The following is a 144,179-nucleotide window of genomic DNA, read 5'->3' on the forward strand; positions in this document are numbered from 1 at the left end:
CTCTCTCTCTCTCTCTCTCTGTCAATGAGTGTGTGTGAGTTGTCTGACATCTCTAAGCTTTAAACTGCAACTGGAGGACATTCCTTTGAAATGCTGTATCTCTTTCCCTCCTTTCCCCTGCTGCTTAATGCAGGCTGGAAAGGGAGAGAAAGACAGCAAAAATATTGTCTTGTTTGTGAACAGAAGTTTTAAGATCTTTAAAAGTTTGAAAATCTCTTCATTCCATTCTGGCCAAGTGGAGTGAGGAGAAGGTGATAAGAAAGGGAGGGAATCTTCTCCCTCAGAACAAAGAGGCAGGTAGACTAACATTTAACTATTTCCTGCCTCACCTAAAAGAGGAAAGTTTTGTGTAACAGAATGCAACTAAAAGGCAACTGAATGCATTCTGGTCATTTTTGAAAAGTGTCACTCCTAATTTGATGCTAAAGAAAAGTTGGAATTCATTTTACTATTTGGCATTTAGGTAAATTGGAATATTTTCTAAAATTTGATATGTAAGGTGAGGTTTTTGGGTTCTCTAGAACTGGGATAAAGGAGTAGGCTCCACTCCCTCTCCCCTTGCTAGGGAAGTCAAAGCTATCACTTTCAAAGAAGTTTCTAAGGAGTGGACACATAAAATTTATTGGAGTAAAAGTTGGAACAACTAAAAACATATTGGGGGGAGGCATAGCAGCTATATCGAAACCCCGGGATCCACAACCAAGCTCTGCAACTGTGGGGAGAGGAGAAAAGCCTCTGCACTTGGTAAGCCTAATTTTCTATCAATAATTTTGGTATGTGATGAATTAGAAATGCAATTAATGTCACAATATCATTGTTCTATTATGGTATCTCTAAATTGTAAAATCTAAATTGTAAAGTCCTCTTATACTGTAAAAATTGAGTGACAAAAAGCAGTTTTCAATCTGAATTTTGTTGAAACTAAAAGATGGAGAAAAAGTTGTGTCAAACTAGCTGTTACTTTATCAGTTTTGCTAACCCTATGTTATAATGTTTATTTCATGTGAATTGGATTTTTTATGTTATAATATCTGATGGTTTAAAGCTCTTATATTTGGGATACAAACCAGTAGTAATAATACTGCTGATATTTACTGTGATAGCTGACTGTCCATTTAACCTTTTGGCTATTCTGGAAATATGCAGTGATTATAAGTTGATTGGTTGTATGGCATCAAAAAAAATTTTAGTTTAGTATAACTTCATGTGGAGTCTTAAGGTCATCAGATTGGTAATTCACTTGTTTTTATTTCAAAGTTCAGATTTAAGATGATATCATTACTGGTAAACATCTGTACTATCTATGCTGTATGAGAAGCAGTTTCTCTTAAAGTTTTGGAGTATTGTAATTTGGGAAAATCTTAAGCTTCCAAGTCTGTCTTTGTTTAAAAGGAAGTTTCAGTCAAGATTGTTTAAAATTGTAAGACTGTTAACTAAGTTATTGGGCTACTGTTTTAATGCTAAAACCTAAAACTGTGACAACTATTCTGACTAGTTCTGCCCATTCAGAACAGTCCTCCTGCTTATATGAGAATTGGCTAAACAGGGGCATAAAACTGCCAAATCCCCTGGAAACTCTCTGTTAATTAAGCAAGGTCATTGGGAAAGGAACAGTTTTAGTCATATAGTTTCTAAATGAACCGAACTTGTTAAAAAGGTACAAGGATTAAAAAGGATTTTATCAGTTGGCTTCTAGATTTCAAAAGGAAAGATGGTAAATGGAATTCCTTACAGTTGTGGGACCTGATAAATCTTTATTGCTTATGGCAGCTACAAGAGAATAGAAATAATTATAACTGGCTCTAAGCTGTGATTGTTGAGGCTTGTCGTTTAAGGTAAAAGGCATTTGGGACCATAACTAAATTTTATTTTGAGTTTGAATTTGGGTATAGTTATCTGCATTAAATCAGTATCTGAGAAAATGCCACAAGCTACTCAGAGCCTGTACTGTGGACAGGTGGAAGCCTGCATTTGGTAAAGGCTGGAGGGACAATCTTAGCCTCGGTCTGGGATGGGATCCCTCCTGGCTCAGTTTACCTATGGGGTTCCTTTGAAAAGGAATGTTCCCCACCTATTCCGGAGTTTAGAATTGAGGTGGAATGGATACTGCATGGTTGAATATTTGTAACTAACATGAATTTAAACAGAATCAAGGATGTTTTATCCTGTCATATTTGGAATGTCACAGGTCCCTATTTTTTCCTTCTATAGCAGGTTTCTATGATCAGAGCAAGGAGTCAGTAAAAGATGTGAGCTCTTTTGTGTTAGCCTACTGGAAAATCTAATATTATTTTCATCTAGGATTAGAACATGTGCAGAAAGTTATGCAAACTGCTTAAGATCATTTTAAAAGTTTTATGAATCCTGAACTGTTTTAAAAGAAGGGAAAATGCTTTTAGAAGAAATTTTAAATCTCTAGTGGGATTTTAAAAGGCCTACTATATCTTGTCTATGGGAAAATATAAAGGACAATGAAATAGTCTGAGTAATGGGTTATACTAGCCCATACTCACCCCACTTCTGGTCAATTTTATCTTACTCCTTTTTGGCCCTTGTTTGTTTAATCCTTTTGCTAGATTTGTGTCTTTTAGGCTCAGCACCCTTCACTTGCAGGTGACTCTTCTGCCGGAAACATTGTCATGCAATCTAACTAACCCATGGGGCCTCCATGTCCGAGGCCTACTACAAACAAAACCGGGGCCCCATTTGTGCTCCCCAAGGATATTCCTTTCTTTGTGGGATGGGTGGGCCAGAGGGTGTGAATTCTGGGGATGAGGTATGTGCTCCCTGGGATTTCTTGTACCCCCTCTGACTATTTATAACATCACTAAGCCCAGCACTTCTCCTTTAAAATGAGTTAAATGGGGTTTTTTGGGACAATGTTCTTCAATCATAGCCTTAGATTATCTACTGGCCTCTAGGTGGGGGTGTTTGTGTCCTAGCTAACAACTCCTGCTGCATGTATATCGATAATTATCGACAGGTAGAACTCCACACCAAAAATATACTGGAAAGGGCCAATTGGAATGGAAGAACTTCATGAAGCCCTTAGTGCACCAGGTTCCTTCTCTTCCTCATGGTGGTCCTGGCTTTTCCCTATACTGGCCCCTTTCCTGGTCCTTGTCTGCTTAACCTCCTTGCTAAGTTTGTCTCTTCTAGGCTCAGTTTCCATTTGCAGTTGGATTGCTCAGGCTGGATATCAACCGTTACCCGATGTCAATACCCCTCCTCACCCCTTGGATCTGGTGTCAGCCAAATTCCGGACATTGGCCACCAACCCCACCCCTTGAACAATGGGACCCTGAGAGGCAGGGACAGCTCTACATCCCTTCCCATCTGGAAGCAGTTCAAGATGAGACTGTCGCCCCTGCCCCAAATGAATTTGGGCCCCATCTGTTTAAGGGGGGAATGATGGGGTACCTGGGGTCTAGATCAATTTGTGAAACCAACTTGTAAAACCAGTCTGTGACTTTGTAACTGCACTTTGTTTTGTAAAGTTGTAACTGCAATTTGTCCTTTCCCACCCTTGAGCTCTGCCCCTTCTCCCTATCCCACACTCCACCTAGGCAACACCCTGTGACCCCTTTTGTTCTTACTTAATCTCTTCATTTCTTCTCAGGCCTGGCTCACACCCTCCTTTATCCTTGCCTTTTGTCTCCTTCAACCTGGCCCAAATCTTATCTAAACTATCTGTTCACAAGCTCTGACCTTTGTCTATGCACTGAGGCCCTCCCGGCTGGTCAGCCCTGACGATGGCAGCCCTACCCTTTAAAGGTAAAAGCACGTACCCCTCTCACTTGCAGGTCCCCTAAAGGACTCTTGCCTGCTTCTCATGGAAGCATAACAATAAACTTCTACAACTCTCACTCCAATTAAGCCTGAGACCTTGAATTCTTTCCAGACTATATTGCAGGTTTTCTGGTCTTAGATAAGATCAGAATTCCTGCTGAAGATCAGAATTCCTGCTGAACCTATTGGGATCCCGTCCCATCAACTCCATGTTTGCAATTTACATAATGGCTCTGAGCCTTGGTTTCTTCACCTGTAAAGTAGGCATAATAACTGTATTGCCTACTTCATAGACTTATATAGGGCTCAAATGCATAATACAAGGTGTCCCAAAAGCCTTAGTGCTTTAATAGCATGAAACAAAATGAACTGAGACTATGGGGACACCATATATACATACATACACACACACACATAGCCCTAAAAAAATGTCAGATTTGTGGATTGTCTTTTTGGTTAGAAAGAACAAGGGATATAAAACTGGGTACTAGTTCATTCAATTCAATTCAACAAAAATTTATTATGTTGGCAGCAAGATAGCTCAATGGAAAGAGGGCTAGGCCTGCAAGGAGTCCATAGTTCAAATTTAGCTTCTGTTAGACACTTACTAACTGTATAACTTTGGGCAAGTCACTTAACCTCAGTTTCCTCAACTGTAAAATGGGAATAATACTAATGATGGGGTTTAGGCTCTGGAAACCCCCTTCAATCTTCACACTTGAATGCCTGAAGCCATAAGCCTTTCATTATCACTAGGCCCAAATCTCTTACTCTTAACCTAGCCTAGCCCTCCATTGTCCAGCTACTTCCCACCCTTGATCCTATCAAAATATCTATACCAAATCTGTTACCCTTAAACTAGCCTAGCCCTCCATTGTCTGTCATCTCCAGGTAGCCTTCAGCTATTTCCCACCCTTAATCCCATTCCTGGGCCTTAGACTCTTCCTCAAGCCCCTACCCAAACCCCTCCTCTAGACCACCCCTAGATCCCTCCCACAGTCCTTCTGTATATAAGATCCATCTTGCCTCCATGAAGGGGCTGAGATTCAATCTAGCTCAGACTCAGAGTCTGTGTCAGATTGTTCTGGCCCACTTGTCCAGCACAAGTGGCACAAATACTTAGGCTCCTTAAGAATCTACCCATTATGGAGAATCTTTAATAAACTTTGTTTTACTTTGAGAAAAGTCTTGAGTTGAATTCATTGGGCAGGACCTGGTGTATTAATATTTTGGGGTCTCCAGTACCACTAAACCCTATACCTCAACACTAGCACCTACCTCCCAGGATTGTTGTGTGGACCAAATGAGATAATCTTTGCAAAGCACCCCTGACACACAGTCCATGTGAAGTTTGGGGTGGATTCTCTAAATTTGCATATATTGCATTTCTTTTGGCCTACTTCAAATATGCCTTGCGCATAGAGCTCTGCACCTTTCTGATGAGGGCATGCCATTCTGGGCAGGCCTGTGCCAGAATCTCCCATGTCACACAATCAGTTCCAAAGTTCTTAAAAGAAACCATGAGAGGGTCCTTGTGTGGCTTCTTCTGACCACCATGTGAGCGCTTGGCCTATGTGAGCCCTCCATAAAATAATCATTTAGTAAACTTAAATGGTAGCTTTATTAGATATTAGGTGCCTGACAACACCCTAGGGCAATGAGAGTTCAAAAATGAGAAAAATTATAATCTCTTGCTCTCAAGCACCTTCCTATACCTGAAACTCTAAAAGGAGTTAGAAGAGAGTGGTCTGAACAAATTCAAGGGCAGGGCATTTTCAGCAGAAAAGAATGAGGAAAAGCTTCAAGGAAGAAATAAAATTTGAACTTCCGTATTGGGTTGGGGCTAAGGCTGGGTCTCTCCTTGAGTTACTGTAATCTCAGCATAGCCAGAAGCAGCAGCTGGTATATTGCCCAGAGTAAAGAGGAGGGTTCCCTTTAACTTCACTTCCTTTCCCCTCCCTTATGCTGGGTTCCCCTTTTCTCCCAGGCTCTACGCGGAGGGGGAGGGGAAGGGGAAGGGGAAGGGGAAGGCAGCAGGGCTACACGCCAGCCGAGACCTTGACCCGGCAGCCCACGGCTGGGGAATCAGCTCCAGCCCGGGGATCCCCAAGGGGCGGAGCGTCCGGGAAGCGTCTGGCTTGGGAGGGAAGAGGGACGGAGGAGGGTGGCAGACTACTCCTTTCCCCATTCCCCCGCCCCCGTGGCTTTTCTGCTTTCTCCGAGTGGACTTTGTGGGCCTGGTACGGCCCCCTGCAGAGGGCGATGGCCAAGGCCACAGCGGCGAGGGCAGCTGTCGGAAGAGAGGACGGGAAGCCCGGGGACCTTTGAGCTGGAGCCCAGGCCCTGGGCCAGCCGAGCGGCTTTCTGGGGCCATGCAGCCTCGGGGCTGCCGGGCAGGCCGGGCCGCTGCGCGCCTGCTACACCTGCTACTCCGCATTTGCTGGTTCTGGTGCTGCTTGAGTATCTCACTTGCCCTTGCAGGTAAGGGAGGGCAGCGACTCGCCAGCCTGCTTCTACGGAAGAAGCAGTCCGGCTTAGGGAGGAGATTAGAATGGGGGGGGGAGGGCGGTAGAGAAATGGGGAGAGCTGTCGCTAAATAAATGTTTATTGATTGATGTGCGGCCTGACCTTTAGCTCCTGAGAATCGTCTCCCTTTTCCCATCACCTTTTTCCTTCTTATCTTTTTTCCTGGTTTGGATTTTGGAAAGACTGGGCAACACTCAGGGTGCCTCTTATTGGATGTTTGTTTCTTCCTTGGAGGAAGAAAGGGGGCAGAGCCTAACACGTTTCTCCTGCCAACTTCCCTTATCTACTGTTTCTAGACTCATTGCTGGAGTAGAGCTTTTCAAAGGATCAATTATATCCTCCCCTAGAGTTACATCTTTTTATGGGTGGAAAGAGCCCTACTGTGGAGTTAGGAGAAAGATCTGATTTTGTAATTCCAGTTATGCTGCCTGATTTAGTGTCACAGAGAAGCATATAGGATTATAATTTTAGAGCAGAAGGGAATTTAGAAGTCTTATAGTCCCTCATATTACAGATGAGGAAACTGAGACTCAGAAAAGTCAATTGGGCAGTGACTTGCCCAGGGTCACACAGCTAAAAAGTGTCTGAGGCAGTATTCAAACCTGGTCTTAACAGCTGCAAGTCCATCTTTCTATGCTGCCCTCTGTGCCATCTGTCAAATGTGGATGGTAAAATCGAACAGCAAGACAGGAAAAACAAAACAAAATAAAATTTCCTCAAAAAAAAGTGACTTTTCCAGAGTGTGGGTTTTTTTTTGTTTACTGTAAAATGAAGACTAATGTTGTAGTTGATGTTTAAACAACTAATGATTCTGCTAGGAATCATTGCAGAATGTCCCCTTTAATATCACATTATGTCAGAAAATGCTAATTCTTCTCAATTATGTCCTACAGCAACATATACCAGTTCCAATATTTAATAGGCATTAACCTCTCTGAACCCATTTCTTCAGCAGTAAAATGAGGATATTTGCACTACCTATTTCCTCTGTGATTGAGAGTACTTTGCAAACTTTAAAGTTCTATAAAACTGAGATTATTAATAGTGTAATATACAGAGGTTGTCTCATCTTAGTGAAGTTTTTAAGCTATTAAAGCTTGGGTAGCTAGGTGGCAGATCAAAACTGCACTGAGACTCTTGGGACACTGTTTAAGTAAACATTCTGATATGAATGAGGTGATGATATGTCTTGTAAGTGGAATTTCTTATTATGGTAGGTATTAACCAGTGCTTCCTTTTCTTTGCCTTTGTTTTATCTCTGGCATTATCTACCCCTTCCAATCATTCAATCAATCAATCAAACATTTATTAAGCACCTACTAAAGGGCCAGACACTGTACTAAGTAAGCATTGGAGGTACAGAAAGAAGAAAAAGACAGCCCCTGTTCTTAAGGAGCTTAATGGAAGAGATGTATAAATAAATATATACAAAGCAAGCTATATACAGTATAAATAGGAAATAATTAAAAGAGAAAAAGAACTAGAATTAAGAAAGATTAGGGAAGGCTTCCTATAGAAGGTAGGGAGAACAGTAGTCAGAGCAAAGGAGGGAAAGCATTCCAGGCATAGAGGACAGCCAGAGAAAATACCAGGAGCCAAGAAATGGCGCATCTTATTTGTGGAGCAGGTAGGAGGCCAGTGTCACTGGATCAGAGAGTAGGTGTCCGGGAATAAGGTGTAAGAAAAATGGAAAGGTAGGAGGGAGCTAGGTTATGAACTGCTTTGATTGCTGCACAGCATTTTGTATTTGATCCTGTAGGTGATAAGGAGTCACTGGAGTTTGAGTAGGTGAGTGATATGATCAAACCTGCACTTTAGGAGAATTACTTTAGTGCCTGAATGGAGGTGGATTGGAGTGGGGAAAGACTTGAAGCCGGGAGGTCCACCAGCAGGGAGTCCTCCTCTACTTTGAAGGCCTTCCTGTAGTTGTCTTGTCATTGAGGCATCACAGCTCTCCTTTGGTTGATTATTCCTTGCTCTCACCATCTAACAGGCCCACCTCCTTTTTCTACTGAGATATGGCTCTGATGATATCTTTTATGCTATTTCATTTACCCAGTCCTTGATTGGTAATGTGTTATGACTTACTTTTGAACACCATGTGCCTCTTGGAAAGACATGGGCAAGAACTGCACAGGATGAGAGGAATTCAGGATGTGGTGTCCATCTTTAGGGTACTCAGATAGATGACATCAGGACAGCTGAGTGGCACAGTGGAGTGTTGGGCCTGAAGTCAAGAAGACTCATCTTCTTGAGTTCAAATCTAGCCTCATACATTTAGTAGCTGTGTGAGCCTGGGCAAATTACTTAACCCAGTTTACTTCAATTCCTCATCTGTAAAATGAGCTGGAGAAGGAAATGGCAAACCGCTCTAGTATCTCTGCCAAGAAAACCCCAAATGAGGTCATGGAGAGCTAGACATGACTGAAATAGCTATACAACAATAGATGAGAGATCAGTGATCAAAGTATTCAAAATCCCTTATTCTGATAACATTTCTAGCTAGAAAATTGTAATCTGTGGAGTTAGAATTGACATTTGATCTTTTGAGGGGTTAGTTTGATAGATGAGCCTTCAGATTTTATTTAAGTAAAATGGAAAGAAGAAAATTCATTTCCTAATTTGATCCTACCTTTCAGAAAACCTAGGGTAAAAACAAGAAAAAACCATATAAATGTGGTGGAGAAAAGGCTCGGAGTCTAGCATTTGATAAAAAGTTTATCAATTGGGAAGCAGAGCGTATAGAGAAGCAGTTCCTGACCTCATTTCCAAAAAACTCCTCTAAACAGATCTAGAAAATGTGCTGGATTAAATCCTGATGGGGAAAGCCAGAAAGTTACAGTGAGTCATTGTCCAGCCTTGCTCTGATAGAGAGATTGAGGTAAGTCTGAGGTTCCTGAGGACCTATTGGGCTGAGAGTTTGCTGTACTATTGTGTTTTCAGCACAAAGGGAGAAGTTGAGAGGAGGGCTTGGATCCCTACTGGGCACCACCAGACCCATACTGAAGTACTGAGACTGTGACAAGTAATAACCGGCAACTTTGTCACCCAGTACTCAGTTCTGGGTCATAGATCCAGAGCAGACTGAGAAGGGAATGTGCACATAGAGATAGATGGTTTTCCCAGGTAGGGAGGCCCTGGTCAACACAGCAACATCTGTTGTATGGAACCTATGCAAAGAGTAGGGTTCTATTTCTAGCATATAGCCCAGCTGACAGAGTAATTAAGACCAAAATAATAATTCTGACACTTAGAATAAACAAAGCTTTTTAACCAGTTGATAGGAGCGGAGTACAACAGCAGCCTGCTCCTGCTTAGACCCAGAGATCAGGCCAGGGTGGGGAGCAATCAAACTCTGCCCTGGATTAGACTATTTTAGGAGCCCTGAAAGCTTGTGGGTCCTCAGCCTGTCACTATATCCTGGAAGAACATAACATTCAGTACCCAAAAAAAGCAGCACAAGAGCAACCTGGATTTTCTAGAAGTTTCAAAGAGCCCAACCTCAATTCCAATATCAGAAAGTAGGGTGGAAGAAAAAAAAAGAACTCTACTATAAAGAGATATAGTGGCAAGAAAGTTTAAGACACAAACCCGAAAGAAGAGAATGACTTCAAAATATCTAAAAGCAAAGCCTCAGAGAAAATGACAGCTTGGGCACCAAATCAGCAAGAATTCCTGGAAGAGAAAAAGCAAGACTTTTAAAATTATTTTTTAAATGTTTTAAATTAAAAATGAAATGAGAACATTTGAGGGGGAAAAAATTGAAAAAAAATGAGAACTTCGAAAGAAAGAATTGGAAAAGGGGATTAACAGCTTGGTACACAAGGTACAAAGCCTTTCCCAAGCAACAAAATTCCCTGAAAATTAGAATGGACTAAATAGAATTCAGTGACTCCATGAGGCAACAAGAAATATGAAAACAAAGTCAAAAGTCTGAAAAAAATAGAATAAAACTTAAGGTATCTCACAGCAAAAGAACTGATCAAGGAGGAAAAAAAATTAAGAATCATTAGCTCATGACCAAAAAAAGAGCCTAGACATCTCATTTCAAGAAATCTTAACAGAAAACTGCCTAAATCTCTTAGTATCAGAGGGCAAAGTGTGTTTCGGTTTAAACCCAGGGACATCAAAAAGTTCTTGAGGTAGGGGCTCTGCCTATCTAAAAACTGTTGGGGTTTCATGATATATTGTGGTGGAACTTTATCAAAGAATTCAGAGTCAGACCAGACTAGGTTGGTGCAGTGGGCCTGCTGTTTAGTGGGGTTAGAAGTTAGAATATTGGGGCTGGGGGCTGCCAGGTGGTTCAGCGAGTAAGAGCACCGGCTCCAGTGTTGGGATGACCTGAAGATCGAATCCCGGGCTCAGAAAGTGAGAGCTTTCAACCTTCCAGTCAAAGTGAATGGGACTCAGGAAAATATCCAGTGGTGCCTAGTCCCCTCTTTTCCATACTGGAGAGCTCAAAACTTCATCCCTAAGGCATCTGTTTTTCAGATCTATGCATTTTCCCAATTTATTTTAGTGCCAAATAGTAACCAGAATGAATTCAATTACCTGGATATATATTCCCAATGATATTGCACAGTTCTCTTTCTATGACCCAGGAAAAGGTTAAGTGCTAGTCCTATTCCAAAGTGCAGCCTTGAAACTGGCTTCTCTTTGATCAGTGAAGTGACTCCTTTTCTCATAGATAGATTTTAGGGGAGAAGTTTCCCCTTTTTCCATCTGTCTCTCTACCTCCAGAACTTGGCCAGAGTCCAAGGAAGTAGAAAGAGAGAGATTTTTTTGTTTTTTGCCAACAACCTTACTTTAAGAGATTATCAATCTTTCCAGCCCAGGTAATTTTGTTTTTTTTTTTTTCCTGGCTGGGTGCATTTTGAATCTTACAAGGTGGCAGACTCAGATTTTTACACAGATACAGAGCAGACAGATACAAACAGAAAGCACAGATAGTGTTAACTTTTCTTGGTCTTCCAGATTATATAAAGACCAAGTGCTGTTACTCAGTAGTCCCATTAGATGGGAGTTGGGACTTAATGCCAGAAAGCCTAAGGAAATCCCCCCATAGCCACATTCATCTCCAGTGGTGTTCCACTAAAGGATGAAGAATTGAGTTCATAAAGAACTCCCTGTGAAATTCCCAGGCAGAATGTCCTCTTTCTAGAGGGAATTTGCTAACCACAAGGGCCCAAGTGTGATAGTAATGGAATATAAAGATTCCCCTGTATTGGCTTGGTTTTCAAATTGATTGTGTTAAAACTCAGAGCTTGTTAATCCCACCTGTGGGATGGACTTGTTGATGTGAAAAGAAAGTCACGAACTGGGAGGAGCTGGTGACGTAGATTTGGAGAGACAAGAGAGAGGCAGAAGAACTTTTTGGAAGCAGCACCCTCATGGAGGCAGAGAGAGAGCCTGAGAGAATTGCTGGGGGCCACTTTGAATTGCCCTGGACTTTTGAGACCTGCCCCCTGAGCTGCCAAGGACTGAGGAGACATGGCTGTTTTGCTGGTACTTTGTCTGTCTGTTTTGATGTTGTTTTGCCAGATTTGTCCACTGGTGAAAGACAGTCCTTTTGTTGAAGAAATCCTGGAACCTGGTTGTTGGCTAAGAGCTCCTGAGACTGTCCTGCAGACAGAGAGTGAATACTGTCCACTGGTGAAGGGCAGTGCTGTTGTTGCAGGGGTCTGGGAACCTTTCTGTTGGTTCAGAAGCCCTGAAGAAGGATTTTCTTGTTGTATGTTTACAGAAATCCTGGGAGAGGGTTTTGCTAATGTTTTCAGGGGTTATAGGACTGTTCTGCAGACAGAGGATGAATCAATGAAGAGACTGGCAATGTATCCTGTGGCCTTGCTAAAAGGCTTAGCCTTTTTACCTGTCTCCCCAGGAACTAAGATTGCTGAGAACTTGCTTCCTGTCAAGATGAAGAAAAGACCTCCATTTGGGTATTAAGTGCTGTGCTTAAACTTGTAACTCTGGGGTAGATTCAATTGTGATCCAGGGGTGGGGAACTTTTGACCTTTTTGTGTTCTATGGTTGAACAAATGAATGTACTTTACTTAGATTTGGAAATTAATCTCCATTTGAGAAGAGGGGCTTTGTGGTGGACTAAATGAAGGTACAGCCTAGGGGTGGAGTAGTATTTAGAACAGGGACTTTGTAATTGATTGAATGAATGGAAGGTCCTGGGGTGGGGTAGTACTTGGAGATTATTTAATCACACTTAGTAAATGCTGTATTTTGAATGATGTCATGTTTTGATCTTCTCTGTTCTTGGTTTGTCACTGAATAAAATGGAGAGCAACTATGCTGGTATTTTGAACCTTGGGAAGTTGCCTTTCCTTGGCATTACATTACACCAAGAAATACACAGTCAAGCCTTCCTACATGCTTGAAGGACCTCCCAGCTAAGGGAAGAGAAAAAGATTAGCTTACGTTTGGATTAGAAGGAGTCCGAATCAGAGACTCTGCTCCACATGGAGGGGGAGGTCAAAGTCAGAGAGTCAGGCCCATGCAGGGATGCCAAAAAGCTATTGCATTTTAAACCCAAGGATGCCAAAAAGTTGTTGAGGTAGGAGCTCTGCCCACCTAAAAACTGTTGGGGTTTCATGATGTATTGTGGTGGAACCATCTCAAAGAATTCAGAGTCAGACCACCTCTAATCCAAGTGTAGGCATTTATTGAAATTGATGCCTCTCATGAAGCAAGCTAAATTCCAAGAGGAAGCAGCAACTTTAGAGAAAGCAAGATGGATTTTATAGGGTTAAGATGCAATTACATAACAGAAATTTACATAGAATAGAGGAATATAATTATATTAAAAAGGCAGGAGGAGTTTCTTAAGGGATTAGGTAATAGAGGAGGGGTGCCATCTATGGTTCAGTGGTTAAACATTCTGGTCATTCTGCCCTCCAACTGGCTAGCTATTGTGGTCCTGTCTGGTTAAGACAGATAGGTATTGTGGTCCTGTCTTGGGCTAGATGGATGATGTGATTGTGATTGAATACAAGAACACACCTGTTTCTGTGAGAATGGGTCTGGGGGCAGTAGAGGCAGTAGTTGGGTTCCCATCACATAGATACACCTGTTGTTTCTGTGGTAACTAAGAGTGCAGGGACATACCTGTTGTTCCAGTGAGGCATAGACAAAGAAGTTAGGACATTGGGGGGATGTAGAGGAGCTAGGTAGGTATAGTAGGCCTGCTGTTCAGTAGGGCCAAGCCTATAATGAATTTAGAATATTGGGGTTGGGGGCATCTTTATTAGGATTCCATCAAGTGGAAATAAAATCCACTGGTCATCGCCTGAAAGAAACTGCCACATGAAAATTTCCAGGAAAGTCATAATCAAAATCCAGAGTTTCCAGGTGTAATGCCAAGCAAAGGCAACTTCTCAAGGTTCAAAGTACCAGCATAGCTGCTCTCCATTTTATTCAGTGATAAATTAAGAACAGAGAAAATCAAAATGCAGCATTCACCAAGTGCAATTCAATAATTTTCAAGTACTACTCCACCCCTGGACATTACATTCATTTAGTCAATCAAAGTCCCTCTTCTATAATGGAGATTAGTTTCCAATCATGAACAAAACACATTCATTTGGTTAGTCACAGAGCAAAAAAGAGTCAAAAGTTTCCCACCCCTGGATCACAACTGAAAAGGCCATCTACTCCAGAGTTACAGCAAGCTTAAGCACAGCATTTAATACCCAAATGGAGGTCTTTTCTTCATCTTGACACAAGGCAAGTTCTCAGCAATCTTTGTTCCTGGGGAGACAAAGGTTAGCAAGGCCACAAGATACATTGCCAGTATCCTCATTAATTCATTCTTTGTCTCCAGAATAGTCCTAGGACCCCTGAAAACATTAGCAAAACACTCTTCCAGGATTTCTGTAAACATACAACCAGAAAATCCTTCTTCAGGGCTTCTGAACCAACAGCAAGGTTCCAAAACCTCTGCAACAACAGCACTGTCCTTCACCAGTGGACGCAATTCACTCTGTGTGCAGAACAGTCTCAGGACCCCTGAACCAACAGCAAGGTTCCAGGACCTCTGCAACAACAGCACTGTCCTTCACCAGTGGACGCAATTCATTCTCTGTCTACAGAACAGTCTCTGGACCCCTGAACCAGCAGTAAGCTTCTAGGACCTCTGCAACAACAGGACTGTCCTTCACCAGTGAACGAATCTGGCAAAACAACATCAAAACAGACAGACAAAGTACCAGCATAACAGCCATGTCTCCTCAGACCTTGGCAGCTCTAGGTGGTAGCTCTCAGTAGTCCTGGGCAGTTTGAACTGGCCCTCAGCAATCCTCTCTGTCTCTCTACCTCCAAGATGCTGCTTCCAAAAAAATTCTTCTGCCTTTCTTCCTCTGCTTGTGCCTCTCTAAATCCACATCACCAGCTCCTCCCAGTTCAGCCCTCTCTTCATGTCAACAAGTTCATCCCACAAGTGGGATTCAAAAGCTCTGGGTTTTAACACATTCAGTCTGAAAACCAAGCCAATACAGGGGGATCTTTAAATTCCATTACTATTACACTGGGTCAAATAAACATTATGTAGCCAGAAAGAAAGAATTCAAGTACTGAAGAACCACAATAAGGATCACAAAGGATTTAATAGCCTTTACTTTGAAGGAGCAGAGAACTTGGAATAAAATATTCTGTAAGGCAAAGGATATTGGGATATAGCCAAGAATAACTTATCCAGCAAAACTGAGTGTAATGTTACAATGGAAGAAATAGATTTTTCATAAAAGAGAGGACTTACCAGCATTCCTGAAGAAAATACCAGAGTTGTATTAGAGACTTTGCAGTTCAAACACAGGAGTGAAGAGAAACATAAAAAGGTAAACATGAATAAACAATGATAAAGGGTAAGCTGTTTACATTCAAATAGGGGGAGGTAATATATGTGTCTCTTCTAAACCCTAACATCAGAGTTCATAGAGCAAGACCAATTAAACAAGGCCTATGGTTAGTTCTGTTATGAAAGGGTAGGTCTGGTGGGGAGAAGTTACTCAGCAGAGGAGTATGATGGAGAAGTCAGGTGAAGTTCAGCCTGGTGGGAAATGATGGGCTGGCCGGCCTAGGTGCCCTCCTTATATAAAGTTTTAAGAAGGAGTTCAAATCAGAGAGAGGAGTCCTAGGGGCAGTGAAGGAAAGGTGATGCTCCCATGCATTCAGCTAATAACAGATACAATTCAAAACCAGTTTCTAGAGTCATATAATCTTGTAGTTAGAAAGAACCTCAGAATTTGAGTCCAATCCAGCATGAATCCCACCTTTGTTATGAAGTCCTTCTATCTCCCAGACTGCTGGTTGGGCATTTAGCTTTCTATAGGGAAAAAAATCTGTTTTCCAAAGCTGTACCTCTCACCATAGCCTATATCTCACATGAAATCTCATGTGAGAGAAACTAGATGATTTCTGGCAGCCTATTATTTCCAACTTGAAAAACCACTCAAAGCATACATCACCATTTGGACTCTATCTTAGAAACCTCATCTTAGTTTTCCACTGTCTGGCACTTCAGTAATGTTTGTTAATCAACTGATAGATTGCCAAAGACCATTCATTAAGAAAGCAATAGAATAGGTAATACTGTTTGGCACTGCTTTCATATAAGTTTTAGTAACTTGCCAATCATTTTTTTTCTTTTTTAAAGAATCACTTACCTACCTACCAGCTCCACAAAACCAGAGAATTCACCTCTATAATTTAGAGCAAGTTCTGAGCTGGGATCCTGTACCCATAAGCAGTCTTACAAGCCCAGTGCTGTACAGCGTGGAGTATAAATTGTAAGTATACTATCTGTGGGACAATTAGATGGCACAGTGAATAGAGCACCAGATCCATCTTCCTGAGTTCAAATGTAACCTCAGACACTTACTAGCTGTGTGACCCTGGGCAAGTCAGTTAATTCTGTTTGCCTCAATATCCTCATCTGTAAAATGAGCTGTAGAAAGAAAATAGCAAGCCACTCCAGTATCTTTTTTAAAAAATTTGTTTACTTTTAGTTTACAACATTCAGTTCCACCACTTTTTGAGTTCCACATTTTTCCCCCTCCTCTACACCTCCCTTTGCTCCTTCTCCTCTCCCTTTCCCCCTCATGGTGGTATGCAGTCTGATATAGGCTCTATATATAGTTTCACATTCAACATTAGTCAGGTTGTTAAGAAGAATTATAGCCAATGTAATGAACAACAAGGAAGGAGAAACAAAACAAAATGAAAAAAGAGAGAGAGCAAGTAGTTTGCTTCATTCTGCATTCAGACTCAATAATTCTCTCTCTGGATGTGGATAGCCTTTTCCATCATAAGTTCTTTGGAATTGTCTTATAACTTTGCATTGCTGAGAAGAGCCCAGTCTATCAAAGTTAGTCATCACAAGTTCAATGTGTCTGTAATTGTGTATGTTGTTCTCCAGGTTGTGCTCCCCTCACTCAGCATCAGTTTATATAAGTCTCTCCATGTTGTTATGAAGTCCATCTGCTCTTCATTTCTTATAGCACAATAGCATTCCATTATATTCATATACCACAACTTGTTTAGCCATTCCCCAGTTGATGGGCATCCCCTTAATTCCACTTCTTTCCAATTCCACCACAAAAAGAGTTGCTATAAATATTTTTCTACATACAGGTTCTTTTCCCATTTGTATGGTCTTTTTGGGATATAGACCTAGAAGTGATATTTCTGGGTCAAGAGGTATGTACATTTTTATAGCTCTTTGAGCATAGTTCCAAATTGCTCTCCAGAATGGTTGGATCAGATCACTACTGCACCAACAATGCATTAGTGTTCCAATTTTCTCACATCTTCTCCAGCATTTATCATTTTCCTGTTTTATTATATTAGCCAATCTGATAGGTGTGATGTGGTACCTCAGAGTTGTTTTGATTCGTATTTCTCTAATCAATAGTGATTTAGAGCATTTTTTCATATGATTATAGATACCTTTAATTTCTTCCCCACTCCAATATCTTTGCCAAGAAAAACCCCAAATGGTATCTTGAAGAGTCAAACACAACTGAAATAACTGAACAAAAATACTATCTACAATACTTTTTATTGGTTTCAATAGTGTTTTGGAGGATAGTTCTAAAACCTTAACACTATTAATCCTGGACCATGCTGCCTCTTCTCCTTTTTTTTTTTGTCCAAATGCTTTATTAACTTCTGATTTACATCATTCATTTCCACCAGATTTTGAGTTACAGATTTTCTCCCCGTTTTTCCCCTACCCACCACACAAAATAGCAGTTGCACAGGATATCCCCTCCTCCAATCTGCTCTCTCCCATACCCCTTTCGACTTTTCCAGTGGATCTCTATGCCCCAGTACCTGTATATCTTATTTCCCAATTACATATAAGATAGTATTAATAATAGCATATATATATATATATATATATATATATATGTATGTATATATATTCATTCCCTTCCTCCCTTGTCTCCCACCCTTACTGGGAAGATAAGCAGTTCAGTATATGTTGTACATGTGTGGCTAATACAAAACAATAACATAGTAGATATATTGTAAAAGACTGACTATATTTCCCACCCTCCTATCCCACCTCCCACTTGTTCTATTCTCTACTTTGATCCCATCCCTTTTCAAAAGTGGGTGCTCCCAACTTCCCTCCCCCCCAGCCTGCCCTCACTTCCATCATCCCCCCTGTCATCCCCTTCTCCCCCTACTCTCATGGAGGGTGAGATACCCTATTTCATGTGTATTTCATTCCCTCCCCGAGCCAAATTCAGTGAGAATAAGATTTTATATAAAGAATAAAGAACTGACCCATTCCCTTTTGCCTTCCTATTCTTCCCCTCCATTGTAACCATTTTCCCTTACCTCTTCTATATGAGATAGTTTACCCCATTCTGTCTCTCCCCATCTCCTCTCATTATATTCCTCTCTCACATCTTAATTTCACCTTTTAAGTATCATCCCTTCCTGTTAAATTGGTCCTGTGCCCTCTATCTATGTATACCTGTAAACATATATACACATTCACATATGTATTCATATGCCCATATATCCTCATATATAGACATATATATATATTTCTATTCCCTTCAACTACTGAGAAAAGTTTCTTAAGTTACAATTATTGTTTTTCCTTGCAGGAATGTTAATAGTTCAACTTTGATAAGTTCCTTATGATTTCTTTTCCCTGTTTACCTTCTCATGCTTCTCTTGCTTCTTGTATTTGAATGTCAAACTTTCTATTCAATTCTGGTTTTTTCAGCAAGAATGCTTGAAAGTCCTTTATTCCACTGAATGACCATATTTTCCCCTGAAACATGATACTCAGTTTTGCTGGGTAGGTGACTCTTGGTTTTAATCCCAGCTCCTTTGATCTCTGGAATATCCTATTCCAAGCCTTTCAATCCCTCAGTGTAGAAGCTGCCAGATCCTGGGTTATCCTGATTGTGTTTCCACAATATTCAAATTGTTTCTTCCTGGCTGTTTGTAATAGTCTCTCCCTTAATCTGGGAATTCCGGAACCTGGCTATAATATTCCTAGGAGTTTTCTTTTTGGGATCTTTTTCAGGAGGTGATTGGTGGATTCTTTCAATCTCTCTTTTGCCCTCTGGTTCTAAAACATCAGGGCAGTTTTCTTTGAGAACTTCCTGAAGGATGATTTCTAGGTTCTTACTTTGATCATGGCTTTCAGGAAGTCCAGTAATTTTTAAATTATCTCTCCTGGATCTATTTTCCAGGTCAGTGGTTTTTCCCATGAGATATTTCACATTGCCTTCTATTCTTTCATTTGTTTGCATCTGTTTAACAACATCTTGATTTCTCATAAAGTCATTAGCTTCCATTTGCTTCAGTCTAATTCTGAAGCAATGATTCTCCTCAGTGAGCTTTGGAGATTCTTTTTCCATCTCGCAAATTTGGCTTTTTAAGGCATTCTTCTCCTTGTTGCCTTTTTGAGCCTCTTTTGCCATTTGAGTTAGTCTGTTTTTTAAGGTGTTATTTTCCTCAGTCAGGCTGTTGACTCTCATTTCGTAATTTTCTTGCATTCTTCTCATTTCTCTTCCCAGTTTTTCCTCCACTTCTCTTATCTGCTTCTTAAGGTCCTCTATGGCCAGTAACCAGCTGGTATTTTCCTTAGAAGCTTTTGGTGCAGGAGTTCTGACTTCACTGTCTTCCTCCTGTTCCATGCTTTGCTCCTTTTTGTCCCCAGAATAGGAGTGTAATGTTGGAATCTTCTGTCTGCTTTGTTTCCTTTGCCTGGTCATGTCGCCCCTCAGTCACTTGACCCCTGGGCTTTTTGCCACGATAGGACTCTGCCACCAGACAGGGGAGCTTTAGTCCCAAACGCTGGGGTTTTCTCAGCTGCCGGAGGTATTAGATAGGTGCCCTCTCTGAGGTCTGCAATGCTCTGGCAAACTGGTCGCACACCCCAGGACCTCCATCCTAGACTGCAGTCCAGATCGAAGAAGGTTAAAGCAAGAGCGATTACCCCTCAGACTGGTGCTTGGTCCCCCTACACTCTGCAGGCTAGGAGCTGAAGCTGCCACGTGGCGCTGGCTGGCTGTGCCCACAGCAGTTTCACACCCCGGGGACAAAAGCCACGCACTCCCACTTACAGAGTCCCAAAGTCCAGACTTCACTGACCTCTCACTTTGTCCTTCACATCTATATGTTGACAAATCTGGAAACGGCCACAGCTGCTGCTGATTTGGGGTCACTCTGGCCTGCGGCTGGTCAGGCCGCTCTGGAGCTAAAACCTCGGGGTGGGGCTGGGCTCGGCTCCCAGAGCGCTGCGGTGGCAGATTCCTGCTGGCCTGCTGGGCTGTCCTCAGCAGGAGGTTAGCTTCTCTGTATCATTTTGTGGGTTCTGCAGCTCCAAAGTTTGTTTAGAGTCCCCTTTTACATGGATTGGGGAAGGTGGAAGCCGGAGCCCAGCGGAGGTCCTGCTTCTACTCCGCCATCTTCCAGGTCCATTGTTTTTGATAGTAGATTCCTTCTATTGTTTTATATTTGAAATATTTTTAAAAATATATGCCTTCTTTTTTGATGTTTGCACTTTGTTCTTTTGTTTCATGGTGTCTCCTGGAGTCATTGAGTTCTGTTTTCTGCATTTTGCTTTTGAAATTATTCTTGGTTGTGAGCCTTTATCTTTTGCCTTTTGGAATATCATATTCCTCAATTTTCTCAACTTTACAACAGTTATTGCTAAGTCTACTATTTCAGAATGATTTTCCAACTTCTTTTTTAAACTGTCCTTTCTTTTCCATTTTTGTCCCTCAAAAACTCTTTCATTTATTTATTTATCTCGTTTCATTTCCTATAACATTCTTGGATTTCTTATGGCTGAGCAATTTTTTTTTCTCCTGACGTCCTGTTTACACTTATTGTGGAATTACTGGTTTTTATTAGGGTTTATCCATTGGTTTTGTTTTGTTAATTCATAATACTTCTTCATTGTGTTTAATGTTTTTTATCTACTCATATTTCTAGGCTTAGTTCCTAGATTGGAATTTTGTGATAGAGTTAGGCTCCACAACTCACCCTCTTCCCAACTCCCCATCCTCTACTTCTTGATGGACCAGTTAGATCCTGTTTGGACCTGTACCCTCTGTAATTTGGTTGCCACTACCATCTTGGATAGAGTAATGGATCCAACTCCTTGCCTTAATACCTGGCTTTTATCACAGGCTCCTGGTGGCCATAGGTTGTCTGTCTCCTTCCATTTGGAAAATCCCTAATCACTTATAGGCCCCATCTTCTGCTGTGTCCCTGACAGGCCTCCAGTTGGATCGTGGAAATTTCAAGACTCTGGCAAGGCCCCTTGGCATGTGCCTGTGTCCTGTTTCCTGCTGTGGCTCCCAGTGCTCCCAGGAATGCACAGCTGGGACCTATCTTCCTGGCTGTGTTCTCCACTTCTATAGAGATCAACCAAGGCTGAGATCCCAGTGGCTTCAGGCCCCAAGACTTGTTTTCAAATTTTAACTGATGCTTACTACCTGTGTAGCCTTTGACATGTCACCTTTCTTGGGCCTTAGTTTCCTTATTTAGTAAAACAAAGGGATTGGACCAGATAGCCTCAGAGTTCCATTCCAGCTCAAGATCAGTGATCCTAATTAGGATACTCATTAATACTGACTTCAAGGATACCCCACTGGGTTATCCTTGTTCGGAATGCCCCCGTGCTTAAGGCTCATTTATTATATCTTCTGATGAAAACCTTCCCACTTTTGCAGACTTAAGGCCCATTTTCTAGAGCTCACGCTGGCTTCCTTAGGTGTGCCCCTCCCCCAGTACTCACAGGTTACAGCTGTTTTACCAGAGCTTATGCTGGGTGGTACAGTCAATAGAACAATGGGCCTGGAGTCAGAAAGACCAGAGTTCAAAATTCATCCTCAGACACTTATGTGTGGGATACGGAGACCCTAACCCAAATTGACTACTTGGAGACCTCTTAAAGTGAAGGTAGAAAGATTTATTAGAATCTCGCGAGAAGTGGGCGGTCCAGTCTCTGGGACAGCACCAAGAGAGAGGAGGCCGCCATATATAAGCTAAAGCTGGGTTAAATAAGCAAGGGTTATGAATATTAACATAATTATTATTCATGAGGCTCTAATCTTGTTACATAATACATTAGGTCCATTACATCAGTGTATTACAACCTCAGAATACTGGACCCCTCCTTTCAGTCTACCCTTGATACATTCTTATCTAGACTTGAGGGTCCCAAGGCTACTGTCTGTCCCTTAATTGGTCAAATCCACCTGCTGCTGCCAGCTCCTTCCATTCTTCATTATTTTTAGTATTATCTATGAGTTTTTGTCTGGGAACCAGGAACTGAGCTTTTCCAAGGTTACTGCCTGTTCTCCCTTATCAGTAGTCTTGTTCAGCAATTATTGCAGTTCTATAGAAATTTAACTCTTTCATGGTAAGCTGGGTGAGAAGGACTGACTAGAATAGAGCAACTATACAGAAAGATTTCTAAAGTTTCAAAGTCACATAATTTCTAATAAAAAAAATGAAAACTTAGACCTAAGACCTAAGGACTTACTTTAGCAGACAGTCTCTGAGAAACCACACTTTTACCTTTCCCATACACTTATTACCTATATAACTCACTTAACCTGTACAAGTCACTTAACCTCTGTCTTCCCTTTTTTTTCTCAGCTGTAAAATGGGGATAATAATAGCATTTACCTCCCAGGGTAGTTGTAAGGATGAAATGAGGTAATATTTTTAAAGTGCTTAGCACAGTGCCTTGCAAGTAGGAGCTACTTATTAAATGTGTGTTTCTTTTCTTTCTTCTTCCTTCTTTCCTTTCTTCCTCCCTTCTTTCCCTGACACAACCTCCAGTACCTTTCCTATTATACCAGACTGTCCCTGCTTCTTACAGTTGTTTCATTTAATTATTTAATCAGTATAAATTTTGCCACTTCCCTTCCTCTCAGAAACTGTTGAGGTGCTCATTCCATTCAGGCATTAAGATGAATGTGTTTCCCTTTAAACCTCCTTATTGGGCAGGATATAATTTTTAAAAATTGTTTATCAGCTTCCAACATTCTTATTTAAAGTTCTTTCTCTGGGGAAACAGAGATGATTGTTTTGAAGTCCCTGGAGTTTTTGCAGGAGTATTTGAGGCAGAGATTTTTCTCATGTGTTCAGTCAAAGGCTGTTTCACAGGTCTAATCTTATAAGTTCTTATGCAGGAGACCTGACTGGTAAGCCTACTCATTGTTTTTGTTTGTGGTTTGGGAGCCCTCTAACCCATGACTGTCAGTGACCACATTTCTAACACCTGTGCTTGTCAGTGTGGGGGTAGTGAGAGTGTTGATTAGCTTCCACACAAAGAAGGGTGTTGTACATTCTGTCAGTGTATTTGACCATCAGTTTTGAAGTGGTTTTATTTAGTTCAGCATCAGGAACTTTACATATTTAGGAATGTGCTTTTCAGTCAGGTACTTCCCTGAAGTGTCAGCTCTATGGTTACCTTTTTTTACCCCCTGACGTTCCCTTTCCCCCTAATATCACAGAACTCTCTGGCTTTACTTTCTCTACCAGAAGCAATAACACATGACCAAAACTGCTTGTCTTTGATACCATATCAAAGGCTCTTCTCTTGACTCATCCCATTGGGGCTCACTGTTCTCTGCATGTCTATGAGGATACTTCTAGGTATAAACTTACCTTCCTTTGCTATATGTAAGCTATACACTTGTCTCTGGTAGACACTGAATGGAAGCAAAGCTGGCAATCCAAGGATTTTATCTTTGAGAAGATATTTTGTCTTTGGCATGGTCTACATTTGCATTTCATTGTGTTCACTTACACATAGAGTGGATAGGAAGATAGGGGAAAGGAAGGGAAAGAAATAAACATTTATATAGTGTCTCCTGTATTCCAGGAAACATGCTTTTTACAAATATTTTCACATTTGATCTCACAACCACTCTGGGAGGTAGGTGCTATTATCATCCCCATTTTATAGTTGAGGAAACTAAGGCAGACAGTGGTTAAATGACCTACTGAGAGTCACACAACTAGTCAGCATCCAAGATGGGATTTGAACTTGAGTCTTCCTGACTCTAGGCCCAGCACACTATCCACTGTGGCACTAGGAAGGTAATAGGAAAGTGTTTCCAAAGCATGCCTATAAAAGGCCACAGTTCCATGAAATATAAATATAAATACACACATATTTTTTCCTTAGTACTGAAATTTGAATAGTTTAGCATATTTTCCCCCAGCAAAGTACCAATTCTTTAGATAATGTGTGAAACACAGAGTTAAAGAAGTCATCCTGAGAAGCATGAGAAGACATGTGAATTGGTTCAAAGTGATGTAAGCAAATTAGAAAAAAAAAAGTAGAGACTGTATAACAAGGTATAGTGAAAGAAGAGCAGCAGCAAAAGGGACCAAGCTTGACCCTAGGGAAATGCTTGCCTAGGGAAGTATGGGACAGAGTATATAATGTTGCACATGATGTGTTGGCCAGTTTTGCTAAACTTTTTTTCTCTTTTTAAAATATATGTTAGATATTCGACTCACTAGGCAGGGAAGTGGGGAAGGATATATTCAGAAATGAAGGTAGTATAAAAACAAAAAAAATTTAATAAAAATAAGATTTTTAAAAAAGAGAAATAATTTCTGAGAAAATTGTACTTTAGATAGTAATATAGAAGAAAAGCATTGATTTGAAAATGTTTTTTTCCCCCATAGCCTCAGTACCAATTGGGCTCAAGTGGATTGTGTTCATTGTACCAGAATTGCAGAACCAATTTGCAACTTCACAGCAGCTGAATGTTTTCCACCTTATTTCAATGTTTCTTTACGTATTAAAGCTGAACTAGGCAAGCTAGTTTCTGATTGGGCATTGGTTCCTTGGTTTCAGCATTTCCGAAACGGTAAGAACTTTTTAATATCTTTTTTTTCCCTCTTTATTTTGGCAACTAGAAGTGAAATATTATTTCTCAGGTTTCCAAGTTTTCCTTCCATTTTTCTATTTCTATATTATTTCTATTTTGTGTTTATTTCTATTTTTTGCAAGAGAGTAAATGTCCATCTCACAACCTATGCCAACTAAAAATACTATTACCAGAAGCAGAGCCAAGATGTCTGAGTAAAGGCAGGGTAAAGGCAGTAAAGGCACTCTACTGAGCTGTCCTCCAAACCCTTCCAAATATCTTTTAAAACTGACTCTAATTGAATTCTAAAGCAACAGAACCCACAAAAAGATAGGTGTGAAACAAATTTCCTGTCCAAGACAACTTGGAAAGTTGACAGGAGAGGTCCTCACCAGGGTAAGAGAGGAATGCAGTCCAGCATAGGCCATGCCAGTGTAAATTGGGCCCCAGCAAACCTGGAGCAGACCTTGGGGTAACTGAATCAGTAGCAGCAGTGCTGGTTTCCAGTGCTCTCAGCCCACAGACACCAAAGACAACTTGGAAGGTCTGTCACACCTGGGTGAGAGTGGAGTGCAGTCTAGCACAGGCCATGCCAGCATAGCCCTAGCCCCAAAAAACCAGAATCAGGGCTTGGGAATGACTCAACCTGCAGTGGCAGCAGCTACTTCTGTAGTTCACAGCCCATAGACAGGAACGGGGTAAAACAGCTGTCAGAAGGAGATCACCAGGGGTCCACTGAGGCAGGACTTTGTTGCTTTACCCATATCCTGATCCGGGTCACAATCCTGGGTTTCAGGCCCAAGGCGAGGAGGAGCACCAGGTCAGCAGAGCTTGCATACACAGTGGAGGGGGATTCTCACAATTCCAGGGCAGAAAAGAGTGCTTGTGGTCACTCACAGACCAGAGCACAGGCCAGGGAGAGAAGGAAACACCTCTCCTTAGATCACACCACCTTAGAAGAACTGAAAATGTACAAGTCCCTAGAAGTATCTCTGAAAACAGCCGCACAAAACCCCTGAAGCTTGGGACAGTGCATCCTCCACCCTGAAAACTGAGCCCTACTTTAACAAAAAGTTAAAAGTCAAGTAATAGACTGGGAAAATGAGCAAACAACAACAAAAAAAAACAACTCTTGACTATAAAAAGTTAATATGGTAACAAAGAAGATAAAAACACACTCAGAAGAAGACAATAAGCTCCTACATCCAAAGGCCCCAAGAAAAATATGAATTGGTCTCAGGCCATGGAAGTACTCAAAAAGGATTTTGAAAATTAAGTAAGAGAGGCAGAGGAAAAATTGGGAAGAGAGATGAGAGCGAGGCAAGAAAATCATGAAAAACGAGTCAACAGCTTAGTAAAGGAGACACAAAAAAATACTGAAGAAAATAACACCTTAAAAACAAACTAGGCCAAATGGTAAAAGAAGTCCAAAAAGCCAGTGAGGAGAAGAATGCCTTAAGAACCACAACTGGCCAGATGGAAAAGGAAGTCTAAAATTTCACTGAAGAAAATAATTCCTTAGAAATTAGAATGGAGCAAATGGGAGCTAATGACTTTATGAGAAATCAAGAAGCAATAAAACAAAACCAAAAGAATAAAAACATAGAAGACAGTGTGAATATGTCATTAGAAAAACCACTAACCTGGCAAATTGATCCAGGAGAGATTATTTAAAAATTATTGGACTACCTGAAAGCCATGATCAAAAAAAGAGCCATCTTTTAATAAGTTATCAAGGAAAACTACCCTGATATTCTAAAAACAGAAGTTAAAATAGAAATTGAAAGATTCCGCCAATTGCCTCCTGAAAGACATCCCAAAATGAAAACTCCCAGGAATATTATAGCCAAATTCCAGAGTTCCTAGGTTAAGGAGAAAATATTATAAGCAGCTAGAAAGAAACATTTCAAGTATGGTGGAGCCACAGGCAGGATAATACAGGATTTAGCAGCTTCTACATTAAAGGATTGGAGGGCTTGGAATATGATATTCCAGAAGGCAAAGGAGCTAGGATTACAACCAAGAATCACCTGCCCAGCAAAACTGAGTATGATCCTTCAGGGGAAAAAAATAGAAATTCAGTGAGATAAAGGACTTTCAAGCATTCTTGATGAAAAAACCAAAGCTGAATAGAAAATTTGATTTTCAAATACAAGACTCAAGAGAAGCATAAAAAGGTAAACTGAAAAATGAAATTCTAAGGAACTTAGGGTTAGACTGTTTATATCCCTACATGGGAAGATGATTTTTTGTAACTCATGAGACTTTTCTTAGTATTAGAGTTGTTAGAACGAATATATATAGACAGAGGGTACAGATGTGAGTTGAATATGAAAGGATGATATCTAAAACAATAAAATGAAGGGGTGAGAAAAGGATGTGCTGGAAGAAAGAGAAAAAAGAGAGGTAGAAGGGTAAATTATCTCAAATAAAAGAGGCAAGAAAAGGTGTTTGCAGTGGAGGGGAAGAGAGAGGTGAGGGATATTGAATGAACCTGACTGTCATCAGAATTGGCTCTGAGAGGGAATAATATACAAGCTCAATTAGGTATAGAAATCTCTTACTGTACAGGAAAGTAGAAGGAGAAAGATAAGAGAAGGGAAAGCAGATTGAGGGAGAGGGTAGTCAGAAGCAAAACACTTTTGAGGAGAGACAGGATGAAAGGAGAGAGAATAGAATAAACAGGTGGAGAATAGGATGGAGGAAAATGTAGTTAGCAATAATAACTATGAAAAAATTTTGAAGCAAGTTTCTCTAATAAAGGCCACATTTTTCAAACATATAGAGAACTGAGTCGAATTTATAAAAATTAGAACCATTCCCCAGTTGATAAATTATCAAAAGATATGAACAGTTTTCAGATGAAAAAATCAAAGCTAGCTTTTCCGGCGGTGAAGATATCTCCGCGCCAACATGCCTCTCGCGAAAGACCTCCTGCACCCCTCTCCCGAGGAGGAGAAGCGGAAGCACAAAAAGAAGCGCTTGGTGCAGAGTCTGAACTCGTATTTCATGGACGTAAAGTGCCCGGGGTGCTATAAAATCACCACTGTCTTCAGTCACGCACAAACAGTGGTTCTCTGTGTTGGATGCTCCACTGTACTCTGTCAGCCTACTGGAGGCAAGGCGAGGCTTACAGAAGGATGTTCCTTCAGATGGAAGCAGCACTAATGACTGAATCAAGATGAATGAGGAACTGTAAAGAATAAGACAAATTTGATACAAAAAAAAAAGGAAAAAATCAAAGCTATCTATAGCCATATGAAAAAATCTTCTAAATCACTATTGATTGGAGAAATACAAATTAAAACAATTCTGAGGTACTGTCATACCTATTAGATTGGCTAATAAGACAGAAAAAGTAACTGACAAATATTAGAGGGGATGTGGGAAAAATGAGACACTAATGAATTATTGGTGGAATTGTGAACTGATCCAGCCATTCTGTAGAGCAATTTGGAACTATGCCCAAAGGGCTATACAACCATGCATACCTTTTGACCTAGAAGTACTACTAGGTCTGTATCCCAAAAGAGATTTTTAAAAAGGAAAAGGAAAAGGACATATATGTACAAAAATATTTATAGCAGCTCTTTTCTGGGGGCAAAGAATTAGAAATTGAGGGGTTGCCCATCAATTGGGGAATGGCTGAACAAGTTGTGGTATGTGATTATGATGGAATGCTATTGTACTATAAGAATGATGAGCAGTATGCTCTCAGAAAACCTGGCAAGACTTGCATGAGCCAATGTAAAGTGAAATGTGCTGTGTACAAAGCAACAGCAGTATTGTAGGATGATCAGCTGTGAATGACTTTGCTATTCTCAGCAATACAACACTCCAAGACAATTCTAAAAGACTTATGAAAAATGCTGTCCATCTACAAAGAAAGAACTGAAACCAGATTGAAGCGTACTGGTTTTTACTTTTTTTTTTCTGGAATGTTTTTGTCTGTTTTCTTTCACAATATGACTATTATGGATATGTTTGTCGTGACTACACATGTCAAATTGCTTGCCTTATCAATGAGAGGGATGGGAGGGAGGAAGGGAGAGAATTTGGAACTCAAAGTTTAAAAACAAATGTGAAAAAGTTGTTTTTACATGTAACTGGGGAAAAATTAAATAATAAAGTGCTTTTACCTCTTTCTTCGTGGTCACTTTCAAAATCTAGACCAGTGAGAATAAACCCTGGCAGTTTCTGTGTTGAAAACACAGTAGAATACATTCTGGTAACAAATTAACTCTGGTGTACAAGGGCCAACTCATTGTAAGACTATAGAGGATCATCAGTGGTAGGAACTAAGGTGAATCCCAGTATATTTAATAGTCAGTTAGAACTGTTACCCTGTAACCTCTACAGGAGAGATTAATAGAGTCTCAAAATAATAGTGGAAAGAATGTTAGATTTCCAGTTACATTACATGGATTTGAATCCTGGTTTTTCCACTGTGATAATCCAGAAAGAACAATGGGTCTCTCTGAGGATCCATGAAACCCTTTAAAGCTTGCTACCTCTTCTCTGGATGATGGGCATGCTCCCTGTTCTTACCATTTTTTGGAAGTTTCCATAGCCCAAGCTTATACTCAGCCAGGCTTCCTGATTGTTTTTGTTGTTGTTTGCTTTTTGAAGGGCACTTGGGGTTAAGAGACTTACTCCATGTGACCATGGCTAGTAAGTGTTGTCTGAGGCCGGATTTGAACTCAGGTCCTCCTGACTCCAGGGCTAGTGCTCTATTCACTGCGCCACCTAGCCAGCTGCCCCTGATTGTTTTATTAAACCCTCTCTAAGTCATTTCTTTGTATTTTATATATAAAGATATTGTTATTGATTCATTATGAGATATGGTAGATTTTTTTTAGAGTAGTTTTAAAATTTTATTTTTAAGCTTTTATTGATGCCTTTTGTTTTTTTACACCATCAGTTTTTCCTAGAAACTCTTTTACATGTCCTTTCCCCTCCAAGAGATCATTTAACAAATAGTATTTTTTTAAAAAGACAAGGGGTGTATGAGGTATTCAGGAGGACTAGCATCTCTGGCATGAAGGCTTGCCGAACTCTTTTAAGGCCTTCTCATCCAACTTTGGTGTCCATCTGATTCACTCAACTCTCACCTGTGGCTCCAAGAAGCTGTAGTACCCACATTAGCCATGACTCAACAAACTGTCTTGGCTGACAAGCTGAAAACCAGGTGGAGGGCAACCATCAGGCCTTAAACCTTTCGGTGAGTTGGAAGATATCTGTCCCAAGCACATGAAGACTTTGCCTGGTGGAATGGACAGATGAGGAGTTTGTTCCAAAAGCCACGAAGGTAGCTGAAGCAGGTGCCATGGAGCCCTTAGAGCTTGGTCAAGCATTGAAGATGCCAAGGTCATCCACTGTATCACAGGCATTGCCAGTCATCTTGACTTTTGTCCTGCCACTTGACTTTGATGACTGTGGAAGAGAGAGTGAGGATGACAGTTTTGTGCAACTCAGCTTCACTTAAATCCAATTCAAGCACAAGTCAAGACACCACCCATGATAAATAATAAGGAAAAGAAAAAAAATTTATATATATATATATATATATATATATATATATATATATATATATATATATATATATATATATATAATGAAGTCTACTAGAATAATTTGAGTTCTGTATGTTAGAAGTTCAGAAGATAATAGAGGATGGAAGGACTTGGAGTGCTACAGTCCATGGGGTCACAGAGAGTCAGACATGGCCAAACAACTAAACTACAGCAACAACAAGATCATGAGTAAAGGCTAGACATAAATGGTTGCCTTGAGTCTAAAATAAAAAAAAAATCTATCAAGTTCTTATAACTATAATGTGTTATACAAATGTTGGTTATTATTATCTTGTCTTTGGTTTAAATTTGTGTTTTTCTTTTTTACATTAAGCCCAGTGTAGAGACAGATATATTTAAAGGTTTCTTAAAAATCATATTTTTCTTGTTAATTTTAAAATCTTATTTATTCTTTCAACTTCAATTTCAGCAACAATTGGACCTCCATTAGATGTTCTTGTGACCTCGCTTGATGGCTCTCTTATCATCAACTTCAAGCCTCCTTTCCAACCACAATCTGCTAAATTTCGCTATTATGTCTATTACTGGGAGAAAGAAGGAAAACGAAAGGCAGGAGTATTTTTTCTTATTTGCTTGGTTTTTTTCCTCTTATTAATTAAGAAGCAAAATACATATTCTTATTCTCAACAGGTAACATTTTGTTGTTGTCAGTCATAGAGCTTGTTATGAGTAACTAAGGCAAAATGACCACTTCATTATAAGTATCAATTTAAGTTGCCTTCTTATACTGTTTTGCTGTTTGAGAGTAGAGGTGGTCTTAATGGATGTTTTATTCTAACATTAAAAAAAAATACTTCTAATTCAAGCATCAAACAAAACTTCTGTCAGACTTAGTGGAAAGCCTAGTGGATATTATTTTAATGGGCACAACTTAATGATTTTTCAAGCCCATATAATAACTGAGGCCCACTTGAATAACAGGTGTTAGCAAACCATTTCAGCACTAGTCTTCATTAGCATGGAAATTACATTGTTTATCAACTTTTGTTTATGATGACTGTGAGAAAGATTGATTGTCAAGAAGCCCAGCTTTCCCACACATACTCCAGCAAATACATAATAAAGAGCATCAAACCAAACCAAGAAATCCAAAGAGAAACAATGGGGGCTAAGTGATGATGGAATACTTACATTAAAAAAGGGAGAGAAGAGATGTATCCCTTCAGAATCCTTTTTTGTTCAATTATATTTTATTTTTTAATCAGCAAAAATTTGCCTTCTCTCTCTCTCCCCTCTGCTTTCTACTTCCCCTCCCCTTAGCCTCAAGAATGAGAGAAAAAAAAATCCCTGCTACAAATATGTACAGTCAAAGAAAACAAATTTGTGCTTGGCCATATCCAAAAAAAATATCTTATTCTGCCCTCTATAGGGAGATGGATTTCATTAGTAATCTGGAATTGTAGTTGGTGATTACACTGATCTGAGTTCCTAATTGTTTCAAAGGTTTTTTGTGTTTACCATATTGTCACTATATAAATTGTATTCCTTATTCTGTTCACTTCACTGCACATCAGTTCATACAAGTCTTCCCAGGTTTCTCTAAAACCAATTTCTTCATCATTTCTATATAGTCTTCTATATTCTGTATAGCACAATAGCATTCTATCACAATTATATACTATAACTTGTTCAGCTATCCCTCATTTTATTTATGGTGCCTTCTCAGATTCTCATTCTTTGACACTTCAAAAAGTTGTAAATATTTTTAACATCCTTAGAGTTTGTTTTGTAGGACTGATCCCTCTCTTAATGTACCTTCTCACTGATTCCCACTTCTCCCTTCTCTGTTTTCTCTCTTATTTCCCTGTTGAATGCAATGTACCCAACTGTATGTATATTCTTCCTTTCTTTGACCAGTTCAGATGAAAGTAAGGTTCAAGTGTAGTCCACTTTCCTCCACCTCTTCTTTTTTGTTTATATAGATGCCTGCTTGTACACTCTAATAATGTGAGATAATTTTCTTTAACCTTCCTTTCCCTTCCCCACCTAATTTTTCCTCTTTCTCTCTCTTTCCATTCTTCTCTTAAAATCTTAAGATATAATAGAACCCTCTCCCAGGCCTTCTGTCTAATTACTCATTCTGTGTCCCATGACGATGACAGGTTTCAGTGGGGACACGTTTATTATTTCCCCATGTTAGCAGTTTATCCTTGTTTAGTCCCTTGTGAGTATTGTTTTGTATTACCTTTTAATGTTTCTCTTAATTTTCTGTTTGGACTTCAAAATTTCTTCACAACTCTGATCTTTGCATCAGGAAGGCTTGGAAGTTCTCTATTCCATTTAAGACCCACTTTTCACCCTGTAGGATTATACTGAATTTTGCTGAGTAAGTTATTCAGGGCTGCAAGTCTATATTCTTTGCTTTCTGGAATACAATATTCCAAGCTACATGTTTCAACATTGTCATTTCATTGACCATTTCATTAATTGATCTCTCCAATTCCTAAGCAGTACCATTGAATGTTATGATTACTACTTTGTAGTATTGTTTGAGAAAGGTTCTTTTCCTTCCTACTTTTTCCCATTTTTTTCCCTTGAGATTCTCCAAGTAAACTATCTTATCACTGGCAAGTAGAGAAAAATTTGCCTACTTTTTTCTTATACTTATTCCCTCAATTTCTTTTTCCTTCTATTGTTGCTATAATAAGTATTTCAGTCACTAAACAGTAGTAGAGACAAGGTGCAACCATGCTTTATCTCTTATTTTATTGAGAAAGCTTTTAGTGTTTTTCCATTAAAAATTAGGCTGTACAGTTTGGAATTATGTAAATAAAGTAATGAAAATGTCTATGTCTATACCCTTACTTAGGCATATACAACCTAGGTGAGGGGGTCCCTGTGCATACTATTTTACATGTGTTAAGCCCACAGATGTGGAATATTACATACATTTTCAGGTATTTTTCAAAATGTATTGATTGGTTATTGTAATAGTAATGGAAATTTGAAGATCTTCCCTGCCCCTTAATAAGCCAAAGGGAATTTGAAGACCCTCCCTGCTTTGAAGATCTTCCCTGCCCCCTAATAGGCCAAATGTAATCACATGGAACCTGTGGTGGGAAGAGTTTGCCTGAAGGGTAAAACAGAACCCACAGAAAGCAGGGTGTCAGAACAGCTAGACAGTGGGAGAGAGAGGACAGTAGGCAAGCAGACAGCTAGGCTTGTGAGTGTTGGTTTGTGGAAAGGCTAAAGGATGGTGTGACTCTGCAGTGTTATGGTGTATTAACTTCTTTGCTTCTGTGATGGATTCAGCTTTCTGGTTTGGGGATTTGGTTTTCTGGTGTCTGAATAAATGTTTTGCTTCTGTCTTCTATATGGAGAGTCTGTTATGCTTTGCAATTGAGAACTATGCCAACATATTTACAGTCACCATTGGTGCTGTGAATATTTCGGTGGCACTTACAGTTATGGATTATTTTTTTCCCTTCCTTTTTTTCTCTCCCTCTGGAAAATGAGATATCAATAAAATTTTATTCTAAAATTATGATATTTCTTGATTTTAGATATATTTGTGTTGAGATTTACAAATTTTCAGAGTAGTGGGTAAATACCTCTAAATTCATTCATAATACTTTATCAGTTGGATCATCCAAATTTTGTTTTACCTCATTGAAGTAATTTTTATATTTTAATTTTTTTTGCAAAGGGGGAGGCAAGGCAATTGGGGTTAAGTGACTTGCCCAAGGCCACATGGCAAGTAAGTGTTAAGTGTCTGAGGCTGGATTTGAACTCAGGTCCTCTTGATTCCAGGGCCAGAGCTCTATTAACTGCACCACCTAGCTGCCCCCCTGAAGTAATTTTTTAAAAATTATAACTTTTTTTAACTTAATAGACATAAACATTTCACTGTATAAAGGAGAGGATTGTTGTGAAAATAAACTTCTGTTACTTTGTGGTATTGTTTCTTGTTTTTGTTTTTGTGAGACAATCAGGGTTAAATGACTTGCCTAGGTTCACACAGCTAGTAATATTACTTTGTTTTTAACATGATAATAACAAAACGCTACTGCTTGTCTATGACTGCTTACATACTTCTTTCTTCTGTAGGAAATAAAAACTATCCTTTTCAGAGCAGCTAGGTGGCACAGTGAATAGTGCACCAGCTCTGGAGTCAGGAGGACCTGAGTTCAAATCCAGCCTCAGACACTTAATACTTACTAGCTGTGTGACCTTGGGCAAGTCGCTTAACCCCAATTGCCCTCCAAAAAGCAAAAAAAAAAAAACAACTACCCTTTTGGCTCTTTCATGAATTTTGAAGTTGAGAAAATATTCCAAAGAATGAAAAATGGTACAGATCTTCCCTCTGATAAAAACAAAAGCATGAGAGATCCTAATAATTTGTTTGTGGTGTTTTTCTAATAGGTCAAGGGCCCTGTCATCAGACAGCACATTCAGTTGGATGATTTAAAAGTGACAAGTGAGTACTGTTTACAAGTGCAAGCAGAATTGATTCCTGACCATCCAGAGATCCATCGCCAAGGGCTGTTAAGTAACATATCTTGTCATGAAACCTCAGCTGAGGGTAAGTACATTTATGGATGTATATATTTTCTTTGTATCTTTCCTGAGCAGCATACAACTTAAGACAGATTGGAAATACTTTGTAGGCACAAAATATGAGAATTCCACATGTTGATGGTGGTAGAGATAAAGGATATTTCCTTCCATTTTAAGGGAAGGGAAACAGTAATAAGTAGAGCATTATAGTGCAGAAATGAAAAACATGTGCTAGGGTTTAAACTGTATCTCCACACCCTGGGCTCACAAATCACAAAGGTAAGAAGCTGACTTCTTACCCTTTGATAACAGTATTAGAAGACAGTGTCTGTTTTATTTGAAAGTGAATACTGGAGGGGTTTTCAACTAATTTGAATACAGGGATTCACAGATACTTAATTCATGCTCTCGTTAATAATATTTTTTTATTCTCTTATGATTTTTGCAGCTTCAACTATGTTTCAACAAACCATAATAATAATTTTGGGAATTGTTATATTGATTATCCTGGTCCCAAGTTGTTACTTTATGACACTGAACTTCCAAGGCCTAATAAAGCATTATTTTCGTTCTCCTCCAGGAATCCCATCCCAAATAAAAGAGGTATGTACACAAAGGCAGGAAGAGGAAGCAAGTTAACTGCAGCTTTTCTGTCCACATTCTGAAATAGTGTCATAAGCCAGAAAAGGAAGGAATTTAGATCAGGGCTTAGGGGAGAAAGATGGGAAAGATGGAGAGAGACAGTTAGATAGTGATTTTTAGTGTAGGACCACTCAGTTCTAAACTTGAAATGACCTAGAGCTAGCATCTCTTTATTTTATGATTAATGCCCCCAAAGTATACCCAGCTAAATGCCAAACTGCAGTATAGAGAAAGTTGGCTTGTTTTTCTAGTGAATATGGAGAAATGTCTCCTAAGATAAGACTTAGAGGAAGAAGGGCACTTGGAATGAGAAGGCCCTTGAGATTTGTAAAATTTTAATACTGTTCTTCTGCAATTAATAAAACTAAAGAAGACTGTAAAACAGAATATAATAAAACTGAAAGAATCTGAAATTTTAGCCAGTAAATTTGTCAGGCTGGCCAAACCCTATTTAAGTATCACTGTGCATCTCAGACTCTTCAAGACCTTTAAAAGAAATAGGTTACCTAGAATACATCCCAAGTATAATAACCCTATTTCCTTCTTCCTTTCTCTCTTTCCTCTGATATAAATTCTTTCCTTTTCTGTCTTATATCACTACTTCAAACTAAGGAAAGTATCTTGTGGACAGAAAAGGAGGCAGATAACTTCCTTCTCCAAGGCCTAAGGTCACTGGGTTTCATTATTTTGTATCCGAAAGGAATTTAAACTTCACTTGTATGAATAAAGAAGTAAGATTTTCCTGAATTGTGGGGCTTATCTTGTTACTTTATAGGCATACTTGGTATGTGTATATCAAATTAAATTATTCAGTCAAGTTTTGTTAAGGATCTGCAAAAAATGTTACTAATTATTCATGTATTTATACTTGATGATGATGATATCTACCATTTATATAGTGCTTAGTAAGTCCCAGGCTCTGTGCTAAGTACTTTACAGATATCTTGAGGGAGGTGCTGTTATCCCAGTTTTACAGTTGAGGGAACTGGGGCAAATATAATTTAAATAACTTGCCCAGGGTCTCATAGCTGGTAAGTACAGGAGGCTAGTCATCTGAACTCCAGGTTCAGGGTCGTATCCTCTGAACCGTCTTTATTGTTGAATGTAATTTATATACCTTGAAGTTTCCTTATCATGTTTAAATTTCACAAATGTTTGTTAATTGCTTAAATGATATGTTTCCCATGAGACCCATCCTTGGTTGTTATTTTCTCAGGGTAACAGTGAGGCTCAGAGTCATAAATTTTCTGCTACTAGATTTTAAGCTCTTAGATGGTAGAGACTTGAGTTTTGTTTATTTTTGTGTGTCTCCTGTATTTCCCTAGAGCAATCAGCCAGTTAGTCAGCTAGCAATTAAGTGTCTACTGAGTGTCAGGCCCTGTGCTAAGTACTGGGGATCTAAAGAAAGGCAAAGAAGGAGACCACAGTCCAAAAGGGGAGACAACATGCAAACAACTACGTGCAAAAAAAGACACATATAGTTAGGACAGCACTGAAGAAGAAGCATGGGAAACGGAAAGTAGAGCTGTCTTAGAGTTAGATTTTGGCAAGGCATGAATAGTGAATAGGACAAGGAGAAGACAGCATGTAGTTGAACTGGTTAACTGCAAAATGAAGACCTTGAAAGTAGGAAACTGCAGTAGGAGCAGGGTTAATGGTCTGGTTAATGGAGGGGTGGAATGACTGGAGGTCATAGTGAATATGAGTGAGATTAGGAGTGAGGAAGAGGATGAGATGAAAGGAAGTTGTGGTCCTAGAGAAATTTCAGTTTTTGGCTCATGGATGGCAGTTGATCAGGAACAAGTGTATAACCATCCCTGCTTGTGGCTGAAGTAAATTGAAGGAGCAGGTCATGGCAGGTTGCGAATTGGGGTATTTGAAGAGACACTAGTAGGGACTGGGATAGAGAGAAAGACTGTGAAAACAGGTGCTGGATTTCTGGAGAAAGGAAGGAGAATGACCCAGGGACCTATTTGTGACAAGCATCTGGGGAGGGTGATATGGACAAAGTTAACCTCAAAAGAGAAAAGAATTAGGAAATGACAATGAAGAGCAAATAACTAAGCAAGCAGTTTCCTCCTCTTTGTGGCCCATTTTGTCAGGGTCTGGAAGAACGTGCACTCAGTATAGAAGAGTGTATCTAAAGATGCAGTGTCTCATGGGGCATGGGGTCAGGTTTCCTGGAGTGCAAAACGATGATAAGAGTATGAGAGGAAGATGTCTAATATGTAGGGAAGTTTGTTAATTATAGTAGAGTATTCCAAAGAAAGGGGGGGGGGGGGATGAAGACAAGGGAAGTCTTTGGCATCCTTAGTAATGGAGATGTGTGTTTACACACATATATATCAAAAGAGACCTGTCAATAGAACCGTGTGTTTATAGATTATATATGTAGTCTGAGGTGATTGTGTATTGTTCTTAAAGGATTATAGATTATAGGATAGATTAAAGGATTATAGAGTTGAATGGCAACTTTATAGGCCACTGAGTCTGACCCCTATATTTTATAGAAAACCAAGGCTTACAGAGAGGAAGTGAAGTGCCCAAGGTTATTCAGCTAGTATCTGAGGCAATGGACATGTCCTAGCCCACCACTCTCCACTCCACCATCTAGCTGCCTTTGAATTGTAGATTTAGAAATTGTTGTGAAAGCTTCTATAAGAAAGTCATTATCAAACTACTGTCACGCTGTCATAGATTGAAGGACCAATTAAATTCTTGGTGGACTTCAAATGTAGCAATACAGAAAGTCGTGATCACCAACTAATAAATAATTTACTAAGATCTCTGCAATGAAGGACTACACATCACCAAAGAAAATGCCATCTAACAAAAGTTATATTCATTCGCCCAAAGCAGTACAAAATGAGCACTGCAGTAGGACTGTTCGGATGAGCTCAGGGATCTAGTTAGATGGGTGTTTCTTCCACGATGTATGATTTCCTTATGTCTAGTTTTCATCCAATAAACTGGCAAAATGATACTATTGAAATAATACCACTCCTTTTACCAGGTGAGTCAGGGTTACTTTAAGGGATTGCACGAAATAACTCAAGAATGAAATTAGATTCTCCTCTTCCTATTAATTCACAGCTATTGCCCTCTAAATGAGTAATTTTGTTAACTAAATTCCTGGAAAGAAAGAAATAAACCACATCCATATAACTTACTATATCCTCTTGTGATTTTTATTGTAATATAAACTTTGAGGCCAGATGGGGTCTGTAGAAGGCAGCAGATGAGAAGGGATATTCCCTAGGGTATGCTGGGAGCATCTTGGATCAAATCATGAAAGCCAATTGTTAAACTTTTACTGCAAGTATTTATATTTTAGAAATTGGAAAATGTCACAAATCAGGGCTTGATTTATATTGTTGATTGTCTAACTAATGGGGTAAATGTTAACAATGTAGATTAAATTTAAAAGTGTGTCCTGCATTTTCAGTTTCAGATCTGTCTCAAATTAGGGCTCCCCCAGCTATCTGAGCAGCAGAAGCCTCTAGTGTCAGGTCAGCTAATGAGAAAGAAGGCATCTTCTCAGCAGACTATGGGGGGGGGGGGTGCAGCTGTGAGACCACAGACTGGGTGACAGCATCAAGTTTTATCTGGGCAGTGCAAATAACTTAGGTTTGAGATCACCTAGTCAAGGGTTGAAAGACAGAATCAGGTTTTAGCACCTCCAAAAATGGCTCACAAACTTTTCCGTTTATATAATAAATAATTGTCCCTATCTCTAATGCATGGATATTTCACTTTTCTAGTTCTCAGAAATTCTAGGACAGTGATTGGAAAGTTCATGTTGTGTCTGTTTAGAATGCAGAAATTTGTGATCTGTAAGAACTAAGAGTACTACAAAAAATTACTTCTGGATTGATGAGCATAATCACACCTTTGGAAGAAGGGAGAAATTTTCCCATCACTGTGGTTTAAGGCATAAATTATGCCATTAAATGGAAAAAAGTATCATAAAGGGAGTGTCTATAGTCTTCTAAATAAATTTTTCCATCATCAAGAGAAACAGTCTATGCTCCTTGGGGTATTTGCACTAACAGTTTACAATTTTTCTGTTGGTAGTCTGTGTATGAATGCTTACCTACTGTAGCCAGGAGTGTGAGGCTAAGAGAGAAGATTCACTAGGATTCCAATATCGGGGAGAAAAGGCCTTAATTTACCAGTATATTATGTATAGATGTGTATTCACGTAAATAATCCTCTGGAAAGTAATATCAGTTTGTTTACATTCACGGAGGAGGGCTGGCATTTGTAGTTACAAAAGCATAAATAAATAAAAACACATCCATGAACAGGGTTCCAGAACTATAGTGGCCAGGTATTATTGGATGCATCGTATAAACGTGTTTTGTTAGCTCCAGTGTACCAGCTTGACTAAGAGCAGCCCATGGAGAGAGGGGTGGCTCATGTTAAAAAGCAAAATATTCTGACTTATCTTACTGTTTACCAATTATGGGTAGATGTTTTGCAAGTCTGTGTGGTTGAAATAAATCACTTGTTAAGTTAATATTTAAAAGAACCATAAGTAGAAAAAAAAACATTTAAAAATAGTTTCATATATTGATTTTTCAGAGATAAGTTGGAAACCCCCTATTCACTGTTTCAAGTTAGTCATCCCCCTTTTTGTACATTCCCGTTGGGCAGGCGTTTCCCAATGACTCACTAGACCATATGGTGTAGCACAATGCCAACATTGGATTTGGAATCATCTGATAACTTGGAACTAAATCCTAGCCTCTGAAACTTACTGTCTCCAAACCAACCCGTGCTTCCATGTCTACAAAATGACAGGTCTGAGTAGAAGACTTTTTAGGTGCCTTCTGTGATCCTTCGGGCTTAGTAAAATGCACTTGTAGAATACCATTTTGTAACTTACACTGATCAGTCTTGTTTAAAATATAGTGTGAGTATATTTGTTTGGAGGCTGGGGATGGTGATGCATAAAATTAAAGCACAAAGGGCTTGCCTCACAAACATAGCCAATGTCTTTGGATCTGGTGTCCTAACTTGACTTTATTTCTGATCCTTTCTAGTATTTAATGGATTCCAATGAGCCTATTTTAGAGGCACTGGACAAGAACAGCTCAATGGAAGGGGATCGTTGGGATTCCTTATCTATTGTTACCTGCACAGAAGAGAATCAAGCTGTCTTCAGTAGTAATTTAAGTGATAATAATTGTACAAATATGAAAATATTTGAAATATGAAATATGAAAATTACCTAGAGCCAATAAACTGTGAGGATTACTGTCTAAACTTTATAGGAGGCCAGTTTCCCATATTTCTGTCCACCACGGATGCCATATTTGCTTGGGACAAGTTTTATTTTCCTTTTTAACTGAGGTCACCACTAAAATATACGTTAATAGCATTATTCCAGTGAACAGTCAATTATGAAATATCTTCCTGGCCTAGAAAAAACAAGATGAACACTTCAACAATGTTTCCCCAAAACACTAAGAAGATCTCTTAACCTACAGTACCTTAATTGAGAGACAGCATAATAATAATGGGAAGAACTGTAGACAAGGAGCTGGATTTTGATTTCCAGTTGTACCACTATTTCACAGGGTGGCCACCAGCATATCTCTTCCCCTCTCCCTGCCTCAGTTTCTTAAGTCTGTAACATGGAGTTGAACTATAGCTTTCAGGGACCTCTAAAACTTCCTTGGCTGGTACCCCTATGAAACTCTGAATTTGATATTGCTCTTGGCCACGTTCCAGTTCTAAGAAAATGTTATGATTTAATCTTGTAAATTTGTCAATCTTGTAAATTTGTCAATTACAAATTTTGTAAGCTAATACATTATAAATACACGTTTTTTAAAACAAAATCCTGTGAAGGGGTTTTGTTTTTTTATACTGTTAAGTATTTCCATGTTTTCTGAAGTTTCAGCTTTTCCTTCTGCTATATTCCTCAGTTTACCTACAAACGATACAGTTTTCTGTCTGGTGTCTACCAACTGAATATTAAGTTTGTGAGTCAGTTCCTTGAAATTGGTGGGTTTTCAGGTGATGAATTTGCACTTTATATGAGTACTATAATATTGTCTAAGATGTGTGTGTGCACTAGGAAAACTATGAAATGCATTATTACTAATATGATGTTCATTCAGCATTCAAATATTTACTTTTTACCAGGAAAGGATCAAGACTTTTATTCCATTTTTGTTCCTTTTTTCACAATCCTTCCTAATAATCATCAAACATATGGAAAATATCTAGTTGCTGATTTGCCCTATTTAGGGCTCTATTGATTAAAGTTGGTTATGGAACTGAATGTTAGTAATCATTAATCAAGTTGAAAGTTCCAAGATCTTGGTAGGTGAAATCAGGTACAGACCTATATGGTACTTATCTGAGAGGGCCATTCAAACTCAAGACAAAGATGTAAAGCAGCTTGCAAAAAATGATGCTATCAATCTAATCTGTCTGGTACTTTTGGAAAGAATGTCTGACCCTATGTCTGGCTCTTCTCTCCCTCCCACTTCTCCACCCTAATTTTAAGCAAGCTAACACCATGGGCATCCACGAGAGAACTGGGGGAAGACATATTGGCCTTTATTAAGTACCTACCGTTTAAGTGTAAATTGTTATTATGAGCCTAAGGTACGTTTTTACAGTACCAGCTGATGGGGAGGCAGAACCAAGATGGAGAAATGGCAGCAACTTCCCTGAGCTCTCCCCAAAACCCCTCTGAACACCTCTAAGTAATGCCATAAAACAGTTCCTGGAGCAGCAAAACCACAAAAGGATCGGGTGAAATAATTTTCCAGCCAAAAACAGCTTAGAAGGCTGACAAGAAAGGTCTGTTACACCTGCGTGAGAACAGAGCACATATTTTCACTTTTTCCAGTACATTATAGTTTTCCCTTTATTTCACTGAAAAAAAAGTTACTTGTTATATGGGATGGCCTTTGAGAGTGGGGGGCAGAGGAGACAATTCTAATTATGTAATTATGATGTGAAAAAATCAGTACTCATATCATTCATGGTCTTTATTTGCTGGCAGAAATGTAAACTTGTCTGATCTGTTATTTCTTGATATGCTGCAAGCTCCTGACTCAGAACACAGCAAGACCTTTCTTTCTTTACATCTCTGACCTCCTGGTCTCAGGGTGCTCTGGTGACCGGTGATTTACTCTACTGCCCTTCCCCCTTGTCTATGGTCTTTTCTAAAGGACAATAAAATGGAGTATAATTTATGACTGCACCCTGCAGTGCCTCGTTACATCATTCACTTAGCATCTTTCAGAAGTTTCCTAGTACACAGTACACAGGTATGTAGTTCATCCATTTATTAAGGACTTACTCGTACAAAGACAGAAGGGGAATACAAATCCATGCCTATATCATGCTCCATTTCTTCTTAGCAGAAAGGACATGACATCCACAACTGAGCAGGGGCAGTAAAATAAATAGATAGTAGCTTGACTGCATAAGAGTATAATATTCTTTGTCCTTCATTTTCAATTAGAACCAATGGCATCATGAGTGATGTCTTGACTTGAGATATAACGTGTTATCCAAGGTCAAAGGTTGGGAAGGATCAAAGCCAGAGAAATCAAAGAGTTGCTAACAAAAAATGCTTTCTTGAAATTAAAGTTTCTCAAGGAGTCCCATACCTTTAAATAGTTGCCTAAACCACGAGAGCTTTAAGACCCTAACCATAACAATGAATGTGCTTTTTCTACAATGAACTCCAGATTGGGATGCCAAGTATCTCTCCCTCTTCACATGGAAGAAATTAGGAATTAGGGCACACTATTGAGGGCAAGAAAGATGACCTAGTCCAACACCATTATGTTAAAACTTTAAAGCTATTAGGGGTATCTTTCCCCTAACCAGCAGCAGGAAGTGAAGGGGTTTTAGGAAATCTTGATTTTCCCATCCATCTTTATATTATCCACTTCATCTTTGTATTTCCTCCAGCAGTTAGAATGAACTAGTTACCTGTCTTATAGTTACTTGCTATTTCATTTATATCCTCCTATGCTATTAAGAGTAGATTTGAGATTTTCCATCTCACAGTTATAAATATTGTCTCCATATGTGTTGTCTCCCATGTTAGAATTGTGTGGTTCTTCAAAAGCAGAAACTGGCTTCCTTTTCTATATGGATGCCCAGCTAATTGTGCTTCATTGATTCACATTGTGGAAAAGTCACATCTATATGCAACTCTATGGGGTCAGTTGATACAATGAAATCCTATCTATGTTAGTTTCTGGGAACGAGGACACCACACATTCTACAGGCTTTCACTGTTATAAGCAGCAGACTTCCAAAACTTATTAGCTACATAAAGAGCAGTCGCTAGATATTTCACAGCCTCAGTTTCCTCACATGTAAAAATGGAGATAACAGATAACAGTACCTATTATCTCACAGGATTGTCTGAAGATCAAATGAGAATATACACTTTTTTTACACATTTTGATATTTGAATTCATAATTGGAGAACTTGTGAAATTATAAGGGTTTAGTATCATGTTTTTAGAACAGTGAACCACCATATTAATACTTCCTAAATCCAGACTCAGTTAACTACTAAGCCAAATTATCTTGCTCAAATGTGTATAAAGTGCTTTGCACACCTTCAAGTGTTTTACAAATGCCAGCTATTATATAGGAATTACATGCTTTAAGATTTACAAAATGCATTCTATATATATGTATATAAATCGCCTTTGAGCAACAGAATCTGAGTCAGCAGTCAAAACTGCTAAGATTATTAATGTAGTCCCCATTTTTTGATAGGAAAACAGGCACAGAGCAATTATGTGTTCATATTCACAATATGTTTTTTTCCCTGTTTTCAGTAGAAAAAAAGGATACTAAATTTTTAGGGTCATTCTAGAGTGTTCTGGCTAAGCAACTTGCTGTCGAAATAACAATTCACTGCAACGATGCCCAAATACTCCAGAAGTGCTGAGAGCACATGCACTTTTTATTTGTTTTTATATATAAGCTGTGTCTTTTAGCCACTTGGTTGTATAAATTATGAATAAAACAAAACAATTTTTAAACTACATTTTTTTTGTCAAATAAATTTAACAAACCACCCTTATAAGAAATATTTATTGCATTTAAAATAAGTTACAACTGAGGGGACATAAAAAGGGACTTCAAAGATGTTAGTTTTATAATTTGAGAAAATAAAAAGGTTGCCAAGGTTTTTAAACAAAAGCACACAAACAGTAAACAGGATGAAGTGTAGACAGTAGCACAGTTTTTCACAGTTTGCTTCATATGCTGTGCAAAGGAAATACTCAGAAAAGATATTTTTAAAGCTGCATTTTAATGCTATTTGTTTTATAGAGTCTGTCTTCGATACAAGAAAGATAATTTATAAAACCAGGGGAAAATAAAGTACAACCAAAACCTATGTAACAAGTGAGAGTGGAATATGAGATAGTGACAAGTCAATTCCCTTGAGACTATACTGTGTATTTGTGCTTACTTAGCTAATACAACTCAAATTAGAGCTATGATTGTAATATAATACATGCCTGAAAAATTTGCTAAGTATATTTTACAACAGTTTATCCAAAGTTTGATGAATACATCAGAATAGGGGCTTTCAGTCTTGCAAACAAGTGGATAAAATGTTTATTTCTTATACAAAATAGTAGCAGTACTTTGGAAGGAAAACTTCTTTTTTAATGTTTTCCTTATACCTTCCATTATATGAAAAGTATCTGTTGTACTACTCTGTGCTCTTAAATCTTGATTCTTTCAAGCCAATTTGCTTTAACATGACTTTAAGCAATGCTACCATATAATCTATAGATTGTAAAGAGAAAAGCACAATACACAGACTATTTTACTTGTATTTTCTAAGAATTATGTTGCCCAGTTCTTCTGTGATCATTTTACTTTCATCACATTAAATCTAAGCTAATTAGTTGTACACTATCCCATTTCAGAGCCTTGCAATTTAGAAATATTTTTTCTTCAAAAGTTATTTCCAAATTAGTCCTTTGGGTATTTAAAAATCTTCATATCAATTTATGTTCCACTTAAATGCAAGCAAGAATTAAAAAGAAAAAACCAAAACATGCTAATTTTCTCTGCCAAAATAAATACAACTTATTGAAATGCCCTTTCTACCTAATTGGTCAGCACTGATTTCAGGTATTTACTGATTTATATTTGCACATCTTCAGTAGTTAGAAACAGCATACACAAGCATAGCCAGTAAGCTCTAAAGTGACATGATGCAACCTTGCTCAGAGAGCACAGATCAAGCCATTAAGAGTGCAAGAATAAAAAATGGATATTTTCCACCATCTATAATATATACATCCATATATGTACATATTCACAACCTATTCACTGAAATAAATGGTAGAAACTACAAAGTATTTTTAAGTTGGTAAAAAAAGGAAAATAATTTGACATTTAAAGTATAATCCAATAGCAAAATGTAAATCAAATTGGGAGAGAAAATTTTATACATAAAGAATATAACAAAATGATTTTTGATGCAAGTAGTGATTTATCCCCATAACTCTTCTGTTCGTCCAAATTTGTAGATGAGAGTACTATAAAAATATGAAAAACAGTTATATGTGGTGAGAAAAACTTGGAACTACTTGTACATTACAATTACAACATATGTATTTTTACATTTTAATTTAAGTTTAATTTTGGAACTGCTAAAATTAAGTAGCATAGCTACATATCAGCTAAGATAATTACCTTTCATAGCCCAGCTTCCTGAACTAGAAATGTCTGAAATGCTTTCAATGTTATTCTTAAAGCAAAAATACATTATAATATTCCAACATCTAAAAGAAGCAGAGAATTGTTCAGTCGTTATTTCTCTTTCAGATTCAACCATATCCAAAAAATTGGAGCTTAGGTTTCTTTTTATCAAAAATAACAACTTGGGGCAGCTAGGTGGCACAGTGACTAGAGCACCAGCCCTGGAGTCAGGAGGACCTAAGTTCAAATCCAGCCTCAGAAACTTAACACTTACTAGCCATGTAACCTTGGGTAAGTCATTTAACCCCAACTGCCCTGCCCTCCCCCTCCAAAAAAAAGAAAGCAAAAAGCGAAAATAACAACTCATATTTATATCCTATTTTGTAATTTACAGTTAAGCACTTTACTCTAAACAACTCTATGACATTAAAATTAGATACCAGCAACTTCATTAATTATATTTGAGTGCCTCACGCTAGTGTCTCATTATTCTACTATTTCAATACCTGCTACTTGAAATTGTTGATATTTATATTCAACTCAGCTAAAATATATAAACAAAAATTCTAAAACTAGTTACCATTCCGGGTGCTAAACAATATTATAAAAGCATATTCTTGGTCCTAAATTATAACATAAATTTAAATTGGTAACAGCAGAAAGCTGCTTGAGAGGAGGGAGTTTTGTTATTTGAATTTGTATTTGTCAGGTCTAATATATAGGAGGTACTTAAGTGCCTACTGATTAACTAACTGATGAGAGGTGAAAGGGACAAAGGACAGTTTTAGCTGATAAGAAGAAAAAAATTAAAAATCTGAGTAGGACTCTGAATCAATCACAGACTGATAACATAAAAACACCAGGAGTAATTGCTGCTAGTGCCGCCCGGAGTCAGGAGGACCTGAGTTCAAATCTGGCCTCAGACACTTACCACAAAACTAGCCCTGTGACCTTGGGCAAGTCACTTAACCCCAATTGCCCTACCTTCCCCTCTCCAAAAAAAAAAAAAAATAGGTTACAGGACCTGTGTGATTATCAACATGTAAAAAAGTACTTCTTATAATAAGATTTCATGTAGCTGGCATAAAATAACTGAAATATCAAGTCAATGGCATTTTTTAAATGACAAGATCACACAGGCTGGGAAGACGTGTGCTACCCAAAGTTCAGGAGTCACCTTCAGAATTGTTATTTATCTAAATTATGATCATTAAGTGTTACAAAACTTTACCTTTCATATCCTGTTAGATTTGATCTGGCTGTCAACAAAAGCCCTCTGAAAAAGAGGTTTTAATTTACTGATACCAAGTTTTGAGGTTTTTTAATACACAGCCCTCCAAGATCAGGGAGTTCTTGACTTGGGGTCCATAAAGTCCTTTGTTGCTGTTTTATAAAAAATATTTTGACCATTGTATTTCAATAGAATGTTTCCTTTGTTATTCTATGTATTTCATTTTATGCACTTAAAAACATAATTCTGAGAAGGGGTCTAAGATGGAGGTTCCCAAACTTATCTGGCCTACCACTCCCTTTCCAAAAAAAAAAAAAATTACTCTGTCCCCGCAGGAATTCTTTGATCCTTTTTTTTTTTTTGCCTTTTTTGGAGGGAAATTGGGGTTAAGTAACTTGCCCAAGGTTACATGGCTAGGTTTTTTTTATGTGTGTGGGTGTTAAGTGTCTGAGGCCGAAACCGAACTCAGGTCCTCCTGACTCCAGGCCAGCACTTTACTCACTGCACCACCTAGCTGCCTCGAAATCTTTGATCCTTTAATGTTTGGGGGTTTGGTTTTTTTAATATGCATCGTTTCAAAAAATATAAAATATTTTTTAAATGACATCTTAAATTTGTCAATTTATTGTAAATTTGAGGGGTTTTTTCTGCATTGAAATTTTCATGACACAATATTGAGTTGTAAACAAGTCATATATCACATAACACATATTCCTGCAGATGCATGATGGACTTCCCAATGATGTACAACACATTCACCTGCCAACTTGTTAAGACCTGTCAGCGGACTTGACCACTGATCAATTATAACTTGCATTTTGTGTGTTTATTTGGAAAATAATGTAATCATAATGACTTTATTATATATACATATATGAAACATATATGAATGGTTTTTCAAAATATCTTCTTTCCTTATGCAATGCCATCCCAATTGTACCCAAGGGTACTACCACACTACCCCTCTTTCACCCCTCTACATCATTCCAGCACCCTCTGGTATCCCCCACTTTGGGAACCTCTGAAAACACAAAAAAAGTTTAATAACTCCTAAAGATTGGAGGAGCTGCTGGGAAGGTAGGGACTGTTAACTTGTTGAGAATGCTTACCTTCAGATTCCTAAGACAAACATTACCTAGGAAAATTTTGTCTTTTTTCCTTTTTTCAACTTAGATGAAGCCAAACTTGCTAGTCCATAAAATATTTCATGGAGAAATGTCTCCATCTTGTGGCCTTTTATCACATTACATCTAAAGGTGATTACTGCCATGTGCTTTTTTTGCATTTACCCACATTTAAACAGAAGCCTCAACTAGTTAACAATTTAGCCATTATAATTTTATACCATTACCATGTCTTTTTTATTGAATAGATACAATTCATAATTGTATCACAGCCCATTTCTAAGTGAACCCAATGAACTTATACTTTTTATATTCTTTTTATAATATACTTATAAATAGAATGGAAAAATGGTTAACTTACCTAAAAAATATAAGTGCATTTTGAAAAAATACAGCTAGTCCAGGATAAACATTAGTATCTGAAAGAATTAAAAAGATATGTCAAGAAAAATTGGTGTCAACATATTCAACAACAAAGAATATCAGTGCTAACCACAAACAGAACATATGTAACATACCAAGAAATAACAGAAGGTAGCAAAAAGGAACCAAAAAGATACAATTTCATTGAATTATCTGAATTTTTTTTTTTTTGGCTTTTTGGAGGGCAACTGGGGTTAAGTGACTTGCCCAAGGTCACACAGCTAGGTTTGTGTGTGTGTGTGTGTGTGTGTGTGTGTGTGTGTGTGTGTGTGTGTTACATGTCTGAGGCCAGATTTGAACTCAGGTGCTCCTGACTCCAGGGCCGGTACTCTATTCACTGCACCACCTAGCCGCCCCGAATTATCTGAATTTTTAAAACATTTATTTACTTTACATAAATAACATTAAATAGATTGTTTAGGCTAAAAATGGACTTTTCCCCTCAAAAAGTGAAAAACTGTAATTCTTAACATATATAAGCCATGACAAAAACAGAGAAGTTAACCCATCACCTAGAGTACTAGTGGGCCAAGGACACCTAGAGGCAGACAAGCATTCATTTATAAACAATGACTACACTGATGTTAGAAAGAGTGAGGGAGAGGAGAAGTTTCTCATCCTCAAAAACTGGGAACCAATGACCTAAGACAAAAACAGATAAGTTTATTGGTTGGATCAGAACTGCCTGTACAAAAGCTGGAGGCACACAGATTCTCCTCTTGCTGCCCAAGACAGAAATGTGGAATATTGTCAAAAACAAAAAGGATGAAAACTTGTAATAAATTGTCAACATTCTGTTATTGTGTTTTTTGAAAAGACTTCTAGAATACTTGTTACATATTGTCAGTAAATAGTGTAGAAAAAGGAATAAATCTTCACCTAACCTATCCAAAACTCGTTTATTCCTGTATCTCAGAAAATAATAAAGATCAAGGAAGAGAGCAAAAAGGTATCTCTGCTTAAGGAATGGCCTAGAATCTATGCACTAAGACTTATACTCTCACAGAAAAGTCCTTCAGCCCATTTACTTTTACTTTAGATTTAATTTTAACAAATATGGTTATCTGGTTTCTTAGCTCAAAACAGATCGGGAAAAGCAAATTTAAAAGGTCAGAGAAAAAAATACTACAGGGAGTAGCAAGAATACTTCTGTCAGCAGCAGTAGATGAAGTTGGACCCCCAGGAACAGAAAAATTACAGACAGACATAAAAACTCAAAAAGGGCAAGAATAACACCTCAACAGGCTCTCAAAATCAACAGACAAAATTTGGAATAAGTCATTAAGAATAGATTCAATTATGTTCAGTAAATTCTTTTTTCAAGGAAGGAAGGAAGTTAATACATTTTAAAAGGGAATTCCATTCAAAATGGTTGAAATTGTAAAAACTTTGGTGTATAAAGGGATAAAGACCCAGGTATATGGAAAAGTTATCTGGAATGACTCACAGAATCTCAGAGCAGGAAAAGAATGCAGAGGGCAAATAAATCTACCTCAACTGGAATCCTTGTACAACATTCCTAACAAATGTTAATCCTCTAAAGACTTCTACTAATGAGAAATCCACTATATCAAAATATTCAATATTACTCTTACTCTCTGCAACTTCTACTTACTGGTACTAATTCTGAGAACAAGTATTTTTATTTATTTCTGGAGATTGTGTCTCTTTATCTCACTCAGGTTAGAACTGCAGCAGCTATTCTCAGGCCTAACCCCACTAATCAGAACAGAAATTCTTATCTGCTCCATTTCCAATCTGGGCTGGTTAGACCCTGCTTAGGTGGCCTGGGATGGACAAATGGATGGACACAAACACCACTACCTTCCAAGGACCCACAACACTGGTGGTGAACCATAGTGCAGACACCTGACTGCCTTTGGCCCTACTGTAACTACACCCTGAGCTCAAGAGATCCACTCCATTCCATTCACTTCAGCCCCACAAGAAGCAGGGATGAGTTATGTACCACCACAACAGCTAAGAACAAATCTAAACCTTTTCCCACATGACAGCCCTTTAGATACTTGAAAACAGTTATTACCTTTCCTTCTAAGTCTTCTGTTCTTTATTTTATTTAGCCAATCCCACATAACATGATCTCAAGTTCCCTTGCCACCCTGGTCTCACTGTTTACCAGTAGGTAGGGAGCACAGTGGATATAGGGCTGAGCCTACAATCCAGAACACAAATTCAGAACCAGCCTCAGACATTTATTGTGTGATGCTGGGCAAGTCATTTAAACTGTCTGCCTCAGTTTCCTCATGTTTAAAATGGCACTTACCTCCCAGAATTTTTGTGAGGATGAAATGAGATCATATTTGTAAAGCACTTAGCACAGTGCTAAGGCATCACAGACACTTAATGCATTCTCCCTCTCTCCCTTCAATCCTTCCTCCCTCCATACCCACTCTAATTCCTCAATGCTCCTTCTTCCCAATATAGCACACAGAATTGAATACAATATTCTTGGACAGAATACAAGAGAAATATCTCCTTTGTTCTGAACTCATTCTCTAAGAGTTCCAAAGAGGTGAAATATACTTATTATGCATCACTGTTCACTGTCATTAAATACCAGGAACAATTTGTTGACTCGGAAAGCAGAGAAAAGAAGGTTGGAAATGGTAGATTTAAGTTCTAATTCTGTGAGTAGTATCATACAGTTTCATAGATTTAGAGCTGAAAGGGACCTTAAAAAGGGCCATTGGGTCCAAGTCCCCCTCATTTTACAAATAAGGAAACTGAGGTACATAGCTGGTGCTGGATTTAAATTCAAGTCTGCCTGACTCCAAGCCCACTAAACTATTCACTATGCCATTAGAAAATTGCAATAAAGATTTTTATAGAAAAGTAATTTTGAAACTCTTTTCATGGTTGTCACAGGATGAAGAAATCAATTAAATTCCTAGTAGGTTTTAAATACAGCAAACTGAAGTCAAGAACACCAACTAATACATTATTTACTAAAACCTCTGTGGTGAAATGTTACACCATACTATGGAAATACCCCTTGACAAAAATTATATTCATTCCATAAGGACAAGTACGAAATAAGCACTGTGTTAGTAATGTCCATATGGGCTCAATGACAACCAGGATTTCACCCAACATGTGTAATTTTTTATATTTAACTTTCATCCAATAAGCTAACTAACTTTATTAACATCAATACTTCACCAAACCCAGAAACAGAAAAAAAAAGGCAAGAGAATTTTATTAGTATTGTGTTAAATGTAATATTCACTTAAAAAAGAAATCTGTCCCTAATGGGAATTCATAGTTTCAGATACAATATTATAGTCTGTTCTTTGTATATTAAAAATGTCCACATTTGCTACTGTTTCTTAGGTTCATAATGAAATCTCCTAATATGCAAAATAAGACATATTTTTGACTACAATAGGAATTTAGTTTAGTTTAGTCTGACTATGCTTAAATTTTTTTTCTTTTTTTTCTTTAGTGAAGAACGTAGGAGGGAGAAAAAATAAATGCGTGGTAAGTGAAAGGAAAAAAACCCTTAATTTTATTAAAGATCATTCTACACATCTTTTAGGAATTACACAGCATTTCTCCTATTTCAGACAGAAAGTGAGACAAAATTTAGTACCTTCCTCGAAGGATATAGAACATGTAAAAACAATCTGATTCCTGAAAATTATCAAACAAAGTTTTTAAACTTAAGTACATATTTTCCTTCACACTAAATTTAAAACAAATTTTATAGTAGGTGGTTAACAAATTAAGCCAAACTAAAGATGATTACATTATCATTTATTTAAAAAAAACTAACTAGGAAGGAATGAACTTACTTTGAGTAACATATGCACCAAAAAGAATCCACATCGAAGCAATAAGCGAACCAAACATCAACATGAAACCAATGAAAAGCCAAACTCGAGCACCTGTAAAGATGATAGGATTTGTCATTTTGTTTACTTTCATGTTTCTTCTAGGATCTTGGAAATAACATACACTCGGTACCACTTCAGCAGTCCCAAAATCTGCTTTTCAGCATCATCACCTACTATTGTACACAGGTGAGAACTGTAAAAATACACAAAAAGTTCTCTAGCCAGCTCAAACAGCTGTCACAAATCCTGATTTCCAGAGTATTAAAGATTAAAAGCAATAAATTAAATTGGGGATCAGAAGCTGCTTCTAAGGTATGCATGACTACAGCCAAGGAGGAAATGGAAAATTATAGAAAGCATAAAGATTTTTAAAAGTACAGCAGATACAGTCCATTTAGTGTAGCTGTAAAGTAGCTCTAAATACCTGAAAAATGCCACCCAGTACAAATAGTTGATACTGACATTAATAATCCCAAATCATGAAGAAAAGATGACATTATGTTTGATACACTCTATTTCACAAAGAATTAGTATATTTCAGAAAGATTCTCTTCAAAACGGTCTCTCAGCTTTGCTGCTAACAAATACCAAACTTCCAGCCTTCTAGAAAATTGAATCATCCCAAATCACTCACTCCCTGACTTAAGTTCAAATCCCACTTCAGACAATCATCAGGGTGATCCTGGGCAAGACACTTACTTCCCCTGTGCCCCAGCTTTCTCAGCTATAGAGATCACAAGATCACAGGATTATGGCAAGAATCAATCAAGATAATGCAAGAAAGGAGCTTTGCAAACTTTAAAGCACCATATAAATGTTAAAAAAAAGTTATCACTGGAAGAAAGTGCCAATCATATGTATCATCATCGTCACATGCAACTCATTTTGGATATTTTACTATCTATTAATAATAACCCTGTAAAGGAGACTAGTAAAAGAGGTATTACTTCTCACTTTACAAATGATTAAGCTAACTGTCAGTGGTTAAATGAATTGCCAAGGGCACAGTCCATGTCAAAGACATGACTTGATCTGATGTCTTCTGATTTCAACTGAAGTTTCTGACACTGAAACACACTGCTGACTTCCCAGCAGCTTCCTCCCTTTTCTTTCTTAGATATTACCTTAAGCAAAGGAGGAACATTAGGAAGGCTGAAAGTTTAGGGATCATTCCCAGGGAAGTTAGATTAGAAAGTACCTCTCTTTTTTACTTCCTTTATTTAGATTTAAACAGAGAAGCTAAGCTTTCAGGGTTCTTTTTGTCCTACCAGGAAAAAAAAAAACTAAAGTGCTGATTAGGCAGCTGAAACAAGGCTGAATAAAATTTAAGCAAATGCAAAGAAATTTTCAAAGTATCTCATCCCTTCCTTCCTACCTCAAATTCCCCAAACAGCCCCACCAGAAAAATAAATAAAAAATAGATAGATGATAGACAGACAGATAGACATATAGATAGACAGATAGATAGATAGATAGATAGATAGATAGATAGATAGATAGATAGATAGATAGATGGATGCCCAACTATCCAAGACACTTCAACAATACTTTAAAGAACTATAATTTTAATGATGGTATTCTCTCAAGTGCCCTATAGTTTAGCACCTCTGTTCAAGAGTGCCTACAGCCAAAAAGTCCCTCAACCTATGACCAATACATTAATAAGTCTCTCAATGTGGCTAAGTTGTATCATAAATGACAAATATTTAGTTGGTCGGTCAGCAAGCCCATATTCTAAATCTTCATAACTTGGAAGATATTTCCATAGCCTTCAGAAACCTAGGGTCATTTCCACGCTGTGACAAGACATCACAGTAAAACTTCAGAAGATCCCCCAAAATAAGCCATGTCAAAATAAAAACACTACAAAACAAAAACCTTTCCACAAAATGGAAAAAAAAATAGCCTAATTCAATCATAGTTCTAGGGTATTCAAAGATAACAGGGAGAATGGGTATCTGCTCAATTTAATTCACAGCCATTTCAAAAACTGGGAATGCGATTATGGTTCATTACAATGAAAATCCACTACGATGAAAGCATCAGATCCCTAGAGAAGCTTATTATTAAAAAAGTTAATGTGGATTAAAAATAGTATTACTGAGTGAAAATTTAGATATCCCCCAAAATATTCAATCAGCAAGTACTTATCAAGCACCTATGATTTGGCAGGCACTGCACTCAGTACTAGATAGATACAGAGACAAAAATGAAACAGTCCTTGCCTTGAAGAGTCTTGTATTCTAATGGAGTAGATTAAAGTGTGAGTATGTATAGTATATAAAAAGTAACTGGCAGGTGGGAGAGAGTTAGCATCCGGAAGGGAAGGCTTCATGTAGAAGGTGGCACGAGCTTGAGTTTTGAAGAAAATAAGGTGTTCTAAAGAGAGATAAATGAGGAAAGAGTCCACACTACAGGCACAGGGGATACCAGGGCAAAGTTATAGGGACTGGAGATAACATGCCATTTGTGAAGAATATCAAGAAGGCTAGTCTTAGGGGCGGCCAAATGGCTCAGCGAGTAAGAGCACCGGTTCCAGTGTTGGGATGACCTGGGGATCAAATCCAGGCTGAGATACTTAGCACCACACCCAGAAATAACTGGCCGTGTAACCTTGAGCAAGTTACTTAACCCCAATTGCTTTTTAAAAAAAAAAAAAAAGGCTAGTCTAGCTGGGCCACAACATGGAAGCAGAGAAGTTATGTACAACCAAAAATAGCAGACTAAAAAAATACAACATACACAATTAGCATCACAGACAAGACGGCTTGAATATGCCATTCATTGCTCTCTCTATATATATATTATCAAAGTCTTTGGATAATTCACGCAGTTGATTTTAAAAAGTTATAGACTCAATCTTCGAATATGCTAGTTACCAAACCCAGCTAAACAACCTACTCATGGGGCAAAATTAAAAGATAAACACAAAAATTCGCCATCACACCTAGAAAAATAAGTCAAAGCCTGAGTCCTATTAATTAGTGTATTACATACACAGGATAGCATATTATCACAAAAACAAATTTCTCAAAAAAATATTTTATCTTTCTAGAGTATTCAACCTAAGGTAAGACTATAAAAAGCTGTAAAGATGTATTTTGGGACACCAAAATGCATAAAGGACTGAGCTACTGTAGTTTAAGGCATACTTTGTCAGTTTTTATTAATTTATAGTATACTCAAGAGTTACCCAAAATTGATTTTACCTACCTGTTCTTCCTAAACAGCCACTTTCATAGCTATCACCTCTCACTTGTGCATTTGACACAGCATTTATCCTAGAATACACACACACCAAAAACACATATGAGCCAAAGGTTTCTGTTTTTTAAAATAAATTACCTTCAAATTATACACTTTCTTTGAATAACTGACCTGCTGTCTAGCAAGAAAACAAGTAGGCAAGTGAACACAGTTTTTGAAACCACAAGTATTCTGTGGGTAGAAACACTGCTTTATCTTATTCCTAAAGGACACTCAGAACACACACACACACACACACACACACACACACACACACACACACACACCCCTCCCTTAAATTTTTACCTACTGTTTGTTGATATGTCATGAATCAGGACTCAGTTTCACTATGTAGTCGTCTTTTTATTTTTATTTTTAATGAAGTCTATATAGCAGTGTTAGATTAGGCCAAGGCCACCATTACTATTGAAGAGTACCCTTCGGGTATTGAAAGACAAGATTTTTCTGAATAATTTTGGGACTTCAGGAAAAAATTCAGGTAATAATTTTACACGAAAAAATGTTTTAGAACTCAGAAACATGTATAACAGGCCCACTTTATTCAGCTTGAAGGATAACTTTTCTTCCTACTTAAGTTAGAACAAAGTACAGGATCTAATGTTATTACTTCTTTTTGGAAAACTTTATATTCCGAGTGTTTCTCATTTTCCAACATTAAAAAGCAAGACATTATATTACCTATTCTAAGAAAAATTATAATCTCAATTTTTAGAATTACCTTCATACTTACATGAAGAAAGCTAATGTGGAAAACACTCCACATGTGTGAAATGCATGGTTCATTTGTTCTGGTTTAGGATATACCACTGCTGCATCAATCATTATCCACCAACCTGTAAAAAACTTCAAAAAACAGCCAACATAATGCTTATCTATTAAACCCTGGGACTATTTCTAATATTCTCAGGACCAGAATTAGGCTCAATGAATACAAGGACTTAATTTAATTTTTTGTACTTCCTCCTATCGCTCCCTTCCAGCTTAGCATAATGCACTACAATTCAGTTTACTGATAAACTTTTCCCATCTCCTTTATTAAAATATTTCTATTATGAATCTTTCGTAAAAAAAGGCAAAAAGTAAATTTTTTATTTATTAAATTTTTGTTTATTACAATTTTTATTTATTTGTAGTATATGCTATTATACTACTATATATATCACTATTATATATCATATACTATAAATATATGCATATATTTATAGTATATGCTATATGTTTTTACTGGATTTGCATTTTCATCAGCATAGAAATTTTCACCAACTTAACCTATAGGATCATACAGTCAATGTGTCAGAGGTAGATCTTGAAGCTAGACCTTCCTGACTCTTAAAATTCTCTAAATACTACATTATGCTTCCTTTCGTGCTACCTATATACAGCTTTTAAAAGTTTTGAAGACATGTAAATCTACTTATAAGGATATTAGGAAAGGGGTAAAAATTAATCAGTACAGCTTCAACTCTCTTGTTAATTTAAATATATCTCCCTCTTCCCCGTCTTCATTACATTCTGACACTTCTCCCCTAGCCTACAAAAACTAAAGGGGGACAGTCAATGCATTCTATAACAAGAGAAGTTTGTACACAGTGGGAGGACAGCACGTCTTCAGAGTGGTACTGCTGCCTTATACTACCTGACATTTACTGATTGCTGTCCATTCATCTGTACAATCAATAACAAATACTGGTTTTGCCAAATTATAGGGCTTGAATATTACAAAATACTTAGAATTTAACAAACCACCACTAATCTATTTTAAAAGTTTTTCCATCAAAAGAAACATTATAAAAAAAAATAACTGCGTATTATGTGACCAAATGATCTTGAAAATATTTCTTTTAGCAATGATAATTTGTTTTTAACACTTGGTATTTAATTATACCACAGCTACTTAAAAATTCTTTTGAATCCTTGTTCATTTCTTCATGATTTTTTTTATTTTTATAGTCCTGGGTTTGTTTTGGAAGTATATTCCCACGTATGTTATTTTAAATATTATTTCATGCAAGTCTTTCCATGTTTTTCTAAACTCATTGAGCTTATTTTTTTTTTTTTTGCTTTTTGGAGGGCAACCAGGGTTAAGTGACTTGCCCAAGGTCACATAGCTAGTTTTTGTGTTAGTGTCTGAGGTTGGATTTGAACTCAGGTCCTCCTGACTCTAGAGCCGGTGCTCTATTCACTGTGCCAACTTAGCTGCCCCTGAATTCTTATTCATTTCTTACGGATTTTAATAAGGTTTTCTGAATACAGTTTGTTTCCATCTTGCTCAAAGTGCCATAGTAATTTCTAAAACTAAATGATACTATTGAGTTCCGGTTGTAAGATTATAGTTCTAAATAGCTGTGATATAATATAAAACATGCAATCTCTAACAAAGGACTTGAAAACAAGATATAGAATTAACATTCCCCCTAAAATGAGTAAGAATGAGGTTCTCACAGATAAAATTCTAATGAATAGTATTACCTACTATGATAAATACTGGGGATGCAAATACAAAAGTGAGGCACAGTCTGTCCCTGATAGAGTTTACATTCGACTGATGCATTCTAATAAGGCTTAGATAATTTATTTTGATGAGGAAAAAAAGACATTTATCTAAAAAACCAAATACAATTCACCAGTGCAGTGATTTGAGACATACAAAAACTGAAAAGGGCATACATAAGTTGTCGAAAAAGACTACAAACATGGCATATTTATGTAAGAATTACTGTTAGCCTCAAGAAAGCTAAATCTCAATATGAAAGGGACCTTGAAGAAAATCAAGCAATGTACAGAACTTGTTTGAAATGGGAGGATGATAATCAAAGGCAAAAAAGACATAATTACTTAATTTTCCCACTGTTTTCCTTACAAGCAAAATTAATTTTTCATCAGGCAGGAAAGAACAAAAAATAGTTAAAAGGAAACAAATACCTAAGCACAGAGTAAGAAAGAACTTAACTAGTTGCTATTCTTAAAAAGAATTCAACTATAGCAAATGCAAGAGGTACACTAGAACCTGACACAGAAAACAAGTCCTAATGAAAAAGGGAAAGAAGGTAGATATTTCAAACCATGAGCTTAATGAAATTATTGATAACATTCTGAAATAAACTATTAGTACTAAATTGAGGGAGCAGTGTGTGAGTACTTAAAAGGAAACTGATCATTAAAAGTCCAAAATAAGAATAAAGTCATGCAAATCTTGGCCCCAGAGAAGAAATGAGTTAATGAATCTGTCTTTTAACTGGGAAGGTTGGGAACTATGAGCAGAAAATGTCACATATAACCAGCAGACTCTGATTGTAAATGTTTTTCCCCCCTTGGTTAGCAGAGAAGGCTCATGGTTGTTAGAGGTATATCAAGTAATTACTGATGTGCCTTTGGTATTCCCTTGATTGATAGGCCAAAGGACTACCAAAGACAGAGTTAACCAAGATTTCAGTAAATCATTCAAGCACACAACAATATAGATGAAATTGGAAGCAGCTGAAGTATTAGCTCTAAGCAGTACTGATGGATGGATGAATGAATGAATGAATGAATGTCAACATACAGATGGGTTCTTAAAGTGTAAGTATCCCAAGGACTCTTGATACTGACCCTATTCTATTCTGTACATTTGTCAATCATTTATTTGGATGATTAAAATAGGTATAACATTTTATGAAATTTACACACAATACAAAGCTGAGATTAAAAACTAATATTAACATATTTTTTCATTTAACAATAAAAGAATACACATGAAAAAGACTTTTCAAAAACTGGAATAATAAATTTAATAATTAAGGAATAAATGTAAAGTCCTACACTTAGGTTAAAAACAATCTACTGTTCAAATTTAATACAAAACAAAGGGAATGTGAACAGAAAGTGGTTTTTGAGTAAAAGACATCAAATAACATAAAATGTTATTATTTGTCACCAGTGTGGTTTGGTATCAATGTGATCTTAAGCTATATTAATTTAAACAGAGTGACAACCTATAATGAGCAAGAGGAAGATAAGCAGATTGGTGAGGGGATTCAAAATCATGCCATATGAAGACTGGCTCCAAATGCCTACTAGATGGACATCTCATACTGGATGTCCCATAGACATGTTAAACTCAACCTGTCCAAAACTAAACTCTATCCTCCCCCTGCCAAAAAAAAAGTATGTCTCCCCTAACTTCTCCACAATGGTGATGAGGGTGCTACCATCCTCCCAATCACCCAGACTCACAACCTAGGGTCATCCTCAATTCCGAACTCTGTTCTCACCATTATATCCAATTTAGTGCCAAGTCCTGTTCATTATACCCTCACAACATCTCGGTTTTTCCATCTTTTCTCTTCTGACATTGCCACCATGCTGGTACAGGCCGCCATCATCTAACACCCAGAGTATTGTACTAGCTTTCAGGCTGGTCTCCCTGCTTCAAGTCTCTTTCCACTCTAGTTCACCCTCCTCTTAGCTTAGTCATCCAAGTGATCTTCCAAAGCTCAGGTTTGACAACTGACAAGGTCAACGACGACCACCTTCCATTCAAAAAAATCTTCAATGGCTCCCTTTTACCTCCAATTTCAAACATAAAGTCCTAAAACCCTTTATAACTTGACCCCTCCCTTTCTAACTTCCATTCTTCTTAAATTTACTCCCCTCCATATACTTTATAATGCAGTGACACTGATCTCTTTGCTGTTCCTCACTTGTCAGAAATGTCTTCCCTCCACATCTCAAACTCCTAAATTCCCTGACTTTTTTCAAATCTCAGCTAAGGCCCCACTTTCTTTATGCAAGAAGACTTGCCCAATACCCTTCATGTAATGCCTTCCCTTATGAGATTACCTCCAATTCATCCTGTACACATCTTATTTGTATATAATTGTTTATACACTGTCACTTTCATTAAAATGGGATTTTTTAAGTCTCCGAGGGCAAGAATTGTTTTTGCCTTTCTTTGTATCCCCAATGCCTAGCACAACTAAACATTTGATAAATATTAGCTGCATGAGTAGTTGAAGAAACTAGGCCTATTTAGTTGGAAAAGAGTCTTCACATATTTAATGGTAATCATATGGAAGAAACAGTAGACTTCCTGGCTAGGAAGGCAGAAGTGAGCCCAGAGTAGACATTATAGTAAGACAAATCTGGAAAAACATCCTAAATGTAGGAGGCACAAAACAAAATGGACTACTTTGGGAGAAGAGTTAGCTGCCCATCTCTGGAAATATTAAATATGAGGAACATTCAGATAAAATTCATAATCTGGGTAGTTGGATTAGATGACCTGGAAAGTCCCTTTAACTCTTAAGATTTCTATTGGAAAGCAAAAGATGTCCTGCTAACTATGCTGAGAAATATTGCTGGCTTCCTTAACACTTGAAAAGATCTATAATTCTTCCATTTATATGGATATTCCTAAAATCAAAACAAATTGTAAAAACTCTGCAGTCTTCATGAATTGCTGTAGCCAAAAGAGTCTGTCATTCCTCATGTGATAAACCTCTAAATACTGGTTTAATCTCAAAGCCTTCCCAGGTTGATAGGACCCTAGCAGGTTCCATTTAGCCTTTGTGTATTCAGGAACACCAACAAAGTAAAAAACACTGGAATAGGAGTGGCTAGGTGGCTCAGTTGAATAGACCACTGGCCCTGGAGTCAGGAGGACCTGAGTTCAAATCTGGCCTCAGACACTTAGCACAAAACTAGTCATGTGACTTTGGGCAAGTCACTTAACCCCAATTGCCCTACCTAGCCCTTAAAAAGCAAAAACAAAACAAAACAAACACTGGAATAGGCCTTTAGTGGAAGTATATGATTATAGAAACAATACTTTAAAAATTACAATGACATTCATAATCCAAAAGCATACCACAAAATAGAATTGGTTTTACAATGTAAAAAGAGAATCAGAAATAATACTATATTAACCAATGTTTTTTTTTCTTGATGACTTACCAGTACACCTGCTACCACAGATGCAACTGCATTTCTTCTCTCACTCCAATCAATGCATTCACATTCTGGCCACCGAAAATTATCTAGGAAGCCTGCCATTTCTATTTCTTCTGCATGGATTTTTCATTAGATGACAAATCTTAGAAATAAAGAAGGAAAGAAATGAATCCAACAAAGAATGTAAAAGAATACTCTTTAACAACTTTTTGTTCAAATCACATGTAAAAACAATTTTTAACTTTCATTTTTTTAAACTTTGAGTTCCAAATTCTCTCCCTCATCTCTTCCATCCCTGAGAGGCAAGCAATTAGATACAGATTATACATGTGTAGTCATGCAAAACATACTTCCTTATTAGCCATGTTGCAAAAGAAAACACAAACCAAAAACAAGACCAAAAAAAAAAAGAAAAGAAAAATGAACAAAGTTTTAGAAAAAACTATGTTTTGATCATCATCCTTTCTCTGGAGGACAATAGCATTTTTCATCTTAAGTCCTTCAGAATTGTCTCGGATAACTGTAATGCAGAGAATAGCTACATCATTCACAACTGATAATCATACACTATTGCTATTACTACATACAATGTTCTCCTGGTTCTGTTCTCTTCATTTTGTAACAGTTCATGTAAGTCTTTCCAGGTTTTTCTGAAACCAACTTGCTCATCATTTCTTACAGCACACCATTTTATCACAATCATATACCACAACTTGTTCTGTCATTCCCCAACTCTCAGGTATCACATCAATTTCCAATTCTTTGCCACCATACACACACAGAAAACTTGCTATAAATATTTCTGTACAAAATGGTCCTTTTCCCTTTTTTATGATCTCTTTAAGATAGTACAGCCCTCCAGGTATAGTTCCAAATTGCTCTCCAGAATGAGTGGATCAGTTCACAATTCCACAAACAGTGTTTCATATCAAACTAATTTTCTCACATCCCCTCCAACATTTGATATTTTCCTTTTCTGTCACATTAGCCAATCTGATAGCTGTGAGATAGTACCTCAGAGTTGTTTTAATTTACATTTCTCTGATCAGCAGTGATTTAGAGCATTTTTTCACATGACTTTAGTTTTTGGTTTCTTCTTCTGAAAACTGACTATTCATATCCTTTGACCATTTAACAAATTGGGAAATGATTCGTAGTCTTATAAATTTGACTCAGTTCTCTATGTATTTGAGAAATGAAGCTTCTATCAGAGAACTTTGCTGTAAATTTTTTTACCGGTTTTCCACAAAAGAAAACTCTTTATGATTTTAGTTCTTATGTTTTGTTCCTATTATTAAATAATAATTTGAGTTAAATAAAAGACCACAACATAAGATGTCACACATGTTACATGACTGTGTGAACCAATACTATTTTTAGTATCTTTAAGGGAGAAACAGAAAATTACTTCAGGTTTATTACGGCTAGAATTTTCATGATGAACAAAAAGAAGTTTTATAGAATGACACTCTTTAAAATGTGTATTCGACACTTTGTGGGGATACCATAATCTTACTGATTTAAAATATCATTATTATTATTACTGCTTAAAGACAGTGTAAGAATATTCTGCTATGAATAATGCTTGTGGGAACAAAATAACTTCCAGAAACAATTAAATACCTTATGCCATTAGACTCCTAATTCATAAAATGGTATTGAGACACTGTACAGGCATTGTAATTTTTAACTACAAGAATTAATAATTGTGTACATTATTCAAAATGTACCTTCAAAAGATAAGCTGGATGAACATGAAAAGTTTCTGGCATCTGTCCTCTAATTAGCAATACCCTTAAAAGAAGTGTTTAATCAAGGGGGAAAAATGCTAATAGTCACCAAAACGAGAGAAAAAAAGGAAAAAAAATGGAAATAATTCCAACCCAACAAGCATTTATTATATCATATGCAAGGCACTATGTTGAGTGTTAAAGATTCAAAGAAAAAAAACTTAAGCTCAATGTGTACCTCCTGCAGCAACATGTTATCTATGATCAAAAATTCTCATTCTTTTTGTACAACAAAACCTTATCCCTAGAAGCTTTAAATAATTTCACAAATAATCTTAGAAGAGACAGTTGCAAAGCTAAATTCCCAGATAGGTTGAAAATGCAACTAACAATCACACTGACTATGCTTTTTTTTTCCTTTTTGGAGGGCAATTGGCATTAAGCAACTTGCCCAAGGTCACACAGGGCAAGTTAAGTGTTAAGTTAAGTGTCTGAGGCCGGATTTGAACTCAAGTCCTCCTGATTCCAGGGCCTATGGTCTATTTACTGCACCACCTAGCTGCCCCATGACTATGTTTTTTTAACATACAAATGGAAAGTAGACATACAAAGGTCACAGCAAATGCATTATTGTTTACTTTAGTTTCTTAATTGTAAATAGCTCTAAGTATATGTTTTCTTTATCTTGTTTGCACTTATTAAAGTAACCTGAAATAGCTGACAAAGTACTATGTATGTGGAGTCAGAAGAGATGTGAAATTTCAATTCTGACTGACACTTAGTAGCAGCTGAGTGAAACAACAGGCAGTTAGGTGGCTTAGCAGAATAGAGTGGTAGGCCCTGGAGTCAAGACCTGAGTTTAAATCTAACCACACACACTCACTAGCTCTGTGTTGCTGTGAAAATTTATTTAATCTCCGACTGCCTCAGTTTCCTCAGCTCTAAAATGAGCATAATAAAAGTACCTACCCTCCTGGGACTGTTGTGAAGATCAAATGAGATAATACATGTAAAGCACTTAACACAGTGCCAGATACACGATAGGAGCTTAATAAATTCTTGTTCTTTTTCCCTCTTCCTATGTGACCATGAGCAAGTTACTTAATCTCAGAACCTGTTTTCTCATCTGTAAAATATAAACGATTACACCTCTAGTACTCTCCCTCAAAGGATTGTTGTGATATAGCTATAGATACATGCATATATCTATATCTACCTATATGTGTGTGTGGATATATACACACACACACATATATATAGTAAAATTTAAAACATGAATAGTGGCAATTTTACTTTTAAAGAAAAATTTAATTCTGATTCCATTCATTTGAAATGTTATCCAAAAAGTGAGACCTCTGCTTCAATTTACCATTTCCACCTGTGTTCAAATTTGTTGCATAAAACTGAAAGATTTTGATGAAGCTTGTAACACTATTCAATAGGAAAGTAGTTACTTATTTGAATTTTTTAATATGTCTGCTTTCGTAAAATAATATGGCAAATGAGTTTTCAATTCATCTTAAGGGAAAAAATAGGACTGAAATCTGGTTCATGAATAAAAATAGAGTATACCCAGATTTGTGTGATCACATGATGAACAAGATGTAAGCCTAGACCTTTTCTATAATCTTTAAAACTTCTCAATCCTCTCTAAAATAAGAATTATGTATAAGATATGAAGCAATTTCAGCTCTCTTCTAAAGGTAAAAGATACTGAGAATACTACTGAGGTAACAGCAAAAAATGCTAACCCCTAATGCACTCAGCACTTTCCCCTCTCAAGACTTCCCCCAAACTAGCCACTTCTCTTATAGGGTATAAAAGCCAACCAAAGGGCTTGAAACAAAACTCTGACTCCTCCCCACCTCCCTCACCCCCCACCTTCAACTTCACTCCAGAGAGCTTGCACTGCTTGGGACAACAGCATGGTATGAATTCTACTACAATAGTACTCAACCAGAGAATGGAGCAACAGAGGGAACTAGGGAAAAGGTGTTAGCATGTGTATGAGCTCCATCAGGCCAGAAGAAAAGGAAGCTGGCTTCTAGATGAGGCCAGTTCTATTCACCTATAAGCACAAAAGAGGTATTTAAAAATCGGAAGAGAAATAAAATGGAAACCAAAAATCTATAAAAATGACACATGAAATATCATAACAATTCAGGGGAAACTGTGGATTGGATTAAGAATTGTATATAGGCCCTACCTTTTGACATATACACTGTTATGAGTCCTTGGGCAAATTACTTAACCTCTCAATGCTCCCAGGCAACTATTACACAGTTAGAGACAACTTTCTTACTGAGAGTTCAAGTCCAAAAAATTAAGAAGGGAAAAATTACTTCGTTATCTTCTCCCCAAAAAGGGTTCTTTGATTACTCCTGTCAAAACAGGGCTTGGCTTGGCATCAGAATGTGAGAATTTAGACAGACAAAAGAAATAGAAGCACTGTGTACAAATGATTATAGTTAATGTAATGGGAATGGGAATTTGAGTATCTTCCCTGCCCTTTAATAGACCCAGGGGGGAGTTTGAAGACCTCCCCTGCTTTGAAAGTAAACTCTGCCCCCTAGAGCCCACAGGAAGCTCCCCTGCTGTGAAGATAATCTCTGCCCCCTGACAGGCTGAATGTAGTCACATGGAGCCTGTGGTGGGAAGAATTTGCTGAGGAGAAGCAGAGTCCACAGAGAAGCTGGGAGACCTCGAGTCTGACAGCTGGAGACAGTTGCAGACAGTTGGGGACAGAGGAGGAGTGCATTAAAGAGATGGAAGTTTTGTGAGTAAATATTGATCTTGTATTAGTTTGTGGGAAGGCTAAAGGATGCTGTGGCTCAGGATTATTATGGCTTGTAAATATCTTTGGTACTTCGGCTTACTGGTTTTGGGATTCGGTTTTCTGGTGTCTAAATAAATCCTTCAGCTTTATCCTTTATCTGGAGAGTTCAGCATATTTTGCGATAGGTCATGTGATACTTATAGTCCCCATCTCTACAGTGATCATGGGCACTGTAAATATTGCACTGGCACTACAGTTAAGAACTCAAAATGTGTGTTAATTAAAACAACTCAGTCTGGCTAGAATAGAGAGCTCATGGGTGGCTAGGTGACACAGTAAATAGAGCACTTGCCCTGGAGTCAGGAGGACCTGAGTTCAAATCCAGCCTCAGACACTTAACACAAATACTAGCTGTCTGACCTTGGGCAAGTCACTTAATCCCAATTGCCCTACCCCTCCCACTCCAAAGAATAAAAAAAAAAAGATCAATAACTTCCCTTAAGCATGCAAAATGGATAATTCTGATTACATTAAACTGATAAGTTTTTGTACAAAGTTAATGTAACCAAGATTAAAAGGGAAGCGAAAAACTGGGTAAGAATTTTTACAACCAGTGTCTCTGATAAAGGCTTCATTTCTAAAATATACAGAGAACTGAGTCAAATCTATAAGAATACAAGTCATTCCCCAATTGATAAATGGTCAAAGGATACGAACAGGCAGTTTTCACACAGGAAGAAATATATATATATATCTAAAGATATCTATAAGAATAAAATGCTCTAAATCACTATTGATTAGAGAAATGCAAATCAAAACAACTCTTAGGTACCACATCTCACCTCTCAGATTGGTTAACATGACAAAACAGGAAAATGATAAATGCTGGAGAAGATGTGAGAAAATTAGAACACTAATGCATTACTGGTAGAGTTGTGAAATGATCCAACCATTCTGGAAAGCAATTTGGAACTATGCCCAAAGGGCTATAAAATACCCTTTGACCCAGCAATACCACTTCTAGGGCTGTATCCCAAAGAAATCACAGAAGTGGGAAAAGGACCCGTATGTACAAAAATATTTATAGCAGCTCTTTTTGTGGAGGCAAAGAACTGGAAATCAAGGGGATGCCATTGGAGAATGGCTAAACAAGTTGTTGTATATGAATGAAATGTAATACTATTGTGCTATAAGAAATGAGGAGCAGACGGACTTCATAATAACCTGGAGAGATTTATATAAACAGATGCTGAGTGAGAGGAGCAGAACCAGGAGAACACTGTACATAATTACAGATACATCATATGTGTGATGACTAACTTTGATAGACTGGGCTCCTCTCAGCAAATCAAGGCTTCAAGAACTCCAAAAGACTCAGGATAGAAAGGTCTACCCACATCTAGAGAAAGATTTTACGAAGTCTAAATGAAGATTGAAGCAAACTACTTGCTTTTTATTTTTCGTTTTGTTTTGTTCCTTCTTTCTCATTGTTTATTCCATTGGTTGTAATCCTTCTTTACAACCTGACTAATGTTGAATGTGAAGGTATTTATAGAACCTATATCGGATTGCATGCCACCATAGGAGGGCAGAGGGGAGGAGAGGGAAGGGGAGAAAATTTGGAACTCAAAAGCGTGTGGAACTGAATGTTGTAAACTAAAAATAAAATAGATAATAATTTCAAAAAAAAATAACTGCCTTTAAGCAAATACAGGACAGGTCAGAATGTCTAGGGGAGAATTAAAAGTTAAAACAAAACAGAAGTTAAAATCTAATGTCAATGTTCTGACATGCAAGTTCAATTTTCATAAAACAGACATATAGTTGTATAAATAATCAATTTCTATATGAGTAAGAGATTAAAAGACATTAAAAGAAGACTGCAAATTGATTAAGAGCAATTAAAGTCCTGTTTCATTACACACTGGAGGAAAGTCATATGTAATCCATGACTCTTCCAAAAGGACAATCCAAAAGCCCTTCCAAGCCCTTTGTGGGCTCATATAAACCATCTTCCACCCTGGGATATCACCTCTTTGGCTTTTGTCTCTTACATGGAGTTTTACCCCAGGGAAATCTCCTGCATAAAATGTTGGACATGGCTTGTGGGACATTCAGGGATTAATTCACAATATATCTGAAGAAGGGGAAAAAAAACCAATGGCACAGAAAAAAAATCTCAATATTTAGTAATACTTAAAAAGAAAAAGTGACCACAACCACAACCAATCAATATGCCACTTTCCCATCTATATAAAAAGTATGTTGAGTAATTAATACACAATGTGGGTAATAATATGGAACAGGAAGTTTTTCACAAGTGACATCAATAGTAGACTATCTTTACTATCAGGTACATGACTGAAAAGTAAATCCCATGAGGTGGGAGAAGGCTGAGACAACTATGCAATCCAGTCCCAAAGATATATCCATCATCAAAGGAAGGAGTAAGAAAGTGATAGCAAAACATGACGGGAAATAACTAAGACCATCATAGTTTCAACAGGAAGAAAATATAATAATCCATCACCCCGCGGCAGCTACGTGGCCCAGTGAATAGAGCACCAGCCCCAGAGTCAGGAGGCCCTGGGTTCAGATCCGGCCTCAGACACTTAACACACACCAAAAAAAACTAGCTGTGTGACCTTGGGCAAGTCATTTAACCCCAACAGCCCTCCAAAAAAAGCAAAAAAAAAACTCTAAAAAAAAATTCCAGAGGGGGAAGAGTCAAGATGGCAGAGTAGAAGCAGGACTTCCCCACTGCTCTGGCTTCCACCTTCCCCAATCCACGTAAAAAGGAGACTCTGAACAACTTTGGAGCTGCATAACCCACAAAATGACACAGAGAAGCTAACCTCCTGCTGAGGATAGCCCAGCAGGCCAGCAGGAATCAGCCAGCACAGTGCTCTGGGAGCCGAGCCCAGCCCCGCCAAGACTTTAGCCCCAGGGCGGATCTGACCAGCTGCCAGCAGGAGGGACTCCAGATCTGCAGCAGCTGTGGCCTTTCCAGATTTATCAACACATAGATGCGAAGGACAAAGTGAGAGGTCAGTGCAGTCTGGACTTTGGGACCCAGTAAGTGGGAGTATGTGGCTTTTGCCCCTGGGGCGAGAAGCCAGCACAGACAGCCAGCGCCATGTGGCAGCTTCAGCTCCTGGCCTGCAGGGTGTAGGGGGACCAAATACCAGTCTGAGGGGTAATCGCTCTTGCTTTAAACCTTTTTGGATCTGGATTACAGTCTAGGGTGGAGGTCCTGGGGTGTGTGTCCAGCTTGCCAGAGTGTGAGGAGGCCTCAGAGAGGGCTCCCTTCTAATACCTACGGCAGCTGAGAAAACCCCAGCGTTTGGGACAAAAGCTCCCCTGTCTGGTGGCAGAGTCCTGTTGTGGCAAAAAGCCCAGGGGTCAAGTGACTGAGGGGCAACATGACCAGGCAAAGGAAACAAAGCAGACAGAAGATTCCAACATTACACTCCTATTCTGGGGACAAAAAGGAGCAAAGCATGGAACAGGAAGAAGACAGTGAAGTCAGAACTCCTGCACCAAAAGCTTCAAAGGAAAATACAAGCTGGTTACTGGCCATAGAGGACCTTAAGAAGCAGATAAGAGAAGTGGAAGAAAAATTGGGAAGAGAAATGAGAAGAATGCAAGAAAATTACGAAATGAGAGTCAACAGCCTGACTGAGGAAAATCACAACTTAAAAAAATAGACTAACTCAAAGGGCAAAAGAGGCTCAAAAAGGCAATGAGGAGAAAAATACCTTAAAAAGCAGAATTTGCCAGATGGAAAAAGAATCTCAAAAGCTCAAATGAGGAGAATCATCGCTTCAGAATTAGATTGGAGCAAATGGAAGCTAATGACTTTATAAAAAATCAAGATGCTGTTAAACAGATCCAAACAAATGAAAGAATAGAAGGCAATGTGAAATATCTCATGGGAAAAATCACTGACCTGGAAAATAGATCCAGGAGAGATAATTTTAAAATTACTGGACTACCTGAAAGCCATGATCAAAGTAAGAACCTAGAAATCATCCTCCAGGAAGTTCTCAAAGAAAACTGCCCTGATGTTTTAGAACCAGAGGGCAAAAGAGAGATTGAAAGAATCCACCAATCACCTCCTGAAAAAGATCCCAAAAAGAAAACTCCTAGGAATATTATAGCCAGGTTCCGGAATTCCCAGATTATGGAGAGAATATTACAAGCAACCAGGAAGAAACAATTTGAATATTGTAGAAACACAATCAGGATAACCCAGGATCTGGCAACTTCTACACTGAGGGATCAGCTTGGAATAGGATATTCCGGAGGGCGAAGGAGCTGGGATTAAAACCAAGAGTCACCTACCCAGCAAAACTGAGTATCATGTTTCAGGAGAAAATATGGTCATTCAGTGGAATAGAGGACTTTCAAGCATTCTTGCTGAAAAAAACAGAGTTATTTGAATAGAAAGTTTGACATTCAGATACAAGAAGCAAGAGAAGCATGAGAAGGTTAACAGGGAAAAGATATCATAAGGAACTTATCAAAGTTGAACTATTAACATTCCTACATGGAAAAAACAATAATTGTAACTTATGAAACTTTTCTCAGTAGTTGAAGGGAATAGAAATACATACATATATATATATATATATATATATATATATATATGAGGTATATGGGCATATGAATACATATCTGAATATATGCATATATGTTTACAGATATACATAGATAGGGGACACAGGACCAAATTAACAGGAAAGGATGATACTTAAAAGGTGAAATTAAGAGGTGAGAGAGGAATATAATGAGAGGAGATGGGGAGAGACAGAATGGGGTAAACTATCTCATATAGAAGAGGCAAGGGAAAATGGTTACAATGAAGGGGAAGAACAGGAAGGCAAAAGGGAATGGGTCAACCTTATTCCCACTGAATTTGGCTTGAGGAAGAAATGAAATATATACTAAATAGGGTATCTCACCCTTCAGGAGAGTAGGGAGGGAAGGGGATGATGGAAGGGAGGGCAGGCTGGGAGGGGAGGGAATTTGGAAGCACCCACTTTTGAAAAGGGACGGGATAAAAGCAGAGAATAAAACAAGTGGGAGGTGGGATAAGAGGGAGGGAAATATAGTCAGTCTTTTACAATGTATCTACTATGTTATTGTTTTACATTAGCCACACATGTACAACCTATACTGAACTGCTTATCTTCCCAGTAAGGGTGGGTGACAAGGGAGGAAGGGAATGAATCTGGAATTCCAAGTTTTAAAATCAAACATTCAAATATATATGTGTATATATACATATATATATATATACTATTATTAATACTATTTTACATGTAATTGAGAAATGATATACAGGCAATGGGGCATAGACATCTACTGGAAAAGTTGAAAGGGGTATGGGAAAAAATATGGGAGAGCGCAGATTGGAGGAGAGTATATATCCTGTGGGACTGCTATTTTGGGGTGGTGGGTAGGGGAAAAACGGGGAGAAAATTTGTAACTCAAAATCTGACGGAAATGAATGATGTAAATCAGAAGTTAATAAATGTAGCAGCAAGCACCCCAAGCACGTCCTCAGGGTTTGCTGCCCATACAGGTTCTTGGATCTGCTTTGTTAAAGGAAAGCAACTCAAAATGGGTTAACAAGCTTACTTTAAACAGTCAGACATATATCGTTTACCTTATTCAGGGGAAAAAGGTCAGCACCCCAACTTCAAAGCATACAGACAGAATTATCAAGACAGAAACAGATCAAGTAGACAGCTTTCCAAACTGTCCAACCATTACATCCATACCCAGTCAACATCTGGGTTTCCACATCTGGGTTTTTCAAAGCCGGGGGACTCTCAACAACGGCTTCCCAGAATTCAGATCAAATCACAGAACACTTCTCAAAGTGAGTCCAAAAACAAAGCTACACATCAGGGCTTATATAGCCTTCTCCTGGCTCAGAGAATGTAACAACCTTATTGACTCACTGGCCAATCAAGAAGTATCTACTGAAAAACAAGCCTCCCCCACTCCAGGCTTCAGGTGCACATTAGCCTAGGGGCAGGGAAGATCTTCAAAATTTACATTCTTATTACAATAAAGCATTAAAAAAATCTTAAGGAGAAATAATACCTATGCATCTATTTGAAAAATTGCCAATTTTTAAACATTTCAATATCTTCCATATGTGTCCTTTATTTTTACAAAACACTTTTCAGCAATAAAAATACAAGTGCCAAAAAAAAAAAAATCCATCACCCACCAGATAAATCAATAGATGATATTAAAATTAAGATATGTACTAAAACCTCAAAAAGATTGCAAAATTCTTTAAATTTTACAATATATTGCACCTGATTGATTACAATAAATGCTACAAAATATATATTTACAATAAACATACAAAATAATGGAAATTGAGCCAATGCCTGATAAAACAAAAAAAACTCTACAGACTCTCTGAAGAAGCAAAAGAGAGAATCAATATAAAATACACATATCCTAAAATGAAGTACACACAATCTGTAAGAGAAGCAAAAAGCAATATTGTTAAAAGAATACTGGATCCTCTACACAAGATAAAGTCACTGATCTCAAAGAAAAGATGCACAGAGACACTTTAAGTAACCTAAGTATTCCAGAAAAACATGATAAATTTAAAAACTTAAGTATTATATAATGCAGTAAATGACAGAAGAAAACTGCCCAGAATTTGTGAATACAGAAAAAGTATCAACAAAAGAATCCAAAGACTACCTTCCAGAAATAAAAAGTCTATACTTCAAAAACAATGTGTATTTAAATTTCCAAGGACAAACAATTCCAGTGACAATGAATTTTTTCAAGCAGCCAAATGACCTTCAAATATAAATTAAATTTGAATAAAACAAGACTTATGTACCTATTAGAGACCTCAGTAGGGAATGAAATAATATAGTTCAAAAAGCAAAGATGGTCAATGAAACCCATATTCTGAAAACCTAAGGCTAATTGATAAATGAAAAAAGATGGATATTCAATAAAGGATAGGAATGGTAAGACATTCCTGTTTAAAAAAAAAAAAAAAGACAGGCAGAATATCTGACTTGAAAACACCCCAAATAACTGAAATAGTAAAAAAAAAATTCAACTACTAATAAATAATGAAATAAATTATTCTATTTCTAAAGGGTATTTTTTAGAACATAAAAGTCTGGGGGTTTTAAAAATGAAATCATTGGGGCAGCCAGGCAGCAGCACAGCGAGTAAGAACACTGGCTCCAGTGGAATGTATATCTACCTATATAAGGAAGGTATATGGGCATATACATAGAAGGTCTCCAGCTCCATTGAGTGGATCTTCTCTGAAGGATTTTTATAACATGAATAAGAATTTCACTGCATGAAAGGGTAAGGATGGTTTGTGATCTCCACTGATGGAGAGAATGAAATGAGCATGGAAGAGTGTGATTCACAGATTCAGTGAAATATAAACTTAAGACAATGCAACACTGCCTAACAAAGACTTCTGCTTTGGACCTCATTCAAAAAAAAATAAGTACTAGCAATATTGTCATAGCTGTCTCATGGAGTTAAAGCATTATTTTATCAATTAACAAGCATTTATTAAGTCTACTGTGCACCAGGAACTGAGATAAGCCATGGTGACACAAAGATAAAAATGAAAAAGTCCCTACTTCCAAGAAGGGAAAGACATAATAAGTAAACACAAAATAACATAAGTATATATGTACATATACACAAGAATATATAAAACAAACCCATGTTAATTATGAGGGAGTATCAGGAAAGGCACAATAACAACAAGATTCCAGTAATCTTTCATTTAAGTCACTTTAGGAATATAATCAGTTCTCAATTATCTGATTGAAGACTACTGGTTTACTGCTTTAAAGTTTTCTTCTTTCCACTAAGCTGGACCAGAAATAAGTCTAAGCATCCAAACCTCCTTCAAAGGATCATGCCACAAAGACCACAACTTCAGTCCACTTGGTTAAAGGGTTTGGGTTGAAGACCCATATATTATACTATCACTTGCCAATAAAAGGAAGCACATTGGGGTAGCTAGGTGTCAAAGTGAATCGGCCCTGGTTCAGGAGGGCCCGAGTTCAAATCTGACCTCAGACACAACACAAAAACTAGCCATATGATCTTGGGCAAGTCACTACCCCAATTGCCCTGCCTTCTCCCCTCCAAAAAAAGAAAAAAGAAAGTATATGATCTATAAATTGACTTTGAGAATTCAGGAGTATCATTTATCAAGGGAAACAGTAAGCATTTGATTTGGGGCAAAGCAAATAGTATTAATCTCCATTATTACCAACTAAGGTACTATACACGCATGTAAGTTTGTGTGTATGAATGTACACACAAAAGGATACACATATATGAAATTGCCTTTAAAAAAAAGTGGCACTGCTTTCTGGAGTATTTATAAAGATGTTATTTTGATAGTATTATATTGTTGTGCCTGGTTTTCCCCACAAACCCCCCTACCTCAAGGAGGTGAGCTAACTGCCAGGTCAACTCCACCCTCCCCCACTGGGTCTCCACCCTTTTCCAGTCAGCTCACCTGCATAGAAGTGGGCAGTCTTAGGGAAATTTAAGGTGTACTGACCAAACACTGCTTACATAAGGCCCCCTTTATAAGCTGAGGTCTTGCCCCAGATCAGGGCTGTTGCTGGCTGCTGCTACTGCTGTAGCTGGAACATGTGGTAGTAACTGCTCAGCCCGACATGTGGCCTGATCAGCCAACATGGCGTTTTAATAAAAGGTCCCTTCTAAAATTATTACTTGGGTCTTGCTCAGTTAAAAATCCACAGCACTTGGAGGCCCCAGCAAGATAGATGGCATTCTGTGTTGCTGTCCAAGGCCCAAGATCCTCGGCCTCAGGGGATGGAGGCCACTCAGCTTTGACTTCCTTGAGCAGCTGGCATCTGAAATTTTCTCAGAGCTCACAACTCAAGGCTGAGAAAGTCCAGACCATCCCCTGACATCGATTAGATCACATTTCAGCTCTTTGGACCTATGTCAGCCTCTGGAGATGAGTGGTTATCTATCTGTTGTGTTTGTGTGCTTGCCTTTCTGTTTGTCTGTCTGTAACTAACAACTTCTGTGTTCAAAAAATAGCCAGGGAGGGGAGGCCAGGTAGTAAGAGCACCGGCTCCAGTGTCAGGACGACCTGGAGATAGAATCCCGGGCTCAGACACTTAGTACCCACCCAGAAACACCTGGCCGTGTAACCTTGAGCAAGTTACTTAACCCCGATTGCTTTAAAAAAAAAAAAAAAGCCAGGGAAACTGTTAGACTTCCAGCTTTCTCCTTGTCTTCCCTTTGGAGGAAGAAAGATAAGAAAAGGGGAGGGGTGGGGAGGAAGCAGCCCTGGCCACTGTGTGGGGAGCCAGCAAGATTTTGCTGAATAGGAAGAGCTCTCGGCCTCGGGGGTAGGCATCTGCTCACCCAGATTCCCAGGGGGACTAGCCCCTGATGAAGTTCCAGGGCCCCAGGTCTCCAGGAGGGAAAGATTGCACCTGTTTCCCAATTTCAACCAGCTCATTTGACCTTTTGTATATTCAGAAACTCAAAATAGGAGTGAATCTGTTCTGTTGAGATTTGAGGACTAGACGTAGCCGAAGCACTCCTGTACCTCAGCCTCCAAGCAAACTCAGGACACTGGGATTTTGCTTGTAATTACTTGTAATGGCTCCAGCTGGTACTGCTGGATTTTGTCTGTCTTTCTATATGTCCTATTCATTTGGGGATGGTAGAGTTTTGTTTTGAGCTCCTTAGCTCCTCTATGAGCCAAATGGCTTGTCTGCATGGCAGCAACTGGGTGGGCAGGGCGGGCCAGCCTGGCTCCCGGGTCAGGCCGAGCGGTACTGACCTAGGCCCACCCTGTGCTGCTGCTGGCTCCAGCTGGAGGTGAAATTGCCCACCCCTAGAAGGAGCTGTCAGGAAGGAGTTCTCCGACCACTGAGGGGGGTGGGGTTGGGATGTTCATAACCCCTCTCTCGAGAGGAAATTGGGCTTTCTGAGATTGTATTGTGTTTCTAAAAGTCTATTTACCTAAGTGAACTTAAACATTTTTGAAGTAGGAATAGTATTACAGCTATTTTTAAAAAATCTGAATTTTGTATTGCATGTGTTTTGGGTTTTTATGTTATAAAATCTGTTAAATTAAAATTGTATTTGGGTTACAAATAGACAATAATAATGCTGATATTTTATTTAAAATTTTGGCTATTATGAAAATGTATACAGTGCTTTAAAGTTATAGAGTTATAATTTATTTCCTGTGTAAAGTGGTTTGGAATGAATTTACCTAACGAGCAATGGGATAAAAGCAACTTTTAAATACATAATGCTTGGGACATTGTACATTTCTAAATTATGTAATTTGGAAAAATTATGAACTTTGATGTTAAAAACAATTTTCTTATTACTACTCTGAAGCTGTTGAGTCATCTAAGGATACAGATATATGTTAACCTGGATGTGTGTAAATATATGTGTTGGGAAATTTATATTAGGAGCATTTTTACACCAAATTAGTTTTGGGGAATTCCCATATTTGAAGGTTTATTATATTATTGCTATTGTTATTTTGGAAAGGCTGAAACTGGGTGGTTCTATTAGAATATTTAGCCCAGCATATTTTAAAATGACCTGAAATGTGAGCATGAATGGAGAACTGAATATATATGTAAATTTGTGGATATTTCATTTTTAAAGGCCAAGGGTATTAGAACTCAGAAATGTATGGTTATATGATCAAAAAGGTATGTGTTAATTTGACATTTAAGAAATTGATTCACTCTATGGCCCCACAGAGTTTTAATTATCTTAGTTTGCTGTCCAGTAAGGGTATGGTGGAAGAATCCACACCAAAATCCCAATTTATGGGACTAAGATAAATGTAGAGGTGCTTGGCATTAAAAAATCTCTTTGAATGAACTCTCTTTGTAAGCTGAGGTTAACTGCTTTTTGTTTGTCAACCTTATGTGAAATCTTTCTTAGGTGTGAAGTTTATGCCAATGATTATGGGATGAACAATTTTCTGTGCAAAGCAATTTGGAAATTACTAAATTAAGACCACCAGATTAGTAATTACTTGATTTTGGTTTGAAGTTTAAATTTAGGTACATCATAATTTTTTATGATATTGTTACTGGTAAACATTTGTATTATATATGTTATAATAGAAGCAGTTTCTCATACTCTAAATGCTATTAAATAATTATACTGTCAGAGGAACAAGAAAATGATGGTGAATGAAGTACTCTGACATCGTCAGAGTATCAGTTATAATATTCTGAAATGTAATTTAAGAAATCATACACTTTTAAGTTTTTCTTTGTTTTATAGGAAGTTTCAATTCATAAATCAAGTATTTACAATAGCATGCTTGGGAAAAACTACTTATTGATAATTATGTGAAGAAAAGACCCTGTGAATCCTCTTCTAAATTTTGAAAAACCTAGAATATGGAAAAGAGGGCTTAGGTGTCCCTGGAAACAATTTGTGGGCAAGGTCCTAAACTCCCCCCCCCAAAAAAAAGTGGGGGTAGGGGAGTTAGGGCTTGTTTTAGTTATGAAGCACTATATCTTTTATACCAGAACAAGTTTAATTATGCAAAGACTTTTAAAGATTTCTGGTCATTTTATCAATTATGTATAGATTTTGTAATATTCAAACTTACCGTGAATTTTCTGAAGTTTCTAGATGGGACCCTGGGATTTGGGATCAAATTAAGAATGGAATCTCTACATTTGTGAGACCTGGTAAATCTTTATTGGATTGCAGCCCATAAAAATGCTCTAAACTATGATTGGTGAAATTTGTTGTTTAAGGTGATTTTTTTCCTTCTTTAGCAAATTTTTTTTAGCACATAGTCAGCAAAAGATGTAGTTTTTTTGTTAGCTTAGTGGAAAATCTAATATTATTTCTCATCTAGAATTAGAACATGTGCAAAAAGTTATGCAAACTACTTAAGATCATTTTAACAGTTTTCAACTAACTTTCTTCATCAAGGTTTATTAATGAGATTGTAAAAGCAGAAGAGATCTGGCTGTTTTGATCTGAATTTGTAGTTATTTCATGTTCTAAGCAAAAGTTACCATTTGTAACTGAAAGTATGTTAAAGATTCAATTTCTGAATTATCTCTTTCTTCTAGAGTGAATATAATCAGAGGATAAACAAACTTTGTGAAACAAGGATGTATGTTTACTATTCAGTTTACTATTCAGGTTCAAGTCAGAAACCACTATTGTTTAAGGCAGTATAGTTATGTAGTGAAAGAATAACTTATTAAGTATCTTGTTTATGTAGTTTATAGAAATATGGCAGAAACTGAAATAGTTTGAGTAATGGATTATACTAACCCATCCTAACCCCACTTCTGGTCACTTTCCTCCTACTCCTTTTTGGTCCTTGTTTAATCTCTTTGCCAGATTTGTTTCTTCTAGGCTCAGCACCCTTCACTTGCAGATGTCATCTCAGGCTGAGTACCCACTATCCTGAGACCATGGCTCCTCACCCCCTGGACCTGGCTTTGGCCACGTTTTAGCCACTGGCTACAGACCTAGCCCCATAAGACAGATCTACCCAAATGATTTTGGATCCTAGCTGTTTAAGGGGGGAATGATCAGGTGCTTGGAATGATGGGGTACTTGGATGGCCCTATCTGAAGGACACTAGTCCATATTTATTTGCTATTTAATAATTTGGGGGACTGTAAATTTTACTATTTTTCTAAGCCTTGATTACAGGAGTTGTCATTAAAGCTGATAATGGGATGGCAGAGGCTGCAGGCTTCGAACTGTTCAAGGTGGATGTCTGTGCTTGGAAAAGTTTGGGAACAACTTTAGATACTGCCCAGGTGGGATCTCTCTGACTTTATTTCCCAATTGTGCCCTTTCTTTCTGAAAAGGAAACCTCCCACCTATTTATGCCTAAGCCTTGCTTTCAGCACCTGGTGCCTATCTGAATGACTATCTTGAGATTACTCATGCCTGGACTCAAACAAGGCTAAGGAAGTTTTCCTTCTGGCAAGGCTTATGACATTGTCCCTCTTTTTATTCTACAGCAAATTCACTGAGAAGTAATATTCAGGACCAAATAAATGAATAATTATAGAGATGACATCCTTCAAACAAGGGGATGATTAGTAATAAGGCAAAATGTAATGAAATAGATGCCTAATTGACCAGGATAGTGAAGTTTGAGGAGAGCAACAGGATCAGACTAGATGACACGTATAATTAAATACAGATGTATAAAATTGGCTTTAAAAATTTTCTATTATGTGAATTCATGATTTGAGCATGATTTGATCAGGGGTATGGATTTTGGATTTTAGCACAAGGATTGGATAAGATAATGGTAAAAGTGAAGCTAATGTTAATTTGTTAATGATCTGTCTGATAATTTTACAAAGGGCAGATAAAATCAATTTAAAAAAAATGTTTTTTCGTATTTTAAAGGATTCCTATACCAGGTACAGGATTTAGGAAAGGTATAAATAACAAAGAATAAATAAACGGAAAATTCTCTGTAGTTTCAACATATGGAGCTAGTAATATATATATTATATATTATAGTATATAGTAATATTTAAGTAATTATACTAATTTTTATTAAGTCAAAATTATCTGGTCACCTCTAGATTCTGAACTGGAGAAGCAAAACTCCTTCTTAAATTCTGTAACTGCATGAGGCATCTGGGATTTAAAAGTGTTGCTTAAATGAAATAGGTCCCTGGGATACAAGGAATTGTATGTTAATTATTATTCTTGTATAGTTTGTGTGTAAGTTTTCTTGGTTATCTTGGTGACATCTAATTGTGTATCCCTGACTTAATGTAATTATGTCATTTTGTAAAATTGTGAGAAAAACCTCATTGTATTAACTGAGCTATTAACCTGTGTGGCTAAGAAAACTGAACTATTTGTTTGAACCTAGTCTTGCATGGCTCTTGTATTGTACGTTTGAACTCTAGTCATCTAAATATTATCCCCTGAGCCTTGGAATCTGAAAAAGAGGACATCAGATGCAGACAGCTTTCCCAAAAATCTGGACCTGGCCTCTACTGGGAGAGCTTCTTTCCTGGAGAAATTCAACTAGAGGACCAATGGAAAAATGTGGCCCCCTCCTCTTTCTTGTGACTATGGCCTTGATTACATTTAGCCCCAATTAACCGTTAAATTGCTAATTGTTACAGATCCCCACTACCAGCCCTTGGGAACAGAGCTGACTGTCCTGTATGATTCGGCTGCGCAGTGTCAAGGGTCTGACACAAGCACAAAAGAAGTGGGGAATGTTGTGCCTGACTGCCAGGTCAGCTCCACCCTCCCCCACTGGGTCTCCACCCTTTCCCAGTTAGCTCACCTGCACAGAAGTGGGCAGGCTTCTGGATCAGGCTGGGGAAATTCAAGGTGTACTGACCAATCACTACTTATGTAAGGCTCCCTTTATAAACTGAGGTTTCGCCCCAGATTGGGGCTGCTGCTGTCCACTGCTACTGCTGTAGCTGGAACACGTGGTAGTAACTGCTCAGCCTGCCATGTGGCCTGATCGGCCAACATGGTGTTTTAATAAAAGATCCATTCTAATGGAAGGAGCAATCTCCTCCAAGCCCTTCACTTTAAGAATGAGGAAGTAAAAGGGTGGCCAAGTAGCAGGAAGAGCACCAGCCCCAGTGTCAGGATGACCTGGGGATCAAATCCGGGCTCAGACACTTAGCACCCACCCAGAAACACCTGGCCGTGTAACCTTGAGCAAGTAACTTAACCCCTATTACTTAGGGGTGGCCAGGTGGCTCAGTGACTAAGAGCACCAGCCCCAGTGTCAGGATAACCTGGGGATCGAATCCGGGCTCAGATACTTACCACCACACCCAGAAATAACTGGCCCTGTAACCTTGAGCAAGTTACTTAACCCCAATTGCTTTAAAAAAAAAAAAAGAATGAGGAAGTAAGACCCAGAGTGATTTGTCCAAGATCACAGTGGTTTGTGAGACCTTTCCATATAGGAAATTGAGAAAAGAAAATTACTGTTCTTACTTTCCTTTACTGATATCCCATTTATAGTTCATCACCCTGTCAAGTACCATATAGGTAACCTCATATTCAGACTAAATCTAAAACATATTCAAAGAAAACTGGAATTAAAATAAACTAGCTATTACTGATGAGGTACAGGCTTTGGGAACCCCCTTGAGCTCTCCTTGAATCTTCCCACATGAGGCATTTGCCTGAGACCATAAGCCTTTCATTATAGCTAGGCCCAAATCTCTGTTACTAGCCTAACCCTCCCACGTCCAGCAACTTCCCATCATTGATCCTCCCAAAATATCTATACCCAAATCTCTTGCCCTTAAACTAGCCTAACCCTCCATTGTCTCTCACCTCCAGGTAGCCTCCAGACATTTCCCACCCTTAATTACTCATTACTGGAGGCTGACCTCATTTGACTCCTCCTGAAGACCCTCCCCAAACCCCTCCTCTAGACCACCCCTAAATCCTCCCACAACCCTCCAGTATATAAGCCCCACCTTGCCTGCCTTGAAGGGGCTGAGAATTATCTAGGGCAGACTGTGTCAGATTATTCTGGCCCACTTGTCCAATACAGTGTCACAGATACTTAGACTCCTTAAGAGTCTACCCATTAAGGCAAACCTTTAATAAACTTTGCTTTTCTTTGGCTGAGAGAAGATTTGAATCGAATTCATTCATCAGGGCCTTGTGTGTTGTCATTTTGGAGTACTGAGCACACCCCTAAACCTTAAACCTCAACATTTTATGGTTCCCAGACCTCTACAATTACTAACCATAACTAGCATTTATTAGCACCTACTATGTACATGGGTATATGACAGACAAAAAAAACCCGACATCCCAGCCCTTAAGGAGCTCAAATTCTGCCTCAGACACTTACTAGCTCTTTCGACCTTGGACAAGTCACTTAACCCCAATTGCCTTGCCCTTCCCTCTCCAAAAAGAAAAAAAAAAACTAAAGAAGGGAGGAAGAGAAATGCAAACTATGTACAAACAAGATATGCCTGATATCTCAAAAGTCTTTGTGCAATTTGAAGTTTTAATTTTAAACTACACAAAGGCTGTATACCAGATAATTGGGCCATAAAAATCTTCCTTTAAAAGAGGAATCAGGTTGTAACAAAGATGAAAAATTTTACTGTTACATCTATCTGATATTTATGTGTTGATACTTAGATTTGTTGAGACATACTATTAATTAATAAGTCAATCTGTCTGCTTTGTTTAAACCAACCATTTAATGTCAACGTCAAGAGTCCATATTTTAAACTTCTGCCTGCATGGACACTCAGTTTAAAAAAAATGTAATGTGGCAGTTTACTTATAAACACCTGTTTTCAAAGCAACATGATCGGTTCAAAATCAGATAATTTTCCCTGCAACTCTGTAAACTTCTCCAGAAGCAATCAAGTACTGAAGCTCAATTTAAAATGGTACCCTTCACACATAAGAATAATTCCAAATTAGATAGATAAACATTTACGCCCCTACTATGTGAGAACAAAGGGTGGTACTCTCAAAACATTTTGCTTTTCATCTTACAAACATTTTTAGCTGATTATCTATTATGAACAAACTCAAAAGTCCTCATGAATACTAACATAGTAGCAATTTCCCTCCGTGAGTAAAATGAAAGGAGTACATCACAACAAATCTCAGAAGCAATATGAGAAGGAATAAATAGCTGTTTTGCAAGTAAGATGGTAAGGAGAAGAGAAACGCAAAATTACTTTTGGGAGGCTTCACTCTGGAAACCTTTTCTGAATGAAATTCCAGCCGCAGAGACCTTCTGCCAGGGGTGTTAAGAGAAGGTAGCTCTTTGTCTCCTTTTTCCATCCCTCTCTCAAGGTCCTTGGCAACGGAAATCTCTGCAGCCCGTTCCTTAAAGCAAGTTGGCGGTCACGGTTACGAGGGTGCATAAAGGGACGGCCCGAGGTCGCCAATCTGCACCAAATTCGGGTGGGCGAAGCTTTAGAGAGCAAGTGCCGTCCTGGGAGGCTTCTCCCGGCCCTGGGGTCACCACCCAGTAACAGGCCCCCGTAGAAACGCGGCAAACAAAAGCCCTTCCAGGGCCTCGTTGGCGGCCGACGCCCGGGAGGGGAGGCGGCAGCGGCACCGACCGCGGAGGCCGGCGCGGGGGGGAGGGCAGGCAGACAATCGACAGGCCGCTGGCGAGTCGCCTCGTCCCCAGCTCCACCACGGCGGGATCTGGGCCGAACGCCCTCGAGCAGGCCGCACAGAGAGCAAAGGGTGCGGATGGGCGGACCCGCATGGAAAAGGGAAAAGGAGGTAGCCGCCACGGAGAACCACTCCCCCCACCCCGCCCCCGCAGAGAAGGGGGAGAAGAAAGGAAGGAAAAGTGGAAGCGCTTCCGCCCCCTCACCTCCCCGCCCGCTCAAGCCGGAAGCGGGGGGCGGGGGGGAGCTCCGGGGCAAACAGCCGCGGGCGGGGCGCGCGCGCGCCGAGGGAGGCGGCGGGTGGGGCAGCGGCGCGAGCGCCCCCTCCCTCCAAGTCCTGTGTTCCTCCTCCCCCCAACCTCGCAGCCCCGAGAAGATTTTCCTGTTCAACAAACCGACCCGAAGTCCTCCCGAAGGCTCGCTGTTCCTGCGGGGCAACTTACTCTCCTCCTCTCCCTCCACCACCCCTTCCGGCCACCCTCAGTCGCTCAAGCCCCGGACTGGGGGCCCCAACAGTTTTTTCACCTTCTCCTCCTCTTCCTCTTTCCGAACTCCCCGACTGCCCGAGGCTAGGTGGGAAAGGGGATGGGTGGGGAGAGGAGAAAGAAAGCAGAGCACCGAGGCGGCGTGCGACCAATCCCGGCGCGGAGAGCTGCCGCGGGGGGCGGGGCGGAGCGGAGCGGCCGCATGTGCCGCTGGGGGCCGGGAGGCGAGTAGGGGGGAACGAGGGTCCAGGCTGGAGACCAGCGTGGGGCCGAGGGGCGGGGCGGCTAGAGGGGGGCGGAGGGGCCGCTGGGGAAGCTGGTCCTGAGCCCCGGGCTTCAGGCTTGCGGGGCTCAGTCACTGCCACCGCTGCAGCCGGGCGAGAAGCCCGGAAGGAAAAAGCAAGCCACGCGCTTTGCGGCCTGACCCCGCTGGGGCCTGGGCCTCCCTGAGCTTGCTTCTTCATCCTTAGGGGCTCCTGGATGTTGAGGGGAATGGGAGGTAAAAGGCCAGAGGTCCTGATTCAGTTATTCAGACTAGACTCCCCCGGCTTAAATATTCGAGGAAAAAAATCATTTAGTTTCAACTAGTCTTATGTCCCAAAGGAAGTATAAAGGTTCATAGTTTGCAGTATAAAGCAGATAAGAGTTAAGTGAAATAAACAAGCATTTATTAAGCACCTACGCTTATTAGTTGCCTGCTATTGTGTCTAGTACTGGAAATACAAAGGCCCCCAAAAATGCCCTGCTTTCATTAACCTAATCACGGTGGATGATGTGGTGCAGGGAGGAGAGACAACATGCAAACAGCTATGTACAAACAAGTTATATGCAAGATAAAACTGGAGACAGTCTGAGAGGAAAATACTTTATGCAGAAGGTAGTATCTTATGTGAGATTTGGAGGAAGCCTTGAGGTAGAAATGTGAAGGGAGAAAATTCTAGAAATGAATACAAAAGAAATAAATTTTTAATCCCCAAGTTCCTGTTGTCAAGGCAATGTATAACTGCTGTTACACTTAAGGGGAAAGTTGATAATTAGAATGGCAACACTATTTGGGTCTGCTGAACTGGCATTTCCTATTCCCCTAAGTAAAATCCTGAATTCCAGGCCTATAGTCAGAAAGACCGGAATTCAAACCTGGCTTCCGGCAGTGGCTGGGTCACCTGTGGTGTGACCACTTAACCTCTGGTTGCCTCAGTTTCCTAATTTTACTAGAGTGGAACTTTCTCACTAGAAGTCCAAGGAGAGGCCCCCCACAATGTCTTAATACGATTAGCAAACTGAGATAAATAGGTTTAGGGTTGACTTATTCCTTTAATCACTTGCCTCTTCCTGGCTTAGTGGCCAATCCTCTCTGAAGTAGCCACTTATGCCTGCTCCTGACTAGGGTATCAAGGGACCATCAGGGGAGGTATATATCTATTATTCCATTTTCCATCATCCAAAAGCAACAAATATTTCATCACTGAATGAGCAATGTGGCCCACCAGAAAAGATAGGGATAAGTGTATCACTGGAAGGGGATGCTCCAAGTTCTAACTGATTGGGGAGAGGGCAGACTGATTACACTTATTACATATGCAGAGAGTTATATGCAGTACAGGGGAGTTCAAATGAAGCTCCACACAGGGATAGCTTTTAACAAAACTATTGCTACTCACAAGGGAAAGATAACAGATGCCAGTGAAACAGACTTAAGTATTCAGCTTCCTTGCAGGGAGAAGCCCACAGTGGGGAAGAGGAGTTGGCAGTGAGTATCCATGGAAGGCACAGAACCTTTTGGGGCTCATGTTTATGGAGTTTTAGACAAAGAGCTAACAGCAATAGGAAACTGCCTTGTTACCTATGAGACCAGTGAAGTGAAAGTATTTTCCAAATTGCCTAATAAAGGGTGAAAGAGGAAGGGCAGGGATATTAGGAACCTAACTCTAAAATGCCATTCAGCAAGGACTTGGGAAGCAAAAGAGAAGCTTACTCTCTAGTTCATGCATACATTGTAAGCCATATCTGTTATACTGGTTTTCACAGGCTCTCATAATCCATCCTCTAGCTCCAGGACCCCATCAACCAGATCAAAGTTCTCCACTCAGGGTTAATAAGGGATGGGCTCTGGGAGGCCCCTCCAGCTCTGGAGTCCATGAGGTACAGGCTCTGGGAACCTCCCTTGGACACTTGATTAAAATCATCCCATTGGATAAGGCAATAAGCCTTACATCATGGCTGGTGCCCAGACCTCTAGCCTAGTTACTAACTACTAACTCTAGCTTAAGTTACTAGCCTAGCCCTCCATCGTTCATCTACTTCCCACCCTTGAGCCTATCAAAATATCAGTCCACCCTTGAACTGGCCTAGCCCACCATTGTCTGTAGCCTCCATCAACTTCCCACCCTTAATCACTCATTGACCTCATTGACTCCTCCTGAAAACCCTCCCCAAACTCCTCCTCTAGACCACCCCTAGATCCCTCCCACAACCTTTGGTATATAAGACCCCATTCCGTCTTCATGTTTGTGAGAGTGCCACAGAATAGTGAGAGTGCTATAAGGATGATCCCTCACAGATTTACTCTGTGTCTAATGCAAGCAAACTTTTAATAAATTTTACTTTTCTTTGGCTGAGAACACGAGTTGAATTTATTCAGCAGGACCTGGAATGTTGGTATTTTGGGGTCTCCAGAGCAACCCTACCCCTCTTAGTGGGTAACCTCTTTAAGGGGCATATATAACATAACTGGTGAAGGAATTAATAAACTAATGCTGGATGAATTGCAGTACACAGCAGATTTTGATCAGAATCATGGCTTTGCCCATTATGCAGAGGGTCAGGGTTTAGAAGGCACTATGAATCCAGATTCCCCAGGAGCCAAAATCTAGCCATGAGAATAAATCCCACATGACAGGTTCTGGTCATACCCCAGAGAGCCAGATGTCCTGATCTTTAATTTTCCCCATGGTTCAACTTGCCCACTTAGTATTAACCACAAAACCACAGCAGGCATTAGGCAAAGACCCCTCCCTGGCTGTTTAGTTAGATAGTCCAGGGCAAGGCAGTTATATATTATCATCATGCCATCTAGGGAATTCAGACTTCAAGCCTGTACTTCCAGTACTTGAGCTTCAATTAAGAAGTTCTTGATCACTCTTGGTTTCAGCCACCCCTCTCTGAGAGGAAGAAAAAGCCCTTAAAAACTAATCAAACCCTGTATATCTGACCCACCCCCCAGGAAACCATAGTGCCTAGACTGGCAGCTTCCCTGACCCTCCATCAAAGGAGAGGCCTCTCAATGTTCAATGAATAGTGAAGGACAGTGCCGCCCTCTACACCCCCAGAGATTTTTTTGCCATGGACAAGGGTAGGGAAAGTTATGTTATCAGGGAAATAAAAGGTCCCATAAGGGTGTTTGCCAGGTTATCTAGGTTATGTGAAAGTGGTATCAAGGGAGGTGCATACCAAAGCTGTCAGGCTTTTCCTTTTCACAGAGTCTAGGCTCATACAACCAGTTAAACTGGATTTCACTGGCTCAACAATACAAACTTGGTATTTTGGTATCAGCGGTTTTTGGCTCTAGTATTCTGCAGCCAAAAGGAAATATAGAATGCTATATACTAATTGCTTCAATCTCTGAGACACTCTTATTATTCACTTAACCCCAGGAGATTTTCCCCATTTTGGTTGCTTCTGTGACTCTTGCAAAGGCTCCAGAATAATTCAAAGGGGACCCAGGGAAAGGAGATTCTAAAGCCCTTCTATAGAAAATGGTACTGTCCTGAGTTCATAGTGAACTTCTCTGAAGCTTAAGATGATGTCACAAAAGGCTCTACTTTACTGTTTTTTTCTCTCTTGGGACACCAAGTTCAAGAGGCAGCTGCTACAAGCACTGCAAAACCACGTGGAGAAGAGATGCTGGTGTTATGTACAATCCAGCGTCTGCTGATGATTTCAGGGTGCTAATTAATCTCGACAGTTATCAAGTTGCTGAACCAGTGAAAACCTCTTCATGTTCCTTCCTTCTTACAGGAGGAGTGAAAGCACATACCTGCATTCTCTATCAACCTCAGAAGTTTGTGAGGGAAAAGGAACAATAATGCAAGTTTAAGGGAATTTATATGTTTCTCTTTTCCTTTTAATTCATATATTAAACCTGCAGTGATACCACCCCACCTCCAAAGCATTGCATCTGAATCAATAGAAGACTAAGGGAAAGAGAGTCTCAATTACTCTCACTGACTAGTCAAAACCAAAGCCAGATAACTTTAGTCACAAATCTTTTCTGTATATTTCATTGCCTAAACCAGGATGCAGGAAACAATAGCTCTGGGCAAAAGGTCACCCCTTCTGAGCAGAAAGGGCAAAGGCAACGGACTGAAGCCATTCGGAGGGAAAAAACAGGCTTTTATTGTCCTCTAGTGGCTGGAGAGCACATGGCACCCTGCTGAATCAGCACTTCTATCCATGCTCATTCACAAAGGTGACAGATTGGTTAGAAAACTTCCTGACGGCTAGTTGAGTTATTGCATCCTTAAGGGGATTTGAAGCTATGTGACAAAACTGTATGAGACAAAAAGGTATACCCATTAATTATCCCATGTGATGTTACATACAGATTCATAGGTAAAGCTGGAGGAGATCTTGAAGGGCATCTCCTTAATTTTATGGTGTAGTGGAAAGCATGGGATTTGGAATCAGATTGACCTTGCTTTATATCTGGCACATGATAGCACAGCGAGTAAGAGCACCGGCTCCAGTGTCAGGATGACTGGGGATCGAATCCGGGCTCAGACACTTAGCACCTACCCAGAAACACCTGGCCGAGTAACCTTGAGCAAGTTACTTAACCCCAATTGGTTAAAAAAAAAAAGAAAGAAAGAAATATCTGGCACAAATCACTTAACCTCTGTAGGCTTAACCCTTCTTTACTCAGCTATTTAATTAGTAGGTTGGATTAAATTACTGATAATGTCCTTTCCAACACAACATCTATGATCTCTTCATAAAGGGTGACTCAGGGTCACAAAGTTAATGTGGACAAATTTGGAGGAAATCTGAGAGGGAAGGCACTAGTACTAAGGGAGGTCTTGAAAGCCTTCTTGCAGAAGCTGAGATTTCCAAAGCTTCCCTCAAGTATTATTATATATCAAGCATTATAGGAAGCATATCCTGTTCCCCATATGTGAGTGCCCTCTCCCTGGAAATTACTTTCTACATTTTTTTGTATTTAATTTCTGTGTACGTGATGTTTCCTTGCAAATGAATTTTTAAGTTCTTCAAAGGCAAGGACTGTTTTTTTGTCTTTGTAACCTCAATACCAGGCAGGAGCTTGATAAAAGCTAGTCAAATAAATGAATCATAGGATGTAGAACTGGAAAGGTCAGAAATCATTTAGTTCAGTTTTACAGATGAGAAAACTGAGTCCCAGGAAGAAGTGACTTGTCACACAGATGGAAGATATCTGAGCCAGGATTTGACTCCACAATCTGACACCAACTCTTTGGAAAAAACCCTGATATTGGGAAAGACTGGAGGCAAAAGGAAAAGGAAAGGGCAGAAGATAAGACTTTGAGAGAGAGTGGAGGATAGAAGAGTCATGAAGAATTGGACATGCCTGTACAACAATAAATCTAACTCGGGGTGGCTAGGTGGCACAGTGAATACAGCACTGGCCCTGGAGTCAGGAGTACCTGAGTTCAAATCTGACCTCAGACACAACACAAAAACTAGCTGTGTGGCCTCAGTCACTTAACCCCAATTGCCCTCCAAAAAAAAAAGCAAACAAAACAAATCTAACTCCAAATCTAGGAAACTTTCCACTTCCTCAACATTCAAAGTTATATCACTAATTACTTTAAAAAAAATGTTTATTCTACTTATAATTCTTTTCTTCAGAGCTTTTTTTTTTTAAATTTCTTGCTTCATTTCTCCCAGGTATTCATGTACTACCTCTGGGGAAAAGAAAAATTTCCCTTTGAATGTCTGTGTGAAGGAAATGAATAAAACCTGTGTTCTGTGAGTTTGGGGAAAGGGGTGGGAAACATCTCCCCAGGGAAAAAAATGTAATCTTGGAGGTTAAAGAAATGGAACTACAGGGTAGAATAAATTGATATAGAACCGAAGTCTATTTTATTTAACAGAAACCCACTGATTCTATATTGAAGGAGGCCTCCACTGACTTAGAGATTTTCTGCCTTACCAAGACATTCTCATGAGATAGTACAGAGAAAATGTCCCCACTAGAACAAACTTGATCTTTGGCAGCTCTTGAGAACTCAAGGTTAATACATTGTCCCGGAAATCAGTTTTCCTGATTGTTTAACCTACCAAATAAGGAAAGTGACTGAGGAACCTCACCTCATAGACTCTTTTTGCTGCCCAAAATGTTACTCAAAGACTGTAAAAACCTTGTATATGTGCATCTCTCTGTTTAGTCATTGCTAGCCACCTGGCAACTGCTCCTCAGCTGATGCTGAATAAATTTTTTAATCTAGCCTTGTTATGAGGTCCAGTCAAAGGATCAAGATGGGAAGAATCACTTTCCAGGAGGATCTTAGAATGTCTGGGATGAGGAATTCCCTAATTTCTGCTTGTAGTTGTTACAGTTACTTTCAACTTTTGGTAGATCTCTTTGTTGTTGTTCAGTCATTCAGTCTTGTACCACTTTTTGTGACTACATGGATGCTAACACACCAGGACCTTCTATCCTTCACTGTTTCTTGAAGTCCGTCAAAGTTCATGTTCATTATTTCCATAGCACTATCCACCCCATCCTCTGCTGACACATTTTCCTTTTGCCTTCGATCTTTCCCAACACCAGGGTGCTTTCTAATATCTTTTTCATTATGTGACCAAAGTATTTAAGCTTCAGCTTCAGAATCGGACTTTCCAGTGAATAGTCTGAATTAATTTCTTTAAGTATTGACTGATTTTATATCCTTGCTGTCCAAAGGACTCTCAAAAATCTTCTCCAGCACCTACAATTCAAAAGCATCAATTCTGTGGTGCTTGGTTTTCCTTATAGTCCAACTCTCACAGTGATTACATTGCTACTGGAAAAACCATAGCTCTGGAAAAACTGAACCTTTGTCAGCAAAGTGATCTATCTGCCTTTTAGTGTGCTTTCCAGATTTACCATAGCTTTCCTTCCAAGGAGCAAGCATCTTTTAATTTCATGACTGCAGTCATAGTCTGTAGTGATCTTTGTGCCCAAAAATATAAAATTTGACACTGCTTTCATTTCTTCTCCCTTTATTTGCCAGGAAGTGAAGTGATCAGTTGCCAAGATCTTAGCTGGTTTTTTTTTTTATGTTCAGCTTCAAGCCAGCTTTGACACTTTCCTCTTTTATCCTCATCAAGAGGCTTAACTCTTCTGTACTTTTTATCATTAGAGTGGTATCATCTACATATGTGAGATTGTTGATATTTCTTCCAACAACCTTAATCCCAGTTTTTGATTCATCCAGCCTGGCATTTTGTTGTGGTCTAAGGGTGCTAGGAACTTTAAAATTCAAGGGCAACAATGTAGGTCCTGCCTCAAATGAATTTGGGTCAAGCCTTCTTTCAGTCAGAGACAAGGTTTATTTATTATTATTGTTTATTATTATAAGGTTGGGGTGGGCAAGATTTTAAGAATCTGAGCCTTTGTGACACTTGTATTGACAAGCAGGCCAGATTGAATCTGAGCAATTTAATGTGGGCAAAATGGACCTTATATACAGAAAAACTATGGGAAGATCTGATTATGATCAAGAAGTGGCCAAGGACTCTGGAATGACTGAGAGGTAACAGAGAAGGGGTGGTCTACAGTGGTGCAGACAATGAAGGCCACAAGGAAAAAGGATTGGTAACTGGGAAGGGCTGATTGCCCCAGGTCAACACCAGGGACCTGAGCCATGTGAAAAAGTCCAGGGGCTTTTTCTTTTTGGGATCCAGATCCCAAAGACATGGTCTTTTCCTTTTAGGGGTTCATATCTCATCCTGATCAATTTCCCATGATATACTCTGCATATTAGTTGAATAAATAAGGTGAAAATATACTTATTGAACTTTTCCAAACTTAAAGCAGTCAGTTGTTCTATGTTCAATTCTAACTGTTGCTTCTTGGTTGACATTATAGGTTCCTCAGGGAGAGAAATAAGATGATCTGGTACTTCAGTCTCTGAGGAATTTTCACATTTTGTTGGGATCCACACAGTCAAAGGCTTATTGAAGTTAATGAAGTAGAAGTCAATGTTTTGTTGTTGTTGTTTTCTGGAACTCCCTTGCTTTCTCCATCTAATGATCTAGATGTCTAGATTTGCAATGATTTTTTGATGCCAGTTAAAGTTTTCCAGTGGGCAGCTAGGTAGCACAGTGGATAGAATGCTGGGCCTGGAGTAAGGAAGACTCATCTTCCTGAATTCAAATCTGACACTTACTATCTGTGTGACCCTGGGCAAGTCACTTCACTCTGTCTGAGTTCCTTATCTATAAAATGGCTGGAGAAGGAAATGACAAACTACTCTAGAATCTTTGCCAAGAAAACCCCAAAACGGGTCACAAGGAGCTATATACTACTGAACAATAACAAAAAATTTTCCTGGATGTGGTTATCTCATCAACTTTAGTTCTATAAGTGGGGCTTTGTGCCAGCCCCACGTGGCCCGGTATGCTTTTTTTGGGTGGGGTGGTCAGCACTGCTTGACCTTGCACCAGGTCACCCAAGTTCCTCTACTGACCTCTTCCTATACTGTTGTTCTTCCTGTTCTGGTCCTATATAGTTCCTATGCTGATCTTCCAGGAGTTAGGCCGCCTCCCTGGATCTTTGCAGTTCAGAGAACTAGATCTTCAGAACCCTCTCTGGTGCCTCAGGAACCTCAAAGCCTCTGGGTCTGTTTAGTCTCAGTCTAAGCCCTGTGGCACAACACTGGCCAGCACCACACTGGGCACTACCACCCCCCACCTCAGGGCTCTCTGATTATTCTAGTGCTTTCTTAGGACATCCCTCTTATATATATAAGAGGGATGTCCCAAGAAATATTGTATATATTGTATACACTGTCTTAGGACACAACGCCCTGCAGACTGTGTGTCTCTGACCATCCTCTGGTCTTTTGGAGAGGCTCTGCCGGGTTGATGCTGACTTTGTTGGCAGGGCCCCCTTAGCTCTTGCCCTTAGGCTTCTCTGGCTGATTTCCAGGTGCCATTTGGAGGCCGAAGAAGTCACTTCCTGTGGTTTCTTATTGGACTTCCTGATTGTTATTTGTTCTGGTGTAAGCTTCAGGGGTTTGTTAGAGTGGGTATGTGGGAGCTGTATAATCTGTCTCCTTTTCAAGCACTCATCCTGGCAGGAAGTTTGGGAACAGATTTATTTCAAAGGGTTCAGAGGAATTAGAGGTAGGATCTCACAGACTAAAATTCCACATGGGAGTGATGGGGGGGGGTGGCAATAGGTTATACAGGGACTCTGATCAAGATCAATGACAGGAGTCCCTGCTATTTAGTCTGGAAGGAATTCAGTAGGCCCAAGTAATCTTGAAGTCAGGATTGTAAACGTTTATTGTTATGCTTTACAGTGGGCAGGGGTTGTTAGGGAACCTTCAAACTTAAAGAAATCATAGGTATAGTTTTTAAGGAGTCAAGACAGTAAATCAGATGTCAATTATGCTAAATAGGTGAGTAAGGGTGGGATTAGGAAGGAGTTAAGGAGTGGTCAGTGCTTAAAGGAACATGCACTTTTAATATCAATTTAGCAGGCGTATTGCCTATAATTCACTGGGAAATAGCCCAAGGGGGGGCTACCTGGAGGTTGGTTTTAGGCTTGAAACATCACTAAGTCAGCTAGCGGTCAAGGCTGACTGAAAAGTGCCTAATCTGCCACCCATCAGTGTCATGTTTGACAAGATGGATGTTGGGAACCAAGGCTAAGGGAGACTCAGTATGTGTATGATTGGCTAAGGAGTTAACTTACAGATAGTGCATTGAAGGATTCATAGATGCAGCTGGCCACTATACTAGGGGGAGATAACATTTGCCTAAGCCAAAGTGTTTATAGATGGTTTAGTGAAGGATTCATAGGTGTAGCTTGTTATTGTTCTAAGCAGAAATAAACAATTCATGAGTTGTTGCTGGACAGAGTGCTGGCAAGGGGAAGGGGCAGAGTTAATGCTCTGAGGCTGGGGGGGGAATTGTGATTTTACAGACTGGTTTTACAAATTGATTTTACAAACTGATATTACAGACATATATCCCAAGCACCCCATCAGGAGGTCAGCACAGGAGGGTGTAATGTAATGCCAAAGAAAGGCAACTTCCCAGGTTCAAAATACCAGCATAGGTGCTCTCTATTTTATTCAGTAACAAACTCAGAACAGAGAAGATCAAAACATGACATCATTCAAAATACAGCATTCACTAAGTGTGATTAAATCATCTCCAAGGCCTACCCCACCCCAGGACTTTCTTATCATTCAATCAATTACAAAGTCTCTGTTCCAAATACTTCTCCACCCCTAGGCTATACCTTAATTAAGTCCACCACAAAGCCCCTCTTCTCAAATGGAGATTAGTTTCCAAACATAAGTAAAATACATTCATTTGCTCAACCATAGAACACAAAAAGGTCAAAAGTTCCCCACCCCTGGATCACAATTGAATCTACCCCAGAGTTACATCAAGTTTAAACACAGCACTTAATACCCAAATGGAGGTCTTTTCTTCATCTTGACACGAGGCAAGTTCTCAGCAATCTTAGTTCCTGGAGAGACAAGGCTTAGCAAGGCCATAAGATACATTGCCAGTCCCTTCATGAATTTATCCTCTGTCTGTAGAACAGTCCTAGAACCCCTGAACACATTAGCAAAGCCCTCTCCCAGGATTTCTGTAAACATACAACAAGAAAATCCTTCTTCAGGGCTTCTGAACCAACAGAAAGGCTCCCAGACCCCTGCAACAACAGCACTGTCCTTCACCAGTGGACAGTATTCATTCTGTCTGCCGGACAGTCTCCAGACCCCTGCAACAACAGTACTGTCCCTCACCAGTGGACAGTATTCACTCTCAGTACTGTCCCTCACCAGTGGACAGTATTCACTCTCTGTCTGCAGGACAGTCTCAGGCCTTCTTAACCAAATGCCAGGTTCCAGGACTTCTTCAACAGGACAGTCTTTCACCAGTGGACAAATCTGGCAAAATAACATCAAAACAGACAGACAAAGTACCAGCAAAACAGCCATGTCTCCTCAGTCCTTGGCAGCTCAGGGGGCAGGTCTCAAAAGTCCAGGGCAATTCAAAGCGGCCACCAGCAATCTCTTAGTCTCTCCCCCTACACGAGGTGCTGCTTCCAAAAAGAACTTCCGCCTCTCTCTTGTCTCTCCAAATCTACGTCACCAGCTCCTCCCAGTCAGGACTTTCTTTTCACATCAAAAAGTCCATCCCACAGGTGGGATTAACAAGCTCTGGGTTTTAATACAATCAATTTGAAAACCAAGCCAATACAGGGGAATCTTTAATTGCCATTACTATCACAGAGGGATGGAAATCTCTCAAAAATTAACTTCTCAGGGGTGGCTAGGTGGGGCAGTGAATAGAGCACCAGCCCTGGAGTCAGGAGGACCTGAGTTCAAATCCGGCCTCAGTCACTTAACACAAAAACTAGTTGTGTGACCTTGGGCAAGTCACTCAATCCCAATTGCCCTCCAAAAGCTAAAAAAAAACAAAAACACAAAATAATTAACTTCTCAAAGTACCAACAAAAAATTCCTTTGAGAAAGAAAAAATGGAGTTGTCTAAGGAAACATTTGGTTTAAGCAGGGTTCAGGGACCCCCTTAAAGACCAGACAGAAGGACAGCCAAGCATTCTTTAAGTCAAGTTGGCAAAGGTTTATTTATTTACTTATGAGGGAGGAAGGCAAGGCAATTGAGGTTAAGTGCCTTGCTCAAGGTGACACAGCTGGTAAGTGTCAAGTTCCTGAGGCCAAATTTGAACTCACTCCAGGGGCAGTGCTCTATTCACTGCACCACCTAGCTGCCTCATGGGGAAAGAGTTCTTAAGTAGCTTGTGAACTTAGAGATTTAGAATGTATTTAGGATAAACTATAGTAAAACATGTGCTAAATGTTCTAACTAGGTGATGTGGGGCAGGATTAGGGAGTAGTTAAGCAGTGTTCAGTTCTTAAAAAAACATATACTTTTTGAATCTGCTGTGCAGGTATCTTACCCAGCGTTCACCAGGAAAAGCCCAAGAGGGGGCCAACAGGGAGGTGTGATTTCTAGATCTGCTACATCACTAAGTTAACTAGCAGTCAGGGCCCACTGAGGATTGCCCAGTCTGCCACTAATCACTGTCTTGTTTGACAAGCTAGATGTAGGGAGTGTACATATGTCTAAAATCTTGTATATACATAATGAGGAGTCTAGGATGCATATAATGAGGTAGGGAGCTGGTATAGATAGTCCAGTGGATACAGAATATCTTTATGAGCTAGTACAAAGCCAGTTCAAGCTAATAATTCCAACAGATGTAGTTTGTTACTATACCAGGGAGAAAAATCAGTGTTTTGCTGGGGTCTACTCATGAGTAATTGCTAGGCATAGTGTCCATGGGCTGGGGAGAAGTTGCCAGGGACAGTGTTTTGAAGCTAGGGAGAAATATCAAAACCAATGTGGATATACAGAGAACTCACTAATGAACTTAGAATTATTTAGATAGGTACAGAAGTTGGAAAGCAAGTATAATTTACAGAAGATAAATACAAAATTGTGGCATGGTCCTCAGAATAGAATCTAAATACAGCGCCAATAAGAATGAACTGATGTTTGAAAGTAAGACTAAAGACAACAAAAAGGGTGTTGTTGGTTAAACTGTACTGGGGAAATAAGGAAAATAAAAGAAGGGACAACACCTCTGCTCTTGTTGGATGGGATAATAATAAATGACACACTGAAAATTAAACAGCTTTATTTTTTTTTTCAGTTCAACTCAACAAGCATTTAGTACTCCTCCTTGCAAAGAAAACCACTGAAAAGAACAGAAGCCTTGTTCTAAGCCTCGCTATCCATGGCCTAGTCATTTCTGACTCCATAAATCCTTCCAAAATTTTACTGGGATACATCTTTTATGCATGAGCTATCTTTCATTTCTCTGGTTTGATGGGAGATTTACCATATAACCACTGACTTAAGAAGCATTTGCAAAGATTAGGGGGTGGAGAGGGGGCTATAAACAGATAGGAGAAATTGATCAGCATATCTCCAAACATCAAAAACAAGGTCTTCAAACTCAGTACAGCCTGGACTTTGGTGGTAAAGAGAATGTTTTTCTCTGCCCTAACCTTACATACACATTCAGAGGATACCATTTTGCAAGTTTATAAGAACCTGCTTTCCTGTATACATATTGAGAGCAAAACACTGCTTATTACCTAATTGCAGTCCCTATTTGTAATGGCAAGCAGAGTAGTTCACACCTTGTTTCAGCTACTGAATTAACTCCTTGTTTCAGTTCAAGTTTCTTTTGAGCCTTCTATCAAGTCTGTTAAGAAACAGAATGTGTGAACCCTAGAATTCATGAACTCCTGCAACAGGAAAGGGAGAAGCTAATGACCATATATAAGGGAAATTTCCAGAGACAGCAGAACTGAGAAGAGGACTCTTGTGGTGGCAGAGTCAAGGAGTAAAAAACTTGTGGTATCCCAGCACTGTTTGTCTGTTCTGTCCCTGTTGATGTTTGTTTGTGATACTTTGTACAGAAGCGCTGGGACCTTACTGGAAGCCCTGAAAGAGGGTTTTCTGGTTGTATGTTTACAGAAGTCCTGGAGTAGGGTTTTGGAGGTCCTGGGACTTTACTGATGATTTGTGGCTGACCTCTTGGACCTTGTTTGTGGGTCTGTGTTGATTTCTATATTGATGATTTGTGTTGAGTTCTCAGACCTTGTTGGTGGGTCTAAGTTGATTTCACAGGCAGATAGTGAATTGATGATGGTGCTGGCAATGTGCATGAATATTATTGTGGCTCTGTTAAGGTTTGTCTTCCCCAAAACAGGAAGTGTGAAGGACTTGAGGTGGACTGGATACTGTGAACTTCAATATGGAACTGGATGAAGAACTGGACAAGGAGCTGGACAAGGAACTAGTTGCTGCCTGCCTTTGAACCCAGGTGACAGTTGGAGCCGATACCATGGAAGAGGAACCATGGAAGCTGAAAGACAGCCTCAAGTCAAGGTAAAAGAAGACTTTACTTGGATACTGTGTACTGACTTTATTATGTGTACTGACTAGATTATGATTTACTATGACCTAGGGGTAGAGAACTTGGACTTTTGTACTTTGTGATTGAATTAAGGATTTTGTGATTGATTAAATGAATGAATTTTGTTTAAAACTATGTGAACACTTTGGTGAAAACTATGTGGCCATTTTAGTGATAAGTTGTTGAGTTGTGACATGGTGAATACTGTATGATTTTCTGTGATAAGTTGTAACATTGTAAATGCTGTGCCTTGATTTTCTGCAAATGTTTTGCTCTGATTTGTTATTAAATAAATAGAGAGTTTGCTATACCATGTAATCAGAATCTTGAAAACTGTTCACATCAGCAGTTCTCTGGAAAGCTGCTCATGCATGGCTTTACACTATTTTAGACAGAAAAGGCTTCATTTTACTTCTAACATGGACCTGTTCAATTCTTTACTTCTGTTTTCTCTTCCCAGGAGAATGACTTTGGGTTGGAAAGAACAAAACAAAAATGTTCATTAGGAAGGTGAAATACAAAGTTAAGTAGGGAAATGGAGAGAACATAAGGTTTTTCTTGGTAAGTTCTATTAAGCATCTACTATGATTTATGCTCATTGTTATTGTTATAGGGACAGACAGTTGTTGTTTGTCCTTCTTTCTGGTAGAGGACTGTGACATTGGGAAGGTGATGTCATGACTTACAAGTGAATTGAATTTAAGTGAGTCGATGCTGTGCAAAGTCACCAACCTCACTCTCTCCTCCCATGAGCCATGCACCTTGCTAGGTGCAAAGAATGAATGTAAAGAATGAAGCAATCCCTACTCTAATAGGAGAAATAAATATAAATGCAATTCTATACAGCCAAATGTAAGGTGAATAAAAATATATACAAAGTAGTCAAATACAGCAATGGGAGGAACATGTTCTGCTGATGCAACCCCCAGGTGGACTTCAGAACTTGCACACATATTATTTCTGGTCTATGTTCCATGAGAAGAAGATGAGCCTTTAGAAAGGTTTCTAAACCAAGGCCAAGAATGCTTATAAAAAGCAGTAAATGGATGACTCAAGCCTTCTTTCTGCCTGGCAGCAGCAATTGAGGGAAGTCATGTAGCTGCTGAGTGGAGAGGGAAGCTTTGGGTCTTAATTAACTCATATGAGCCTTGATTCTTTGCCTCTTTGCATTATATTTTCCTGTTCTTGAGTAAAGATGTATCTGACTCTGTTTCAAATTTGTGAGCTCTGATGACAAAAGAGCAAGCTGCCAGGAGCTAAAAGCCATGCCAGATTTTGGAAACAACTGAGCTCAATTAGGAGCACACTCCTGAGTGAGCCTTTATTAAGCACTACTTACTATGTTCAAAGCACTGTGCTAAACACTGAGAATACAAATGAAGTAAGACAATCCCTGGACTCAAAGAGTTTACATTCTAATGGGGGAGACAACACATGTGATAGATTTCTGCAGTAGGTCAGATGGAAAAGTACCATAGTCTTTGGGACACAACAGTAAAGCAGATGGTAATTCCTTTTCTTTAATGTAATTTCCACTAGTAAAATAATATCAGTTTCTGATGTTGAACCATTTGACAATGCCAAAGAATTTGGTGACAAGAATTTTCTTTTTTGGATCTTCAACAGATGGGGCTGTAGAACCTGCAGGGGCAGTGCCAGGCCAAATTGCCACAAGGGGGTTGCTTCCCAGGATGATGGTTGTGGACCCTGGGCTGGAGGCTTTGCCATTCCCAGTGCTCTTGGGATCAGGGTCCTTTGGCTGTCTCCATCTAAGTCTGGGAGGAGATAATGATCGATGTGCCTTGCTGCTTGAGCTAGACTGACTTCCATGCCTGTGCTTATCTGGCTATAGGTAGCAGTTGGTCAACAATTGTTGCTAATGATGATGAGGAAGATGGGTCTCTTTTCCACAATGATTTCTCCCCTCCATGACAACTATAGGGATTGGGCTGGAAGTAGGTCTGATGGTTTAAGGGACAATGCTATTACTAAGACTATTGGGTTTGGAGTCCTAGGCTGCATCTATCAGGATCCAAGGAGAAATGGTGGTCAAGTGGGAATGGTAGTCTCACCTGCCCAACACATTTACCTCCAGCAACACCTTTCTCAAGGTTCCACAATGGTGGACAAATACTATGTAAAGAAAGAAACAACTTTAAGTTTGAATCTGCTCTCTCCAAGGACTAAAATAGTTTAGAGAAGAGTATGTCCCTGGGTTTTAAATTGTTTGTATTTCTGTTCTAGCTCTACCTTCTCAGCAATTTATCCTTTTGTAACAGCTACTTGATATTAAGTAGTTAAATGAGACTGAGCTACTAATCAGTGGAGGGTATGGAATGATATATGAAGGAAATACTAACTATAACTAGAAACTGTTCTTGGGAGAGTGTGCTGGAATCAGGTTCAAATAAATCACATTAGAAGAAACCCTCCTGCCCTCCAGGAGTCTCCATAGAACCCTGGAGAGCTGTAGCTAGCCTTGCCCTAAGGGATCCTACTCCTCAGTAGGAATTGAGATAAAGATCCACACAAGGATTTAAAAGGTAGTTTAGGAGGGAAAACAAGAGGAGTTGGGAATTAGGAAAGGGTATGTGAAGAAAAGCATTTATTAAATGCTTACTAGGCATTTACTAGGGAAGCTGGGTGGCACAAGTGGATGGGGCATCAGCCCTAGAGTCAGGAGGACCTGAATTCAAATCTGACCTCAGATACTATCAGTGTAAACCTGAGTAAATCTCTCAACCCCAGTTGTCTCACTCACCTAAATAAATAAACAAACAAATAAATGCTTATTTTGTGCCAAGCATTGCACTAAGCCCTTAGAATACTCAGCAAGACAAAAGAAACAGGTCCCTACTCTGAAGGAGAATACATTCTATGGAAACTACTATGTACAAAGAAAATATATACAGGATAAATTGAAGATAATCTTAGAAGGAAAGCCCAGGTGATGGGGGTTTAGACTCTGGGAACTCCCTGAATCTTCCCCTTTGATCTGGTGTTCCCCAGAGGCTGAAAGCCTTCCATTATCTCTAGGCCCAAATCTCTGTTACTCTTAATCTAACCTAGCCCTCCATCGTCCAGTTTCTTCCCACCCTTGATCCCATCAAATTATCTATACCCAAATCTGTTACCCTTGAAGTGGACATCCGAGAAATAACAAGACAGCAGTGCCAATTACAATTTATAGGAGTGTTTATTAACTTCAGTGACTGCCTCCCTAATAGGGAAGACAGCATCGAGTCTCCTGAAAGATGCATTTTTATAGTGTAATATGTTGCTAACAACAAAATGTGGTTCCAAGGAGGGGGTACCATTTCTAGTAAAGTCTTGTGTACCTAACAAGAACAGACTTGTATCTGGGGTATGTTTCTAGCAACACACATGAAAAGTTCCCTCTCTATTATGGTCTATCAGGTGGTTGCCTGGTAGGGGCCCCTTCTGGGCAGGTTTAGGAGGCTTTGGGATATAATTTCTGGTGGGCACTTCACCCTTAAACTAGCCTAGTCCTCTCATCTCCCGGTGGCATCAAGCAACATCACTCATTTACTAGAGTCTGACCTCATTGACTCCTCCTGAAGACCCTCCCCAAGCTCCTCCTCTAGACCACCCCAGATGCCTCCCACAACCTTTCTGTATGTAAGACCCCATCTTGCCTCCATGTGATGTGAGAACACCATAGAATTTTCTAGCACAGACTTGCTCTGTGTCTAATACAAGCCTTACAGATACCGAGGCTCCTTAAGAGTCTACCCAATATGGCAAACTTTTAATAAACTTTACTTTTTGAATATGGCAGAGTAGAAATAGGACTTCCACAGGGATCCTGCTTCCACCTCCTCCAATTCATGTAAAATATGATTCTAAACAAACTTTGGAGCTACAGAACCCACAAAATGACACAGAGAAGCTAACCTCCCACTGAGGACATACCAGCAGGCTGGCAGGGAGCAGCAACCACAGCATGTTGGGAGCCAAGCCCAGGCCCACATGAGCCTGAGGTTTTATCCTCAAAGCAGCCAAAACCAGCTTCTGGCTGGAGGGACTTCACATCACCAGCAGCTGTGGCAGTTTCCAGAATTATCAACCCATAGAAGCTAAGGACAAAGTGAGAGGTCAGTGCAGTGTGGACTCTGAACCGGGAGTTTTTTTTTTTTTTTTACCTTCTAACCCCTGGAGGAAAAAGCGGCTGAATAGCCGCAGCCACACATGGCTGCTTCAGAGCTCCTGGTCTGCAGATTGTAGGGGGACATAGTAAACAGTCTGAGGTAACCAGTAACTTTTGTTTTAACGTGCTTGGATCTGGATCACTGTCTAGGGTGGAGGTCCTGGGGTGCGTGACCAGTTTGCCAGAGCATGGAGAGGCTTCAAAGAAGGAATCCAACTAATAGCTCCAGCAGCTGAGAAAACCCAAGCAATTTGGGACAAAGCTCCCCCCTCTGATAGCAGAGTTTTACTGTGGCAAAAAGCTCAAAAGTCAAGTAATTGAGTGGCAACATGAGCAAACTAGGGAAGCAAGGCAAGCACAGTGGTCCGACTCTGGTTTCCTTTTTTGGGGACAAAAATGATCAAAGCATGGAAAAGGAGGAAGACAACAAAGTCAGAACTTCTGTACCAAAAGCTTCCAAGAAAAATATGATCTGGTTACAGGCCATAGAGGAGCTTAAGAAGGATTTTGAAAACCAAATAAGAGAAGTGGAAGAAAAATTGGAAAGATAAATGAGAAAGATGCAAGAATATTATAAAATGAGCATCAACAACTCTGACTGAAGAAAATAACACCTTAGAAAATAGACTAACTTAAATTGCAAAAGAGGCTCAAAAAGCCAATGAGGAGAAGAATGCCTTAAAAAGCCAAATTTGCCAGATGGAAAAAGAATCTCAAAAGCTCACTGAAGAGAATCATTCCTTCAGAATTAGATTGGAGCAAATGGAAGCTAGTGACTTTATAAGAAATCAAGATGCTGTTAAACAGATCCAAACAAATGAAAAAATAGAAGGCAATGTGAAATATCTCATTGGAAAAATCACTGACCTCCAGGACAGATAATTTTAAAATTATTGGACTACCTGAAAGCTATGATCAAAAAAAGAATCTAGAAATCATCCACCAAGAAATTCTCAAGGAAAATTGCCCTGATGTTTTAGAACCAGAGGGGAAAAGAGAGGTTGAAAGAATCCACCAATCACCTCCTGAAAAAGATCCCAAAAAGAAAACTCCTAGGAATATTATAGCCAGGTTCCAGAATTCTCAAATCAAGGAGAAAATATTACAAGCAGCCAGGAAGAAACAATTTAAATATCGTGGAAACACAATCAGGATAACACAGGATCTGGAAGCTTATCTATACTGAGGGTTTGAAGGACGTGATATTCTGGAGGTCAAAGGAGCTGGAATTAAAACCAAGAATCATCTACCCAGCAAAACTGAGTATCATGTTTCAGGGGAAAATATGGTCATTGAATGGAATAGAGGACTTTCAAGCATTCTTGATAAAAAAAACAGAGTTGAATAGAAAATTTGACATTTAGATACAAGAAGCAAGAGAAGCATGAGAAGGTAAATAGGGTAAAGAAATCATAAGGAACTTAGCAAAGTTGAACTACTTACATTCCTACATGGAAAAATAACTTTAACTTATGAAACTTTCCTCAGTATGAGAATAGTTAAAGGGAATAGAAATGTGTGTATATATGTGTGTGTGAGTGTGTATGTGTACATACATATATATATATATGTCTATATAGGAGGGTACATATGTGAGTATGTGTATATATGTGTACAGATATACATAGACAGAGGGCACAGGACCAGTTGAATAGGAAGGGATGATACTTAAAAAGGTGAAATTAAGAGGTGAGAGAGGAATACAATGAGAGGAGATGGGGAGAGATAGTATGGGATAAAGTATCTCATATACAAGAGGCAAGGGAAAACTGTTACAATGGAGGGGAAGAACAGGAAGGCAAAAGGGAATGAGTCAACCTTATTCTCAATGAATTTGGCTTAGGGAGGGAATGACATACACACTAAATAGGGTAACTCAGCCTATAGGAGAACAGGGGGGAAGGGGATGAGAGGGGGAATGATGGAAGGGAGGGCAGGCTGGGGGGGAGGGAAGTTGGAAGCACCCACTTTTGAAAAGGGACAGGATCAAAGTAGAGAATAGAACAAGTGGGAGGTGGGATGGGATGGAGGGAAATATAGTTAGTCTTTCACAATGTATACACTATGGAAATGTTTTGCATAGCTACACATGTACAACCTATATTGAATTGCTTATCTTCCCAGTAAGGGTGGGTGACAAGGAAGGTAGGGAAAGAATTGGAATTCAAAGGTTTAAAATCAAATGTTTAAAAAATATATATTATTATCATTATTATTTTACATGTAACTGGGAAATAAGATATACAGGCACTGGGGCATAGAGATCCACCATGCCCTACTGGAAAGTCGGAGGGGGATGGGGGAAGATATAGGAGGGAGCAGATTGGGGGAGGGGATATTCAGTGAGATTGCTGTTTTGGGGTGGTGGGTAGGGGAAAAATGGGGAGAAAATTTGTAACTCAAAATCTTGTGGAAATGAATGATGTAAACTGAAAAATAAAAAAAATAAACATATATACAAAAAATAAACTTTTCTTTGGCTGAGAGAAGGCTTGAGTCAAATTCATTCGGCAGGACCTGGCATGTTGGTATTTTGGGGTCTCAAGCACCCCTAAACCCTATACTTCTTTATTTTTATGGTAACCTATACACTAAGAAATTGAGAAAACTTCAGGTACCTTTTTCTGTGTGTGGTTTTTTTTTTGTCTTTTGTTTTTTGTTTGTTTTTCGAGGCTTACTTCCAGATCTTCCTTAATGGAGGAAGGGACTTCCAGCCCCTACACCTACACCTATAATGGGTCAATAACTTCTCATTTTATCCCCATATCCTACAAGGTTGTTGAGGAAACTGAAGCAAACAGAAGTTGAGTGAGTTGACCAGGGCCACATAGCTTGCAAGTATCTAAGAAAGGATTTGAACCTAGGTCTTTCTAACTCCAGGCTCAGCCCTCTATTGACTGCCACTAGCTGTCTCTCTGAGGCCCAGTTGAAGTTATGTAAATTAAATTTGCAATGAATCCAGTCAATGTGGTTTCGTGATTTTCTCCAGCTTTGCTTTGTACATGAATAGGAGCAAAGGCAGTGGATGGTGGGGGGCTGAGGATTGGCAGGGCAATATTAGCAATAGCATAAATGGACAAGGGACTTGAGAGAAGAGGGCAGCATACTGTTGAACTGGATCACCGAGAGGTCAAGAAGGGGAATGGAGGAGAGTATAGTCAGAACAGGAGTGATGACCTGGGAAATAACATAAAGGTCAAGTGGATTGAAGGGATGAATTGAAGGGTTTATGGTTGCCAGGTAGGGGAGGTAAAATGATAATAGATAGTGATCAGGTAAATTTCAGAGGAATTTCAGAGATCATGTACATAGAAATAATACAATTATAGATGATGGCAAGAGCAATGGTGTGAACATTTTTGTGTGTAGCTGGGGGGGGAGGGGGAGAATATGAATTCCATGAACTTTCAGTTCATGCAAAATGAGAAAGTTGAGGAACTAGGAGGTAAGGATCTCTTACCAGTTGCATTTTTTTGGATTTCTTCAGACTTCATCATGTCTTCAAGCCCCAGGAATGTCATCACTGAGAAATTTCATTATCCTGCAAGATTCAATCAGCCTTCAGATTGAAGCAAACTACCTACTCTCTTTTTCTTGTTTGGTTTTGTTTCCTCTTTCCCATTGTTCATTCCATCTGATACAATCCTTCTTTATAACCTGACTAATGTCTAATGTGAAAATATTTGCAGATACTATACTTGATTGTATGCCGCCATGGGAGAGTGAGGGGGGAGGGAGAGAAAATTTGAAACTCAAGGAATTGTGGAAATGAATCTTGTAAACTAAAAGTAAACAAATTAATAAAGACCAAAATATAAAAAAAAAAAAGATTCAGTCAGCCTTGGTACCTTATCAGTACCCTTTGGAAGGGAAGGTGATTGGAAGGTGAACTCAAAGCTGCCATCTCTACATTTCCTACCTGGCAGCAATCATTTGGACTTCTCCATCCAGTCTCCATAACTCCCCTCACCCCTGTTTTTCAGCTTTCTTTTGTGTTTTCTTCTTCCATTAGATTATAAGCTCCTTGAGGGCAAGGGTTTTTAAATTTTGCCTTTGGGGACAGCTAGGTGGTGCAGTGAATAGAGCACTGGCCCTGAAGTCAAGAGAACCTGAGTTCAAATTTGACTTCAGACACTTGACACTTACTAGCTATGTGACCTTGGGCAAGTCACTTAACACCAATTGCCTTGCCTTTCCCTCTCCAAAAAAGAAAAAAAATTTGCATTTGGAAAATATTTAAAAAGGGAAGGGGAGAAAATCTGGAACTCAAGGGATTGTGGAACTGAATGTTGTAAATTAAAGTAAATAAATTTTTAAAAAATTTGCCTTTGTATCCTCAGTGCTTAGCAAGCAATAGGTGATTAAAAAAATGTTTATTGACTAAATCGACTAGCATGAATACAAGAATTTGGGAAGGATAGAGATTAATCCAGGGACAGTTAGAGGGCACAGTGGATAGAGAGCTGGGTCTGTTGTCAAGAAGATTTGTCTCCCTGAGTTCAAATCCAGCCTCAGATTACTTACTAGCTGTGGTACCCTGGGCAAGTTACTTAACTTTGTTTGTTACAGTTTTGTTGGGGGACGGGATCCCAATAGGTTCAGCAGGAACCCTAATCTCATCCAAGACCAGGAAACCTTCAAGGGTGTCTGGAAAGAATTCAACTCAGCCTTGCTTGGAGTTAGAGTTGAGAAAGTTTATTATTACGCCATTACAGCGGGCAAGAGTCCTTTAGGGGACCTTCGAGTGAGAGGGGTACATGCTTTTACTTTTAAAGGGTAGGGCTGCCATTGTCAGGGCTGACCGAAAGGAAGGGACCTCAGTGCATAGATAAAGGTTAGAGCAGACGGAGAGGAACTTGTGACTTTAGTGCATAGATAGTTTGGATGAGATTTGGGCCAGACCGGAGGAGACTTGAGGCAAGGACAAAGGAGTATTTGGGCCAGACAGGAGGAGACATGAAGAGATTAAGTAAGAGCAAAGGAGTCACAAGGTGTTGCCTAGGCCGAGTGCAGATAGGGGGAAGGGGCAGAGCCCGAGGCTGGGAAAGGGATTTCACAGTTTACAATTTTACAATACAAATTGCAGTTACAATTGTACAAACTGGTTTTACAAATTGATTTAGACCCCAGGTACCCCATCACAACCACTCTAGTATCTTTGCCAAGAAGACCCCAAATGGGGTCCCAAAGAGCACAATGAGACTAATTCAGGCACTGAACTAAGGAAAGAAGGGAAGTGTCCTATAGGTCAGTAGACAATAGTTATCAGAATTTTGATTGGGGGTAGATATGGATTGAGAAAACTTCAAAGGAAGAAGGTTATTGAGTGATGGTTGAAGACAGAAGAAGTGGAGAGGGGAAAGATTTAAGGTGAAAGCAAGTTTGTTACCTAAGGAGCTTCCAAAGAACAAAAAGGAAGGGGTAGATAGCTTTAGAGGAGAATCTGGGGATGGGGGTGGGGGTGGGGGTGGGAATGAGTTGAGAAGAATAGGAATAAAGGATTGGGCAATAGGGGATGGAGAATAAATTTAAATGATGACGTGGGGGGAAGGGGTTTATAATCACTGGCAGGGGTGGGGAACCTGATGCCTACAGGCTACATGTGGCCCGTTTGTGCTGCCTTTTGACTGAATGCAAACTTCACAGAATAGTTCCCCTTACATAAAAGGCTTTGTTCTGTAAAACTTGGATTCAGTCAAAAGGCTACACCCAAGGACCTAGAAGTCCACAGGTTCCCCACTCCTGACACTGGGATAGGGAAGGGTATGACCAGATTGATGGAATCCTAATGAAGCTGCCCCCAGACCCAATATTCTTTTTTAATTTTTTATTTACTTTTAGTTTATAATATTCAATTCTACAAGCTTTTGAGTTTGAAATTTTCTTCCCCTCCCTCTTCTCCCCTCCCCCCCCATAGCAGCATGTAATCCAGTATAGGTTCTACAAATACCTTTACATTAAACTCTTAGTCAAGTTGTAAAGAAGGATTTTAACCAATGGAATGAATGAGAAAGAAGGAATAAAACAAAACAAAAAAGATAGAGCAAATAGTTTGCTTCATTCTGCATTCTGAAGTCTGCATTCAGACTTCATAAATTTTTCTCTGGATGTGGATAGCCTTTTCCATCATGAGTCGTTCAGAGTTGTCTTATAACCTTGCATTGCTGAGAGGAGCCCAGTCTATCAAAGTCAGTCATCACAGATACGATGTGTCTGTAATTGTGTACAATGTTCTCCTGGTGCTGCTCCCCTCACTCAGCATCAGTTTATATAGGTCTCTCCAGGTTATTATGAAGTCCATCCACTCTCCTCATTTCTTATAGCACACTAGTATTCCATTCCATTCCATAAACACAACTTGTTTAGCCATTCCCCAATTGAAGGGCATCCCCTGATTTCCAGTTCTTTGCCACCACAAAAAAAATGCTGTTATAAATATTTTTGTACGTATGCCAGCCTCAATATTCTAACCTCATTATAAGCCTGGCCCCACTGAACAGCACACCTACTGTATCTACCTAGCCCTCCTGCCAATGTTCTAACTTTTTTTTTTTTGCCTTTTGGAGGGAAGTTGGGGTTAAGTAACTTTCCCAAGGTTATACAGCTAGATTTTTTGTGTGGGTGTTAAGAGGCCTGAACCGAATTTGGGTCCTCCTGACTCTGGGCTGGCACTTTACTCACTGTGCCACCTAGCCACCCCCTTCCTAACTTCTTTACATACACCTCACTACACACTGGAACAACAGGTGTGTCCCTGAACTCTTAGTTTTGACAGTAACAGCAGGTGTGTCCATGTGATGGGAACCCAGCTACTGCTTCTACCTCGTCACTGCCCCCAGACCCATTCCCACAGAAACAGGTGTGTTATTGTATTCAATCACAACCACATCATCCATCTAGCCCAAGACAGGACCACAATACCTATCTATCTTGCCCAAACAGAACCACAATAGCTAGCCAATTAAAGGGCAGCATGACCAGAATTTTTAACCACCAAACCACAGATGGGACCCCTCCTCCATTACCTAAGCTCTTAACAAACTCCTTCTGCCTTTTTAATATTAACCATATTCATATGTAAATTTTCTTATTTTTAATTTCTTATTATTAATATTAACCATATTCTATGTAAATTTCTGTTATTGTCATTGCATCTTTATCCTATAGAAATCCATCTTGCTTTCTCTGAAGGTGCTGGTTTTTCTTGGAACTTAGCCTGGTTCACAAGAGACATCAATCTCAATAAATGCTTATACTTAGAGTAGAGGTGGTCTGGCTCTGAATTCTTTGAGACAGCCTACCACAACACATCATGAAACCCCAACAGTTTTTGGGTGGGCAGAGCCCCCACCGCTACAAGATGAGACTTTGTTAATCAATTGTGCAATGAGTTCAGGTAGGTTATCAACATCCCTACAGGTTTGGCCTCAAGGTGGAGTCCTGTCAAGGACTTAAGCAGCTCAGGTAAGGGAACAAGTTAAAACAGAAGGAGTAGAATTATAACCCTTTCCCTAAAGGCAGGGACCAGGCAAGATATCCAGTAAGATGTGTTTCCCTTTCTCCAGTGAAAGGCTAGAGACCAGGTAGGTGACTTTTCAATATAGAAAAACATTTTCTCCACTCATTGTTAGTGAATAGAACAATATTTTCCTACACACATTACAACACTTGCCTAAAGACTTGAACTTCGGGTGGGTGAATTCTCATGTTGCTGACTTTACAGGAGGATGGATTGCATTAATACCTTTTCTTAAATTATCAAAGATTTATGGATTCATGCTTATTATAAAAAATTAAAATTGAAAAAAGACACTACTGCCTGTCAAATTTTCTCTGAATCAAAGGGAAAGTAAGACTAGTATTATCCAACTCCATTAAAAGAACAATGTCAGTAAATTTTCTTTCCTATACCATATCTAACTGAACCAGACTACAAGATTTTTGTATATTGTCTTCAGAGTGTCATTTAATAACAGTCTACTGAATTATACTATAAACAGATCTCATGCTGTTGTCATCAAAGCATTTATTCACTTATATATATATATGTATGTATATATATTTTTAGATTTTGCTTTTTGGAGGGGCAACCTTAGGGCAATTGGGGTTAAGTGACTTGCCCAAGGTCACACAGCTAGTTTTGTGTTGTGTCTGAGGCTGGATTTGAACTCAGGTCCTCCTGACTCCAGGAGTGCTCTATTCACTGCACCACCTAGCTGTCCCTCTCCACCACTTTTAAAAAGAAAACAAAAACCCTTATAACAAATATGTAGTCTATCAAAACAAATTTGTACATTGACCAAGTTCAAAAATGTATGACTCATTCTGCATTTTAAGTCCATCACCCCCTCTAGTAGGAGTTGAGTAGTACATTTCCTTTGAGTCCTCTAGACTAGTGATTTCTTTGCATTGATCAGAGTTCTAAAATCTTCAAGTTGTTTTTCTTCATAATGTTGACATTGTATAAATTGTTCTTCTAATTCTACTCAATCATACTGTGTATAAGTTTATAGAAAACTTCTCAGTTTCCTCTGAAACTGTCCAGATTCTCATTTCTTCCTGTCCAATAATATTCTGTGACATTCATCTGTCATAATTTGTTCAGTCATTCCCAAATAAGTGGGTGCTCCCCTTAGTCTCCAGTTCTGAACAACTACAGAAAGAGCTGATATAAATATTTTTTCCTTCCTCTTTCTTTGATCTCTCAGTATGCTGAATTAAAGGGTATGTAGTCACTGGCTGATTATTGTTAAATGAAAAACATATTAATGGGGATTCATGAGTCTTTGAAATGCAGCCCCACAGGATTATCCCTAAAATCTGAAAGTAGTCATACCTCTGGGGATACAACCTGTGATTTCAAGTACAGGATTAGTCCCAGAAAAGAGTACTACACTAAGGTATAAGACCTCATAGTACCAGGGAATTTCTAAATATTTCTATGGGAATTTTCACAAAAGTATATATGACCCAGACTTTTTACATCAAAGGGAAGTTGATAGAGAAGGATCTCTGTCAGACAAATGACCTCCAAATAGCTGTTTGAATATTATCTGATAAGGGCAGCTAGGTGATGCACTGAATAGAGCACCAGCCCTGGAGTCAGGAGGACCTGAGTTCAAATTTGACCTTAGACACTTAACACTTACTAGCTGTGTGACATTGGGCAAGTCACTTAACTCCAATTGCCTTGCCTTCCTAAAAAAAAAAAAAAAGAATATTATCTAATAGTATTTTTAATAAATCTGATTAGTAAACTCAACACAATGTAAAGTGATTCAGTTTAATTGCTTCATTACTTAGCAATTCTATGAGTTAGGTAATACAAATATCATTTATTCCCATTTTACAGATGAGCAAACTGTCAGAGTCAGTTTCTGAATCCGGACCTTTCTACTAAATAACATTACCTCTGAAGTTCTAGAAGTTAAAAAAAAAAAACAAAAGAGATTTCTTGACTAAGAAACTACAAAGAATAAAAAGCTACTATACATATATAACCTCTTGACTTCTAGATTGCTACAGGGTAAATGCTGCCATAGAGATGTGAGATTCCAGAAATGGCCAAAAAGACTGTTTCACGATTTTTACCAGTTTTTAGTGATGCAGCAGATAGAACACTGGACCTCAAGACAGGAAGACCTGAGTTCAAATCTAGTCTTAAGATACTAACTAGCTGTTTGACCCTGGGCAACTTCTGTCTACCAATTTCCTCATGTGTAAAATGAAGATAATAATAGCACCTACCTCCCAGGTCTATTGTGAGGCTCAAATGAAATAAGTTTTCTTTTTAAAAATATTTAATTTTTCCAATCACCAGTAAAATTTAACATTCTTTGAAAAAAATTTTTAGACCTGGGGAGTCAAGATGGCAGAGTAGAAGCAGGTCCTCTCCATGGCTCCCAGCTTCCCCCTTCTCCAATTCATGTAAAAGGGGACTCTAAAAAAACTTTGGAGCTGCAGAACCCACAAAATGACACAGAGAAGCTAACCTCCTGCTGAGGACAGCCTGGCAGGCAGGAATCAGCCAGCCCAGTGCTCTGGGAGCCCAGCTCAGCCCCACACTCCAGGGCAGGCCTGACCAGGTCCCAGCTGGAGGGACTCCAGATCACCAGCAGCTGTAGTGGTCCAGAATTATCAACACATAGATGCTAAAGACAAAGTGAGAGGTCAGTGCAGTCTGGACCTTGGGACCCAGTAAGTGGGAGTGGGTCAGCTTTTGCCCCCGGGGCAAGAGGCGCTGAGACTCTCGACACAGCTAGCCAGCTCCACATGGCAGCTTCAATTCCTGGCCTGCAGAGTGTAGGGGGACCAAACACCAGTCTGAGGGGTAATCGCTCTTGCTTTAACCTGCTTGGATCTGGATTGTGGTCTACGATGAAGGTTCTGGGATGTGTGTCCAGCTTGCCACATGTGGAGGCCTCAGAGAGGGCACCTATCTAATACCTGTGGCAGCTGAGAAAACCCCAGCATTTGGAATGGAAGCTCCCCTATCTGGTAGCAGAGTCCTACTGTAGCAAAAAGCCCAAAATTCAAGTAATTGAGTGGCAACATGCCCAGGCAAAGGAAACAAAGGAAACAGAAGAACCCAACATTAGACTCCTATTTTGGGGACAAAAAGGATCAAAGAATGGAACAGGAGGAAGACAGTGAAGTCAGAACTCCTGCACCAAAAGCTTCAAAGGAAAATACGTGCTGGTTACTGGCCATAGAGGACCTTAAGAAGTAGATAAGAGAAGTGGAAGAAAAATTGGGAAGAGAAATGAGAACAATGCAAGAAAATTAGGAAATGAGAGTCAACAGCCTGACTGAGGAAAATAACATCTTAAAAAACAGACTAACTCAAATGGCAAAAGAGGCTCAAAAAGGCAATGAGGAGAGGGAATTCTTTAAAAAGCCAAATTTGCCAGATGGAAAAAGAATCTCAAAAGCTCAATGAGGAGAATCATTGCTTCAGAATTAGACTGGAGCAAAAGGAAGCTAATGACTTTATGAGAAATCAAGATGCTTTTAAACAGATCCAAAGAAATGAAAGAATAGAAGGCAATGTGAAATATCTCATGGGAAAAACCACTGACCTGGAAAATAGATCCAGGAGAGATAATTTAAAAATTATTGGGCTACCTGAAAGCCATGATCAAAGTAAGAACCTAGAAAATCATCCTCCAAGAAATTCTTAAGGAAAACTGCCCTGATGTTTTAGAACAAGAAGGCATGATAGAGGTTGAAAGAATCCACCAATCACCTCCTGAAAAAGATCCCAAAAAGAAAACTCCTAGGAATATTATAGCCAGGTTCTGAAATTCCCAGATCAAGGAGATAATATTAAAAGCAGCCAGGAAGAAACAATTTGAATATTGTGGAAACACAATCAGGATAACCCAGGATCTGGCAGCTTCTACACTGAGATATCAAAGGGCTTGGAATAGGATATTCCGGAGGGCAAAGGAGCTAGGATTAAAACCAAGAGTCACCTACCCAGCAAAACTGAGTATCATGTTTCAGGGGAAAATATGGTCATTCAACGAAATAGAAGACTTTCAAGCATTCTTGATGAAAAAAAACAGAGTTGAATAGAAAGTTTGACATTCAGATACAAGAAGCAAGAGAAGCATGAGAAGGTAAACAGGGAAAAGAAACCATAAAGAACTTATCAAAGTTGAACTATTAACATTCCTACATGGAAAAACGATAATTTTAACTGATGAAACTTTTCTCAGTATGAAAATAGTTGAAGGGAATATATATATATATATATATACATATATATATGTCTATATCAGAGGGTATATGGGCATATGAATACATATGTAAATGTGTGTATATAAGTTTACAGGTATACATAGGTAGAAGTCACAGGACCAATTTAACAGGAAGGGATGATACTTAAAAGGTAAAATTAAGAGGTGAGAGAGGAATATAATGAGAGGAGATGGGGAGAGACAGAATGGGGTAAATATCGCATAAAGAAGAGGCAAGGGAAAATGGTTCCAATGGAGGGGAAGAATAGGAAGGCAAAAGGGAATGGGTCGAACTTATTCTCATTGAATTTGGCTCAGGGAGGGAATGAAATGCACACTAAATAGGGCATCTCTCCCTACAGGAGAGTAGGGGGGAAGGGAATGAGAGGGGGGATGATGGAAGGGAGGGCAGGCTGAGGGGAGGGAAGTTGGAAGCACCCACTTTTGAAAAGGGATCAAAGTAGAGAATAAAACTAGTGGGAGGTGGGATAGGAGGGAGGGAAATATAGTCAGTCTTTTACAATATATCAACTACGTTAATGTTTTGCAAAAGCTACACATGTACAACCTATACTGAACTGCTTATCTTTCCAGTAAGGGTGGGTGACTGGGGAGGAAGGGAATGAATCTGGAATTCAAAGTTTTAATATCAAATGTTTAAAAATATATATATATACACACACACACATATATATGTACTATTAATAATACTATTTTACATGTAATTGGGAAATAAGATATACAGGCAATGGGGCATAAAGATCCATCATGCCCTACTGGAAAAGTCAAAGGGGATATGAGAGAAGATATGGGAGAGAGCAGATTGGAGGAGGGGATATACTATGGGACTGCTATTTTGGGGCGGTGGGTAGGGGAAAAATGGGGAGAAAATGTAACTCAAAATCTGGTGGAAATGAATGATGTAAATCAGAAGTTAATAAAGCATTTGAAAAATGGAAAAAAAAATTTTTTTTGAGTTTTAAATTCTCTCCCTTTCTTCCCTCCTCCCTTAGAGGAAAGAAGCAATTTAATATGGGTTACATATGTTCAGTCATGCAAAACATGAGATAACATTTGTAAAGCACTTTGAAAATTTTAAGTTGCCATATAGATGTTAGGTCTGAATTATTATTATATTGCTCCAACTCATCCATGAGCCTTTAATTTCTTTCAAATAGCTTTTCCCTTTCCAATCTATCTTCCACACCACTACCAAGTGATTTTTCCATAAAGTACAAGTCCGACCATGTGAATATATCCTCTCATTATAGCTGGCAGCTGTTCATATGAGTGCTTACATTTGGTGGCAAAGGCTTTTCCAAGCAAATGACTATATCCTTAAAGCCCTAGCTGCATTATGGAGAAGGAAAAGGAGGAAGCCTAGGTATGAGATTTACATATTCTAAAAAAAATTTATTAAAGGTATTCTGAGCAGTCAATCAAGGCCTCAGGAAGTCTGGAGACAAGACTGACCTGCTACGATCCCTCCAAATCTACCCCCATATTGAGGGGATTATGTGGCAGGGTCAAAGAATGCTTCCCATTTTTCCTTTTCTGTATAGGAAAAATTTAGTTGCTGACATATTTTAGAAATACTCTTTCCTTTTGGGTGGTTCTAGAATGGTGATTGGTGGGGGGAAAGGTGTTATCTGCTAACTACTTTTTCCAGATTTATATTTCAGGATCTTTGAATACAGTAATTGGTTGAGAAGAATCACAGTATGGGATGGTAATACAGGACACAGTATAAGACTAGAATATTTGTCATAGGGGTGGCTAAGCACTAGCCCTGGAGTCAGGAGGACCTGAGTTCAAATCTGACCACTGATACTTAACACTTATTAGCCATGTGACCATGGGCAAGTCACTGTAATAAGAATGTAAATTTTAAAGATCTTCCCTGCCCCTAGGCTAATGTGCACCTGAAGCCTGGAGTGGGGGAGGCTTGTTTTTCAGTAGATACTTCTTGATTGGCCAGTGAGTCAATAAGGTTGTTACATTCTCTGAGCCAGGAGAAGGCTATATAAGCCCTGATGTGTAGCTTTGTTTTGGGACTCACTTTGAGAAGTGTTCTGTGATTTGATCTGAATTCTGGGAAGCCGTTGTTGAGAGTCCCCCGGCTTTGAAAAACCCAGAATGTGGAAACCCAGATGTTGACTGGGTATGGATGTAATGGTCGGACAGTTTGGAAATCTGTCTACTTGATGTTTCTGTCTTGATAATTATGCCTGTATACTTTGAGGTTCAGGGTGCTGACCTTTTCTCCTGAACAAGGTAAACGATATATGTCTGACTGATTAAAGTAAGCTTGTTAACCCATTTTGAGTTGCTTTCCTTTAACAAAGCAGATCCAAGAACCTGTATTGGCGGCAAACCCTGAGGATGCCCGGGGTGCTTGCTGCTACAGTCACTTAACCGCAATTGCCCTGCCTTCCTCCCTCCAAAAAGGGAAAAAAAATTCCCATTAAAAGTGATTAATGAGGGTGATGTGATTACAGGTTTTATGGGGCTATTTAGGGCAAAAAGACACTTATCACAGGATCATGGTATTATGGACACAACTTTATAGAGGGGCTTATGGTTTTTCCCATGTATTTTCCCATATGAATGGCAACTCAGATTCTATGGGGAGGGGAGAACAAACAACTAACACACAAAGATTCCAACAAAGAGAGAAAGACTTAATTATTAATATAATAATAGCTATCATTTATATACTTACTATATACCAGGCATGTGCTAAATACTTTACAATTATTATCTCATTTGATCTGGAAGGTAGGTGTTGTTATTATCTCCATTTTACAGATGAGGAGTTCAGTTAATGAATTTGGCTGAGTTCAACTCTGGCCTCAGACACTTACTAGCTGTGTGACACTGACAAGTCACTTAACCCTGTTTGCCTCAGTTTCCTCATCTGCAAAATGAGTTAAAGAAGGAAAAGGCAAACCACTCCAGTATCTTTGCCAAGAAAATCCTAGATGGGGTCATGGAGAGTTGGACATGACTGAAAAACACCTGAACAACTGAAAATATATATGCTGAGTCTAGCTGATTAAGTACCATAACATGGTGTATGTATGTATTTATGTAACACCTACTGGCCACCATGGGGCTAATAAAAAAGAAAAATCACATTTTTTTCCCCAGATAAAACAGATGAGCATGAATTCTTAACCATAATTTAAAATTTAAAAGTTAAGGTAGGGGCGGCCAGGTAGCACAGCAAGTAAGAGCACCGGCTCCAGTGTTGAGAAAACCTGGAGATCAAATCCAGGGCTCAGACACTTAGCACCCACCCAGAAATAACTGGCTGTGTAACCTTGAGCAAGTTACTTAACCCCGATTGCTTAAAAATATAAAAAAAAAAAAATAAAAGTTAAGGTAATCATACCAAAATATCTGTAAACAGTCACCTTACTGGTAACTTTATTAAAGAAAAATGTCATCTATAAAAAGGTCTGCTTATAGTCAACCACCGGGTATAATACCTATTTTTGCTTTATGTAAAGTTTTGTTATTTCTCTTAAGTTTAGTTAGCCTATAGACACATAAATTAAAAGCCTTGAATTTGATAGTTCAGATGATGGTTCACCAATTCAGAATGGTGAAATTACTGGTGCTATAGCTACTACACTACCACAGCAGGTCTACCCTCTGATAGAGTTTTCCTTTCATGGGATATGATGTAACCTGTATATATGTATATACACAAATATGTGATAATTCATTAAGTAGATCTAATCAGTTTCTACCAGTTTGCTGACAGCTTAGAATATATGTAAATGATTAAAAACCTTTCCTTTACAGCCAAGTCAAATGAAGCAAATGTTCTTTAGCTCAGGTCATCTCTCTTTGGTATGGAGGGGAAGTATTTAGCAAGAAAGCTACTTCCATAAAAGAGATAGTTTAAAACTTACCATAGAACATACAACTGAGACCCAAAAAGCAAAGCCATCTACCCAAAGTCATGCAGCTTTCAAGTTAGCAAAGCAGGAATTTGAAACCAGGTCCTATGAATTCAAATCCATGGTAAAGATTGACATCTATATTTGACTCTTTAAAAAAAAAAGTTTGATATTCTGTCCCTATTATATCACCAGTTTAGAACTTCCTGTAGTAGGAACTGAATTTATTTCATAACCCTACAGCAAATGGTTATGCAAAACTGTAAAAATATCAAAAGTTCTATAGTAAATCCCTGTTCATTTTTAAGGTATTGCACCAATCCTAGTCCCTTAGGCTTTCTCTACACTCAAACTCTCCCAAGCTTAGAACAATTAGTAACAGAACCTAGGGGAAGAAAATCAATCTTATGAGTGACTGAAATCACAAATAAAAATTCGGTCTCTCCTAAATCACAAAACTCAGTTTCAAAGACTGAATTTTGTAGCATGAGGCCCCAGAATGATACAAATTTTATGGCTAAATTAGTGAGTGCCCTCCCGCTCCACTCCCCCCAACCCCCAATTAGGCACAGTAATTAAAGATTGAAAGACTACAAAAATAAAGTGCAAAGTAATTGGTTTGACCTGCTAATCCACTCTCAATGGATCAAGTGTCAGCATGGCCATACAAAAACAAACAAAACTGTCCCTGCCCTTGAAATGGACAGTGTAATGGACACATAGATAAAGAACCCAAGCCTTAGTCAATTATACTGAGCATCAGTTTATTAAGCTGGCCAGCGACAGTCTCCCAAGGAATCTTAGGAGAGCTGCCCCAACCATAGGGAAAGGGGGAATATTTAAAGTCAAAAACCACCAAAAATAGGTGTGGGAAACAAAGTTAGTCTTGTGGGAAGTAAAGTTAGTCTGACAATAGCAGATAAGCACATCCCTTGTAGCCAGGCCTTGGTCTGGACAGTTGTATAGTCCTTGCCCTGATTTATTGTGAGACCCAGATGTCAAGGAGCATTCTGACATCTTATCAGGAAGTATGACCAGGTCTGTTTCTCACAAGAGAGGGGCTCCTGGCTAAACACGTACAAGTTCAGGAAGAATTCAGTAATTTCCAAAATTGTTACATACAGGGGCTTAGTATATGAGGCCACGGGCATTTCACCCTCAAGAAACTTACTTTAGAATGGAGACAACATATAGCTTATTAAAGCTTAATAGCTTAAAACTTTTATAGGCTTTATAATATAAAAACTATAAAAACTTTTATAGGCTTTTTTAATAACCAGCATAAGCATAATATATACAAAGTAGTTTTGGGAGAGAGTACATTGGTAGATGAGTGTTTGGGGGACCTCATACAGGGACCAGTATTGAACTTTGAATGAAATCTGATTCTAGACTGTGGATATATGAAAGGCATGAATTTCAGGCTTGGGGGACAAACAGTGCAAATGCACTGATGAGGGAATGGAACAGAGAAGGCCACATTGGCTTTGCATTTTTGGGGAGTAATGCATAAGAAATAATTTAAAAAAAAAGGATTTACTGTGAAAACACAGCAAGAACAATCAGAACAAAACATTCCAGGATATACTAATTCTCTAGCGAGAATAGGCTCAAAGTTAAAAGTACTATAATAAGGCACTTATGTAGAAAACACATTCAGCCAAGAGGTACCTCTTCACCCCTTAACAATATTGCCTCTGGTGGACTGTGCTACCAGCTTTAATTGTAGATGGTAATCAACTTAATCTCACTAGATTACCTGGGCACTCCCATCTCAGAATATTCATTTGCCTAAAATCAGGAAAGAATAAATACAAACAAAACAGACACTGGTAGTCATGGACCTTGTGTGTGACCTTGGGGGGGGGGGGGGGGAGTGTGGCCAACTGCTCCTGCCCCATGCAGTTCAAAGGATTCCTTACCCAAATTGCAGATAGGCAGGCAAGTCATACCCTTTGTTTCCATATTTATTTCTGGCTCTTCAACTTATAAGTGATAAGATATTGTTAGTTCTGTAGCCAATTAGAAGATATCAAATAGTACTAGCCCTTTGGTCACAAAAAGCCTTCCAAAGTTCCACATATTGGATTGGCAACAGGCAGGGAATAATTCCTTATGCTCTATATAACCCACTAGGAAGAGTAGATATGATATGTGTTAACTAGACTGTTCCCAAAAGATTAGGTTCTGATCATCATAGGTTCCAGCCTTGCTCTTACCTAAAGTTGTCTGTGCTGATCCCTGGAAATGATTGGTGAAGAAGAGTAAAGGGAGATTTAGATCAGTGATCCCCAATCTTTTTAAGGATGAGAACCTTTTTTATATAATAGTTCTACTGATAATATCTGCTGATATTATTATATCTGTGGAAATATATGAGAGCTATGATGAATTTAGCAAGTTCAATGAATTTGCATTTATTAAAACATCTACATACATTTGGAAAAAGTGGTACATATATGTGCAAGACATTAAATTTACATAAGGCATTAATATTATACTGTGATTCTTCATATTTTGTTAGTACTAAAGATCAAAATGACGTTTGGTGTCCATATGGATTCATGGACCCTTCACAATAACTCCACAGATTCTCTCTCCCATATAGATTGGAAACCACTGATTTAGATAAAATCCAGAATGTACCAAGGTTCCCATAAGTCCCAGGATGATTGGAGATACTGGTAATAGGTATTATCTATCTCATAATCAGTCCCAAGACTGGCTCAAAAAAGATCCAGAAGGTGGCTGGGATTCTGCTTATCATAACCTATTAGTTTGCCTATATACTGCATTTGATTACAGCTTGTTGATCTTAGATCTACTTATAGTAAGGAATCATTTGTTACTTGATATTTTAAATAATCACCAAGATACCACATAGATGTTAGTGAAAGTCTCTTTATAAGCAGCTGCTAACCTACTTCAGAATAGTATACTTTTAAAACAATTTGGGATATTTTAGGACATTTATTACATACTGCCAATAAATAATAAATCCTTCTTCTTATGTCTATTCATGATTTGAAGGTGATATTGGACTTCTAAAAGCTCTTCCAGTAAAGCACAAGTTCTGGAAGATTCTACCAAGCTGGAAAGGATTTCAATAATGGGATTGGAATCACTTTTACTTTTTTCACCCAAAAGCCAGCCTTTGTTAGAAACAGCTCATCATCTAGTTTGCAGAAGGATAATTATTTTTTTTTTTTGGTAACAGCTACTTTCAAAGACAATGGAGATGTGTTAAAAAAAAAAATACCCCAAAGGAGGGAGTATCCACATTGAAGAAATCACAATTTGTTAAGTATTGAACTATTTTTTTTATAGAAGCACTGACAATCTCATTCTCTATTAAACTGAATGAAACAAAATAGGATGATGTTTTTAAATTAACTAATTCTTTGAAATATGAAAATTCGTTGTCTTAAAATTTTTTTGATATTTTATTGTTCATAGAAAAATTTTAGTGCCAAGTTTATCAAAGTTGACAACACTTTCATATTTTTTCTTTTTATATCCAGTAATTAAGATTAATATTTGAAATCAAGTCCTTTGGAAGAGATTTATAAGGACCATCAATTTTTCATGTAGTAGAGTGTTGGATTGTGGTTTGACTCCCATCTCGGTCACAGAATTTAGCAAATTACTCCCTCACCTGTAAGAAAGAGGAGACTGCACTAGATGACCATGTAGGTCTCTTTGTGGCTCTAAATGTATGATCCTATGTCCTATAATCTAAGTTCATTCTACTTAGTGAATAAACTTAGAAATAAACCATTCTCCTAAAAAGCAAAGAACATGCTAGAAGGCTGAAATTAACATGTAAAGTGGAAGAAGTTTGACCTAAGGATCAAGCTGCATTTCAACTAACTTAAAAGGTTTGTCCAAATGCTTTTTTATTCTGGAATTTGTTCTATTTAGTATTGCTTGAAAGTAGCCTGGCTATACATTCTTATCAGACTAAACTCAATGAGACCAGAGACCCTATTTTATCCATTTCTATTTCCCTGCAAATAAATTGTACCTAGAGTAGTACCTTGAACATGGTAAACAATTGATAGTACTTGCTCAATGAATGAGTAAATGAATGATTAAGGTAAGCATCAGCTGAGGTTTGAAAACTCTTTTACTCTATAAGATTAATTTGTGTTGCAGTAGGTTTTTAACCAAAAAGGAAGATAATATGCATTCAAGTGGTAACAAGTAAAGGATACTAAGTGCTACTGCAGAATAAGTGTGTGTATATGTGTGTGTGTGTACAGGGCATATGTACATATATTATACATATGCAGATCAATGGATACATGATCTCACTGGAATGGGCATTCTCCCTCTATCAGTGCAGATCAAAATCCACTCACACCTGTTTAATTCTTGTCCATCTTTTCACAAAGGTCCTCCACAGTAGAGCTATCCAATGTTGCAGAGACCTAATTTTAGGTTCTTTTGCTTTATGAGTATATCTATATTTATAGTACAATAGATTCATAATTATTAAAGATAACTTCTGAAAATATAAAGTACATGGTGTTGAAATCATGGGCTTGCTTAAACTTTTATCTGTAAGCAATGAGTCTTATTTGCTAATTCTGAAAATTTAGGTCTTGGCTTATTTCTTATTTGCTACTATTTGCAGATCACCTAAAAGAAAATGGTAGGCATGAGTAGGCTATAAAGAAGCAGTATAAATCATATTATTGGAGAGATATATGTCTGGAAAATGAAGTGAACCAGTTATATAGCAAGGGCAAAAGATAAGTGATGAAGAGCCTACTGGTTCCACTGGTATCCATGTAGAGTAAAGCAATACAGAAGGTCCCTAGTGATCAGGTGACACCTTGTGAGATATTTACAAGAAAAAGACAAGAGCCACACAGGATTAGGAGAGGTTAACAGGTTATAATCTACAGTACTGGAAGGTGTCTTCCTACCAATGAAATAAAGGCCATCAAAGTGGGAATTTAACTATTTCAGATCTAATTACAACAAAGAATTTCAGCCTTCTTGAAACTGTAGAAAATTATAGGTCTTATATCACCAACATAAATTTCATAGCCTTTTGAATGTAATTCATAATGCAGTCATTTTCAATGTAATTAATTTCATTAATTTACATTTTCAATGTAATTAACCTTATAAATTAGTCTCAATACAAATAAAAATGTACTTTATTAAACAATATAACCAACCACATATGCTAACTAATTACCAGAATGGAAAGTGATCTCATTTTTGGAAAGTAGTTTTAACTATCATAAATACATTTGAAAAACTACTAGTTCCTCTAGAATCAGGGCAATTTGTACAAGTTTCACAACATATGCAACTAAATCTAATAATCTGTCACATTTTAAAGAATGACTGCCCTGTTTCACTCATTTAATTTTTCAGATTAATTTTTGTAAGCAAAGAAGCTATCAAAAAAGCCAAATTTTCTTAAAGTGGATAGACTATAAATATAACATCTTTATCACTTTTCATTTTCCAGGAAAATAGAATAGCCCAGAAACAAATACATACATACATATACATACACACATACATACACATGTATATATACCTATATATACATATATTTGTTTTCAATAATCACTGCGATTAGAAATGTTAATACCCCATTTTAAAATTTGGGTTTTAATATTTCCATCCCATTCTTCTAGAGGGTCTACCATGTGAAAGATATAGGTAGAGTAAAAGAGGAATCTGGGGAAGCTCAGTTTGCTAAAGATTAATTTTTCTATATCTGAACAATTTCTCATCTTAAGAAATTAAAAGCTATCTCTGTTAAGGTTCTTTTAGGTTGATAACACCATTTTACCTCTTAAAGTAGGAACACATTCATAAATCCATTATTGCTAATACAATACTTTTTGTATACACACTGTAGATGAGTCAGGATCTAAAGTGGTTGCTCCTTTCATTCTGAGTATTTCCAGTAATAACTGCAGTAAAAAATGATCAAGTGGGGGTGGCTAGGTGGTGCAGTGAATAGAGCACCGGCCCTGGAGTCAGGAGGACCTGAGTTCAAATCCAGCCTCCGACACTCAACACAAAAACTAGCTGTGTAACCTTGGGCAAGTCACTTAACCCCAATTGCCCTCCAAAAAGAAAAAAAAAATGATCAAGTGATGAGCTGCATCAATCATTAAGAGAGGTGAAAAAACAGTTCAGTTAAACAATGATTTGTTCATTTAGTGTGAACAGATACAGCCTTAAGGCAAATATATTTTAATGGTGGAAGCAATCTTTATTGACCTCATACCCTGGATTTACTATTCCCATTATTCTTATCCTAGTTCATTTCACTTGATGACTAATGTTCTTAAATCCAAAGTTTGCTGAATGTGGTCTCTCCTCCCTACAAAATGAGTCCTCTTGGATTTTTGGTCTTTGAATTGCTGGGGCTTTTGACATATAGTTGATGTGCACATGCATCCTAAAGACTAGTTGGAAATCTGGTCATTCAATAACTTCTAGAGTCACTGACAAAAATAGAAAATGAGAGATGGGCAGACATAAATTCTTCCAAGTGTGATAGTATATATCTCATGGTTATGGTCAGCATATCTTAAAAAAAGAAAGAAAAAAGATTTTGAAATATAATGGCACTGAATCTTGAAATCCTCATATTTTTATTTCCATAGATTTAGCCATTTAAAAAAACTTGCCTTGAGTCCAACCATTTTAACATTTTTTGGTTCAATGTCAGTTGTGCTTTTATTATCTATCTTCCCTGCTTCTCTTAGGTTTTCATAATTTTTCAGGGCTCTGGCAATTTCTTTTTCTGCATTAAAATGAACTTTTTGCCTGTTCAGAATAGGAACAATCAAATTAAAATAGTTAATTCGCTTGTTTAATTTTTTAATATTTTCTTGAAACTTCTCACAATCTTGACTCCATTGCTTTAGCTCACTTGATGTCATTGGATGTCCAAGTTTATTCCTTGACACCAGAATATCTTGTCTGAGTTGCACAATAGTATCTTTTATTTCCTTTTGCATTAAAATCCATTCTGGTTGGTATCCATTATCTATCAGAATCCTGTTCAGGTTGTGAGTCATAGGATCAATGTATGAGCAACCAGAAAATTTTTTCAGGGGTTTTCCTTTACCACTGAGATTATCAAAGTCTCCTTTAGCCATTGACTCCTGAATGAGGTCCTCTACTAAGCGCTCAATTGCTTGCGTTATTTTTTGATTCTTACTTTGTCTTACATTTTTAGCAGTCACACTATTAGCATAATATTGGTTTTCCAGTTTCTGCTTTTGATATTCCATTACTTGTTCACTAGCACGATCTGCTCTAAATTGCCTATATTGTTTTTCTCGTTGACTTGGAGTTCCCAAACCAAAACCTTCAAAACTTAAATAATGCCTGTGTTGTGGTGTTTTATATTTGGGTGCATCTTTATCCTCCTCTTCTTCAGCTTTATTTTGTCTCTTTTTTGTTTTCTCCATCACATGGCCAAGTACTATCCTATAGGCTTCTTCTATTTGTATAAATGTTGCTGAATCAGCTGTACCAGATCCACTATCTGGATGAAACTGTTTGGCAAGTTGACGAAAAGATTCTCTTACTTCAGCAGCAGAACAGCCTTCATCAAGATTAAGTATATTGTAATATTCTGTGAGGCTCCTTTTAGATTTATAATTTGACATCATTCTGTTACTAATGATATAAGGACATGGAATAACTTTCATCCGGTTTGGAATTGTTGCTAAATTTACCAAAACAGAGTATCTTAATTTGGGGCTCATAATTACACACAGCCACTTCATGGTTGTTCAGATTCAGCTGCATTCTAAGCAATGACCTGTAAAATTATACAATCAAAAATAAGTTAAATAAAACCATCTCATCAGCTGTAACTTTACCTACTTTCACTATTTCTTATCTCTAATATTAAAAAATAAAAGGAGAGATAAAATGGAATTTTCAATAAGGAACACTTAGAAACATAATTGTGATTTATTATATGAAATAACACTGCTCACAAAATTATCAATTCTCTAGTGATAGCAATAGTAAAACATACTATTTATTAAGTGCCTGTTATGTGCAAAGAATTTTGTTGGGCACTACAGATACAAAAATGGAAATTAAACAGATCCCAGACCTTGAGTAATTTATATTCCATTTCTGGGGTAGAAGTGGGGAGATACATAAATACAGAATAGAATAAGAGAAGCAGAATGGTATAGGAGAAAGATGCCGAATTTGGAGAAAGGGCCTGGGTCCCCACTATTTAGAAAAGTCATTTGGGGAGGCTAGGTGGTGCAGTGGTAAATAGAGCACCAGCGGTGGAGTCAGGAGGACCTGAGTTTGGATCAGGCTTCAGACACTTACACACACACACACACTAGACGTGTGACTTTGGGCAAGTCACTTAACCCCAATTGCCCTCCAAAAAGGAAAAAAAAAAAGAAAAGTCATTTAACCTGTATGGACCTGTGTTACTTCAACTGTAAAAATGAAATGGTCAGTTCTAAATCTATGAAGGCTTGAGAGGCAACCTCACTAGTGGATAGAGAGCTTGCTTTGAAACCAGAAGGACCAGTGTATCCAGCCTCCAACACACAATAGCTGTGTGACTTGTAGCAAATGTTTCATCTCTCAATGCTCTAGATAACTAAGACTAAATTGCAAAGAAGGTGGGTTAATTTGTGTAGGTAATCTTTCACCAAAGACACAGCATAGGTCCTGTCCTTATTCCCTTTGAAGCTTTAAGGATTAAGAGGCAAAGAGATCCCATAGAATATTTGAGGAAGAATAGAGCACTAGGGAAGGTGGCAGAGGAGATATATGTATCACAGAGGATGTAAAACCTAAACTAAATCTTTAAAAAGAATAAAGACTCTAAAAGAAATGAGTAAAGAGTACATTCTAGGCAGGTGGGGATGTTTATGCAAATGTACAGAGGGGGGAGACAGCGCGGCAAACTTGGTCAAAAGCTAGCTGTCCCAATCAAATGGAATGTAAAATGTGCAGGGGAGTAAGGTTGGAGAGATGGCTCGGTAATAAGACTGCTGGTTGTTGTTCACTTGTGTCCTACTCATCATGATATTGTTTAGGGTTTTCTTGGCAAGGACACTGGACTAGTTTGCCTTTTCATTCTCCAGCTCACTTTACAGATGAGGAAACTGAGGCAATGGGGTTAAGGGAGTGTCACATAGCTAGTAAGTATCTGAGGCCAGATTTTAAAACTCAGGATGAGGAGTCTTCCTGATTCCAGGCCTGGCACTCTATCCACTTTGACACCTAGAACCAAATTGTAGAGGGACTTAAATGTTGAAATCAGTAACTCTGTGGAGTATTCTACAACATTCTCAGCTCTGTGCCCATCTTTTCCTCACACAACCGCCAAGTTGGCTCAGGCCTTTAAAAACCCTCATCTGTTCTATTATAATAGTCTTCTGTAGCCTCATCAATGTTTCACTGCCTGACAAAACAAGATGAATGCACAATCATTTAAGTGCCTACAAAGAGTCAGGCACTGTACTTGGTATTGGGAATACAGTAACAAAGTGAGATAGTTTTAAAGAGAGATAGACAAAGTGGAGTTGATGGGGTGCTTGGGATCTATGTTTGTAACACCAATTTGTAACATCAGAAATGATGGGGTGCTTGGGATCTATATTTGTAACATCAATCTGTTTGTAAAATCACACTACCCCTCCCCGCCCCCCAGTCTCAGAGCATTAACTCTGTCCCTTCTACCCCCCATCCTAGCTTCAAAGCATTAATTGTGCCCAGCAACAACTCATGGATTGTTTATCTCAGCCTTGAAACACTAGCAAGGTATACCTATCAATCCTTCACAAAAGTTTCTATAAACATTCCAGCTTAGGCAACCATTATCTCCCCCTTGCATTGTGTCTCATTGCCCCCATGAATCCGGTACCCTATCTCTAGGTTGACTCCTTGGCTGCCTCAATGAATCCTTCAGGGCCCTATCTCTGGGTGAACTCCTTAGCCCATTATCCCAAGTCTCCAGTTAGCCTTGGTTCCCAGACATTAATCTTGTCAAGCATGACACTGATGGGTGGCAGAATGGGCACTTCTCCTTCAGCCCTTGACTGATCACTGACTTAGTGATGTTTTCAAGCCTAAAACCACACCTCTAGGTAGTCCCAGCTTTGGGCTTTTTCCCAGTGAATTATGGGAAATCCCCTGCCAGTTACATTACACTGTCCCCACCTTAACTCCTCCCTAATCCCACCCTTAATTACCTAGTTAGCATAATCGGCACAGGTTCTACTATGGATGATTCTATATAAACCTTAATTCTACCCCTTTAAGGTTGCAGGCCCCCTAAGGATCCTTGCCCGATTTAAGGCATATAATAAACTTTTACAACTCTGACTCCAAGTCTGCTTAGGCCTAATGAATTCTTTGTAGACTGAATCGAAGGCTCTCTGGTCTTAGATAAGATCAGAGTTCCTGCTGAACCTACTGGGAGCCATCCCTCATCAGAGTGGGAACTTGAAAAGCATGCTTCTTCTCTGTATGGCAAAAAAACCAGCCATACTAATGTGATTACTATAACAGGGCAGAAAGAAAGATGTTCATGCTGGATAGGTACTGGTTTCAAGTCAACCCCTCATCTCCATCTCTTAGTGTCCTTTAAGATTGAGCTCAGGTGGACCCTTAGTTGAATGGTATTATCATTATCCTGGTATTAGTATGCTTTCCCTCTTTATTATTTACATTAGTGGTATCAAACTCAAATAAAAACAGAGAACACTAAACTTTACATTAGGAACCCAGCAGCATAATAATTTGGAAAACCACATGTTAACGTATTTTCATGTATTTTTTTAATTTAAAAAATCTTTCCCAATTACATTTCAATCTCATCCTGGCTATGTGCCAGATGCTAGGAATACAAGAGGCAGACAACCCTGCCCTCAAGGAGTTTACAATCTAATGACAAGCAGAAGACAGTGTGGTGTCCAGGTCTGAAAGGCAGGTCGTTTGGTCAGAATGACACCCAAGGATTTTTGTTTGTTTTTAAAGAAGAGACCAGGCTCCAGGATAGAAAAATGAACTAGTAAAAGCTCTTTGAAATTTACAAAGCATAAATACAAAGATAAAGCCTACTCTGTCTCTTTGAGTCTTCACAGATTTAGGGTGGATTATGCAAGTGCTATCATCCCCATTATATTAAGTAATCCAAATGTTGTCTCCATTTTATAATTCAAGAAACTGAGGCTCAGTAAAGTGACTTGCCCAAAGGCATACAACTAATACAACTGATAGAGCAGTATTCAAACCCAAATCCACAGACTTTAAGTTCATAATCCTTTCCACTAGACCTAGGACAAGATAAATCTACAGAACCCTACAAAGACAAGATGTTTATAAAAAAAACAAACAACTGGCTTCCTTGCGGTCCCACAAACCAGACACCCCCATCTGGGCATTTGCATTGGCTGTACTCCTCTCATTTCTGCCACCTTTCAAGTCCCAGCTGAAATCCCACCTTCTGCAAGCACCCTGCCCCCTTCCCCACCTTTAATGTCAATACCTCAGAGAACATCTTTAACATCTATACCGTTTGCTCTGGGTCTGGGATCCCCAGCCCTTACTTAGCACAGGGCCTGGCACATAGCAGGCGCCTAACAAATGTGTATTGGTGGTGGTACGTACACACAACACGGAATGAGAGGAGAAAACGGGATTGGGGCGCCTGGGATTTAGTCACTCCATCCTCACTGGGGTCCGAGGGATGTCGCTGGGGGTGGAGAGGAATTTAGTTGTGGAATAAACTGAAACTACTCTAGTCCTTGGAGCCCCGGGCTAGGCCACCACCTCCTGCCCAGCACCAAACCCACGATGCCGGAGGCCGGGGCTCATTCCGAGCTGGGCTCCCGTGGTTCTCACCTTCAAGTAGGCGGAGAAGGACTCCAGCGACCCCCTAGGCTCCCTCCCCGCCACCTGCGCCGTGGCGCATGCGCCTTACTTCGATGCCCTTCTCGGCCCTCCTCTCTCCTTGGGCCGGTTTAGTTTCGGGCTTGGGGGCGAGTGCTAGGCTCCAGCCCAGCCGGTGGATCAGACCATCAGGACCTTTGCTCTGAAGGGTTTCATGCAGGGAGAAATTATCACCGCGTGGGAGAGGAGAAGCACCGCAGCACTACCACAGAATATCTTTAATAATAAAGGGATTTATGCAACAGCATCAGGTCACTGCTTCTCCGAGCTTGTCAGTGGTGCTCTTAATGACTGGGTTCTCTAACACTTTCCCCCCACTCCGGGAGATGGTTGAGCCGATCGGGCTTGAGGGTGGGGGGAAGAGTATAATTCTGGGTTGAGCTGCACGAGAGGAACTTGGACACGTGGGTTCGTTGGTCTGTTTCTCATTCTTTGTCAAAAGTGTCAAAAAAGTCAAAAATGGGGTTGCTAAGGGGCCCTGACCCTCGCAATAAGGAAAGGAAGAATTTGAGTTTTTCCAGGATAGTCTGTTGGTTTCTTCGTATATATTAATTCCTACGGGGTTTGAACACCCGAAATATTTAACTAGAGGCTCTTGAAGTGTGTTTTGGTGGTTGGGAAGCAAGCTAGGCAACAGTTATTCAGTCAGAGGTGTGCTGGTAAAATGTTTAACTATGGGATTTTGCAGGGCGGGGAGGAACACTAAACATTGTCATAAGCATTTTAGTGCAGGGCCAATTTTGCTTGATTTATGGACTTAGCTGAAGCTTTCTGGAATTGAGCTGAGGCCACCAGATGTTTAACTTAGGTAATTAACTGGTTAATGATGAAATAATTTCTGGCTCAGTCATTAATTCTGTTTTCTGAGGATGTGTTTATGTAGGGCATAAAGGAGTGAGACAGAAGATCCCTGAGATTAAAATTGGAAGTGGATTTTATTACCTTGGGACAGCCAGGGTCACATACCCAGATCAGACAGTGAGTTGGCATGAACAACATGCTGGTTTTTAAAGAGATTACAATAGTCAGGTTACATAAACTGGAACTACAATCAGTGATTGGTGAGTGTATATTAGAATTTTCCCGTGGCCAAGAAGTTTTTCCCTAGGCTGAGGGGCAGGGAACCCAGAATGGGTGGAGATGGGAAGCACCGGTGGGGGAAGCAGGGGAAAAATGGAGCAGGGATTTTACCCTAGGCTGAAACTCCCGCCAGGATCAATTAGGGGAGGGAAGGGTGGAGTTATGCAGAAATGCCTCCTAACAGATCAATTAGGGGAAGGGAAGGTGAGTTGTGCTCAACATTTCCTGGCTAGTTTGCCAATTCCAGCTTGAGATATCAGCTTTGGCTCCTTGCTAATGTGTAGCTCTTTCCCTTCTGCTCCAGGTTCTTTGATGTTTAAATCTTTCTGTAAAAATTACAGCTATATCCATCATGCCTTGTCCCAGAAGATTTTTGAAAATGCTACTCATGGGCCATTGGTTTTCTTTTTTTATTCTTTATTTTTACACCATGAGACTATGCTCCCGGCATGTAACCAGTTGTTAAAATATATCTGTGTTTTAATAGGTGTATAATAATAATACTGGCAACACCTATCAAGAAATCCTGAATAATTTTTATCACAAACTTAATTTGTAATAGTAATCTAATATTAACATTTTCTGCATTACTTTAACTTTAGACAACAAAACAATAGAACCCTGATTTGTAGCATTTCCTGATTTCCAAAATGGAAATGCTCACAATGAAAATTTAACAATTCGATCCTCCAGCAGCTGAACTACCCAACTCATACTTTTCAGATAAGTAAAAGGTAATATGAATACAACTTGAGAGTCTTTCAGTAATTATAAGAATCTTCAAGGTCATTGCTAGACACTGCAGGAATAAACCACGGGTTACAGATAGATGAAGGATGTGTAAATAAAAAAGGTACATTTTTTAGCGAAAGAAAAAAGATGCTTAAATTACTGTGAAGGCCACTCCCTCCCACTTGTTTTCTTGAGTTGCCCTATTTTCTAGAGATGAAACTCCCTGAACTTACTTAACAGTGTTCAATGCCCTTGAAGCTGACTCAGCTCGTCCGTCTGCCCAGACTGATAAACTGCAGCTGGGACCTTTTCAAGATAAGAATATACATCCTCCTTCCACGGTCCAACATTCCCGAGCCCTCTGCTCCCTTCATCCTCCCATGCCACTCACATTTGGGAGGACATTGCCCTCTCTTCCTGTGAACCCTCCCCTTTTTGTTGTTACCTCAAATATCCAAGGTATTGTGTGTAGGGAAGACTATTTGAGATAAGGAGTTACCACAGCATGTCCATTTCTCTCTTAATAAAATCAAGTTACTACCCATGTCTTGTGGAGGCACGACTTTTGGCTAATACTAGACCAAATATACTAGACCAAAGACAGCATCTTTTTCAGTCAGTTAATGAACATTTGTTGTGGTTTGTCCTTCATTCCTCCGTCCCTTCCCCCTCTCCACACACACCACCATCTATCCAAGAGTGATGCCACAGGGTGATGGCAAGCCCATGAACTGGATTAAAGCAAAGTAGAGTTGCACAAAGTTGTCAACCTCTCTTCCTGAGTCCAGAGGCAAGACAAAAGTAAGAAGACTGATGATGGCTTGGGATGCAGTAATGACCTTGGTTGGCATCTTTCAAATCTGACCAAGCACCTGCTTCAGCTGCCTTCATGGCCTTTGGTACAAAGTATACCATTCTGCTGAGTTAAGTCTTCACATACTTTAGATAGACAACCCTAACTCACCAAAGGGTTTGAAGCTCTCAACAAGCTAAGATAGTTTTACTGGGGTGTGGCAGTTACACTCCCTTGGAGCCACAGGTGAGAGTTGGGTGACAGACACCAAAAATGAATGAGCAGTCCTGAAAAGAACTGGGCAAGCCCTTATAGCAGAGATGCTAGTCCTCCCTGAACACCTTATATACCCGTGTTTCCCCGATAATAAGACCTATCCCGAAAATAAGCCCTATTGAGATTGCTACTGTAGTGAAGGTGATCCCCTGCGCTACACGCTACATTACGGTACCCTCTGTATGCACGCCTCCCCCCCCCCCCAGAAACGCACGCCGAGCTCCGAGCTGCATCCAATCAGAGCTGCAGCAGTGAGCGCATCATCCTGTTCTTTATTGAATTCATTATTGAATAAAGGTACATTTTTTGTTCACATTTACCTGTTTATTAAAATTGCTGTCAATGTTCATTAAAATAAGCCCTCTGGTGTTTTTCTGTCCAAAAAAATTAATAAGACAGTGTCTTATTATCGGGGAAACACGATACCTCTTAATTCTGGTACCTCCCCTCTTGATAATTTCCCATTTATCCTATATCTATCTTATTTGTACATAATTTTTTGCATGTCTCCTCCATTAGACTGTAAGCTCCTTGAGAGCAACATCTTTTCTTGAACTTTCTCTGTATCCCTAGCACTTAGCACAATACCTGGCTTCACAGTAGATGCTAAATAAATGCTTATTGACTTAACTGTACAATGGGACTAGAAAACAGATTCTGGATTCCTAATCCAGTGTTTTCCCCTCTATGTGCAACTTCAGTGCAGCAGATAGAAGACTGCACTGGGTGTCTGAAGGGCCAAGTTCTAGTCTCAGCTGTGCCACTAATTCATTTGGTCAAAGGAGCTACTCCTCTCCCCTTTGGGTCATTTTCATATCTGATAAATGTGCCATCTAGGAATCCACCCTAGTCTTTTAATAAACATGATAAACAACAAAGATGACAGAACTCACCACCACCCCCAATATGGGGTCGAGAAAAATTTGCCCCCATGGGGAAGCTAGGTGATACAGTTAATAGAGCATAGTTCCTGGAGTCAGGAGGACCTGAGTTCAAATGCAACCTCAGACATTTAACACTAGCCATATGACCTTGGGCAAGTCACTTAACCACAATTGCCCTGCCTTCCCCCCTCCAAAAAGAAAAAAAAATGATATGAATTTCAAGGCAAAAAATCAAACAGAATTTTTTTTTTGTGATTCTCATAGTAAGAGTCTTGATTGTTTTCAGGAATTGTACTTGGGCAAAATAAAAACTAACATTTCTGTGTATCACAAAAAATAGCTGTGAAAGAAGTAGCCATTATCCAACTTCAATGCTATTTTCCCATGGTTAGCTATCAAATGAAAGACTGAAGTCCTGGAGGCCTAAGCAACCAAACTAGGGCCAGGTTCATATGGAAGTTTTATAAAGATAACAAATACAATAAAAATCTTAACTGACTAATCCAATTCAGTCCAATCAACCTTTATTAAGCACTAATGACTTGCCTAGAACTATGCTAAATGCTGGAGATAAAATAAATAAAAAGAGAGTCCCATCCCTCAAAGAGCTTGTAATCCAAATCGAGACAGAACACAGAGGAGGCAGGAAAGGGGTAGACAGGCTGAACACCAGGTATATTTGGAGAGGATAGATGAGGGAAAATCTAGGTAGCAAATGTAGAGTAGAGTGATCTGAGAGTCCAGTTTCCAGCCAAATATATAGGAAGGTATTGGGAGGAGTTTGGCACTCCACCCTTCTGTATTACAAATGGAGGGGAGAGGGGCCTACCGGGGTGGGGTCAATCAAGGCTTGAGTTAGCAGCAGAAATCTTGGGAATAATTTTCTGGACACTACTTTCTCCAGATTCTTCTCCTACCAATCTGACTCCTCATCCGGCAAACTTGCCCCAATCATTCCACTGACCTCCAGACTTACATTTTCAACTGCCTTTCAGACATGTAGGACTGGATATCCAGTAGCTACCTTAGACTGTACATGTCTAAAACAGAACTCATTACCTTTCCACTTACTCTTACCTTCCCTATTACTGTAAGGAAGGACACTATCCTCCCAATCACTCTGGCTCCAAACTTCTTACAATCTCTGGCCCCCTTCTCCCCCCCCCCCCCATCTAATATGTTGCCAAGGTCTGTCAGTTTCACCTTTGCAACATCTCTCCTACAACACCTCCCCTCTGACACTGCCACCAGTCTGGTGCAGGCCTTCATCACTTCACACCTTTATTATTAATGAAAAGATTACCCATAAAGAGGGTTAGGCTTGCTCTGGAGACTGGGTCCTGCCGAATGAATTCAATTCAAGTCTTCTCAGCCAAAGAAAAGTAAAGTTCGCTTGTATTGGACACAGAGTAAGTCTGTGCTAGAAAATTCTATGAAGCTCTCACAGACATGGAGACAAGATGGGATCTCATATACAGAAGGTTGCAAGGAGGAATCTAGGGGTGGTCTAGAGGAGGAGTTTAGAGAGGGTCTTCAGGAGGAGTTAAAGAGGTCAATGAATTATTAAGGGTGGGGAGTTGCTGGAGGCTACCTGGAGACTACAGACAATGGTGGGCTAGGCCAATTCTAGGGTGGATTGATATTTTGATAGGCTTAAGGGTGGGAAGTCTGGTAGCCGAGGTTTGGGCTCAGGCACAAAATAAGGCTTTTATGGCTTCATGCAAATGCCTCCCTCATCAAATAGGACAATTTAATCAGAGTTCAAGGGGGGTTCCCCAGAGCCTATAGATTCAAGGAGAGCTCAAAGGGGGCTCCCAGAGCTCATACCTCATCATTCCTGACTCCTTGGGGGAACTTGTAAATCTGCCCCTTCAATGAGCCTGTTTGTAAACTTTTAAAATATAGTTTAATCTGTAACTTTGATGGGGTACCTGGCGAGCTAGCCAGGATAAGTCTGTGGCCTCAAGCTTTCTTGGAGTTGGTAAATTCCCTTTACCCCTTCCCTCTCCTCCTGTACGTTGGGTTCCTTCAAGCACCTAGGACGGCTTGATTGGACGATTCCTGTCTGGGACTGGAATCCGGTCAATTTTTTAATAGACCCGGGACACATCCCACATGGTTGGTGGACGCTCTGTCCAGGGACAAGTGTCTCCATGTCTAAAAAAAACATACACATATATTTTTTTAGGCAAGGCTTTTTCTCATGGGGCATCACGGAAAAGCAAACGACTACAAGTGACCTTTGGCGGCTAGGTGGCGTACTAGCTGTGTGACCCTGGGCAGGTCCCAATTGTCCTGCCTTCCCCCCTCCAAAAAGCTAATGGGTCAGTCTCACTCCATACCCCAGGTACCCCATCATTACTTTTGTTGACTTTGTTGAACTTCATTATCATTTAAAATAGATTTATCAATGTGGAAGGTGTACTAAAAATCCAAAAATTCTGACAATGTTTCTTAGCACAATCCCACCCCCCATTCCTTTAGGGGGGCACACCCCACAGTTTGGCAAACTCCATTTTTATACTTCTAATATTTAAGCAGTAAATTTAAGATAATTTGAGAAGAGACGATTAACAGCTAAGGGGATTCATCAAAGTTTTCATGTAGGAGGTGGCACCTAACTTTGAAGGATGCTAAAGATTCTAAAAGGAAGAGGTGAAGAGAAAGTTCTTCTTAGGGATGGGGTCACAGTCTGTGCAAATGGAAATGGGAGGTATGATGGAATGTAGATTTGAGGAAAAGCATTTCAGTTTTTTGACTGAACTGTTAAATGCATAAAGAAAACTAGTGTCAAATATGCCTGGAAAGATAGTTTATAGTTTAGCCTAGTGGAAATAGGAAACTGCATTGAAGAACATTGGTGCTTAGAAAGATGAGGCTCTGAACCTAGACTTAAGGGTTTCTTTAAAAGAAATAGGGAAGTTTGGAGGAAGGACAGGTATAGGTGGGGAGAGTGAATTCCATTTTGGACAGAATAAGTTTAAGATATCTAAAGGTCATTCAATTGAAAATCGAAAAGCCAGTTGGTGATTGTGAGACTGGAGCTGGGGAGAGATTAGGGCTAGACACAGAGTTATGAGTCATCTGCATAAATGTAATAATTAAACCCATGGAAGATGAGATCACCAAGAGACAATATGGTAAGAGGAATATCTGCCAGGCTCCCCAACCATGTGGGCCAGGCTAGTTCTTTTCCTTAAAAGTACTGAGGTTGAAAATTAGAAGGGAAGCAGAAAGCTGGGAGACAGTTTTTACAGCCAGTGTTTCTGATAAAGGCTTCATTTCTAAAATATATAGAGACCTGAGTCAAATTTATAAGAATACAAGTCATTCTCCAATTGATAAATGGTTAAAGGATATGATCAGGTTGTTTTCAGATGAAATATCTATAGTCATATGAAAAAATGCTCTAAATCACTATTGATTAGAGAAATGAAAATTAAAACTACTTGGAGGTACCACATCACTAGCATTTAATAAATGCTTAATTATTGTTTATTGATTGTTTTGGTTTTTTTTGTGAGGCAATTAGGGGTATTCTGAGATAACATATCACACCTATCAGGTTGGTTAACATGATAAAACAGGAAAATGATAAATGTTAGAGAATATGTGGGAAAATTGGAACACTAATGCATTGTTGGTGGAATTATGAACTGATCTAACCATTCTGGAAAGCAATTTGGTACTATAAAGGACAATAAAACTGTGCATACCCTTTGATCCATTAATACCACTACTAGGTTTATATCCTAAAGAGATTATAAAAAAGGGAAAAGGACCCACATGTACAAAAATATTTATAGCAGCTCTTTTTGTGATGGCAAAGAATTAGAAATTGAGGGGATGCCCATCTACTGGGGAATGGCTAAACAAGTTGTGGTATATGAATGTAGTGGAATACTGTTGTTCCACAAGAAATGATGACAGGCACATTTCAAAAAACCTGGAAAGATTTTCATGAACTGATGCTGAGTGAAGTGAGCAGAACTAGGAGAGAACATTGTACACAGCAACAGCAACATGGTACAATGACCAACATTGATAGACTTACCTCTTCTCAGCAATGCAATAATCTAAGACCACTCCAAAAAACTCATGATGGAAAATGCTATCCACATCCCGAGAAAGAACTATGGAGTCTGAATGCAGATCAAGGCATTCTCCTTTCCTTTTTTTCCTTCTTGTGGTTTTCTTCTTTTGTTCTGATTTTTCTTTCGCAGCATAACTAATGTGGAAATGTTTAGTATGATTGTGCATGTATAGCCTATATCAGATTGCATGCCGCCTTAGTGAAGGGGAGAAATTTAGAACTCAAATATTATAAAAGTGAATGTCGAAGACTAAAAATAAATTAATTGAAAAGGAAAAAAGTATTGAGGTTGTCCATGAGACTTGATTGGCTCAGAGAGCCAATCTTTTTAGGTCATTTGATGAGGCTTCCTGCTCAGAAAAGGTTAGAGGCATGAAGAGCCCCAGGACATCATTCAGGCTTCTTATCTGACACAGACCATAATGGGCAATTCCTGGAGGCAGGGAAGCTGGGTTTGGTGAAATATAGGCCATATCCTAGTTGGATGTCCTTTCTATGCTATTCATGCCCTTTCCCTGCCACGGCTAAATTTGTTAATTATTAGGTGAATTACAAGTGTCTCATTTGGAATAGAATGATCTTAAAAGTGGGAAATCAGGGCAGGCTAGGTGGCACAGTAAGAGCTCGGGCCTGGAGTCTGGAGGACCCGGAAGCAGTTCTGGCCTCGGATACTTAACACTCACCCCCCCCCCACAAACTGTGTAACCTTGGGCAAGTTATTTAACCCCAATTGCTTTAAAACAAAAAGAAAGTGGGAGATCTGTGATGCTCATGAAAGTGAGCCCTGAAAGGCCTCCAATAGTAGACAATGTCTGTGACCATTTAGCAACTAGATACAGCTAAGAATGTATGGTGACTTTAAGAACTGTACCCTAAAGATAACTGCAATAAATGGTTGGTTGCTACATCTACATAGTAATCTTTAGGTTCAGCAGCTAGAAGGTTCAGGAGAAAATCCCCAACATTGCCTCAAGACTACCATTGTGTGGTAATATGAAAACTGTGGTGAAGGAACTGAACAGGGCTTTAACAAAATGTCTTAAAATTAATTTTTATTAATCTTTTTTTTTATATCACCAAAATTTCTCCCAGTATCCCTGCCCCCTCTCCTCCCTTTCAGAGAGCCATCCTATATAGGTAAAAACTTCACTCCCTGCAGCAAAACTGACCAATACATTAAGTCTGAAAATATGTGCAAAATACCACACCTATCCACCTCCCATCTAGGCAAAGGAGTGTATGTGGGGGTCTCTTCTCTCTCTCATACTTCTTTATAACTTTGCAACACCACCTTTTAATTGGTTGTGGTGGTTCCTTCTTTTACATTGTAATTGTCATTGTGAATATATTTTGGCTTTTACTTCACTCAGTAAATCTTTTCATATGGCTCTGTACTCATATTTGTTGTTTCTAATAGCACTGGAACAGTTCATGTATCATGTATTCATATTCATGTATCACAAGTTTTTTTGGCCTTTTCCTGACCAAATGGGCAGTCACTTTATTTCCAGTTCTTCCCTACATCGGACTGTTAATATGGCATTTGGGTGGCTTCTGGCTTTGTTGGGACTCTTTGGTACAAGGCATTTTGGAAAGCACTGGATCTCCCCTGTGAACCCAAAGATAAATGCACTCCTGGCACAGGGAGGGAGGAGATGCTGCAATAGTTTAAAAAGTCTTAAAGGAGACAGTGGTAGATAAATTTAGCCTTGGTATGAAGTTGGGAGCAGTTTGACCATTAGGGAAGAGCTCAGGTTTAGGCCTCAGCTATGATGATACTCATGGCAGCATTCCTGACTTAGTATAGGGCCAGTGATGTTACCTATGACAGGGCTTAGGCCTTGGGTAATGTTAAGGTCCCAGCACAAGGAGACATCACTAGGCCTCAATCAATAAACATTTACTTTAAAAATGTCTAGCGTTGAAAGATGAAGTGTCTTGTTTGTGAAACAGCCAGGAGACTAATGTCACTGGATGGAAAAGTGTGTGTTAGGGGGAAAAGGTTTAAGAAGACCTGGAAAGTTGGAGGGGGCTATGAAGGGCTTTAAATGCCAAACAAAGCATTTTGCATTTGCTCCTGGAGGCAATAGGAAGCCATTAGAGTTTAGAGTTTATTGAATGTGTGTGACAATCAGAACTGCACTTAAGAAAAATTCCTTTAGTGACTGAATAAAGGATGGATTGGAGTGGGGAGGAATTTGAGGCAGGTAGACCCACCAGCAGGCTATTGTTATATTCAAGGTATGAAGTAATAAGAGATGTTATAAAGGTGAAATCAACATGCTGTCCCAATAACTTGAATATTCCTGGTGAGAGATAGTGAAGAATTCAAGATGAGTCCTAAGTTTTGAGCCTGAAGGAATGCATGGTGGGTGAAAGATGAAATATTTAGTTATGATGAGGTTATGCTGATCAGAAACTCAGTCAGATCCAAAGATCAGTGCAAGGAGTTTTCTCACAATTGTACATCTCAAGCAATCCATATGTCTTATCTGAAAACTGGCTCTGTACTGATCAGTTATTGTTTCCATGTTCCTTTGATTGTTTACAGACACTTGGGAAGAGTGGGCCATCTCTTTTTCTAAATTTAAGGAATTTCAACTGTTCACTTTCTCCCTCCCAATTCAAAAAGTCCCTAATCTTTCATCCAATTAGAAATCAGATTATCTATTGTTGTATTGTTTCCTTTTAATTAACCTGTCCTTATTTGATTATTTTTAACATATAAAAGTCTGTTTCTCTTGTATTCAGGATCCAGTTCTAAGCTAAAGAAAGAACCTGGTCCTGATTAGGCAATTGCCACACATTGTTTATTAAACTGATATTGTTTGTCCTTCCTTCTTGAAGAGGACCATGCCATCAGGAAGGTGATGCCATGACATGGTAGTAAGTTGGATTTAGGTGGGGGTGCTGTGCAAAGTTGTAGTGGCAATCACACTGTCATACTCAGGATAGCTGCTAGCACAGGTTGTTAGATCTGTTTTACTAGGAAAGACAGCTGTTTATTATATTCACTAGTTCAGGGGAAAAGTCAGCACCCTGAACTTCAGAGAACATACAAACAGAGAAAATACAAGCAGAGAAATAAAAACCAACAGACTGCCTGAATCAAAGCAATATTGCTATATACTTTATATACATCTCTGGATCAAGAGATTACATCTGAGCAGTTGGGGAGCTCTGAAGATAAGGCCACTCAGAATCTCAAACAGGGAATCACAAGATCCTTTTCATAAGTAAGCCTCCATAGCAAAACATCAACTCAGAGTATATATATACTTCTCAGAGCCATTAGGCATCACAACCCTCCTGACTCAGTGCTTAATTAGAAATTAGCAAAAGGTGTGAAAGCCTTCCTACAAGCAAGCTTCCCCTAAGCAGGTTTCCCTTAATGGGCTCCACCAGAGGCCAGTTAATGGGTGGGAAAGATCTTACATTACATTATATTGACATTACATCATACACACACACACACACACACACACACACACACACACACACACACACACACACACACATATTATATTGACATTACAAAAGTCACCAGCCTCACTTTTGTCCTCCTAAACCGTCTGGGTTCAGTGGCAAGATATAGAACAGGAAAACTGAACTGTGGCCCTAGATGCAGTGGGAGACTTTGACCTTTTTAAGTTAAGGTCTGTCCCAGGTCTTAGTGTGACTGAAGCAGCACCCATTCCGTGATTAAGTCTAGGAAGAAATGAGGCAGAGAATGACCTGTTTACCTAGTTAAAAAAAAATCAGTCTGGGAGGGGAGGAACCTCCCAGTTTCTGGCCAATCAGGGCCCAAACAATGGGATGGGACCTATTGTTAGCCAATCAATGAGAAGTCAGAATGATTTGGGTTGAAGGAATGGTCCTTAAGAAAAAAAGGTTTCGGGGCGGAGTCAAGATGGCAGAGTAGAAGCAGTATCTCCCCAGGGCTCCAGTTTCCACCTTCCCCAATCCATGTAAAAAGGGGACTCTAAACAAACTTTGGAGCTGCAGAACCCACAAAATGACACAGAGAAGCTAACCTCCCGCTGAGGAGAGCCCAGAAGGAATCAGCCAGCACAGCGCTTTGGGAGCTGAGCCCAGCCCCACGCCAAGGCTTTAGCCCCAGGGCAGGCCTGACCAGCCACAGGCCTGAGGGACTCCAGATCAGCAGCAGCTGTGGCCATTTCCAGAGTTATCAACACATAGATGGGAAGGACAAAGTGAGAGGTCAGTGCAGTCTGGACTTTGGGACCCAGTAAGTGGGAGTGTGTGCCTTTTGCCCCCAGGGTGAGAAGCCACTGAGACACCACTTGGCAGCTTCAGCTCCTGGCCTGCAGAGTGTAGGGGAACCAAGCACCAGTCTAAGGGGTTATCGCTCTTGCTTTATCCTGCTTGGATCTGGATTGCAGTCTGGGGTGGAGGTCCTGGGGTGTGTGTCCAGCTTGCCAGAGCACGTGGAGACCTCAGAGAGGGCACCCATCTAATACCTCCGGCAGCTGAGAAAACCCCAGTGTTTGCTACTGTCTGGTGGCAGAGTGCTACTGTGGCAAAAAGCCCAGGGGTCAAGTGACTGAGGGGTGACATGACCAGGCAAAGGAAACAAAGCAGACAGAAGATTCCAACATTAGACTCCTATTTTGGGGACAAAAAGGAGCAAAGCATGGAACAGGAGGAAGACAGTGAAGTCAGAACTCCTGCACCAAAAGCTTCAAAGGAAAATACGTGCTGGTTACAGGCCATAGAGGGCCTTAAGAAGCAGATAAGAGAAGTGGAGGAAAAATTGGGAAGAGAAATGAGAACAATGCAGGAAAATTACGAAATGAGAGTCAACAGTCTGACAGGAAAATCCTACCTTAAAAAATAGACTAATTCAAATGGCAAAAGAGGCTCAAAAAGGCAATGAGGAGAAGAATGCCTTAAAAAGCCGAATTTGCCCGATGGAAAAAGAATCTCAAAAGCTCACTGAGGAGAATAATTGCTTCAGAATTAGATTGGATCAAATGGAAGCTAATGACTTTATAAGAAATCAAGATGCTGTTAAACAGATCTAAACAAATGAAAGAATAAAAGGCAAGGTGAAACATCTCATGGGAAAAACCACTGACCTGGAAAATAGATCCAGGAGAGATAATTTAAAAATTATTGGACTACCTGAAAGCCATGATCAAAGTAAGAACCTAGAAATCATCTTCCAGGAAGTTCTCAAAGAAAACTGCCCTGATGTTTTAGAAGTAGAGGGCAAAATAGAGGTTGAAAGAATCCACTGATCACCTCCTGAAAAAGATCCCAAAAAGAAAACTCCTAGGAATATTATAGCCAAGTTCTGGAATTCCCAGATTAAGGAGAGAATATTACAAGCAGCCAGGAAGAAATAATTTGAATATTGTGGAAACACAATCATGATAACCCAGGACCTGGCAGCTTCTACAATGAGGGATCGAAGGGCTTGGAATATGATATTCCAGAGGTCAAAGGAGCTGGGATTAAAACCAAGAGTCACCTACCCAGCAAAACTGAGTATCATGTTTCAGGGGAAAATATGGTCATTCAGTGGAATAGAGGACTTTCAAGCATTCCTGTTGAAAAAAACAGAATTGAATAGAAAAATTGACATTCAGATACAAGAAGCAAGAGAAGCATGAGAAGGTAAACAGGGAAAAGAAATCATAAGGAACTTATCAAAGTTGAACTATTAACATTCCTACGTGGAAAAACAAGAATTGTAACTTATGAAACCTTTCTCAGTAGTTGAAGGGAATAGAAATATATATGTATATATATATGCCTATATATGAGGGTATATGGGCATATGAATACATGTGAATGTGTGTATATATGTTTACAGGTATACATAGATAGAGGGCACAGGACCAATTTAACAGGAAGAGATGATACTTAAAATATGAAATTAAGAGGTAAGAGAGGAATATAATGAGAGGAGATGGGGAGAGACAGAATGGGGTAAACTATCTCATATAGAAGAGGCAAGGGAAAATGGTTACAATGGAGGTCAAAGGAAGAAAAGGAAGGCAAAAGGGAATGGATCAACCTTATTCCCATTGAATTTGGCTTGAGGAGGGAATGAAATACACACTAAATAGGGTATCTCACACTATAGGAGAGTAATGGGGAAGGGGATGATGGAAAGGAGGGCAGGCTGGGGGGGAGGGAAGTTGG

The 144,179-nt window shown here is 39.1% G+C and overlaps 4 protein-coding genes across 8 annotated transcripts; 2 read left to right on the plus strand and 2 right to left on the minus strand.

Moving 5' to 3' along the window:
• Positions 1-6,018: 6,018 nt before the first annotated feature.
• Positions 6,019-41,723, plus strand: IFNGR2 (interferon gamma receptor 2). The gene is made up of 7 exons (XM_069074925.1): positions 6,019-6,270; positions 15,977-16,109; positions 24,514-24,698; positions 30,702-30,841; positions 34,655-34,814; positions 35,238-35,392; positions 40,477-41,723. The coding sequence occupies exons 1-7, from the start codon at positions 6,162-6,164 to the stop codon at positions 40,648-40,650; spliced, it is 1,056 nt and encodes a 351-aa protein (XP_068931026.1). The 5' UTR covers positions 6,019-6,161; the 3' UTR covers positions 40,651-41,723.
• LOC138151448 (small ribosomal subunit protein eS27-like) lies at positions 27,550-27,941 on the plus strand. Its single transcript, XM_069074931.1, has one exon. It carries the CDS (start codon positions 27,612-27,614, stop codon positions 27,864-27,866), a length of 255 nt encoding a protein of 84 aa, XP_068931032.1. The 5' UTR covers positions 27,550-27,611; the 3' UTR covers positions 27,867-27,941.
• On the minus strand, positions 29,946-84,380 carry TMEM50B (transmembrane protein 50B). Of its 5 annotated transcripts, none has more exons than XM_069074930.1 (7): positions 84,099-84,237; positions 61,984-62,122; positions 56,780-56,892; positions 55,996-56,063; positions 52,741-52,833; positions 48,867-48,924; positions 29,946-30,131 (listed from the first exon to the last, which is right to left on the minus strand). In XM_069074930.1, exons 2-7 carry the CDS (start codon positions 62,080-62,082, stop codon positions 30,095-30,097), a joined length of 468 nt encoding a protein of 155 aa, XP_068931031.1. In that variant the 5' UTR covers positions 62,083-62,122; positions 84,099-84,237; the 3' UTR covers positions 29,946-30,094. The 5 variants fall into 5 exon arrangements, with proteins under 5 accessions (XP_068931031.1, XP_068931028.1, XP_068931030.1 ...); XM_069074927.1 differs by lacking the exon at positions 29,946-30,131 and adding an exon at positions 44,506-45,987 and having other exon boundaries at positions 84,225-84,380; XM_069074929.1 differs by lacking the exon at positions 29,946-30,131 and adding an exon at positions 44,506-45,987 and having other exon boundaries at positions 84,143-84,357.
• Positions 84,381-124,445: 40,065 nt separating this feature from the next.
• Positions 124,446-130,259, minus strand: DNAJC28 (DnaJ heat shock protein family (Hsp40) member C28). Its single transcript, XM_069074932.1, has 2 exons — positions 130,103-130,259; positions 124,446-126,032 (listed from the first exon to the last, which is right to left on the minus strand). The coding sequence occupies exon 2, from the start codon at positions 125,995-125,997 to the stop codon at positions 124,852-124,854; it is 1,146 nt and encodes a 381-aa protein (XP_068931033.1). The 5' UTR covers positions 125,998-126,032; positions 130,103-130,259; the 3' UTR covers positions 124,446-124,851.
• Between the last annotated feature and the right edge of the window lie 13,920 nt (positions 130,260-144,179).

This window comes from Petaurus breviceps, unplaced genomic scaffold (assembly GCF_028583685.1).
Source record: "Petaurus breviceps papuanus isolate PSGF00001 unplaced genomic scaffold, PetGlider_PUasm1.0 90897, whole genome shotgun sequence".
Classification (NCBI taxonomy): domain Eukaryota; kingdom Metazoa; phylum Chordata; class Mammalia; order Diprotodontia; family Petauridae; genus Petaurus; species Petaurus breviceps.

What these genes read in the sequence shown, in the direction of transcription:
- LOC138151448 (XM_069074931.1), top strand. Translation starts at nt 27,612, where the DNA reads ATGCCTCTCGCGAAAGACCTCCTGCACCCCTCTCCCGAGGAGGAGAAG.
- TMEM50B (XM_069074927.1), bottom strand. Translation starts at nt 62,082, where the DNA reads ATGGCAGGCTTCCTAGATAATTTTCGGTGGCCAGAATGTGAATGCATT. An exon ending in TGGTGCATATGTTACTCAAA is followed by an intron (nt 48,925 to 52,740) that starts GTAAGTTCATTC and finishes TAATTCTTTCAG; the next exon opens with ATACTAATGTTTATCCTGGA. An exon ending in AATGCACTTATATTTTTTAG is followed by an intron (nt 45,988 to 48,866) that starts GTAAGTTAACCA and finishes ATATTTTTATAG; the next exon opens with TACTCTCATCTACAAATTTG.
- DNAJC28 (XM_069074932.1), bottom strand. Translation starts at nt 125,997, where the DNA reads ATGAAGTGGCTGTGTGTAATTATGAGCCCCAAATTAAGATACTCTGTT.
- IFNGR2 (XM_069074925.1), top strand. Translation starts at nt 6,162, where the DNA reads ATGCAGCCTCGGGGCTGCCGGGCAGGCCGGGCCGCTGCGCGCCTGCTA. An exon ending in TATCTCACTTGCCCTTGCAG is followed by an intron (nt 6,271 to 15,976) that starts GTAAGGGAGGGC and finishes TCTTTTTTAAAG; the next exon opens with AATCACTTACCTACCTACCA. An exon ending in GTTTCAGCATTTCCGAAACG is followed by an intron (nt 24,699 to 30,701) that starts GTAAGAACTTTT and finishes CTTCAATTTCAG; the next exon opens with CAACAATTGGACCTCCATTA.